This window comes from Mytilus edulis, chromosome 5 (assembly GCF_963676685.1).
Source record: "Mytilus edulis chromosome 5, xbMytEdul2.2, whole genome shotgun sequence".
NCBI classification, from domain to species: domain Eukaryota; kingdom Metazoa; phylum Mollusca; class Bivalvia; order Mytilida; family Mytilidae; genus Mytilus; species Mytilus edulis.
In genome coordinates, this window is record NC_092348.1 from 94,312,966 (window position 1) to 94,457,144 (window position 144,179).

A 144,179-nucleotide genomic window follows, 5' to 3' on the forward strand; every position below is an offset into this window, starting at 1 on the left:
GATATCCCCGCTTCAATTCTTAATGTTACCGTTTAGCATTCAACATGATTGCACGCAAACCACACTAACCGCACTTATATTACGTTCATAATTGCTCCTTTTAAAACAGCACTTACATTACGTCCATGATTGCACGCACACCACACTTACACTACGTTCATGATTGCACGCAAACCAAATTTATACTACGTTCATGATTTGACGCAAACCACACTTACATTTCGTCCATGTTTTCCCACAAACACCCCTAACATGAACTCCATAATTTCCCACAAACCGTACTTACATTACGTTCATGGTTGCACGTTAACCACACTAACATAACGCCCATGAGTGCACACATACAACACTTACATTACGTCCATGATTTCATACAAACCACACTTACATTACGGCCATGGTTGCACGCAAACCACACTTACATTATGTACATGATTGCATGCAAACCACACTTACATTACGGTCATGATTGCACCGAACTGCATAAGTTTACATTACGTCAATCATTGCACGCAACCCGCATTAAAATTACGTCCAAGATGGCACGCAAACCACACTTCCAGTTCGTCCAAGATTGCATGCAAACTGCACTTTCATTACGGCCTCGATTGCTTGCAAACCGCACAGACTTTGCGTTTACAATTGCTTTTCTTGATTTCTACAACATTAATAATATCATTTTCTGAAAACAACATATAGAACAACTCCAGAACTCAAATTATGTTCCAAATATATAAACATACATTAACGTATTACGTTACACATGGTTTGAAATATGAATATTTACATTATATGTATATTTCGTTAAAATATTTTATTTTGATTGGCTAACATCAATCTCAAGTCCTTCTGAAATTAATATCATTTCGAAAAGAACTGTAACACTCATGATGGCGTGTGCTTCATACAAAATGTACTTCGGTCAACGCTGTTACGCCCCAATGAATTTACAAAAAGAAGCATTCAATTCTTAAATAAACAAGGATGTGAGGTAATCTTCAATGAGACAGCTTCATTACTTCACCAACATCCAAAACACATCTAGAGGTCAACAAACGATATCCATACACAAATCACCCTGTAAACACCTAACAAATGGACAGAGATTATTGATGATAAGATTTGACAACTGTCCTGGCTTGCGGCAACATGACTCTTAAAAAAGGTGGAGTCCAATTAGGTTTTTGCTATCTTATTTTTTTCATTGCTTTCCTTTTTGTTCTTTTCTTAACTCATTCATCTCCTTTTAAATCTTTTACACAACAAATCAGTAGTAAGAAAATCTTAATTATACGATACTGAAACCAAATAAATAACCGCACAAACACAAGTAACGTAAGATTTAATTGTCAACGAAAGGTCGGATTACGCATATGAAATTGAAATCCATTATTGATTTAACATTTTTTTGTCCATTATTATTTGAAATATTTATCAAACAATTTATTTTTTAAGTCTTCTTTAAATGTCAGTAAAATTATGTCCACTGTAATGGCATGCAAGTAATTGTTATACAGTCAACTGCAATAGCTGTCAATGCCATCGTGTTGTATCTGCGTCGGAAACGGACATACCAGAGATCCTGACATGTTCTGTAAAAGATACAGGATTTAAAAAAAATGATAATTAAGAAAATAATAATAATCCAAGGAAGTGATATCATATCAGTCACGGTTGCAAATAATTTTTCAATCTCATAAACTGTACGATGTCAAGTAATCGCTTTACGTAAGCGATAATTCACGGTTGCAAAGATTTCGTTGCATTCATAATCTCTACTACATCATAGAACGTGAACAGCGTTTACTTGACCTTTGAATCAAGGACATATACTTTTAGCAATATACAAAAACAAAAGTTTCATTTGCACTAAGGTATATATATAACTTTTAAAAAAAACCAGGATTTCTAAATATGATTATTTTAAAAATAAATAACAAACCAAGGAAACAATCAAACAATCAAACAATTAAACAATTAAACAATCAAACACCATGGTCAATTGGGGAAAGCTCAACAGACAAATAATTTCAAAAAACTTTACTCACGAACTTCAGTGGGGTTCATGTTACTTATTCTTTAGTTTTCTATGGTGTGTCATGTGTACTGTCAGAGGCGGATTTGGAGGGAGACAGGGGGCAGGGGGGCCTGGTCCCCCATTTTTCGGAAAAAAAGTGTTGCTTATATAGGGAATCACTGAAGCGTGACTGGAGCGGGCCTACACTTAGACAGTCAGTGGACCCCTACTTACGAAAATTCCTGGATCCACCACTGACTATTGTTTGTCTGTTTGTCTTTTTCATTTTTAGCCATGGCGTTGTCAGTTTATTTTCGATTTACGAGTTTGACTGTCCCTCTGGTATCTTTCGTCCCTCCTTCAGTAAGACGTCCCGAAAGTGTAATAAGTTCACTTTTGGCGATTGAAATGTGCATTCTATACATTAATACTTTTATCTGCCGAATATTTGAGAAAATTTGTATAAATTTACTTACAATTAAACAAGTTCTTGTTTCATGCAAATGAGAGATATGAGAGATGAGACTTAAATAAAATATTGAATAGAATTGAATTGCAAAATTTCAAAAAAAAAATCGAGTATTATGTATGTTCTCTCACCTTAGACTTAAAAGCATGTACATAATAGCAATAAAGAAAAACAAGAAAATACATTTTTTTAAATTTTGTTTACAATATTTGTTTGTCTGGATGTTTGTCTCTCTGTCTGAGATTTTCATTATACGTTTGATTTATCCTCGACACTTCCTGTCTCAGCCTACGCACATAATTTTTTTTAGAAATAATTGGGAAAACAATTCAATGTTTACTATTTTCTTTAAATAGTTTGTTATTACACATGTGTCTGAATGAAAGTTTATAAGTGGGCTTGATGCAGATTAGTTTTTATTTAGTTATCTTCAATCATGGTTTCTGTCCAGCAGCATGGGAACATGTCTTATTTCATGCAAAATATGACACACATTTTTGTTGTCATTTGTATTTTTACATAACTTAAGAGCAAAACTCAAAAGAGTTAGAATTCTAGAACAAAGATGGTGGCTGACAACTCAAATAGAATTCTTATCAACAAAACGATGGCTAAATGGAAAAGAATATGTTGCACAAATTTATTGCGTGCGAAGCAATTCAAAACAGAACTATATTTCTTATTTTTATTTTAGAGCACTAGAAAAATAAGTAAAAATGTTTCTGATATTTATGCGTACAACTTGATTCACTTCAACGATGTCTATCAACTCAGTAATTAAGCAGTCAACACCAACAAATTGTTTATTTAAATATCTATAAACATGTATAGAATTGTTTATTTAAATATCTATAAACATGTATAGAATAAAAGTTTTGAAGTATTGAAGAAATGTCAAATTAGAGGCGCATAGAAAAAACTTCTGTTATTTTTGTATGTATCTGTTAAATAGAATTAACTATTTTACTGGACGATGAATGATTTTTTAACGTATTGACTGTTTTGTTAGGGTTTATGAAATGGACTACCGTATTATTTTGTCACGGTTGAAAAACAGTATGGTGGACTGTGGAGTCGGACTATAGGACGGTAGTGCTGATGGGTTGGCGGGGTAAAGCGGGTACATAATTTGCGAAGTCAGTTTTTTCACCCATATCCCCAAAAATTCCCAATCAGGTTTTGAGTTGCTATTTTGTTAAGGACTTTCCGTTATGAATTTTCCTCGGAGTTCGGTATTTTTGTTATTTTACCTTTTTTCAACCCGGTTTCAGATTTTGACCTTTGCTTCTAACATATTCTAACATATTGTGTGCATCAACATGCATCTTCTCAATGTTACATACAATAAAATAACTATTTTCATGCAATATGAGGTAGACATAATGCTTGCTGGTTTGTATTATACTTTAATATATTTTATCAATATTTTTCATTGATATACGCAGGAAATATTATACCTGACATCAAATTGTGATTATATAGGCTCGTTATCTCATCGCATTACCTTTAGAAGATTTTAATAACTAAAAGACTTCCAAAGTCATCAAAGAGATCATGATAATTTTTCATTACATCTTCGTGTACAATATATGCTCAGTGGGATATATGTAAATATGTATAATTTGCTTTTATGGGCGTATGTTACACCATGGAAACAAAACAAAGACACATCGATAAGATACTTTTTTGTCATTTTTTTTATCATTTGAAGAATAAGAGACTCTTGTTCTTTATGTGTATTATTAAAATCAATGAATCAAATTAGACCCCAAAGAGTTGAATGAAAAAACCAAACAATATGAGATATGTAGCTATTGTTTGTTACATGTGCATTATTCTATAATTGTTAGGGGCTCAGTTTGACGAAAAAAAAAATAAAACTGAGACCATGCCTGAAAAAATATAATGTTTTCGCATTGTTTTTGAATTAAGAATCTAGTTTTTATATTATTTTCAATTTTGTAATATTAAATTTTAACAAGAACTATTACGAATTATAAATCACTACCTCTGAATCTACTGTGCCAAATGGAACAAAACGTGGCCCCAATCATCCTAATCGCACTGGTGGTAAAATATCACGTTGTAATGGGTTAAGCGCCGTCACGTGGTGACCCACTATGGATCTGTGGGAGGTTAGCAAATTTCATAGGGGGTTCATGGCGTCAGTCTAATGTTAACGACTTCAAATGAAAAATATATGTATTTGTAATTATGCCGAGTTGTATATCATGAGTATAAAACGTTTCAACCTCTTCAAGCTAATTATTTATCACAATTCAGTATTATTTTTTATCAATATGAAATGTATTTTCATTTATAAAAAGAAAAGCGAATGATGACCGCACGCATACTTCAAAATATGACTGAAATGATATGTTATCGGAAACAGTTTTGAACAGTGGTAAATTAATTTTGCCTAGATGAAAATACTAGTAAAAGCCTAAATGTAAATTCTAGTTCAAATTCAGAAACTACCCAATGAAGTCAAAATAACGTTTATGAGGCAAAGTTCTGCAGCTCACAAAACCGCCCTCAACAAAAAGCAAAACGCATACCGTATATTCAGCGATACTGAAAAGACCCCGACATGACAGAATTTTAGACAATTCAAAAGTGAAAGCAAACGATCTGATTCATGTCTAAAAACAAATATAACAGACACCAGCCAACGTCAACAGCTGTTTTTGTTCATTGAAAATATTGTTAATTTCAGGTAAATTTTTATTATAGACACTTTCAGTGTTTCAATCGTAATATAATTCAGATTATGAGCAAATCTAAATAAATATTCACTCGCGGGAATACATTGAAATATAAAATTGAAATTCGAACGTTATTACTGATACCTGAAGCAATATTGACTTAAAATGTAAAATGAAATTACAAAACAAATATTTATCAATCTGCACGTCTTACAAAAACGGATTGTTTGCAATAAGTTGTTTCTGATTTTAAAGTTTTCATTTTAAATTGTCATGTTTGCCGATGATTCCCTCAACAAGATCATATATAGGAGCTTAAAAAGAGTTGTGGTAAGTCATTTAATGTTTAACCTGTAAAACGTAGTATTTTAAAATCAAAATCGCTTTAAAATAAAGGAGTAGAATCAAACAATATCATGTAAAATGTATCGTATACAAATTAACTTTTTGACGTTCACACTAATATTCTATACCTAAAAACAAAGAATTACAAGACATACAGTTGTTGAAGTGACATAAAATTACATACACACAGAATATATAAAACAAATAACACTGTGCTGTTACGTCACTGTCCAAGATTAAGGGAGGGTTTGGCGACTGCAAAAATGTTTGCACTCGGGGTTTTTTTGTTGCACTTTAGTGTTTCTGTTGTTTCGTTGTTTTCATCTTATATTTGATGTGATTCCCTCAGTTGCAGTTTGAAACCCAGATTTGTTTCTCTCAATCGATTGATAACTTTCGAATAGTGGTATACTACTGTTGCCTTTATTAAATATGGAACGCCACAGCTGTCTTATGTGTAACTCTGATATTACTTTATGTTGTTTAGTCTTTGCTTGATACGGTTTTGACATTACGTAATGATGTTTTAATATAACTCAATATGGAATAGTCATTACTTAATGATATTTCGATATTACAAAATATGGTTTCGTATTGACTTGATATAGGTTTGTCATTACTCAATATGGTTTTGACATTACTCGATGTGGTTTCAACATCATTTAATATGGTTGTGTCATTTGTCATTGTGGTTATAACATTACTTGATGTGTATGTAACTTAACGTAATGTAGTTGTTTCATTACATGATGTGTTTGTTGCATTATTTGATGTGGTTTTGTCATTCTTTGATGTGGTCATGTCATTCTTTGATGTGGTCCTGTCATTCTTTGATGTGGTCCTGTCATTATTTAATGTGGTTATTCCATTACTTGATGAGGTAAAACCACGTGACCAATTCGGAAAAACCTGTTCTATTTTTAGATAGATTTCCATGTCAAATGTGCCTTTAATGCGAGCCCTTGAATGCGTGTGACCATCCATCCAATTAAAGTTCGGTTTACTGTTTGAGTTAAACTTTGAGTTAGTTTTCGAATTTAAGTCATACTTAGAATTAAAGTTCTAGTTAACATTCAGTTTCGAGTTACAACTTTGAATTTGAGTCACTTCTTGAGGTAGAGCTTGAGTAAGATTCGAATTTAAGTCTCATTTAGATTAATTAAGATTTCGAGATGAAATTCGAGCTATTGTATATGTCTTTTTGAGTTCGTAATTAAATTTTCTATCGCGGAACAAGGGCTTTTGCTCGGGCTTCCGAAAAGAGGGCTCCGGGATATGCGTACTAAATAAACAATGTTGCAGTATACAAAACGCAACATAGGAGTTAAAATAAAGTTAGATGTGGTGTGATTGCCAATTAGACAACTATCCACCAGAGTTTAAATGCAGTGGGTGTAAGAAATCGTATATAGGCAACCGTACAGCCTTAAACACTCCGTAAAGTCAGCTACAAAAGGCCACCATGCACTATGTGAAAAAAAAATCAAACGAAAAAACAAACGGTCTATTGTACAAAAAAAAATATGACACATATGTATACAGCAACAACAATCGAACTTCATGCTCCTGACTTAGGGCAGGTTCATAAAGAAAGTGCATGTGGCGGAGTTTAACATGTATGTGAGCGAACATCGGACTGTAACAGTAGTGTAACAGCACAACACGAGGAAAAAATGTAAACATGACAAAGTGATGCCCCCGCACTCCACTCATTAAACCGCTTATACCCCAAAAAGGACAAAGTTCAATTTTTTTCCCAAAAGAGGAAAAATAATAAAAAGAAAAATCCCTGACCACATGGACACCTTCAATACATGTACAAACAGCTAGTAGAGTGATAAATTCCTAGCATTCAAACTTTAGGAGGAGTTATTTGGAAACGCCAGGTACTTATGCAAGTAAATTTCCCAAAAATGACAAAGTTTAACTTTCTCAGAAAAGATCACATATTAATAAAAAATTAAACCAACCCTGACCACATGCAGCACACCTTCATATGTACACACAGAGAGTAAAGAGAAAACTTCCTAGGATTCAAACTGTTGGAGAAAGTTATGCGGAACTATATACCCATAATGGGACAGAAATACGGACGGACGGAAAGAGGTTAAACACTATGCCCCCAACTGTCAGTTGTGGTAAAGTTGCGGTGGCTTGAAAAAACAGTTTCAATTGGCTGACTCAATAGATCGGTATGACTGGGTAATTTAAATCCATCGGGGTGATCTCTGCTCAACGTGTGGTACCCGTCGTGTTATTTGCGAAATAACAAACCGAGTGATTTGGTTTTATTTGGAAGTTCACATTCGAGTAAAAGTTGAAGGTATTATGATTACGACAACTGGAACATGTTCGTTGTCACATGTGAAACAGATACTCCAAAAAGTTTTCAATTAGTGCTAGGTAGACCAGAGAATTCAATTGATTAAAAGTAAAAGATTGATATTCGTATATATATTCAAATGATTTTTATCGCTTATTTCATAGAATTGATGCTTTGTCGCTTAGTCCGAGCCCTCTCCCCCTCCCCCTCCTCCGGTTTTGCTATGACTTAAGTGTGAGTTGCATGATTTGAAGTGTCTCATTTCTTAACAAAAAAGTATTAGTCTTTTGATTTGTGTCGAGCCTGCGAAATCAATGTAGCGGCATTGAGACACAATAACGTCGTCGAAAGTGGCGTCATTTCGGGACCTTTTATAGCTTACTACGGGGTATGGGTTTTGCTCATTAATTGTTGAAAACCAAACAGTTTTGTTTTAGTTAAATAAAACCTAATTAAACTGTTTTGACATGATACATTTAATACCTCCATGTTTTAAACTTTGTATAGGAGTTTTTCCTGAATATCAAGAAAAAGCATCTACAGAAAAACATTTTTTTTTTTTTTTTACCGATGAATGTACAGCCGATCAACATTACGCTTTTACATTGAAAGCAGCAATATAACGAACTCAAAAAGACATATAAAATAGCTCGAATTTCATCTCGAAATCTTAATTAATCTAATCAAAGTTGTAACTGGATTTCTGCCTTTAAATGTGACTCAAACTCGAAGTCCAACTCGAAACTCAATGTTAACTAGAACTTTAATTCTAAGCATGACTTGAATTCGAAAACTAACTCAAAGTTTAACTCAATCAGTAACCCGATCTTTAATTTGAACACTTATTAGATGGATGGCCACACACATTCAAGGGCTCGGATTCAAAGCACATTTAGCATGGAAATCTATCTAAAAATAGAACAGGTTTTTCCGAATTGGTCACGTGGTTTTACCTCATCAAGTAACAGGATAACCACATCAAAGAATGACAAGACCACAGCAAAGAATGACAAGACCACATCAAATAATGAAACAAAACATCAAGTAGTGTAAAATCGTCAAATTTTGAAACATCATTACGTAATGTTAAAACCATATAAAGAATAGACAAATCCTCATTACGAAATAACAAAGCCACATCAAGTAATATAACAACTACATTACGTTTAGTCACATACACATCAAGTAATGTAAAAACCACATTGACTAATGGCACAACCATATTAAATAATGTTGAAACCACATCGAGTAATGACAATACCAAATTGAGTAATGACAAAACTATATCAAGTCAAAACGAAACCATATCGTGTGATATCGAAATATCATTAAGTAATGACTATTTCATATTGAGTTATATTAAAACATCATTACGTAATGTCAAAACCATATTAAGTAAAGACAAAACAACATAAAGTAATATCAGAGTTACACATAAGACAGCTGTGGCGTTCCATAATTAAACCCCGCCACATTCTGTTTACGTCTGCACCAAGTCAGGAGGCTGTCATGCAGTGGTTATCGTTTGTTGCTTTTTTTTTTAAATCTTGTCAGATGTTTTCTAGGTTCAATTGTTTTACAGTTGTTATTTTAGGGCCTTCCAGATCATGCAATGCGGTATAATGCTTATTAATGAAGACAGTACGGTGCCCTATAATTGTTAACCTCTACATCATTTTGTATCAGTGGAGCGTTGTATCAGGAAATCATGCCACGCCCTCTTATCTTTATATCATGTCTCAGTGGAGTGTTGTATCAGGAAATCATGCCACGCCCTCTTATCTTTATATCATGTCTCAGTGGAGTGTTGTATCAGGAAATCATGCCACGCCCTCTTATCTTTATATCATGTCTCAGTGGAGTGTTGTATCAGGAAATCATACCACGCCCTCTTATCTTTATATCATGTCTCAGTGGAGTGTTGTATCAGGAAATCATGCCACGCCCTCTTATTTTTATATCATGTCTCAGTGGAGTGTTGTATCAGGAAATCATGCCACGCCCTCTTATCTTTATATCATGTCTTAGTGGAGTGTTGTATCAGGAAATCATGCCACGCCCTCTTATCTTTATATTAATCAGAAAACTTGATTAGTCAATTTATGTCGCTTTGGCGACGAATTGATTCGAAAACCAACACGTGAAGTGTTCAGATTGGAGCATTCTCTTTATTTAGCGATATAATTTACATTGAAGCAATAATGGCTCTAAAAATAGCTGCACCTGCATACGAGGTATATATTTCCCAATTGATACGATATTCCCGTGCTTGCATTTTCTATCATGATTTTCTTGATAGAGGGTTGCTGCTCACAAGGAAGCTATTAAACCAAGAGTTCCAAATGGTGAAGTTGAAATCATCCCTTCGTAAATTTTACGGACGCCATCACGAGTTGGTTGACCGTTATGAAATAACCGTTTCACAAATGATATCGGATATGTTCCTTACGTCGTAACTATTATCCGCTTCCCTTTCATGAATGTGACCCTCCGAATTAGACTATTTACCGGATTTGTTATTACATAAGGTAGCACTCCACAGTTAGGTGTGTAGTTTCGCATTTTGGCCCCTGTGGATTTTTCAAATATAAGAGCTAGTGTGCAATAAAATTCATTTTTGGATAGCTGAGTATTAAAATAGCCTTTGTATTGGGTTTATATGAACATCAAGATTATGTAATGTATGTAATATAGGCTGTTTTCTGTATGACAGTCCGTATTTGCATGTCCCTACCATACATTGGTCCGGCAATTATTGCAATGTTTTTTTCCAACTTTTTATCGCACGAACTTTGTGATTGGATTTTACGAAAAAATGAGGCGAAAGACACCCATTTTTTATTTGATCATTAGGAAGATTTATGAAAACAGTTTCTAAAAAGGTATCACTCAAAGGCATTGAAATTCTAGTTTGATCAAAATTTTGGGGGGATATGTGACATGTCAACCCCCCTTTTTGCAATATTTTATGGTAAATAAATGCAGAATGTTGCCATGGATACACATAAAAGAAATTAATTTTCACTCTTTTAACTTTTGAAAATCAAATCTATGGAATATACTGATTACATACATATGCACATGTACAACACAAACAGTTAGGTTAATGTATTAGAAATCCAGGAATAGGAGATGATAAAACATTTTGTGGCTCATTTTTAATTTTATTTTCTAACTGTGGAGTGCTACCTTATGGCACATCAGAAAGCACAGAAATGCACTTTTTAAGATAAAATTTACCACAAAGCTTTAGTCTTTTATGTTCTTGATTTAGTTCTGAAGGTAAAAAATCTGCTAGGAATGCAATTTATGTTTATTTTATTGTTTACTGTCCTTAGCAAACAAATATACACATTTTGACACTTAGACATGTTGCGGTCTTAAATTTGTACTCAATTAGCTTCACCATTGTAACCAAAGAATGCGCTTTATATGATATCCTCAGAATGTATCGCTTTATATTTTTGAATGCGAATAAGTCAAATAAACATTTTTAGCAGGATTTTATATTATAATTTGGCATTACTTAAATTTAATGATGCCAGTACTGCTAGAAATTTATACCCTGCTTGAGAGCTTCTAAACCAAGGTTAGGTATGCTATTTACAGCAAAATTGACCTATAAGTGCTTTCAAATACCTAAAAATTGTACAATTTGTCCTCTTTGAAGGTAATTTTATGATTTTAAATAAGATAATGGGAAAAGTTTTAGAAATTTACCCCAAAAATGAGACAGAATTGAAGTTTTTCACTATGATCCAGCATTTATTTTTAAATCACTTTTTGTCGCGTTTCAACATCAACTGCTAACCTTCATAAAATCTTTATTACTGAACCAATTTTAAAAACTAAGGTACCATTTTCATCGTAACAGCCAGTAGAACACAGAAAATATAATAAAAATTGAGGCAGGAGGGGAAAAATTTCACCTTAAGGTAGCACTCCACAGTTAGGTGTGTAGTTTCGCATTTTGGCCCCTGTGGATTTTTCAAATATAAGAGCTAGTGTGCAATAAAATTCATTTTTGGATAGCTGAGTATTAAAATAGCCTTTGTATTGGGTTTATATGAACATCAAGATTATGTAATGTATGTAATATAGGCTGTTTTCTGTATGACAGTCCGTATTTGCATGTCCCTACCATACATTGGTCCGGCAATTATTGCAATGTTTTTTTCCAACTTTTTATCGCACGAACTTTGTGATTGGATTTTACGAAAAAATGAGGCGAAAGACACCCATTTTTTATTTGATCATTAGGAAGATTTATGAAAACAGTTTCTAAAAAGGTATCACTCAAAGGCATTGAAATTCTAGTTTGATCAAAATTTTGGGGGGATATGTGACATGTCAACCCCCCTTTTTGCAATATTTTATGGTAAATAAATGCAGAATGTTGCCATGGATACACATAAAAGAAATTAATTTTCACTCTTTTAACTTTTGAAAATCAAATCTATGGAATATACTGATTACATACATATGCACATGTACAACACAAACAGTTAGGTTAATGTATTAGAAATCCAGGAATAGGAGATGATAAAACATTTTGTGGCTCATTTTTAATTTTATTTTCTAACTGTGGAGTGCTACCTAAGCAATACGACGGGTGCCACATGTGCAGCAGAATCTGCTTACCCTTCCGGAGCACCTGAGATCAGCCCTAGTTTTTGGTGGGGTCCGTATTGCTTATTCTTTAGTTTTCTATGTTGTGGCATGTGTACTATTGTTTGTCTGTTTGTCTTTTTCATTTTTAGCCATGGCGTTGTCATTTTATATTCGATTTGTGAGTTTGATTGACTCTATCGACTGTATCTTTCGTCTCTCTTTTAGAAGGATACACTCATCATAGATAACAGGATTATATTTTGTATTTACGCAATACTCGCGTTTCGTCTACGAAAGACTCATCAGTGACGCTCGAATCCATAAGAGTTAAAAAGGCCAAATATAGCACGAAGTTGACAAGCATTGAGAACAAAAATTTCTAAAATGTTTGCTAAATACAGCTAAGGTAATCTATTACTTAGGTAGAAAAGCCTTAGTATTTCAAAAATTCAAAAGTTTTGTAAACAAATAATTTATAAATATGACCATATCAATGATAGTTCATGTCAGCACAAAAGTGCTGACTACTTAGCTGGTGATACCCTCGGAGAATAAAAACTCTACCAGCAGTGGCATCGACCCAGCGGTTGTAAATAAACTCAGCATAGATACCAGGATTCATTTTGTATGTACGCCATACGCGCGTTTCGTCTAGATTTTTACCTGTAAAGGAAAGAGAAGTCAAATACTGTATACTTTTGGACAATGAGAACGACTACTAGCGATTGTTTAATTTTTTTAATTTCAGTATTCATATCTAATTTGTATAGATCTATCCTATAGGAGATAGATTCTTTTAAACTTTGGCCTTGCAGTCTTCAAACTTTTTGAGCAGTTCAGTTTAGTTTTTCTATGTTTCTTTATTAATTGTTGAGCACTACCAGTACGATATACTTGTAGCATCTATGTACACTTTGAAAAATAAGGGAAAATATAAAAGATAAATGAATCCATATTCTACACAAGAAAATGCCTGTACCAAATAAAGGCAACAGTAATATACCGATGTTCAAAACTCATCAATCGATAGAAAAAAAAACAAATCCGTGTCACAAACCAAAACCGAGGGAAACTCATTAAATATAAGAAAAGAACGACGACACAACATTAAAATGTAATACACACACACACACACAGAGAAACGAACTAAACATTAGACAAAATCCGATGAGAATAACAAATATAACATCAAAACTAAATACATGAATTTGGGATAGAAAAGTACCGTGACACGTCTTATAGAAATGTGAATTCACACTCAAATATATGAGGAAACAAACGACACAAAAGAAACACAACGTTAAAATGTAACACACACAGAAACGAACTATAATATAACAATGGCCATATTCCTGACTTGGTACAGGACATTTTTAAAGGAAAAAATGGTGGGTTGAACATGGTTTTGTGGCACGCCAAACCTCCCGCTTTAATGGCCATGATAAATATAACATTAAAATGACAACACAACATTACAGGACCACAATACAAACAGATAAGAGAACATATCATATAGGAGAAATATAACCAAGTTAGGAATATTACAGTTATTATCCATGTGTTTGATGTGTTTGAGTTTGATTTTGGCGTTTGATTAGGGACCTTTCGTTGTGAATTTTCCTCGGAGTTTAGTATGTTTTGTGATTTTTACTTTTTTCGTTGGGTAGTCATGACAGTTTTAAACAATAAAATGAAATAATCATAATGTGTTGAGGTGTAACAAAAGTAAAATAAGAACTAAAAAAATGGAAAACAACACGTTTTATAATTTATTGCGTCCGAAGCGCTTTTCTGGATTTACCTTCATCAGGAACGCTCAAAGCCAAACATTTGAAATCCGAAGATGTATAAGTACCGAAAATCGTTGAAGAGCTTTATGTAAAAAAAAAACTAAAATAAATAGCCAAATTCATCTAAAGCCAACTTTGCCTGAGGGAGTTGAAACCTTAGTTTCATAATAATTTCAAAATATATAAACAGACAATTTTAGTAAAGTTTGTTAAATCATGTCAGTACCGAAGCACTGACTACTGAGCTGATGATACCCTCTGGGACTGATAGTCCACCAGCAGAGGTATCGACCCAGTGATGTAAAAAATGGAAAACAACACGTTTTATAATTTATTGCGTCCGAAGCGCTTTTCTGGATTTACCTTCATCAGGAACGCTCAAAGCCAAACATTTGAAATCCGAAGATGTATAAATATATATACAGGTATTTGAAATTCTAAAAGTTTATGCTAGTTTTAGATTTAAAGTCTATTAATCTAGGTTCACACTGCCGATCAGACCAACTCGACCAATCTCGATCAAGACAAATTAAGCGATCGGGAGACTGGTTTGTTTCAATCGACAAAAGGTTCGGGGTGGTCTTCCTTGGTCGTCATCGATCTGACTTTCTAACCGAGAGTTTTTGACATGTCATAAACATTCGAGTAAGGATCGAGAAGCCAGTCACTCGAAAAGAGATCGTGATTTCGTCGAGTAGCGATCGAATTGATCGGGAAAGGATCGTGTAGAGATCGAGTTTGGTCGGATTACAAATAGTTTACCGATCAGTACTCAACCATTTCGATCTTTGCTCGACTAATATCCGATCATTTCCCGATCAACGACAACCTGTACTTTGCTTCTGCAAAAATATATCGTCACTATTTATTTTTAGCTGTACATAAATTCCTACATGTACAGTACGCGTCTGTACATTTGCAAGCAGGTGTATAATTTTAAAAGAGAGAAAAAAAATACCAAAGGATCAATCAAACCCAAAGGTCAAACCGACACAGCCATAGCGAAAAACGAAAGCCGATGAGAAGACAAACAGAAGTGAACATAACACAAAAAATAAAAAAATAAAAACATAGCAACACGAAACCCAATAGAACCTGGGATGATCTCAGGTGTTTCTGAAGGGAAGTAGATTCTGCATTTTTGCCCCAGAGGAGTTTTCAAAATATGAAAAAACTTGTGCATTAAAATTCATTCTTAGACAGCTGATGACTTATTTAGCTTTCAAAGTTAGTTTTTAAGAACATCGATATTACATTTTAGCTGTTTTACGGGCTATTTTTGAGTGATTGTCCGTATTTTCCGTATATCCAGAAATGTTTGTAGTATACAAATAAGAAGATGTGGTATATAATTACCAACTCTCCACAGGACATCATATGACACAGACTTTAATAACTATATGTCACCGTACGGTCGAATGTTTACAAAAACTTATTTTCATACGCTTTTTTATACATAAAGGCAACAGTAGTATACCGCTGTTCAAAACTCATAAATCCATGGACAAAAAACAAAATCGGGGTAACAAACTAAAACTGAGGGAAATACAATTTTATTTTTAAAAAATGAGACAAACAACAAATGGTTTTAATTTGAATTCGTGGTAGATATATGTAAACAGTTTTCGAAAAGGTATCCTCAAGGGGATTGCAATGCTATTTTTGGTCACATTTTGGGAAAATATGAAACATCGTTGCCCCTTTTTGCAATATTATTAGTCAAAAAAGCAGGTTGTTACTATGGATACACCAAAAAGAAATATCTTGAACCATTCAACTACTGGGTATCAGATCTATGGAAAATACTGATTACATACATATGCACATATATGACACAAACAGTAGGCTTAATTTTTAAGAAAGCAAGGAAAGGGGGTGGTAATATTTATGTATATTGCTATCTAACATCAGTACTTTTCCAGTGACAAGAAAAGAGTAGTAAAACTCCTATAACAAATCAACGTCCTACTGTACTTTCAGGAAGTATTTATAACCATATGCATTGGGGTCCTCTTTGTTTAGCTCCTGCAAGTCTCTCATACTTTTGATTATGCCATTTGATTAGGGACTTTCCGTTTTAAATTTTCCTCGGAGTTCAGTATTTTTGTGATTACTATTTAAACTGCCCATACAGCGGTCGCCTTGTCAGCAACAACATCATCTAGATTTTTCGGCACCCTTTACTGTCTACCCCTTTTTGTTTATTTTTTTCTACGGTCTCTTCATGCTCCGTAAAAGCTATTAACCTGTCTATTTGAGCCCTAACCACCTTGCAAATTAATCCAACTGCTTTATTTCCATGTAGATATTTTAAATGTAAAATTTTACTGAACCTTCTGTGAACTAATGAATCTAACCAAATAAACGGGAAACGTGTCCATTGGACACAGATAATGCCCCAGCTTGCATATAACGTTATAAAGAGTCATTACTTAAGAATGATAAAAGTGACACCACCAAAATTCGCACTTGATCTGTGTTTTATGGTATTGCGTTTCATAAAATTTGGTTGAGGCAAAATAAAATTATTATTGGGACGTATGTATACGTACTCAAGGACGGACAAGGGGAACGCTTAATGACTCATCCGGTGCAGCTCCGTTTCAGATGTTTTTATACTGAAATTGTACATACCCGACCTATGCCCGACTATCCCTACGACCCCTTTACGATCAAGTCGATCTAGTCTGGCCGAGATCAGGCTGAGATCGAGTATAGTTGATTTGGTATAGCTAGTCGATTAAAGATCGTGTAGAGATCGTGAATTGGTCGGAATTATCGAATATGCATTCAATTTGTGGTCAGCTTTGAGTCGTGATGGAGTCGTTAAGGAGTCGTGAATGGTCGGGTTAATGTCGTGTACAGTCGGATAGCAGTCGGGTTGAAGTCGTAAACAGGACCGATCAAGAATTTTGTCCCGCTTGGTCGTGGAAATCTGAACAATCGGGAACATAAAGTTGATCTGATCGGCAGTGTGAACCTAGCTTTACTATCGAGCAAGATGATCATACTCATACTCATAAATAAACCAATCAAAATACGGGATTTGGTGTTTCGATAGATATCTTATTCCTATATGGGACATTTTATGTAATGACGCAACGTTAGATATTGCTACCACCACGAAATATAGCGTTAAGTAAATATTTGACGGGAATTTTTTTTTATAGAAATGCTGAAATAAATATTTCAAATTATACATGAAAATAAAGAAGATTAATTCTTACATTTTTACATTATGATAAAGAAAGAATAAAGATATAATATTCATAGGCTTAGGAAGACACAGATTATCCGAAAAACGTTAACTTATCGTTGTCCCATGTAACAAACTCGAAACATTAAACTCGAACAATTCGCGAAATGTTCACGCAACTCCTCGAAATTTTGCATGAACATTCTATGACGTGATATATTTTAGTATTGGTTAACATGGCTGTCTCCGTTTAAAATTTGCATACATATTTTCAAAAGAATATGATGGACGGTAATGTCCCATCGGAAATTAAATTTGGAAATTGAAACATTTCAGTTCAAAAATAAAATTTTGACAGATAATTTATTAAATTGTAAGCACGATCGTTTTGTACTAAGTGTTAGCTCTCAAAATTCGAATTGAAAAATAAATTGAGCTACATATTCAATTCAAAACAATAGATTTGCAATGTCTTGCAGAAATGTTCGAGTTAAACTTTCATGCCTTCATAAAACTTTTACGACCAAAAAAACAGAGATTTGATTTCGTGAAGATTATTTTTTCGTCTTTGATAACTATACCAATAAAAAGTACTTTTGAAGTTCAAGTTGTTACACCAAATAGCATTAAGATAACAGGGTTATCTATAAAAAATACGGATTAATGAAAATGTCTTGCAAGTCTGTCCGTTATCATAATTTGACGTCGCCACAAGCGTAATATATGCTAGGTACGGCATGAACTGCATTCGCGTGTTCCTTCCTCCACTAAATATAAATGCCCTGCTTTCAAACAAACACAACGATGCACACATTACAAAAATACACATCTATAAGACGATCAAAAAGTAAGAAAACTTCAGTATCATAAGTATAAGCTATTGTATGTCACTGTTTGAATAAAATCTTACTCGGGTTGAATATATAATGCAGCAATATTCATCCAAAAACACATAATTGATCATAATTACCAGCAGTAAAATTGAATATCCTATGTTAATTATAAAATCATATTGGATTGGAATCCCACGGGATTTATACTTGTGTGTTATACTTTGCATTTACCCAAAAAGGAAAGCAGAAAGAATTAGATAACGTCATTTTTCTGTTACACTAAATGGTAGCAATATCTGACGTTGCGTCAATGCGATTTATTCGCAAACGCGATATCATTAAGAACTAAAAAATGTCTAGGATCACAACAGTATATATGTCTTAAAGATAAAGATGGGTCTCTAAAACAGGAGGAAAAGGAAGGTTCGTTTATCCTTATACTTTATATTATCTTTTGTTTCTAAGTTCTTAAATCTTAAACCATTTCCTGAAGAATACATACTTTTCGCATCTCACCTTCTAGAATTATTCATTAGAAAACAATTTGATTTCCAGTTTAAGGATTTAAGCCCACAGTATGTCAAAGAAACAGATTAATGAAATCTATGTGCATATACAACTAATTTCTGTGGACTATTGGTTGTTATGGGATGAATGCATTATATGTTTTAATTAAAAATGAAGGAGTGATCTTGCAGCAAAATTGACTTTTAGAGTTATTGAAAATGCTTGATTGTCTTATAGCAATAACAAAACAATAGGATCAGACACAAGGTATAAACACAACACTTTCAATGAAATGATAATATACAAAATATAAGATGGTCGCAAATAGGTAATAATTATATCCAATAAATATTTTTTTTCTTTTTGAATTCAAATGTTGAAATATAAATAATAAAATTTAGAATGGAAATGGGGAATGTGTCAAAGAGACAACAACCCGACCAAATAAAAAACAACAGCAGAGGGTCACCAACAGGTCTTCAATGTAGCGAGAAAATCCCGCACCCGGAGGCGTCCTTCAGCTGGTAAAGAATACTTTACCATGTAAGTTATGCAAAATATTCAAAATGAATGATTCATAACTGAAGGTACAGGGCTAATTAATCACAATGGAAATGAAATGTGCAAATGCTAATACCAATGTATTCCAAACGTGTACCTACCTGACTAGTGCGAAACAAAATTAAATGTTAATGATGTTGATTTAACTGATAATATTTTAAAACATCTTGATGAATTATTAGTCGTAACAGCAAAAGTTACAGATAACATTAACACCATACTAATGTAACAAAATAAGATATGACAGTTTTTTTCCGTGACAATGGTTCAGCTAACTATATACATAAATACGTATCCAGTGACAATGGAATAAGAAAGAACAAAATGTTCTAACCTGATCTGTCTTTAATATACATTTAATTTATATCCATACCAGTTTATATTGAGAGGAACCGGATTCCGGTGTAATATTTGTAGTGGCATGAACCAGAGCTTATCCAAAGGAATGTTCTTACAACGTCTTAGATGTTATTTTACTTTACTTGGTAATCATGAATCGCCTGATTTTGATATTGACAAAATTGCAGACAAAATAACATAATTTGTAACATTTTAAGACTTGACCAATTTTTATAAATTTCATATTTCTTATTACAACGGTATTTACAAGGGTTGAAGTTTTCTGCGTGAGTGAAAATACACTTTAAAGATTCCATGAATCATAAGCGCTGTTCTGGATTAACATTATTCAGAATTTAAAACATTTGAAAGCTATAATGTGTATATACATAGTAATGTTGTTAGCTATACGATTAGATAGGACTGTTATTCATATTGTTATATTATATGTTGAAGCAACAAAAAGTGTACCTTTATTACGGCAAATCTTTAAAACAATTGAGTCTTAACGGTTTTGACTTTGAACTTTCGTAAAGTTTGAAAACGCACTATCTATTTGTTCTGGTGTTTGGCGGTATATGAAAGCAACAGTTGTGCACCGCTATTGGATGGTCAATCTTTTAAGAAAACTAAAATGGAATAACAAACTAAAACCGAGGGAAACACTTCAACGATAAGAGGAAAACATCGGAACAACAAATCACTGAACTGCAACAAAAACAAATGACAACAAACAAAGAAGCCAACTGTTTGATAACAACTGTCATAATTTTTTTCAGACTTGGTACATGACATTTTAAGAAAAAATGGTGGGTTGAACCTGTTTTGTTTTGGCTAGCCAATCCCCCGTTTATATGGAAATGTTAAAAGTGTAATACCACCATTGATTTTTCCCTATTAGTCTTTGTTAAATTGGCACTTTTAAAAAAATTATATAGTATTTACCTTTATTTCAACCAAAGAAATACTTTGCATGTATAAAGTTTAATCCTTTCCAGTGATACAGTGAAAATTTCACACTACATTTCATTGCATATAAGAAAGTAACCAGCACCGGAAATAAACAACCCAATTTTTACACTGTTATTTACTGGTTACCTGCTTTGGTAACTATATAAAAATTCAAACGGAAATTCCCTAATCAAATGGAACCATCAAAAGCTCAAACACATCAAACGAATAAAATACAACTGTTATATTCTTACTTGGTACAGGCATTTTCTTATTTTCTCATTTTTATAACAGTCGTATTCATTATATAACATAAAGCATATGTCAAATGTAGGACTGATTTAGATGTTTCAATTCTTATCTATTTTTGTAAACATTTACAATAATGATAAAGAAACAAATGTAGTCAGTACAAAAAGGTAAATCGTCTCTGGTTGAAATCACGCTACATCTATTGTCAGACTAATTAAAATACTCTAAACTAAAGTATGAACATTATTCTAGAAGTTTTATGTCCAATAAGAAGTTTGTTGACGCGTTCCTGATGAAGGCAAATCTAGAAAAGCCTTTCGGACGCAAGAAATTATGAAACGTGTTGTTTTCAATTTTTCACATGACACCATGCCCGCTCGTACTATTATATTTCAACGTTCACTGAAACGTACACCGTTAAATCTGGCTAAAAATCCTGATTTTGCAAATATTTTAAGGTTCAAATCATAAAAATAATAATGTTGTCTGCTCTTTGGTCGGGTTGTTGTCTCTTTGACACATTCCCAATTTCTATTCTCAATTTTATTTAGTGTCCAGTTGCTGCTATGAACAAAACATCATGATAAAGGACCTTAATAAAAAAAATGTTTAGTTTTACCTTTTGGGATTATGATAATCCTTTGAACCTTTCCTATGGTCACCGTAATGGTGTATAGTTCCCAACTCGTTCGCCAAGTCTGTAGTGACATTTAACATTTCAGTGATAGCAATTTTTGTGTTGCTAATGAATTAATAAGTCCTGTAAAATAAAAATGAGAATGGAAACGGAAACGGAAAATGTGTCAAAGAATCAACAACCCGACCAAAGAGCATAAAACATCTAAAAGCCACCTATGAATCTTGTGTCTTCAACGCAGAGGGAAGATTCTGAATTCGAATGCGGGCTCCAGCTGTTCCCTTTACAATGATGTATATACTAGACATCGGAACTCTTTCAAATTTTTTTATCTTCATCTTTGTATTACAATAGAGATTATAAAATATATGGCACTTACTTTTCATTATGCAAAAAACAATCTCATTGTCAACTCTTAACATTCACTCAACCTACATGTATGACAAGGTTTGTAATAGTTCGTTGATATGTATGTATGTTGCATTGTCGTTTGTGATTTGTTGCACTTCATTGTTCTGTAGTTTCGTAGTTTTCCTCTTATAATTGATGTGTTTCCCTCGGTTTTAGTTTGTAACCAGGATTTGTTTTCTCTCAATCGATTTACGACTTTTGAACAGCGGTTTACTACTGTTGCTTTTATTTATATAATTCTGTGAGACTTATCAATCCACTCTTTTAGAAACATTAAATATTTCATGATGTAAAGCACGCGTAATACATATCGTAATCCAAAAAAAAAGTATACCATATGCATTTTCACAAACTATGATTACGATAAAACCGGAATGTCTTTAATCTTCAATTTACATAATATTCTCTGATTCGACTAATCAATGTCTTTGAAACTAAAAATCTTTTGAACTTCGAAGTCATTGATTTTCTGCTTTTGATTCAACATTTCTATATCATTTTTTTTTAAATCTGATTAAAAATGGAAATCTGTTTTTATTAAGAAAAAATAAGACGATTGATCGATTGAGAGATAAGTTGTTCCTGTCAATTGCTGTTTGGAAGAAGAAGGGCAATAACTGCAATTTTTATCAATGACTGAGAATTCATTTATTTGTCGTCGTCTGCTTAAATGATTTATTTCACGTTACATCCATATAAACGATGTCTTGAAAATCAAAATACAGCAATGAATTTATGAACAATATGACACATTGTTTCTTGTGTATTACATGTATTATTTGCCTGTTTGTCTTTTTCTTTTTAAGCCATGACATTGTCAATTTGTTTTCTATCTATGAGTTTGAATGTCCGTCTGGTATCTTTCGCCACCCCCTTTCCCTCTGCGGATAAATTAAAGATGATATGAGGCAGGTGTTGGAATTTCTTAAGTATTTAAGTGACCAATTTTATATTGCAATTCTGCAAGGTTTTGTCAAAGTACTTACTTTTATCCTATGAGTTAAACATTTCCCAAGTATATTAGCCATACCTTTTTCTTCAATTAATTTATTTTAAAAATAAGGCCACGATGCCTTATGTTTTTTGGTTACTGTCTGACTTATACAATCATCTACATTTATTCTCAGTTCATGTGACATGTATTCTTGTGTACTGAACAAGTCTCTAAATATCTAAAATGTGTTAGGAATATGACAGTTGTTAACCATTCGTTTGACGTGTTTGGTTTTTTGATTTTGCCATTTAATTAGGGACTTTCTTTTTTAATTTTTCCTTGGAGTTAGTACATGATTTTTGTGGTTTTACTTTTTTCTCAAACTCTCTATTCCCGAATTATTTTGATATATAACTCTCTGATATAAACCTTACACTCGATCTTTTAAAAAAAATGGGTTGGTTTATAATATTGTTGTTTTAAAAATACACAATTAAGAACTCATGTTAATCTGATTCTGCAGTTCACATAATTATGTATGATGTTCCAAAAAACTTCAAAAAAAAAAATTAAAAAAAAATAAAATATGAATTTTTAATCTATAAATTTCGCAGTTGTACAGTATTATGTGATTTGTCACTTCTTGTATCATATACACAAAACAAAACAAAAATGAAAGACCTATGACCATTTCACTATTGTATTTGTTCCTGTGGAAAGTTAGTGCGCTGTGTTAATACGTTATTAACAATGACTGACAGTGCAAGTCAAATAAATGAAGTATGTATGATTTGTGTTTCAAACATATATGAGAACAGAATTTTGAACGATTATTAGCAATTTCCAGTAATTTTTTTCATCAATTTTGCCAGAATAAAACTGAAACATAATTGTCTTGTAAGATATTAACCCAATTTTATCTATCTGTTATGACCTATGATGTAATCAGATTATTCTGTCGATTTCGTTGATATAATATTTTTTCCAAGACCATACATATACAGATGTCATGATGGTTTACATAATTTTTAGAAGTCAGACGGAGAAGAAAGAGGTCAATATTCGGTTTCAATGACAAGAATGTAAAACAATAAAACAATGTTTTTTTTCTGTACAATTATGTTAAAAATAACATATGCTACCCATAATATGAAGCTTCTTATCCTTTGTGTTATGAAGCGATCACCAGATATTGTTAACATCTTTGGTAATATGAATTAACCTTATTATTGATTTTAAATATGAATTAACCTTATTATTGATTTTAAATATGAATTAACCTTATTATTGATTTTAAATATGAATTAGCCTTATTATTGATTTTTTTTTAAATATGAATTAACCTTATTATTGATTTTAAATATGAATAAACCTTATTATTGATTTAAAAAAAAAAACAGCATAAAAGCTGACAATGTTTTACTCGAATTCTTGATTAGCTTTCGATTACATGTCATTGGTAACACATTTCGGTAAAGCCTATCGATTTATTATGTGGACAATCATTTCAAGCCAATATTGGAGAGGTCTAATTTCATGTACTTCAACGTCGTCGGGTGTGGGTGACAAATTATTCAAGGACAATCTAGTCAGCAGAAAATATATCATAAAAAACTTCCAGGATTTCGATCCTTGATAATAGACGCCATTATAATAAAAAAATATATATATATATTACCGTTATATATTTCTAATTCAATTTTTATCATTTCCACTTTTTATAATTAATGATTACCAATTTTTTTTGTTATAAGGTGTATAACCTCAAAAATAAACCCTTTATATGAGCTTTAATGAATGTAATTTTAGGCAAAAAGACTAGAAATTGATACAAAAACATAATAATACTAACTGCATGAAAGGGTATTGAAAAAACGTCTTTTGTCTGCATTCTGTGAAGTTATGATATATAATTAAAATACCAAACAAGGTTATCGTTGGTTTCAAGGATTTTGTTGCTGATTTGCTTATCAAATTTAAGGTGATATGTATACCCTTAGGTAAATAAAAGGCTACACAAGATAATGAAATTGTTTCAAAAAGTAAAATCACAAGAATACTGAACTCCGAGGAAAATCCTAAAACGAAAAGTCTCTAATCAAATGACTTGGTAAAAGTATTTTCTTATATAGGAAATGGTGGATTAAACCTGGTTTTATAGCTAGCTAAACCTTTAACTTGTATGACAGTCGCATCAAATTCCATTATATTTAAAGATCAATAAAAGAGGGACGAAAGATACCAAGGGGACAGTCAAACTCATAAATCTAAAATAAACTGACAACGCCATGGCTGAAAATGAAAAAGACAAATAAATTAGATCACTTAAAACAAAATTTTAAAAAGAATTCACAGTGTAATCTTTGATATCTTAAAAATCATTTGAAATTCCAAATGCGGGATATTTCTTTCAAATTAATAGATTAATACACATCGACTCTATCAGTGAAAATTCGTGTTGAGAATTTTATGATTACATCTTGGTACTGCTAGTACATCACATTAGTAAAGTTTTTATATCAAATAAATCTTTCTAAAAAATCCTTCAAGCAAGGAACGTTTCAGTAAGTCTATACGTGATAAGAACTTGAAGTATATTTTCCTTTTATCTGTTCATGTTTAGCAGACGTCAAAACTAGATTTCTAAGATTTAGTATGAAATGAATTTCCTTTTGACGCAATTTACTTTATTTCCTAAATGAGAACTTTAATTTGAATGTTAAAAGGTTTGACAAAAGTATTAATCATAAAAAAAAGTAAATGACAAGAACGCTTCGTCTATTTCATGGCTTTTAAGATCTATAAGAGAGAATTATGTCAGTGTTTTGGTGTTTTGTTTAACATAGATTTAATTCGAATTACAATTTAAATGACGATTCGAAATTCCACTTTGATATCTATCAATAATTGACTAAATGGAATTTATTCCATTCGTGTCTGAAAAATAATAATGAATCATAAAATCCGACTTAGGTACACAAATGCAATCCCATGAAAATGAAGTTGGGTAATAACGTACGACATCTTCTTTTTTATATTCAATATTGATTAAAACCCTAGAACGAAAATGAAACTAATAATGTAAGTATCATACAATGCACCAAAGGTTTGAGCATATAAAATAAAGAGGAATTGTCGGCTAATTGGAATTTATTCCACCATTGTTTGGCATGGAAGTATTCTGTTGATGGCACTTTTAGAGTTATTTAAGATGTATAGTATTATTGAGCGATGCACCGACGTGAAGTCCTTGTTTTTATGAATCGATATAAATTGATTAGATATTGGTGAGATTTTGTTCCTTGGGAGGTATATAGTGTGACGTCCTTTTTCGCTGAACTAGTACACATTTTTGTTCAGGGATCAGCTGACGACCGCCCCCGTGTGTTGGGTTTTTGAAGATTAATTGGTGGCCTTGTTAACTAGTTAAGTTGTGCACTGCTACCTTGTCAGCTAACACGTTACTTTTTTATGTAGAAAGCAGGCACAAAACATTTTCTGAAGAAAAGAAAAGAAAATACATAAATACTTTTATATAAAAGGTTAAAGGTATTATTTTCAGAGACAAGTGCATGTTGAAGCGAGGTAGGTTCAAATTCATAATATCACTCTGACTATCGTAATATCGTATTTACACTGTGTATCATCGCCACCGGAAATTGGGTACTAACGAAGCGGAGAGAAATAGAAAAAAAAAGTAAACAAGATAAGAATTCATTCAATTTAAAGCATTTCCACTCATTTGATGAGGGTGCCGCTCAAGAAATGATTTTCTGATATATAATTCTTTAAATTATTAGGCCGATAAGTACAAAATTAATACAAGATTTTGTGTAATACTCCAAAACTTGCCACTTAGTACCGGAAAAGTTCGAGGTCGATCGTCCTCTGTCGCCCCATTCTCAAGATATTTAACTGTTTTTCATTATTTTTCCAGACACGTTTTTAGATTATTATAGTGTGGCATCATATTTACTGAAATTTGTTGTCAAAAAGATGTATTTTAAAGAATATAGACCATAAAAAATAAAGTCTAGGGTACGGCAACTTGCTAGTGTTGACAAATTTACTGTATGGCAACTTGTTTTCAACTGTATGGCAACTTGCTAATTTTAGAATAGTTATTTACCGTCCTTTTTAGGAAAATAAAGTATTAAGTTCAAAAACTGTTAACTGTTTTCGACCCACTGTCTGCAATCTGTTTTGTTAAAATTTGCAATGTTTTTAACTGTCTATTTGAAATTGAGATTCCTGTTATTTGTTACTTAATACTTAAAGTGTTTACTTAAAGTGTTCACTGTTTTTGACATTATTTTCTCTGTTAACTGATCTTAACAGTTATTTACAAGAATCACATTACAATTTGCTGTCCATCTCTTTCTTTACGTTGCTTCCGCAAAGGAGTAACATAAACAGCATATATGTAACTGTACATGTCTTTAAAAAATCTTTGAGTATAGTAAATCCTTGATAAAAATTGAATGGAAATGAGGAAAATGTCAAAGAAACAGAAGGCCGACCAAATAGAAGAAACAACCAAACGCAGCGAGAAAATTATGCACTAGGGTGGGGTGTCAATTCACAGATAGGAAAAAAACATAGCATTGACACTCATAATTTTTAAAGACCCTCTTTCCCTTCCTTCCTAATAAATAAGGCTTAATATCTAAGTTATGCATGTGTATATTTATGGAAAGAGAATCGTCCATAGATTTGATTTCCAATAGTAATAATGGTGAAATATAATCTCTTTTTTTTTGTGTGACCATGGCAAAAATCAGCATTTATTTGATACCATATATTGCAAAATAGGGGGTTGAACATGTCACAAAGATCTCAAAAATTTGGTCCAAAGGAAAATTTCAATCAATAAGGGTTATACCTTTCCTGAAACCATAGACATATATCTATCAAGAGGTAAAAAAAATCATATGCATTTCTGCTGTTTTTCCATAAAATCTATGGCGGTACGGATAGGAAGGTATGGACGGTCAAATTGACAAAAAATGGCTTATAAAACATGCTAAAAACAATCTAAATGTTCATATAAACCCACTAGGAAGGCTGTATTATTATTCAACTATCTAAAAATCAATTCAATTGCACAAAAACTTTCATATTTAGAAAATTCACCATGGCTATAATGCGAAACTAAACTTGTAACTGTGTATTGGTATACCTGAAGCTGTCTCCCAAGTGAGCAATCATTTAACTACAAAAAGGGGGTAGAAGTTCAGTGTTTGTTTCTTGAAACATATAAATGAACCAAAATTTAAAAAAAATGAAATAAATACAAGACTATATAGCAAAGGTTACGGACTCAAGTTGGGTCATGCAGGTGCAACAAATGCGGCAGTGTTAAACATGTTAAGGGATATCTCATGCCCCGTCTAACCAATGTAGTTATTTCTGGCTTCTATTTGCAATGTATTCAAAACGTGAAAAGGAAAGGCCACTTCTTATCCAGCTAAAACCCTGGTCAGTCCTATGATGAAAATAATTCAGATGTATATGGAATGTTTGATAAGTTATATTGACCAAAAGTACCTGGACGGATTTTCAAAAATAAAGTACCTTTTCAATTTGCAATGCGTAAAATAACTGAACAGTGTGGCCTGGTAGAAGAGGCCGAAAATGAGGACTTGGTTCTCAAATTGATGTCAAATTTGCTAGTCTAAGACTTCAGAAATGTAAAGATGGACCAAGGCTTTTTTTTTATATCAGCTCAGAGTTCTTAATTGGGACTTGGAGATGAAAGAGTGCTTCAACTTGTGACACCTTACATGTTACTTTCTGATTTATACACTGGTTTTGATGATTTAAAAAAAAAATGGTAAACCTTCGTAATTCCTTTTTGTACAAAATCGAAAAGCGGTACGCAAAGAGGCCTTCTGAACTGAATTAACGGCATATATTTAATAATATTTGATAAGTAAGACATTTTGTATATTTGTAAGCCTGTAAAGCTGTGATATCAACAAAATATCGTCACTTGATATTATCTAAACAGTGATTAATTTCATCTTAAAATTATAATATATTGCAAGACGCCGTATTGACAAAAGTTGTTATTTTGCAATTCGCCGTACAACATTCTGCAATTCGCCGTACAACAAACAAACAATGTTTTAGTCCATATTCTTTAAAATACATCTTTTTGACAACAAATTTCAGTAAATATGATGCCACACTATAATAATCTAAAAACGTGTCTGGAAAAATAATGAAAAACAGTTAAATATCTTGAGAATGGGGCGACAGAGGACGATCGACCTCGAAATTTTCCGGTACTAAGTGGCAAGTTTTGGAGTATTACACAAAATCTTGTATTAATTTTGTACTTATCGGCCTAATAATTTTAAGAATTATATATCAGAAAATCATTTCTTGAGCGGCACCCTCATCAAATGAGTGGAAATGCTTTAAATTGAATGAATTCTTATCTTGTTTACTTTTTTTCTATTTCTCTCCGCTTCGTTAGTACCCAATTTCCGGTGGCGATGATACACAGTGATTTAGCATTCATGAAAATCGAAAACAATCATTGAAAAGAAAATTGTTAAAAATTGAATTAAAGGTATTGTAATGTTTTTATATATATTATTCAATGATGACTGTGCATAGTTGTATATCCTTTTTATATTTGGAAAATTACTTTTCAAGTCTTTTGTTTCACTTTGTGTTTCAATTGTTAAAGAAAATTATTTTAGTTTAAGAGATTCGTACTAACAATCGGAACACTTCAGGAGTTATCCGATGTAACACATAGTATTTCTTTTACATGTAAACTAAATCTGCAATTACATAAGTACCATATGCCGGAAATAGTTAAATGGACTAGTGGTATACTGTTTATATTAATATCAACGGTGCATGATTACTGTTGTTAAATATGAAGTATATCAATATTACAAAAAATGAATAATGTTTACTTAATTGTAACAGTTTATGTCTGATATGTTATGACACATGATGCGTCATACTTAACTAAACACATTGAAAGCAAGATAACAATTGGAAGAACAAACCAGTGACACATTGTTAACTGAATCACGGTAGCTTTTGACAATAACTCATTTTTGTTCTTTTCTGTGTATAAATTCATTTAAGTTGATTTAATTTATTTTAATACCCATCTTATTTTAACTTAAAACTAGGTTATATGTTCTATTTTTTTTAATGAATTAAGAGAAAGCACGAACAAAGTTCTATGATGTTTAGATGGTGATGATCAGAACAAACTTAAAACACATATTTTTAAAACCAGTAATAAGAAGTTGAATTTTTAAAGAAATTCAAACTAACAGTAAGTGCTGTGAGCTTAATATGTGAACTTACGTTTCTACTATGCGATAAGGAAACTTGCTGGTTCTGGGTGAAAGTTAAAATACCATTAAAATGTTTTAACTTATTCAATGTAGTCCATATTTCGTTTCCATCCTGTTATATGACTATTTAAAGTCAAAATCTTTTTCACATTTGCTGGTATCGTCATCTTTTTTAAAATGCCGTAAAGTCTTAGTCATTACAAGCAGTGATAACAGAGTATTTAAGAACAAAGCTAAAATTTCATGAAAGGATGAGTGTATTATGACAGCCACTTCATGTCACCTGAAATTACAAAAGAACAAAGATTCAGAACTGTTTCATATTTTTCACTTCGGGGCCGACTATATAGTATAGGTTTTTTAAGGCCGCACGGTTACCTATAATTGCTTACATCCACTTTATTTGAACTTTGGTGGTCTCGTTGGCAGTCATACCACATCCCTTACTTTTACACTTCAAAATCAGGGTTATTCTCATGGTTAATTGCTAGGATTATATGACAAAACTACCTTACCTAAAAGAATATTAGTAACCACTTTATTATCTTTGTTAGAGATATTATGTACCAACTTACCTTTTCAGGTACGGGCTTGGCTAATATCTTTGTGTCTGTGTTTACTAACAAGTATGAAATACGTATACGTCAGTTTTGATTATATGCCCATCATCAAAGATGTAGATTTCACATCCGACCTGTTTTGTTGTACAAACATTATTCATTATTTTATTTTATTAAATCATATTTACATTAACACTATAAAACAACTGAAAATAGGTTGGGTTTTTTAGAATTTAGCAACAATTTATTTATCAGATTAATGAAATCTGCATAAATGAATTAAGAAAAGCGAACATCTGCAACAATTTTCAGAAAACCGCGTATCTAAGAAGGCAGCATAGAGGTTTTCTTTGCTTTCTTCTTTTTTTTTCTATTAAGTTCTATCTTTTTTTCTGTCTTTTCTAAGAATCGAGTTTACATTTAAGGACTTTATCATTCCAATTCTTAACGTTGATCGCCGCAATAAATCTTATTTCGTGCTAATGCGGCGGTGTAAAAAAATCACCAATCAACCAATCTTACCGTCGATGGATTAGACGTTTTGCATATTAATTATATATTGACGTTCCTGTCTAACTAAGAACTATGGGGGAGTAATGTTGTTATTCTTTTTTGTTAAACTTTAAAATGTATATGCAATTTTAGAAAAGTTTCGATTCAAACAGATTGTATTGGATGATTTAATGTACATACAGGACAACATAAAGGTGAAATCAAGGACTGTATAATTAAAATGAATTGCAAATTCAATGTTGAAAAGTCTTATAACAATTCTCCATTCCTACCTTTGTTTCGGAAGTGAGAATGAAGCAACACGGTTGATTTATTTTCATCGAGAGGAAGAGAGAAAAGTAAAGAATAGCACATCATTATTTGTTAATAATAAAATACAAGGAAATGTATTCTAGCGATTATCCATGTGTAAACTGCGCCGATTAAACTGATTAAAAGTTTTTTACATGTTTAAATAAGCAGCCCTATTGTACACATCAGTTAAATTTAGAACCCAAACAATTGTTGGATTTTTTTCAAGATCAACTTTCTTTCACTTCCTGATTCCATTTACATGTCCCGGGTAGTAATATGTCATAGGGTCACCAAAATGCAGAGTTTACGAAAATAGTATCAGCGATATGCATATGGTCTTTCGAAGTGTCAACCAAAGGCAAAAATTCCAAAGCACCTATTTGTAGATGTGCAAATCATATTACAATTATTCTGTTATATTTAATGGTGTGATAGGGATGCTTTACGGAAGAAACATATCAAATTGAATTGTCGATTAGTAGCTTGTCCGTTGTTTATGACCTACAGTGCTAATAGCCATAAAAAATTATCTGCTTATTCATGAAGCATGATTTAATCAGAGGACTATACAAACAAAAGCTGTCACGGGTCTTGATTGTTTTATTTTATCCAACTAGAGTTATTAATTGTTGTTTATGTATCAGTTACCTGTCAACGAGGAATATGATGTTTCATTCTCAACAGTTAATATTGTGGTTCGGTTTAAAAATAAGGAAATAATTACGGTTACATAGCTCAGACCGAGGGAATCAGATAGGTCATTCTAATTATTCAAGATCGGCTAAAGGAGAATATATCACCCATATGTTAACACGAAAGCCTGATGTTGACAAAACAGACAGATTTTTTTTAACCTGACAATCTATTTCAATATTGATATGATATGATAAATCAATGACAGAAGGTTTGTGTTATGTTTTGGAGATATCGAACAATTTTATTGGTGTATTAAAATTAGATCTGATTTAGTTATCAGTCGAAAATTACAATTACGTAATCTTTTTCCTACTAGATCCGTACTACACTTGTGATTTTGACTTTCATCAACGAGAAGCGATTTTCCTATTTTCTAATCTAATATTACAGCTAAAACTTGTTAGGAGCAATTAATGACAATAGAATATAGATAATGTGGCTAATTACGCCAATAATTGTCTGATTTAGTAACTGTGCAAATTAAGGCAATTATGTCGTCGGATGTTACAGTAAATAACAACCACTTTCATTTCAACTCTCCAAAGTTTAAATTTAAAAAGGAAGATAAGCGTAAGATGAAAGAGGGTAAAGAGGATGTGTTTGTTAACTTATTTCTGTTGAGTAAATCATACAAACGTTGGCAGCTTGCAGATACAGAAGAAGAATTCCTGCATGCAGCGGAGTTTGGTGACATCCCTACAGTCAAGAGAATTCTACAAGAGAATCCTAACCTGAATGTGGACTGTATTGATGCTCTTGGACGAACTGCTTTAAGACTCTCTGTCAAGAATGAACATCTGGAGGTAAGTCTAAATAAGTTCGTTTTTTTCAAGATAAAAGTCTTCAAAACATATATTTCATTTAAAAATTATCTCTTGTTACACTGTTGCAGTATGTTTAACAGTTTGTCTATTTTAAGTCTCTTTTTTCATAAATTTATAACATGAAGCAACATACAAACGTTGAATTTTTAAATTGAACCGGTGGTTTTTCCTGTTTGTAACTTATTTGTTCTGTATTTGCGACCATTATCATGCTTATCTTGTAAAGAACTACTGCAATATTAACAGATAAGTTCGTCGTATTTGATCGTATTTACAAGATAATATCTTTAAATCATGTCTTTATATTACATTAAATTGTCTCTTTTTACACTGTTGCAGTATTCTTATCACGCTTATCTATTTTATGTCTAGAAAATTTCACATTTCATTTTTTTTATAACATGAAGCAATATATTAACATTGAATTTTTAATTTGAAATACTGAAACAATAGATATGACTTTTTTTAAAATTGGAATACAATAGACATGTATTTTTATATTGAAATACCTTACAAATGTTTACAAATATTTTTCCAATGTTTACATATTTGTGTGCTGTTTATGTATACTACAATGTGATAATTACATCGGTCGTTTTCTCTGTATGTACCTTTCTTGTTCTGTATGCACGGCCGTTATCATGATTATCTTATAAAGAACTACTACAGTATTAGCAGATAACTGGCAGATGGACATCGTACTTGTTATTGACTCGTAACAAAGGTGAAATCAGTTCTGAAATCTACGGGAAAAGAAAGAATGTAGTTTAAACAGCACATTCAAGGCAAAATTACAAAAAACATGTTTGATATCAACAAAATAAGCTATCTTTTGTTCCCTTTTAGCCGTTTTTTTTCTTTGATAAGTTTTTGCCAATATGTTTACTGTTTCACGTCATATGCAAACAAGTCATGGTTTGTGTAAAATGAAAGGTTTACTCTAACTTTAACGTTTAAATGAATTTGGGGTGTATGTATAAATGATGTTTTTCATTATCTTTTTCAAATTTTGGCTAATGAAGATAAATTATAATACAATGCAAACAAAGAAAACAAGGCAAAATGTTTGGTTGTATAAATGTGAATATTGAAATTTCAAACTTTGTTAATATATATATATATATATATATATATATATAAGTACGTCTGAGTCATATATATATATATATAGGTTGTTTGTAGTAATCACACAATTGTCATAAATAGATTTTATACTGCACACAATTGTCATAAATAGATTTTTCAAATAATATTTAGAATTTTCGTAGGCCAAATTATATTCTATATATGAATGCTGTAATCGCGTGTGTTTTATTAAACACGGAGTACCTAACGGTAGTGTCATTAAATATACTTTTAAATAATATTTAGTATTCAAGTAAGCCGTATTTTGTTCTATATATGTATAAAGTTGAATTGTCAAATAAAGTAGAAAAAGCCAAATGTCAATTTAATAAGAACTTTATTGTTGAGTTTTACAGTTCAAACTGTTCCATTCCGAAATTATAAGTGGTAAAATGTTTATCTTCATCCCAACGTTATGAGTCATATTTAAAAGTGTAATGCTCACTTTTTACCATGTACTATATAAACTCATCATATATACTAGGATTAAATTTAGTATATACGCCAGACGCGCGTTTCGTCTACAAAAGACTCATCAGTGATGTTCGAATTCAAAAATGTTTAAAAGGCATAATAAAGTACGAAGTTGAAGAGCATTGAGGACCAAATTTCATAAAAGTTGTGCCACATACAGCTAATGTAATCTATTTCTGAGGTAGAAAAGCCTTAGTATTTCAAAAATTCAATTTTTTGTAAATAGTAGCTTTACATATCCCTTTGAATGTCCCTCTGGTATCTTTCGCCCCTCTTTTACATCAATGTTGCTGTTTTGGAACATAAAATAACCGTGAATTCGTTTTATTTTACAACATGAATTCATTGTTATGTCAACCATATTACATCGTAGTTTATAATCAAGTCCGTATCAAAATTATCGACTTCGTTTTCAATTTCAAATTTTTTGAAAGTTTTTCACACAAGAAATTCTAGTCACTATAAATCCTTGTAACACCTTCGTCCAGTCAAAGTATTTTTGTTTAATAAAAATATTGTGAAATCCCGATATGAGAACGAGACTTTGATTCTATTTCTGTTTAATAAGATAGTTATCTCCTGTGTTACTCTATCTCACATATAAGGAGTTAACCCTTTGATCACTGACCAGTACGTTTCTAACAACCATTTTCCTGAACAAAATATTAAGCTTCTACGAAGTAATATTATTTTTATAATTCTGTTTCATATGAATGCCTTAAAATCATTGTTAAACCTGCGTATACAAACGCATTACGGATTTATATAGTTGCCTCTGACTATTAACCTATTTATTTTGTCCTAAGAGACTAGCATGTAACAGGATCCAATGTAAAGTGTTGATTTGATTTAGACCACTGTAATACTTAGTCAAACTAAAGCCATTACTCGATCATGGCCGTTGCTTTCCATTTTGTTAAATTATAGTTGAAAAATCAGAATGAAATATTTAGTAATAGATATGAGTGATTAATGCATCCCTGTTCTTCATTTATTATGTCATCTTTAATCTTTACAATTCATGCATATTTAAAGAGATAAATTCCTTTGTGGGTCACTTCTAATGATTTTTTTTTAGAACCTTTGGTTTGATACTTCGAAATCCTAATTCAATTTGTGATTGAGGTAGACATGTAAAATTCAAACAAAAAACAATAATTATTTGTATGTGACAAACAACTACATACCTAAAATATATCATAAGACTTCTGAAGCTTGAATTTCATAGAGTCAGTAATGGAAATCAATTGAGGTCAAAATGATTTCTAAAAAACTCGCTGACATCTTTGGTATATAATGAACATTTAGATATAAAATTTCATTGTCTATGCTTTGATTTAGATTGCAATTTGTTTATTCATTACACTCGCGCAGACAGATGTTTTTAGATGACTATTTTTTTTAAAATGCAACAGCTGTTTCTTTGTAGAAGTTTCCACAATGTAATTTCCTTTAATTTTCAGACACTTAGTCAGACGTTGTTTTTTTTTTAATTTGATTTGTTTCCATGACGTGAAACATGATATACTTTATTTCCCCATCAATTTCATGTCATACTTTATTTCCGCTTTAATTTCATGTCATATACGGTTGTTTGCCACAAAGTATTTTCAGTATCTTGCTATAGCCTAAGCCTATATGACATAAATGATCAAAATTGACTACCCAGATGCTCCGCAGGGCGCAGCTTTATACGACCGCAGAGTTCGAACCCTGAATATTGGGGCAAGTATGGACACAACATTCAAGCTTGATACAGCTTTGAATTTGGATTGTGATTAAATAGTTGACACAACACAGGTTTCTGACACATAATGAATGTGGTCTAAGAACTTAAACTTAAATACTTTAAATTTTAAACTGGACATTACCTATTATGGTCCAAACATCAAAAATCCAAATACATGGTTAGATTAAGCATATATCAAGAACCGAATATATGCAATTTTCGTTGAAATCAAACAAAGTTTAATTTTGGACCCCAATTTGGACCAACTTGAAAACTGGGCCTATAATCAAAAATCTAAATACAGGTTTAGATTCAGCATATCAAAGAACCCCAAGGATTCATTTTTTGTTGATATCAAACAAAGCTTACTTTTGGACCACGATTTGGACCCACTTGAAAACTGGGCACATAATAAAAATTATAAGTAAATGTTAAGATTCAGTATATCAAAGAACCCAAGGATTCAATTTTTGTTGAAATCAAACAACGCTGTTGTTTTTTATTTGGTCGGGTTGTTGTTTTTTTGACACATTCCCCATTTCCATTCTCAATTTTATTAAAGTTTAATTTGGACCCCAATTTGGACCAACTTGAAAACTGGGCCAATAATAAAAAATCTTAAGTAAATGTTTAGATTCAGTATATCAAAGAACCTCAAGAATTCAATTTTTGTTAAAATCAAACTTAGTTTAATTTTGGACCCTTTGTGCCTTAATGTAGACCAATTTGAAAATGGGACCAAAACTTAAAAATCTACATACACAGTTAGATTCGGCATATCAAAGAACCCCAATTATTCAGTTTTTGATGAATTCAAACAAAGTTTAATTTTGGACCCTTTGGGTCCCTAAAATATTCCTAAACTGCTTGGACCAAAACTCTCAAAATGAATTCCAACCTTCCTTTTATGGTCATAAACCTTGTGTTTAAATTTCATAAATTTCTATTTACTTATACTTTAGTTATGGTGCGAAAACCAAGAAAAATGCTTATTTGGGGCCCTTTTTGGCCCCTAATTCCTTAACTATTGTGACCTCAACTCCCTAAATTAATTTCAACCTTCCTTTTGTGTTCATAAAGCTTGTGTTTAAATTTCATTGATTTCTATTTACTTGTACTAAAGTTATTGTGCGAAAACCAAGAATAATGCTTATTTGGGCCCTTTTTTTACCCCTTATTTCTAAACTGTTGGGGCCAAAACTTCCAAAATCAATCCCAACCTTCCTTTAGTGGTCATAAACCTTGTCTTTAAATATCATAGATTTCTATTCACTTATACTAAAGTTATAGTGCGAAAACCAAAAGTCTTCGGACGACGACGACGGACGACGACGACGGACGACGACGACGCCAACGTCATACCAATATACGACCAAATTTTTTTTACGGCCGTATAAAAAGTTAGCGGGAGTTTATTGTATTATCCTAATTGTGAGTTCTGTGTACTTTAGCGGTTACCTCATTCTGATTAGATAACGTTTTATAATTTAAGAATTCATAGCCAAGATGAAAATATGTTCCTTATCAATCATTAGCTGGCATGAAGAAATTTAAAATCTGTGGTGTTACGGTATGTAACTCTTCAGACGAAATGGAGACTACGCGCTATTAATTAATGCTTGAAGACAAGACAATACAATAATTTATTTGAGTCCCACCTTTTATAAAACATTTACATAATATTACAATTTCACATGTATACAGCTGTACAGTTCGCTGTTTATCCCCGTGTTTTCTTTCTCTCTATTCATCTGTTACTTTCATGTTTTGTTTTGATATCCGATTCCCCATTGTTCACGGATAACTTTTGGTACATCTTTAATTTGTTAAGTAGTTTACCGATCGTTTTATCTTATATTGTTTTTATCTTTACTAGCGATATCATTATACATCCTTGAATTATATAAACTCCCCGAATTAATATTTTTATAAATATACATTTGCCAAATTTGAAATCCACAGTCTTTAAAACACACATTTATGTTACAGGTGAATATAATAGCTATGACAACTAGTATCTCAATTGTTTGTAAAACAATTGAAAGGTCTTTCCTGTAAAAGTGATGTTTTCGTTATGTTCTTTGTACGACCTTTCGTTTGATATACGACAAGCATACCTTCTGAAACTTTTCGCTTTTTACACTTAATGACCTCATCCGCCAACATTTTTGAGATCGGAAGTATGATATATGTAACACAGGGTAGATGAGCTTTCATTTGATATGCGACAACGCCATGTTCTAAAAAGTTTGATTTTTGCACCAATTTTTGGAGGTTGGGAATTAGATATTTCAAATGTACACATCATGACCTTTCATTTGATATACAACAACCCTATCGTAAAAGAAAATTTATTTTTTGCACTCAATGACCGCATTCAACCAATTTTTGGGGGACGTCAATTTGAAATTTGAAATGTACGCTTTATGTTCTTTCATTTGATATGCGACAACCTTACCATCAGAAATTTGAATTTTTGCACTAAATGACCCCACCCTTCCACCTGGGATGAAAAAGAGGTTTAAAATTTTCATTTTTTAGTAGAGTTTATTGAGACCTTCAATTTGATATATCAGATGACCCCATTTGACAAAGTGCCAAAAATGATGCAATATCAACTATATAAATAGAAGTTATGAAATTAACAAAGTCAATGCAAAACATGAAAATTTCAAAATGATTTTTTGGTGTTTTTTTAAATGGAATGTTTTTGGTATTTGTTCAAACATATAACTATGTTAACCTCTTCAATTTCTAAAACATTTTAAGTGGTAAGCTGTTGTTGATTCAGAAATACATGCCACCGCTCGCAAAATTTCAAACTGCATTATCTCTAAAACGACAATAGATATCTCAAATCTGTTAAATGGTAAATGATCTACAGTTAAAGGACAACATTATAGAAAAAGAATTGGGACAATTTCAAAGTTCACCAAGGTCACAATTAATCATCAAATATATGATGCAATACCAAACTTGAGAACCGGAAGTCGTAGAGACATGGGATTACCACCATTCAATTAAGGACCACTTGACCTTTCAAATATTGCAAGGTCAAGGTCATAGTATAATGTGAAGGTCAAGGTGAAATTTCATCATGACCTGACATTGACCTCAAATTGACGGTCTTGAATTACTGATCATCTTTGCAGTTTATAGTAGATTGATATCTGTTACCTTTAAAAAGATATACACAAAATACTATACTTTTAAGAATCATCCCGTTGTAACTTTTGAACAGACGGTCGGACATTTTTGGGCTTTTATATAAAATGTAGAGCTCGTCGAGAGGAACATTTTATACGCTGTATGTATGCAGCAAAGTCTTATCGTTTTCCTAATATGTAAGCTTGAAATTGCAGCGTAATTTTTTTTTTGCACTCAGTGACCTTTGACCTTGACTGCATATTAAAGGTCACATGAATTAAAGATTATTGGTGAAGGTTCCAAGTCTCTACGACTTCTGGTTCTCGAAATACAATTTTTCTAAAATTATGTTCAATTTTTCAAGGGGAATAACTCCTTATAAGGGTTAATAACAAAATGATTCTACATGTTCATTAACATTGCCTTTTGTTCCTGTACATGTTGGCGTTTTCAAATCAATTCTATCTCTTATACTTTTTGAGAAAAATGCAAAGGAAAGAAATTGTTTCAAGGGGATATAACTCTCATAGGGGACGATGAAATCCTATTCAGCCTCACATGGTAATACATCATGATGAGATCTACATTATGTCCAATTAAGGTCATGATATCTTTAAAACCAACAAGGGGGGCCATGTTGAAAAAACTCAATAAAAGGGAGATAACTCCTAAAGGGGATGATGAAATCCTTAACAGGGTCATTTGATAATACATCTTGGTGAGGTCTAGCGATGGTCCATATTTGGTCTTAATAACTTCAACAGAAACAAGAGGCGAGCATGTCAAAAAAATGTTGGAAGAAAAAAAAGAAAGAAAAAAAAACATTAGAAAAACAATAAGGTCTTTCCCATGTAGGGGAAAGACCTTAATAATAAATAAAACTTGATATGTTTTACGTCAAAAATCACACGCAAATTGGAAATTTTCCGTGATAATTTTCTTTTTTATCTTTGGGAATTTTGTGATTTGTTCAGAATAAAATTAATTGGTTACTTGCTAGGTTTATCCGAAGATTGATGCGACAAACAATGGTTTCATTCTTGATTTGTTTTTGTCGGTATGCCGGAAGATACATTCCTTTATTTATCTAGATTCATTGTCATGGTAACCTCGGAAACAAATTTAGATTCTGTATTGGATTATTTTCTGTCTGTGTATGCGCACTCAGATACAATGAAATTCTGAGAGAGAGAAAAATCTATTGTAACGAATACTCATTTGTTTTTCACAAAATTCACTTTACTTTCATAAATCTCATTAAAAAAAAAATATAAATACTTTATTTTATTATTAATTTGATAAACTTATTTTCCATAGATTGTGGAAGTTCTGCTTGATAGATCAAGTGGGCACCATATATATGAAGCCGTGTTGCAGGCCATTAGCGCCGGACATATCCAGATTGCGGAAACCATCTTGAAGCATCGTCGTTACTTGGAAATGTGGAAAGAACGTAAAAAACTTGGCGACGACGATTATTTCTTCAATAAATCAATGTTTGAAGAATCTCAATTCTCTCCAGATATAACACCTTTAATTTTAGCAGCTCATAAAAACCAGTATGAAGTTGTACAATTATTGATGCTTAGAGGAGAAATTATAAACAAACCACACAAATTTCAATGTGCTTGTCAAGAATGTACAAACAAGATGAAATTTGACAAGTTACGATCAGCAAAATATCGTTTGAATGCATACAGAGGCTTAGCCAGTGAAGCTTATATTTCGCTATCAAGTAAAGATCCAATTTTAACAGCTTTTGAATTGGGCGCCGAAGTCAAGCATCTTTCAAGAGTGGAAAAATATTTTAAGGTACTTTAGGGTTTCCTTTATTGACAATTACATATACTTGTAATGGACTCATTACATACTAGTGCCAATTGTCGTGAAACGGTCAATGTTTTCAGTTCGAATTCAAACAACAGATGAATCAACTTAAAAGTACTATAAAAATGATAATTGTACTGTAAGAAAAATACAAGTACGTTAAAGCTTTAGTGATGAAAGAAATAAAAATAATATAGCACGGTATACAATACAGAGAGACAGGTGTATAAACAATAAAAAATAATAGCAATCTCATTAAGAACGACAGCACATTGAATCAGTGACTTCGGTACACGATTTTCTTAAATATCACACAAAGCAAACAAAAAAATCTTTTATAAAAAATACATTTCAAAGTACAAAAAGCATCATTATTTCTTATTAATTGTCCAAAACAAGTAAATATTCATAACTATTCAAAAGAGTCTCCGTGTTGCAGGTCGTACTTTGATCTATTATGGTTAACTTTTTTAAATTGCAAACTATGATAATCAATGAAAAAGGCCAAAACTCATCACATGGATACAAATAGAAATACATCTAACAAAGTAAAATCACAAAAATACTGAACTCAAAACGGAAAGTCACTGTCAGATTCTTGACTTGGTACAGGCATTACAGGCAAACACACATATTTGACGTGGACAGGTACTTATATATCACAACAACAAAACGTCACGCAGTACAGATCTGAGAGATAGTACAAAGCGAATAACAACAAATACAAATTCATTTATCCTAAGACTGAAATATCAATCGGTACACATTCAACATCCATGGGATTTAGTATAAAGACGTCATAAACAAGCAGACAAAAATATGTCCTTGTGTGAAACATTTATTTTTTATGGCCAAGTACCAAAAACACAATATAATATTAGATCTCATAAATCTTAACTATTTTATGATACGATTGTAAATGAGATAATTCTCCACAGGAAACCAAATGACATAGTAATTAACCAATATAGGCCACAAAAAGCCTTCAGCAATGAGAAAACCTATACTGCATAGTCAAATAAACCAGAAAACTAACTGCCTTATTTAAGTAAAAAATAATATCTATTCGCATCAGGAAGTTAATGCACATTATGTTAACATTTATATGTAAGTATACTACTTTTCTCACTGAAGCACACCGGATATAGTTCTTGTGGTCAAGTACATCAATAGTGTCCTTATCCTTAAAACTGTAAACCGACTTCTTTTACTAGTTGGTAGAATATTATCGACTAAAGTCTATCTAATAATATCAAGTTTTTCCTTTTTTGTCAAACAATATTATTCAGATTCAATTATAAAGCAGAATAACTTTATCCTACCTGATTATAAGATTATAACTTATGAAATATAACAATATAATAGATAGCTTTGGGGTTACAGTTCGAAAGAGTATGGATTGAGTCATTCTTTCTTTCTGTATTTTTTTTTTTTTTTTTCATTTTTCAGTATTTTTTTTTATATTTTTGTCCATCACTTTATCCAAGTACACCAGTTTTCTGGGTATTTTAGGGTGGGTTTTTTTTTGTGCCTTTTTTTCTCTTTTTATTTTATTTTATTTATTTCTACAGTATTTCCTCATTAATCTCTATTCTGTTTATCACATCCAGAACCTCATATAAATATGTTAACAGCCATATAAGCATTTTTATTTCTCTAGTTTTAACTTATTTTTTTTTGCTATTTTTATTTATCTATTTTAAATGTAAATGGATTTTTTTTATTACAGAGAGAGTATAAAGACTTAGCCGAAGGATTAAGTGAATATGTTGTTCGTTTACTTAGCAGAGTCAGAACACAGGAAGAATTGGAAATTGTTCTGAATAAAGCCGGAAATCCCAGGGACAACAAATACGAGAGTTTGGCGAGATTTAAACTAGCCATTCGTTACAACGAAAAGAAGGTTTGCATTTCTTTATATATCTGTATATTGATCATGGCAATTATCATTCCGTTCTTATATTTTACTTTGTATGCATGTTTTTTGATGTGGTACATACGTGTTGCTCGTTTTTCGTGATAATAATACCGTTGGTTTTCCTACATATAAAAAAGGCTATTTTTCTTTCATTGCCTAGAAATAACATACGAATGTGGTTTCTTGTAATAGATGCACAGCCATCGAGGTTTCAGTGTAGATCGGCAATATAACATATCAGTAGGTAAAGAGTTATTCGCTTGCTTTTTCAGTAACTACGAGAAATCATCGATTCCGTATTGTTAGGTTTTGTTTGTCTGGTATTGTAGAGTTTACTCACATGAATTTACTGTTTCCTGTACTGTTATTTATGTCATATTCTTTATATACTTTCCGTTAGTAAACTGATCGAGAATAAAAATGGTAGGAACAGGATTAACAAAAACTAGTGTAAACCCGTCAATATACTAAATAGCATTAGGTTTTATCTTAGAAAATAAAAAAAGCACCTTTTGTCAATTTGGTGAGTCCGAAGCGTTTCTTGGATTGGCTATAATCCAAGACCTCAAACAAAACAAAAAAGACAACAAGTGTATTAGTAATTAAATACGTGAAGAGCTTTATGACAAAAAATGATAAATAGAACGACCAAACTGACCTAAAACGATCTAAATGAAATAAACAAATCTATCCGTCAGTTTGCCTAAGGCAATTAAACGCTTCATTTGCAATAATTTCAAACTTTTTCATCGAAAATGTAATATAGCTGTGTTTTTATAACATGTTAGAACCAAAGCACTGACGACTAAACTGGTGATACCATTCGGGATGACCGATCCGCTAGCAGCAGAATCGACACAGTGTTTTATAACATGTTAGAACCAAAGCACTGACGACTAAACTGGTGATACCATTCGGGATGACCGATCCACTAGCAACAGAATCGACACAGTGTTTTATAACATGTTAGAACCAAAGCACTGACGACTAAACTGGTGATACCATTCGGGATGACCGATCCACTAGCAACAGAATCGACACAGTGTTTTATAACATGTTAGAACCAAAGCACTGACGACTAAACTGGTGATACCATTCGGGATGACCGATCAACTAGCAACAGAATCGACACAGTGTTTTATAACATGTTAGAACCAAAGCACTGACGACTAAACTGGTGATACCATTCGGGATGACCGATCCACTAGCAACAGAATCGACACAGTGTTTTATAACATGTTAGAACCAAAGCACTGACGACTAAACTGGTGATACCATTCGGGATGACCGATCCACTAGCAACAGAATCGACACAGTGTTTTATAACATGTTAGAACCAAAGCACTGACGACTAAACTGGTGATACCATTCGGGATGACCGATCCACTAGCAACAGAATCGACACAGTATTTTATAACATGTTAGAACCTAAGCACTGACGACTAAACTGGTGATACCATTCGGGATGACCGATCCACTAGCAACAGAATCGACACAGTGTTTTATAACATGTTAGAACCAAAGCACTGACGACTAAACTGGTGATACCATTCGGGATGACCGATCCACTAGCAACAGAATCGACACAGTATTTTATAACATGTTAGAACCTAAGCACTGACGACTAAACTGGTGATACCATTCGGGATGACCGATCCACTAGCAACAGAATCGACACAGTGTTTTATAACATGTTAGAACCAAAGCACTGACGACTAAACTGGTGATACCATTCGGGATGACCGATCCACTAGCAACAGAATCGACACAGTGTTTTATAACATGTTAGAACCAAAGCACTGACGACTAAACTGGTGATACCATTCGGGATGACCGATCCACTAGCAACAGAATCGACACAGTGTTTTATAACATGTTAGAACCAAAGCACTGACGACTAAACTGGTGATACCATTCGGGATGACCGATCCACTAGCAACAGAATCGACACAGTATTTTATAACATGTTAGAACCAAAGCACTGACGACTAAACTGGTGATACCATTCGGGATGACCGATCCGCTAGCAGCAGAATCGACACAGTATTTTATAACATGTTAGAACCAAAGCACTGACGACTAAACTGGTGATACCATTCGGGATGACCGATCCGCTAGCAACAGAATCGACACAGTATTTTATAACATGTTAGAACCAAAGCACTGACGACTAAACTGGTGATACCATTCGGGATGACCGATCCGCTAGCAACAGAATCGACACAGTGCTAGTAATTCAATAACACTGTACAAAATTCATATGTCCGATCAGCTTTTTCTCGATTCACATTTACAATGAAGGCTCATACCGAAAACTTGGAAGTTTAAGGACGTTTCACTTTTACAAATTGCGACTTGGATGAGAGAGTTGTCTCATTGGCACTCATGCCACATCTTCTTATATCTACGTATGAATAAATGAATGCATGAGTATCTGTAAATCAAAACGTTCGTGAAAAAAGTAGCTAAATTCTTCTTACATCTTAACCTGCGGGAGCTAGAAACTCTGGCTCTTCAGCTATGTGATAATTTCACAATTTTTCGACGGATAGTTTAAGAAAGGTGTAATATAAATCATGTCGGGACCGAATCGCTGACTGCTGAACCGGTTTTACTCTCGGAGATTAACAGTCCACTAGTACTTTATAAATCGGGTGTGTCCGATGCATTTTTCTGGATTAACCTTCGTCGGAAATGGCCTAATACAAAACATTTAGAAAATGTACTTGATGAATACGTGATAAGTTATAAGTATGTAAAAAGCTGGCAAATTTCGTTGAATGGTATCCTGCCTGAAGAATTCAAAGGGTTCATCAAGAACCATTCACAGTTTACATATATAATAAACAGCAAAATTATTTTATACAAATATAATTATCATTGTTCATCAGAAACTGAGCATATGGTGCATGGAATACCATCAGATCAATATTGCATATTTTTAAAATATGTGTTTATTCGAGGGATCGCAACATTATAACCATATCAAATGATGCTATACCTTAACATCTGTTATTTTGTACTGGATTAACTTTCTAGCTTTCAAACCACGTTGTTGTTGAAAAAACCCACAATAGAGAATGTGAAAATGAGAAGTGATATGTTTTTAGAAAAATATTCATTAGATACCAAACAATGGTGACGTAAGCATATATAGGTCTTCGTTCAATTTTCAACAATGTGAAAAATGTCCACACTTATATAACAAGCGAATTTTCAACAATGTGACAAAGTCCACACTTATATAACAAGCTATAAGAGGGTCGTGCATGACGAAATGTAAAAACAATTCCAAAGAGAAATATGTGATTTGAAGCCTTAGTGGCCACTTGTGTGATTATACCTAATTGTCCTATTTTGTATTCAGAACTTCACTAGACAGTTATTTTTGTTTTTTGTTTGGATTGTTTTACATTTGTCATATCGGGACCTTTTATAGCCTGCTATATATGTTATAGGTTTAACATATTGTTAGAGGCCGTGTGCATACCAATGGTTGCTTACTTCTTAGTCATTTCGTCTCTGATGAACATTTATCAGAACAGCAGTCTTTCCAACTTTTTTATTATCTGAGCGTCACTGATGTAATTTATGTATAAACGAGACGCGCGTCTAGCGTATCAAATTATAACCTTTGTACCTTTGATATCTATAACCACATCTTCATATTTTTATCAAACAAACGTTTGCAATTTTACTCTATTTAAGGTTCAATATAAACCTACGTTTACATTTCAGATTAATAGATGTATATCAGACAATCAATACATTTTGATGAAATGGAAATCAATGTAAAATGTCCTTCAGCAAAAATTGAATTGTAGACACGATATTTGTAGTCATTTATTTGTTTGACACATAAAAATATCTACGACATAATATAGGATTGATCCTATAGTTTATGCACTAATTAAACTGAGATTTTGTGCGCGGTTTGGGATTATATTTCATTACAGTCATTGCTGATCTCATCGAAAATGTAAACACTGAAGACTGCATGATAACGCAAGTCATCAAGTTCTATGGAATTTTCATTTGACAATTCGAATTTAAATTTAAATACATATGTTTGTGGCGAAATTTTGATAGTTAATGAACTTACTTTTGGTTCTTAAAGAGTATAGTTAATACAACTAGCCGAAGAAAACATCATACGAATTCAGTTTTATCTTCTAATGTTTTGTGAACCATTGCCATAGATAATAGTTATCAAAGGTATCAAGCTTACAATTTGATACGCCAGACGCGCGTTTTGTCTACATAAGATTCATCAGTGACGCTCAACCCAATTTGTTTAAACAGTTAGCAATTAGTATACTGTATTAAACCGACTGCAGAAGAAAAAGAAATATAAAATAAAAGTAAAAGAATTTGAAAATTTGAATTAGGGACACGTATAAACAAACAAATGAATGGTCAATTACAAATGGCGAACAGTTAAAAGTGACTCTGATCAATTTTCCTTATAAATTTCTCAGATGAAAGCATAGAGAAATGAGATAAAGTATTTCGGTACTAGTATTTTAATCGGCACTTCCTGTGACCCTCTATAGAAAATCTTGTATTTTATTTTTATGAAGATTGTTCAAGCAATCAAAAAGACATATCGACATTCTAGTTGAAGGTTTATAAAGGCATCAAACAAAATACATTCACACACTTGAATACCCCAAATACCTCAAAAAGCAAGGGAATAGCGATTTTATTGCTATTCTTCTATTCAATATCATAATGAGGCATTCAGTATGGGGTAATAGCTTATATTTTACTCATTGCAACTTGATATTGACGACTTTAGATCTTCACGGATTGTTTTCTAGATCGTTAATAATGTCACATCTGTTTATTGAGGAACACGTGATAACAAAAATTATATCACATGAATAAAGCAATAGTGGCACACCGCTGTTTAAAAGTCACAAATCGATTAAGTGAAAACAAATCCGGGTTACAGGCAATGTTAAAAATACCATTGAAATGACAATGGATATAGTACAGTTAAAACGCAAGAACACTCAGGACATAATCATGACTACAGATCTGTAACGAAGGCTGTTTTGTTTTGTGATGTGGCTATATTTCTCGTAAAATGTTCTCGTCAATTGATGACAAAATAGGGGAAAAGTAGTTTGTCAATGTTCAAATCTTAGAAATCTATTTGTAATATCAATTCAAGATTTTTTTTTAAATTGTATAGCAAGATATCCAAAATAAGGGACTGGCCTCGATGTAGTATACGTCCGCTATGCAAGCATTATCAGGAATTCGGATTAATATACAGTCAAAATGAAAAATGGGGAATTGGAAAACATCGAAAACACGATTTTTGATCAAGTTTAAAGACCTAAAAATGCGATTATCTTTATCATTCATCGATGTTTGATATAAGTGTCTATATGGAACATTTAGTGGAATAAAACACATATTAGATATACACCAGTAACGTATTATAGCTCCAAATATTATTAATAATCATTTTAAAAAGAATCTTTTTTTTATAATATTGAAAAAATAGAACAAAGACTGAGTACACAGTTATTGTCTTTTACATTTCTTTGTCAAACCTAGTAATTAGTGCAGACAGGGTAGAGTTGATTTTTGTTTATTTACCTTCCCAATGGTTTTACTTATGTTTTATGTCTCAGATAGCAAGTAGTAGGATGAAATTACAATGCAAAATGCTTTAGAGTAAATAAGTGACTTAATCCCGTGGGAAAAGGTAAAAAATAAGTATGTCTGTAGCTGTTAAATTGAATTCATAACTCCTTTAACGTAAAATTGTCCTTATTGAGATTTTAGTGAAGTTTTTTCTATAATAATATTGATATACAATTCCCAAAATATTATCGAGAAAGCGCAGGTGCAATTATACTAGTTTTCATTTATCATCTAAAAAAAATGCACTACGAGCTATGTTTGTTTTCGGACCATATACCAAGAATGGAGTTTAATAAAATGTATGACCGATTTATCCAATAATCAGATACTCCGAAAATGCAAACTGATGACAGCTGTGTTAGAGTTGTTTTAAGTAAATTCTGGAGATTCTAATTTCAAATTACATGCATTAATTCGTGCTTTTAACATTATCTTTCTGGATAAAACTTTTTGTAACGTGATAAATATATGTCTTATCTAAGAATCAGCCAGAAACGTGCAAATTCTCTGGATTTATCTATTTTGTAATGATAATATTGATAGCCAAAGAAAAAATCCGAAATTCAGTGAAAGCAGTACGATGATAGATTTAAATATCATCAAATTGTTATCACTTTCTGCCTTCGTTCAAAATTTAAAATGAAAAATACAAGATCCCACAGCCAGGATTCAAACACGCTCTACTTTCTTTACTGATCTGTTAAATTGCAGTACAGGTTAATAAGCAAGTACGAAATTAACTCTACTCCTACATTTTTAAGCCCGATGAACATTAATTCATTTGAATAAATAAAAGATCATGATTTCTAAACTAAAGAATTAAGAATATTTCATTTTCTGCAAATTGCATGAAAGGACATTTGTAGTCCCTATTAGTCATGTTCAGCCATTAGAGGTAAAAGAATGTCAACATTTAAAGTGAGAAAAGGTGTACCATTTCATTAACTAATTCGAAACAAAACAAAAACATTCTTATACAAGTAAAAACATTTTTTTTTAACTATAACAAGAAATGAAACAAACCAATATAAATCTAATTACACGAGGTCGTTGTCTATTTCTATTTATGTTTAAGTTTATTTCGGGTTAGGTTACCGTCGACTGTCTGCTGTGGTCATCTCGATATATATTTATACGGCGTCTAGGCTAAAATATACACGAAATTATAATATATATTATCGTGTGCATTCATTGTTTACTGTTTATTTTAGACTGATTTTAATTTGGATATACGTTTAACTCTGTAAAAATTAAATATCAAAATCTGCGTCAAATGAGTGAACACAAATTAGACAGCTAGTGTCCACTTACAGTTTTAATGAATCCATAGGAAATAAAAAAAAAACATCATACTATTTTTCGTTCTATATGTCGATAATATGTGATATCTTGTCTATTTCAGTTTGTTGCTCATTCTAGTTGTCAGCAGAGAATGGTCAGTACATGGTATGAGGGCATTGGAGTGTTGGAACGTGCAAGTTGGCCAAAGCGTGTTTTGTTGTTTATGTTGTTTTTCATCTCATATCCGTTCCTAGTGCTTATTTATCTTTTTGCACCACGAGCAAAGGTAAGCGTATTCTCTTTTTTTTTCTTCAGTTTCGTAATATATCGCGTAAAACCTTCCGAAATATGTAGGTTTTACACAACTACTTTTGAATACAGTCTTTTTCGATGCTCTTCAACTTCGTACTTTATTTGGCCTTTTTAACTTGTTTGGATTCGAGCGTTACTGATTAGTCTTTTGTAGACGAAATGCTCGTTTGGCGTAAATACTAAGTTTAATCCTGGTATCTATGATGAGTTTATTTGATATTGTAATTTATCAGTACTGAAAATGTAGCTTCATAATATTATATTGATGAAGGACTTCCAAATTATTGTTCTATCTGAAAGCCATATTTATATGTGACGAGATGTGTGATACAAATTTGAAGAACCAATGCTGTAGCCCGACAGTGTAGTACATGAATGTACAATTCATGTATAGTACTTTGTTGGTACTCTAATCAGATAGGTGATTATCTGAACATGTACAAAATAAAGGCAAAAGTAGTACAAAATGTATACCGCTGTTCAAAAGTCAGAAATCGATTGGAAGAAAAACAAATCCGGGTTACAAAGTAAACTCGAGGAAAACGCATCCCTTATAAGGGGGAACAAAGGAACAACATAAAAACTTAAGTGCAACAAAAAAAAACGTCAAAATACAAACAAAAAGAACTATTTGATAACAACTACAATATTCAGGACTTGCAACAGAACACAAATAGAGACGATAGACATGAAGTGGACATTAACTATGACTATATTACTATTTTGATTCATTTACAAAATTAACGGCGTTATCACCACACAATGTCAATATATATGTTTTTCTAAATGAATTTCTATGTGTCATTTTATAAAATTGCGATATATATATTTATCACGGACATTCATTGATTTTGATAGATTAATGTATAAAGAACTTTTCTTATTGTATTTTTCAGTGTATACGTATTTTGAGATACCCATGTGTAAAGTTTATCTGCCATATGATGTCATTTTTGTCTTTCCTTGTACTTATTATTGTGTCAACAGCCGAAACATCAAAGACTGTTTCTAAAGACACAACACTGTTTTCTAAGTATCCGGACATTTATGCCAAGTACGAGCAGATATTTGGTTTAACTAACCAAACACTGTATGGAATTGATTTTCCTATGCGACCACTCATTCCGACTATTACACAGCTTATGCTTTCAACATGGGTTTTAGGCAAGTATTAAATAAAATAAGATATTCAAAATAAAGTGACCATATATGAAATGGTCTATCCAAAGCATAATACTGCCTTTATGATGTACTATATCCCCGACACAGCACATCACTTTAACGATCATCATTGTATTTATCATTGCAAATCTTTGCTTCATGCTATAAACATTACGGTATAGAAAATTATAAATTCAATTAAATTCAAATATTTATTACCGTATAAACTTTAAGCATTTAGTTTGTGGCTGAACTAAAAGGCTGGGTTTTTTTCTTCATTATTTGCAAACTACAATGCCTGCAATCAGTGTGGAGTTCATTGTCTGTTTTTTGTAAAACTTTATATCAATGAAATGCTATGCTTTATATCTCTATTAATCAACACTATCGCTATGAAAAAGTGCATTGTTTTATCATCATGAGATGAATATTTATATCTTTATATTTTTTTTCTCATACAAGGTATGGCATGCCAGGAATGTAGCCAGTTATTTACAGAAGGACTACGACGTTACGCAAAGTCTTGGTACAACTTAATGGATGTTTCATTATTGACACTATATTTCTCATCTTTCACACTGCGGTATTTTTGCATGATCAAGGTTTGTTCATTGGGTAATTTATGTTCATTGGTAAAGCACTGACTATAAATGTCAGATAAGCAGCCATGTTTGACCAATAATGTTTTTTTCTTTTACAAATTGTGGCTTGAATTGAGAGTTGTCTCATTGGCACTCATGTCACATCTTTTTATATCTATATACACAAAAAACTACTTACACAAAATATCCTACTGAACCATCAAATAAAGTTTGTAACTCAGTTTACCTTAATTGATTAAAGGTAGAGAAAAGTTGACACTTCAAACGACTGTTTAACTAACATGAAATGTGAAATAAACACTATAATGAGCTTAAAGTCATAAGAAACCTCAAATCAAAAAAAAATAATGCATATGTTTTTTATAACTCAATCGATAGTTTTCATTGTAAAACTTATGTACATATACTTTTTTCTGAAGAAAATTCTTTAATTTATTCATATTTAGAAGAAGTTTACTTTATTTGAATTGCTTCCTTCCAGCAAGCAATTCCCCCGATATATTTTCCGTATGCAAGGTGACCTCAGTGTGACCCATCTCGTAAAAATCCGGTGACCACAATACGCATGGATGTCCTTAAAATAAACTATTATCTGAATTTACATGTTAAACACGTGCTCAATTTCCATGCTTTTTTGTTTATTTTTCGTCAATTGTTGACAAACAGGTGACAATCGTTAAACTTCGGCTTCAGAACACGAACTTTAATTACCTGCCATATTTTCACAACAACACTGACAGATTGAAAAAAAAATTGACGATTATACGAAGTTTACACGAAAAAAATGATAAATTGGAGCACAGAAGACTAAGTTTATGATGTTTGTATGCATTGGTTTAAGAATTGAAGAACATTATTTTTCACCGGTCACTCGTTTCTTATGACTTTAAGAGCTTGTTTTGCGTGAGGACTTGCTGTATTTCTGAAGTAATATCTTTATTAAATATAGAAATAATACCTGTTTTAGAGAACATTTAATGGAGAAGGCCATTTTTTCTTTCCTTTTACTGGTGGTATTAAATTTTACTGTGATATAGTTTTATTTGCAAATTAGCTTTAGTATGTGTTACGTAAGAAATAAAGTTAACTTATCATATAAGTCCCGCAAATTATAATAATTTTCTCCAAAAGAACTATTAACTTTAAATTTTGAAATACAAAGGCTTTTCTACCTCAGGAATAGATTACCTTAGCTATACCTGGCAAAACATTTAGGAAAGTTTTGTCCTCATATAAAATATAAAATTTCAATCCTGGTATCTATGATGAGTTTATCAGTCAAACGAATTTAAAAGACGTTAGGCATTTCAGAATCCAGACCATTTGGCTAATATAACTTATTTTTCATAAGTGAACACGAAAAATCGGTGTAAGAAACCCTGGTCTCGCACTTTTTGGATTTCATGCAATTCCATCAGATTATAATTTTTCGTCTTGATTTGTCGCTTCTTATCGATTTACGAGATTTGTACATCAGTTAACTTCTGTCGTTTTAATACACAACTGAAACATTAATTGGTTAGAAACGTAACTATATTTCATTCATATCTTTAATCGAATGATCGTATGAATATTCCTAATCGTCAAACGAAAATGAGATGTTCTGTTTTGTTTCAGATAAATATTATAAAACAAAGGGAATGAATTGTTAAAAGGTGATATGCAAACTTTATAAGAATGCATCAAAAAGACCTATAAAATTGGGAAAGTAAATGGGGCATGTGTCAAAGCGATAACAACCCGATCTTAGGTTAGACAATAGCCGAAGGCCACCAATGGGTCTTCAGTGTAGCGAGAAACCCCCGCACCCGGAGGCGTCCTTCAGCTGGCCCCTTAAAAAATATATATACTAGTTTAGTGATAACGGACGTCATACTAAACTCCGAATTATACACAAGAAACTAAAATTAAAAATTAAACAAGACGAACAAAGGCCAGAGGCTCCTGACTTGGGACAGGCGCAAAATTTTGTCGGGGTTAACCATATTTCTGAGATTGCAACCCCCCCCCTATACCTATCGCCAATGTAGAAAAGTAAACGCATAACAATACGCACATTAAAATTCAGTTCAAGAGAAGTCCGAGTCTGATGTCAGAAGATTTAACAAAAGAAAATAAATAAAATGACAATAATACAAAAATAACAACAGACTATTAGCAGTTAACTGACATGCCAGCTCCAGACCTCAATTAAACTGATTGAAAGATTATGTCGTCATCATATGAATATCAGGCACAATCCCTCCCGTTAGGGGTTTGGTATCATACTATCATAAAATATATGAGAAGAACATAACCCGTGACATGCCAACAACTGGTTGTTTTTTTTTTAATAAATGTGTTTAGTTCCGATGCAAAGACCCTTTATAACTTGTAAGTGTCTAAAACTTTCATGTATTTTGTTTCCTTTTTCAGGCCTTTTTATCTGTTCAATCTATACGTGGAGAATCAGTAGACGATCTTTCAAATGATTTGCTCTATAATGAAAAGTGGCCTTTTTACTGGCTGAATGCAGGTACAGTATATTCATATTGGGCTGTTATTTAATAAAAGAGGGGCAACAGATACAAGAGGAACTTTCAAACTCATAAATCGAAAATAAACTGTCAACACCAAGGCTAAAAAGAAAAAAGAACAAACAGACAAACTATAGTACACATAACACTACATAGAAAACGAAAGACTCAGCAACACGACCCTTACAAAAAATTGGAATGATCACGTGTGGCACCGTGGTCTCGTCAGTGAACAAAAATAGACGAGAAACCGAATGTATTAATCTTCATTCAAGTAATAAATTACAATTTTATTGTTGTATCATCCTATAAAATATTTGAATAAGAAGTTAACGTTTATTTGCTTGCCTGTCTGTCAATTATTTTGGCTACCTATCAATTGTTTCGGCCGGTTTTTTTTCTCTTAAATGTTGAATTTTAGTTTTTTCTAACTTTGATCTGAAGCGTTCCTTGTTGTTGTTGTTGTTGTTGTTGTTGTTATTGGTTTTGGTAGGTGGCTTACTTATATAGTAATTGCGCCTTAAATTCATATAACATAAATATTATGTATATATACTTTCAGTCCTTAATTCATTTTTAGAATTACGTTTTGGCGAGTAATGATATTAAACTTTGACGAACATGGTTGACTGAATCACTAAGAAATATATATATATATATATTGAGAGACAAAAAAAAACACACATAACAGAAGGTACATGTAATAGGAAAATGAAAAAAAGCAAAGGATAGTCCCTAATGAAATGTACATTATTAATTGATAGGTATCATAAACTTTTTTATAAATTTTATCTGGTTGTTCACCTTTGTGTCGTCTGTGATATACTTATATATAAAAAAAGAATACATTTAGAAACATGCTAGTTAAATGCTACTAATAAAAGGACATCTCCCTCGATTGATGTAGCAAATAAAGAAATCCTTAAGTTAAAGATTGGTTGTAGTTTTTCCGGCAAATTGCGTCAATTTTATCCAAATAAATTTCGAAAGACATACTGGTATTTAGTGATTCCTCATTAACTGACGAGACAAAAACACTTCAGTCATTGAACGAGAAATCATCCCTACCTACACCCTTAATCGCCTATTTAGATATATATATATATATATATATAATTTAAATAGAGCAAAAATAGAAAAATATGAAAAAATGTAATACCAGTATATTATTAAAACAATGACATTGTTTGATTTTGTTGTAAGTACACAGAATGTCAGCGAAACAGAAGTGCTTGGATGTGCATATATATAATTATACAATAATCTGTGTGTGTTTGTCTAACTGACATCCTCTAGTACAAATTTTAGATTTTATCATTTTATTGTCATAGAAAAGTATTAAACTCTTGTTTTTATTCTAATAATGAAAGAGCGAAGTGATTGTGTTTAAGAAATAATTCATGGAAGCCATAGATTGTTGGAAGTTTACATATGGCCTGGGCCGTGATATTCGAATTTTATCCTGAGCGTTAGCAGGCCATGTGTAAATTTCCAACAATCTATGGCTTCCATGAATTATTTCGATTCTAATAGGACAAATACGGTAATTAAAAAACTGAAGCGAGAGTGGGTATGCTGTTTGTGTGGCTGTTTTTTTTACTCCCTGTTAGATAAAGCTCAAATATCTTTATAATTATTTAGCTTGCGTAGGTTATTTCGTGAATAACTGCTAGAAAAAAACTTTTCAATTCTTTATATTCTCAAACCCAACATTTGCCTTGTTTTTTTCGTAAGCTTCCATCACTAATCAAAAGTTGACATTTTGTAACTAAGGAGCCGCCATGTTGACTCGCTGAAATGAGTAAATATGCGAATAATGCAATGGAATAGAAAACAAAACAAAACCTACCTCAAGAATCAGTTTTAATACAAAATCATACGAATTCCGATGGTTCACGTAACAGAAAACTTTAAACCTGAGCGGTTTCATTTGTATGACGTCATGTTTTGAAATGCCTTAAATACGCCAAAAAAATTAATAGACTTTTACGGAATTTTATTTTATTTTTATTTCGTTGATTTCCCCGAGCTCTTGTGCATTACCTCTTTTTATTATGCATGCGAATAAGAATAAAAGTTATTTTGTCTTTTTTTAATTTCACTTTTTAAAACAATAAAATCGGCAAAGGGTCTGCAAATAGGTTCCAATACATGTAGATTTACGTGGGAAGTATATTGTAACAGCCATTATTATGTATATCTCTGTGTCTGCGCTAAGTATATTTTATCGAGAATTTTATCACAGTGTTGTTTACAAAGCTAAAGAAGCACGTCATATTAGAATTGTTTATTTTTCTTATTTTCTATCAATTGAATATGACTATAGTTATCAGTTTATGAAAATCTGAGAAGACATACTGTATTTTCCTCTAATCTTTTAACATATAACGTTAAATAATTAAGATAAATGTTAGTGACACTTTAATAAAAAAAAAATGCCTGTAGCAAATGTTTCTATTGTTAAATATTTGAGCATAGTGTGTTGTGTTTGTTGTTTTCATTTCTTAAAATATGACTGTGTTTGTCCATTGTAGAGAATCGTAAAGTGATGTTGTATTTTCCCTTAATATGTAGTGTTAACTTATCTATTATACTAATCTTCGATAGATCAGAGCGTTTAAATTGAATGTTGATACTTGTTAACATTAAATGCGTGTATTTCATGGTCAATTAGTACTGGTGTTTGAAAATTGAATGAATTACGGATGTATGGCACAGGTAAAAAAAAAGTCTGTTTGATTACGCTCAATGGACTGACACAAAGGTGAAGATTGCACTTGTGGCATGCTTATGGTTATTCTAAATATATTAAAAAGGGAAATTATTTCATATTCGGGTGAGTTTTTCATTTATCTTTAATCGTGGTGGTTGTATACTGACTTTATGAAATACTTTAACTTAGGGACCATCTGAGAAATGACTCATATACCACTGCTGAAGGAGATTTATTTCCCCAAGGGTACCACCAGCCCAGTAGTCAGCACTTTTGTGCTGACATGAATTATCATTGATATGGTTATATTTATAAATTAACTGTTTACAAAATTTTGAATTCTGGAAATACTAAGGCTTTTCTACCTCAGGCATAAATTACCTGTAGCTGCATTTGGCAAAACGTTAAGGAATTTTGGTCCTTATTGGTCTTCAACTTCGTACGTTATTGGCCTTTTCAACTTTTTTGGATTCGAGCGTCACTGATGAGTCTTTTGTAGACGAAACGCGCGTCTGGCGTATATACAAAATGCAGTCCTGGTATATATGATGAGTTTATTTCCAACCACTGGGTCGATGCCACTGCTGATGGAGATTTATTTCCCCGAGGGTATCACCAGCCCAGTAGTCAGCACTTTTGTGCTGACATGAATTATCATTGATAGGGTTATGTTTATAAATTAACTGTTTACAAAATTTTGAATTTTGGAAAAACTAAGGCTTTTCTACCTCAGGCATAGATTACCTTAGCTATATTTGGCAAAACCTTTAGGAATTTTGGTCCTCAATGCTCTTCAACTTCGTACTTTATTTGGCCTTTTCAACTTTTTGGGATTCTAGCGTCACTGATGAGTCTTTTGTAAACGAAATGCGCGTCTGGCGTATATATAAAATTCAGTCCTGGTATCTATGATGAGTTTATTTCCAACCACTGGGTCGATGCCACTGCTGGTGGAGATTTATTTCCCCGAGGGTATCACCAGCCCAGTAGTCAGCACTTTTGTGCTGACATAAATTAGCATTGATATAGTTATATTTATAAATTAACTGTTTACAAAATTTTGAATTTTGGAAAAACTAAGGCTTTTCTACCTCAGGCATAGATTACCTTAGCTGTATTTGGCAAAACTTTTAGGAATTTTGGTCCTCAATGCTCTTCAACTTCGTACGTTATTTGACCTTTTTAACTTTTTTGGATTCGAGCGTCACTGATGAGTCTTTTTTGTAGACGAAACGCGCGTCTGGCGTATATACAAACTTCAGTCCTGGTATCTATGATGAGTTTATATACACTAGTTCCAAATACATAATTATTTGTTTTATAATCTCTATACTAAAGCTAAATGACACCTCGACGTAGACGCAGTCATAGTCATCGTGATTATACATCACCTTCTCTGCATGATGTCTCTATTAATGACTTGCTGCCATTCATACAAAAGCCGTTAGGTATTCATCACATTCGCACAAAACTTTATTCATTACCCCTTTCAAAACTTCATTCTCTGTTCAATTTATGTTTGGAATCCACTGTTACAAACCCTCATTCAAACCAATACAAACTTGAAGCTATAATTTCGGATATTGCAAGTCACAGACTTTTCATGCCAGTTCGCATTGGAAAAGATGAAAAAGAGAAAAGGTCTTTTCTTAATCTTTCCTTTGCCAACAAAGGTCTCGATGGCGTCAACCTAGGCAATATCCTTCATCATAAATTAGTGCAATCGAAAATACCTCCTTATTTCAAAGACCAGTCTGTACCAATAACTTCTTATACCTATACCAAACCTATTGCAACTAAAATTTTCAATTACAAACGCGTTTTGCAGGATCTCGATATTGACGACTTCAAGTCTAAACCACCTGATTGCACTTGTGCTAGTTCCAAATTCACATATAATCCTGCTGACCACGTTATTACCGGTGACCTTTACATTGTTAATAACACTTCTCTACGAAATGTGTTATCGAAAGGTCCCAAATATCGTGAGCCTAAATCCATCAATTGGAAATACAACTTTAAAATTTTGATGGATTCAGTCGAGGATTATGCCAGGCAATGGGCTAAGCGCGAGAAGGAAGACGTAGACACTCTTTCCGAATGGATTAAGGCAGTGAGGTCGTTGATACAAATCAGAATTAAGACACTGAATGGGTCCATCAATGCCCATGCTACGTCAATCTTTAAAGACCCAAATGTTGCAAAACACCTATCCGACCTCCATGACAAATATGTTGTTGTCCCCGCAGATAAAGCCCCAAATAACATCGTTTTTGTGTGTAAAAGTCACTACATCAACTGCTTGATAAACGAATTAGGTATTGACAATTCACTTGGAAACTCAACATATACTCTCACGACACTTACCAAAGAGGAAATCCTGGATAATCATAGGTCTGTTCTATGTTCCTTTGGAATTTCAACCAAAGATGAAGAACTGGATCTTCCATCACTGTATTGGATACCTAAACTACATAAGTGTCCTTACAAACAACGGTATATTGCTGGGTCTTCCAAGTGCTCCACGAAACCTCTTTCTAAATTATTAACATCTATTTTATCAGCAATCAAAGACGGGCTTCAAAGTTATTGTGAAACTGCCTATTCTAGAGGTGGCGTGAATCAGATGTGGATACTTAAAAATTCAAAAGATCTTTTAGAGTACATACAATCTAACTCTCTTTCATCTTGTAACAGTATTAAAACATTTGACTTTTCTACTCTGTACACAAGTATTCCACATTCCAAACTAAAAGACAAATTGAAAGAGTTGGTATTACTTTGCTTCATAAAAAAGAATGGCCAACGTAGATACAAGTATCTTGTCTTAGGGAGGGATAAATCCTACTTTGTAAAGAATCACTCTGATTCAAACAAAAAATTCTCTGAAACTGATATTATCAAGATGCTTGATTTCTTGATTGACAACATATTTGTTACGTTCGGAGGACGTGTTTTTCAACAGACTGTCGGCATTCCAATGGGAACAAACTGTGCCCCTCTACTCGCCGACTTGTTTCTTTATTATTATGAGGCTGACTTCATGCAGGAACTTCTTAGGAAGAAAGATAAGAAGTTAGCAATATCCTTTAACTCTACTTTCCGCTATATAGATGATGTTCTTTCACTAAACAATTCAAAATTTAATGACTATGTGGAACGCATCTATCCAATCGAACTAGAGATAAAGGATACTACAGATACAGTTAAGTCGGCCACGCGTATTGTTATGCGTTTACTTTACTACATTGGTTAGAGGTATAGGGGGAGGGTTGAGATCTCACAAACATGTTTAACCCCGCCGCATTTTTGCGCCTGTCCCAAGTCAGGAGCCTCTGGCCTTTGTTAGTCTTGTATTATTTCAATTTTAGTTTCTTGTGTACAATTTGGAAATTAGTATGGCGTTCATTATCACTGGACTAGTATATATTTGTTTAGGGGCCAGCTGAAGGACGCCTCCGGGTGCGGAAATTTCTCGCTACATTGAAGACCTGTTGGTGACCCTCTGCTGTTGTTTTTTATTTGGTCGGGTTGTTGTCTCTTTGACACATTCCCCATTTCCATTCTCAATTTTATTCATATCTTGACTTACATCTAGAAATTGACAATGAGGGTCGGTTGAAAACAAAACTTTACGACAAAAGAGATGATTTCAGCTTTCCAATTGTGAACTTTTCATTTCTAAGTAGCAACATTCCAGCAGCACCTGCATACGGGGTATATATCTCCCAATTGATACGATATTCCCGTGCTTGCATTTCCTATCATGATTTTCTTGATAGAGGTTTGCTGCTCACAAGGAAGCTATTAAACCAAGAGTTCCAAATGGTGAAGTTGAAATCATCCCTTCGTAAATTTTACGGACGCCATCACGAGTTGGTTGACCGTTATGGAATAACCGTTTCACAAATGATATCGGATATGTTCCTTACGTCGTAAATACAATCCCCTTCCCTTTCATGAATATGACCTACCGAATTAGACTATTTACCGGATTTGTAATCACATAAGCAACACGACGGGTGCCACATGTGGAGCAGGATCTGCTTACCCTTCCGGAGCACCTGAGATCACCCCTAGTTTTTGGTGGGGTTCGTGTTGTTTATTCTTTAGTTTTCTATGTTGTGTCGTGTGTACTATTGTTTTTCTGTTTGTCTTTTTCATTTTTAGCCATGGCGTTGTCAGTTTGTTTTGGATTTATGAGTTTGACTGTCCCTTTGGTATCTTTCGTCCCTCTTTTATACATGTAGTTGAGAGTCTTCCTATTTTCTTAAAGTATACTAAGCGTTCCTGATCAAAGTCATTCCAGAAACTCGAATGGTGCACCAAACATAGTGCTTTTTAGATGGCTTAAAACAAAATGATTATTTCAATTTGATTGGATTGTTTGGTAGATAATACAACTCATGTATTCATTATAACAGGTTTATCACATTTAGGAGATTCGTGTTGTTTCGTAGTTTTCCTGTTATAGGTGATGTGTTTCCTTCGGTTTTAGTTTGACACCCGGATTTATTTTCTCTCGATTTATAACTTTCTAACAATGGTATACTTTTGTTGCCTTTATTTGTTAAACGGCTGCATTTATATAACATCTATGAAAGACATTTCCGTAAGAAGAAGAAATATAAGGTTAAAACATACCATTTTACAGAGAATTACCCTGATGTTCTTATAATTTCAGTTGCCCATAATATGACCCTGAAATGTCCTTTATTCCTGTATCAATTGACATCAAAGACGGAAGCTGATTTCAGTCGTCAGTTCTAATTAGCACTTACAAAATAATCACGATAGCATGATATAAATGATCAATGAAACGGGAAATTTAAGAATTTAGTCAATAAAACAAGCTTTCAGAGAGATATAAACCGCAATGTTATGTTATAATGAAGATACCCAGTTAATTTCCAGTATATAGTTCAAAGTTAAAAGGTCGACATTTGATTACATAATTAAGTGTTTTAGACTATGCATCAGAAGAGACAATTCGCCAAAGAGCGAAGATACTTACAAAGTGCAAGCAACAGTCTGATTATGGATCAACTGAAAAATGAAGATTACTTTACCCACGACCATATGTAGAATAATCTCGGAAAGGTCACTCCTCACCTTTAAAACAGATACTAGTTGAAAACTTAACTAAAAAAGTTAAAATTTCAGTTTTGAAACAATAGGCCAAACGATGATCTTATCGCATCATGTTGTTGTTTTTGTGCTTTCTAACGTTTTAGCTTTTTTGCCTTTCCAAACATTGGTTTCAGATATACCTCAGGTAAGAATATTAACTTTAGATGAACATTAATTAAGACTGAACGTATTTCGTTACAGATCGATTTTACTGGGATTCATGGGATCCTATAAATATGTCAGAGGGTCTATTTGCTGTTGCCAATATTCTCAGCTTTTCTCGCATATCATACCTCCTTCCAGCCAATGAGGCGTTAGGACCATTGCAGATCTCACTTGGAAGAATGATTAAGGTAAACCTATTTATCAATTCAATAAGATAGTGCAACTACGAGATTAATCAATATTATTTTACAGTATGGTGTTGACCTAAATTGTATGTACTGAAAAAAATATTAACTGACAAATAGAACTCATAGTCTAGGTAAAATAAGATTGTTAATTTGATAATCATGGGTAATTTAAGAATGTTAGTACCAAAGAACTCAAAAAAATTAACGAGGGGGTAAACATGCATCATTAGTCCATGAAATACAGACAATACTATGAATGAAAGAAACATAAGACAAACAAATAACAAAAAAATATAACAAAAAAAACTAAAGTTTGAGCAACAAAAACACTTCTACACGAAAACAGGTGTACCAGAAGGGTAAGCAGTTTCTACTCATCCTGCGTCACAACTCATTTTGCTCATGGGAAAAATTTGGTGAAAAGGTTACAATACTGATTAATGTGCTGAACAAGACGAAGGAAGGTAAATGACAAAGCGGCTACGACAAGTGGAACTTATACGTGGTCATTTGTGTAACAGATACTACCTGACGAGCAAACCAAATCATAATATTGTTTCTTAATTTTTAAAGCGATGAAATTGGAAAATAATTTTCATCATTCATCGCTCAATATCATATTTGGGTATCCATTTTTTTTTATCGGTTTGACGTTCTTTTGCAGTTATTGCAGTTATTGATAGTGAATGTCTTGGATTCTCATATACAATCAGTTTTCCTATTCATAGACAATTTTCCTATATTTTCACAAAGTGTTGGCACTTTTGTTTAAATTTACAAAATGTTTTAAAAATCATATTTCTAATATAACTGTATCTGTAAAAACATTTCTTATAACGTTTTTAGATTTTGGTAATTTTTTAATTGAGCCAAATATTTATCTTTATCTTTCTTTCTTCTTTTATAATCGATGATGAACAGAAGGTAAATGTGTTTGTCTATTTTCTTGTTCTGAGTTGAATGCCACTAATTTTGCATTATCTTGTTCCAATAAAACTACGTTAGAATTGATATTGATGTTGTAATTTATGGTAGTTATACAACCTATCTATTATCTGACATAGTATAAAAATGGATATGTGGTCTTCTTTAAAAAAGATAATCTATTTAGACTCTTAAATTTTCAAAAAGAAGAAAGTCTAATTTCATTTGACCATCCGCTTTATACTTGCGTTAAGCTATATGGGTTGTCTAAAAACGTTTCTGTTTTATTCCTTTTCTTTTTTCCTTAGCTTAGTTTATTTTAGACCTGTTCCACTTGTCGTAGTTTCAAACCGATTGTCTTTCCAGCTAACTAATTACCCTTTACGCGTAGAGACGGATCATTCTTGTACCTAATCCATAGTTTGTAGAAGATTATTAGTATGGTTTACAGATTGTTGTTATTAATCAAAAGACGAAGGGACAAATTGAAATTTAGCCATCGTCCGTTGTAAACTTCCTTTTTCTTTAATCTCCTCTGGAATGACTTTATCTACTTTTACTTAATCGTTTCCTATTATCATCATGTTTATGAGTTGTAATCTTTTTCTATATGCAAAATTCTTGAAAATAAAAATTTAAAAAAAATAATATAGCCAAGTTATTGTGATGGTAAGTCTTTACTTAGGCAATAGAATTTCAATAGATAGTCCGAATGAGTTCAATAAATCATGTTTAACTAGGAACGCTCAAAGCGGAATATTATAAAGCCAAGATGTATATGAACAAAACATTTGGAGAGTTGCATTTCCAAAACGTACCAAAAACAAATCATAATCCATTTTAGTAAAATTGTGAATGGAAATGGGGAATGTGTGAATTAAAGAGACAACAACCCGTTCAAATTGCAGAAAACAGCCGGATGCCATCAATGGGTCTTCAACTCAGCGAGAAAATCCCACACCTGGAGGTAGTTCTCAGCCTCTAAATAAGATCGTGTACTCCGTGAAAATTGACTTCACACTTAACTCCAAAACATATAAATGAACAAAAATTAAAAAAAACATACAAGACTAACAGTCCAGAGGCTTCTGACTTGGGACAGGCGCAAAAATGCTGAGGGCTAAACGTGTTTTGTGAGACGTCAACCATCAGAAAAACAAAGGCCGTCTTTGCCTAAGGAAGTTGAAACCTTAGTTTCTTTGTAATTTTAGAATCTTTTCATTGACAATTTTAGAAAGGTTTGTTAAAGGTCATGTCGATACCGAAGTACTGACTACTGGGCTGATGATGCATAAGGTACATTTTACAGAATGAGATACAGTTTGTAATCCCGACAACCATGTTATTATCAACTACTGTATCATTTAGAGAATACAGATAATACCACGTGACCAGGACAAACTTCAAATTAGAAATAATAATGTCAGAGTCCCTATACTGTATATGTGAGCCAAAATTTGTTCCTGTGAAAAAAGTTCCAGTGGAACTAATTTCACAGGAAATATGTTCTGGGAGAACTTTTTTCACAGACAATTTCTATATAATTTGTTCCATCTCTATGAAATAAGTTCCACACTTTACTTGGTGAAATAAGTTCTGGGTTGGTGAAATTTGTTCCTTACCTAGTGAAATAAGTTCCATGTTTGTGAGATTTGTTCCTTACCTGGTGGAATAAGTTCTGGATTTGTGAAATTTGTTCCTCACCTGGTGAAATAAGTTCCTTGTCTGTGAAATATGTTCCACTGGTTAAACAAGTTTTCTTATATACTGAGCACTTGTCATCAGTGAGTTTAAAGTGATTATAAAAAACATGTATTATATTGCATAATGTAATAAATAAAAAGGGTAAACATCCAATTGGATCATGTGGAGTAAAGAAAAGGTTTAATAACATGCTCAAGTAATAATACTAAAAATGGCACTTATGAGCCAGGAAAGAGTAGAATAAGAAATAATAATAAAAGTCATTCCGAAAAAAAGTATTATAGTTGAAGATGAATATTTGTACTTTTTTGAAAAGGACAAAGTGGCTGATCAATTATATTAAAAGACATAAATAAACAAAATACACGCTCTTTAAAAACTGTGCCATGACCATAGCTAAGTACATGTATGATTAGAACACCAATGACAGATCATCAGGAAACAAGGAGGTTGAATACCACATAAACGATCAAACATAGATACATAATAATCGCTTTTATTTCTTATCTTCATCCTAAAGTCATTCCTTCAATTGCAAATGTACCCCATGCAAGCACAGAACTTATTTTCTGTGAAATAGGTTCGAGCAGAACATTTTCATTAATTTCTATAAAATAGATTCGTTTAAAACTAATATCACAAGAACTTATTTCACTTTTTTTTTAAATTTTAATATTGGAACAAAATTCATGGTGCTGTGGTTTTTGTTCCGGAACTTATTTCACACTTGGTTAAAAAAATTGTTCCAGAACAAATTTTATAGTGCTGGAACATATTTCCTATGAAATTTGTTCCGGTGGAACAAATGTCACGCCGGAACAAATTTTTTGTTACATATACATATGGATAGACACTTTAGTTTGTTATTGTTATACAATAAACTCACAACTTTTGCTTCAGATTATGGCCGGATGTTCAAATATAGTATAATTCATTGAAGTACAAATGATGTATATTTCATATCACAATTGACTTACTTGTCTTTCTTCTGTTTTAGGACATCTTGAAGTTTTTAGCCTTTATTGTTTTGGTTTTTTCTGCCTTCATGGTCGGCCTTAACAACCTGTTCTGGTACTACAGCATGAGGGAAAGCATTGAAGTCACCAAACACAATTTTACAACAAGAGCAGAAGTACAATTTGCAGAGTAAGTAATTTTGAACACTGTCTTATTCTGTGTATTTAAAGGTATTACTATTACTGATAAAGGGAGCTTTGATCATTGATGTGCAATTCTTAGAATTAAACATGGGAGCTTTGATTATTAATGTGTATTTCTTAACATTGAACATAAGAGGTTTGGTTCTCAATGTGTATTTGATTCGATCTGCATCAATAGTTGAACTGGTAACTTATTTTGCTTTAAAGTAAATCTAAAATTGATTTTACATTTTAGTGTTTTAGCCACATTCAGAACAGTTTTCTGGTCGCTATTTGGTCGCGGAGATACTGATGTTGTCAAGTTGGGAGAATATGAAAATAAATTTACAGAAGACATTGGATACATTATATACGGTGCCTACAACATCGCCATGGTGATAGTGCTATTAAATATGCTTATTGCCATGATGACCAGGTCCTATCAAGATATAACTGTGAGTAAGGGTACCTATTAGCTTTGGTGAAACGCCGTTATTGCAAAGTATATTTATTTAAAAAAAGGCTTGAATCCAAACAGTTGAAAAGCCAACTCAATTACAAAATGAGTAAAAGTAAAACACAAACAATTCCAGATTTGAATGATTGGGGTAAATTAATAACTTATGTTTTTGTAATAAAATCGTCGTCCATTTAATTTTTTTCTGGAAAGAGAAGTAAATAATTTAAATAACATTCAGGTGGGCATGTACTGGAACGTATAAACTAGATTTGTATTACAAGACATTTAATTTAAAGTACCGTCATAGCACTTTTACACATTAAGTCTATCTTCGTTTACATATGGTTTGACAATCGAATTTATTATAACTTTGATTGCTAAAAGATTTTTTTGACAAACAGGAAGACGCCGATGTCGAGTGGAAATTCGCACGAAGTGTTCTTTACATGGACTATATAGGAGAAGGAAGTGTTCTACCTGTTCCATTGAATATGTTAGGACTTCCAAAAGCTATTGTTCGCAAATTTACCCGATGTTGCTCAAAATGTTGCGAAAGTAATGATAACGAAACACCTGAAGACGCCAATCCAGATGTCGCTCCAGAACCAATTGAAAGGAACGGTCGTCAGAATGGATTGGTATGTAAAGTATGATAACCGTATATATGACATATAAATTTCCCAGAACCCACAATGAGTTGTAAATATAATTAGCTAAAACAAAATATTATGTTATATTTAATGATGCCTAGAATACGGCATTACAATACGGATCGGAAATAGTAACTGAAAGTGAGTTTGTAATATGCATATTTATCTTACCTCCTATACATTTCCAGGAATATGATTGGTTAAAAGCGTCCGCGTGCAAACCGTGTATATTTGATATTAGGTTAGTAGGGAGGCGGGGCTTATCTCATACACGGTTAGTAGTGGAGTTACGTCCCTTTATATTCCTTATTAGGCTAAACCGACATGCTTGGCAAGAACCAATCATAAAGAAACACAGAAGTGTTACATTTCATCTGTGAGATTATGTACTATGTGTGATAAAAATATGATTGAAGATGAATACCATTATTAGCTCACTTGTGCCAAGTGAGCTTTTCTCATCACTTTGCGTCCGGCGTCACGCGTCGGCATCGGCGTCGTCGTCGTTAACGTTTACAAAAATCTTCTCCTCTGAAACTACTGGGCCAAATTTAACCAAACTTGGCCACATTGTTCATTGGGGTGTCTAGTTTAAAAATGCGTGGCGTGACCCGGCCAACCAACCAAGGTGGCTGCCATGGCTAAAAATAGAACATAAGGGTAAAATGTAGATTTTGGCTTAAAACTCTGAAACCAAAGCATTTAGAGCAAATCAGACATGGGGGTAAAGATGTGTATTAGGTCAAGGTCTATTTGGCCAGAAATTTTTATACAAATCAGATAACCTGTTGTTGGGTTGCGGCCACCAAATTAGTAATGTTAAGGAAATTTTGCGGTTTGTGGTTATTATTTTGAATATTATTATAGATAGAAATAAATTGTAAGGAGCAAAAATGTTCAGCAAAATAAGATCAATAAGTAATTCAACATGACCAAAATTGTCAATTAACCCCTTAAGGAGTTATTGCCCTTTATAGTTAATTTTAAACAATTTTCATAATTTTTTTAAATTTTTAGAAAATATTTTCCACTGTAATGACTGGGCCAAGTTCATTATAGATAGAGACAATTGTAGCAACCAGAATGTTTAGTTAAGTTAGATCTACAAACACATCATTATCTCCAAAATCTCAATTTTCTCATGAATTTATCTGTGTCCATTGTTTAATATGCACATAGACCAAGGTGAGCGACACAGGCTCTTGAGACCCTCTAGTTTTTTTATTATCGCTATTTTGTGCATTTTTCCTTTGATCATTTTTTGTGATAATTTTTCATATCATACTACTCGCTTGAGATGGAAAATTATCGCTAAAAACTAAGGAGGTGCGTGACTTTGCTTACGAAATGAAAATAATATACAGCGCTATCTTCATTTTTAAAAAAAATTATCTGGTTTTTTTTGGGGTCTGTTTGGTACGTTGAAATGTTGATCTTGTTCATTTTTGCAAACAGAATGGTGCACGTTCACAAGCAAGATCACGTGACAATCTCAATCTTCAACTCAGTGATGGACACTTGAAGCCAGCAGACATTGATCGGAGACGAAGTACAGAGAGTTTACCCTTTGGCAAAAAAAGTTATCACGTACGTATTGTATAAAATACAGAATTCCCTGTATGAAAATCATTCAGAATTTTACGTAATTTGAATAATAAAAGTATTTTGATTTATCAACAATGCGCATGTTTAAATGTTAAAATCCCTAAATTGCCGAAGTGTGAAACAATACAAGTAATAAGGATATTTTTTTATTTCCTTGCTGAACTAGTAGATATATTATATATTCCATAGATACATACAATACTCATACAAAATTATTTTTAATATAAGTTCCATTTTTTTTCATATTATATCATTAACATGGGCTAAAAACACTCCCTTCATAACGCTAAAAATCCCTAAACAACATCGTTATTGTGTGTAAATCACACTACATAACACTGACTTACCAAGTATGAATAGGTACGCCTCCTCATGGGGGTTTTATTGATCTGTTTTATAGATATTATTAGATTAACAAATATTTCAAGATTATTTGATTATTTGATTATTTGATTATCTTGGAGTGTATCTTTTTTATTATTTGATCATCTTGTTTAAAATAATAATAAATGATTACGTGATTATATCGGTAAAAATTTGTAGTTATGGGTTCAATTGGAAACCCAAATAAGGGGCCTGATAAGTTTGTTACAAAATTTAATCCTGGTATTTATGATGAGTTTATTCTATGTTCCTTTGGAATTTTTTCCAAAGAGGAAGAACTGGTTCTTCCTTCAATGTATTGGATACTCAAACTATATAAGTGTGCAAGTATATTACTGGGTCTTTTACATGATCCAAGAAACCTCTTTCTAAATTATTAACAACTATTATCAATCAATGCCGGGCTTCAAAGTTCTTATGAAACTACTTATCATAGAAATGACATGAATCAGATTTTAATATTGATAAGTTCCACAGATCTTTAAGAGTACATGCAATCAAAGATTCTTTCAAAACTGAAATACAAATTGAAAGAGTTGGTCCTGCTTTGTTTCATAAAAAAGAATGACCAACGAAGATACAAGTATCTTTTCTTATGGAGGAACAAATTCTATTTGTTTAAAAGCATTCTGATTTAAACAAAAAAATCTCTTAACCTGACATTATCAAGATGCGTGATTTTTTTTATTGACAATATTTTTGTTTTTCAACAAACAATCGGCATTCCATTGGAACCAATTGTATTCTACTTCTTTATTACTTATTCCTTCATTCATTTGAGGCTGATGTCTAAGGAATAAAGAAAAGAAATAAGTAGTATCATTTATATTCCCTCTTCCGCTATATATTAGTTGACGATGTTCTGTCACTAAATTATTCAAATTTGGTGACTATGATGAACGCATCTATCCCATCGAATTTGAGATAAATGAAACAACAGATACAGTACAGTCCGCTTTATATTTTGACATACATCTAGAAATTGACAACGAGGTTCGGTTAAAAACAATCTTTCCGACCAAAAAGATAATTCGGCTTCCAAATTGTGAAGTTTCCATTTCTACGTATCCTAGTTGATATGATATCCAAGGCTTCATTTAATTTTATAATATACTCGGTTGTGGTTGCTGCTCACAAGGAAGCTATTAAGCAAAATTTCAAAGTTGAGAAGTTTAAATCATGCCTATGTTAATTTTACGTCCGCCAGATGACGGTGGATACGTCCAACTTGTTGTAATTACAATACCGTCCCTTCTCCCCGAATGTGACCTACTGAATGAAACCTATCACCGGCATAATACGTATATGAGCAACACGAAAATGCCACTTGTGGATCAGGATCTGCTTACCCTTCCGTAGCACATAGGACCCCCCCCCCCCCATATTATGTGGGGTTTGTTCCTGTTGCTCAATCTTTGTTTTCTATGTTGTGTTTTGTGTACTGTTTAGTTTTTTTGTTTCTTTTTTAGCCATGACGTTATCAGCTTTTTTCAACTGTTGGGTTTCAAATGCCCCTTTGATATCTGTTGCCTCTCTTTTATTATTTTGTAATATAAAACACAATAAATCTTTTATAAAAGAGAGGAAGATGCCAATGGTTAGTCAGTAAATCGCAAACGAACTGAATATGCCATAGGAAAAAACGGAAAATGACAAAAAGACAAACAAAAGTCTATATAAACAGCATTGAAAACTGAAGACTAAGTAACAAGAGTTCTACATAAAAAAACGGGGATGTTTGTGTGTGCTCGGGAAGGTTGGGCGGCTTCTCTTGCTACACATGCGACACTAGTCTATTTGTGTATGTCAGTACACACTCATAGTTATATACTTATTCAGTAGGTTACATTCGATGGAAAGAGGATTGGATTGTGTTTACGACAATTTGAACATATTCGTCGTCATCTGTGAAACAGGTATTCCATTACGACCCATCAACTCATAAAATCGACTGTAAATTTTTCGAAAGGATCACTTCAACATTACCATTTTGAAACCCTGGTTTGTAACTTCCTTGTAAGCAAAGCCTGTCTGTTGAGGAAAACACAGGCTCTGAAGATAATATTTTCAACACCAAAAATGTCGGAAAGAACTTTGTAAAATTCTGAAATAAGATAATAGTTCACAGCTATGCAATCTACGGTTGTTTAAAGATATGTAGATTCAAAGAGTCATATACTTGCATTTTCAACAAAGGTTGTGTGTTTATCAAAATGTAAATTTGTTGTTTGTTTTTTATTTGCAGAAAGTTATGCAAACGATAGTACAGAGATATATCTTTGATATGCAGAGAGAGGCAGAAGTAACCGAAGGTAAAGGTGGTATTATTCTAATTTCAAATTTATTCTCAATTGATAACGAATATACTAGAGAGAATATTCATCATCATCAGCCATAGTTTCAATGGAATTTAATCTGATTTAAAATACAAATCCTGTCTCCACACTCTGCTTACAAATATCTGACAACGCTCCGTTTTACTTTTTGTTTTAAAGTCCTTTCGGGATCACTTGTCATCGGGTTGTGTCGTAATGATACGGAGCTTCAACAATTTGTAAGCAAATGTTTCATTGGCTGGTGTAATACTGACCAAAACAGAAATTATAACAGAGTGTTGTCACAACGGTCACACCCTTGTAAATTTTCCTAAAATCTTAGTTCTTCCTAATATCTTACCGTCTACCTTTTTTTCAAATTCTAGCTAGGGCTAGTTGAGAGCGAATTAGGCGTCTAGTTCTGGTTGTAAAATCAATACTAGTATTTCTGTGGTATAAAATCATTATGATGTTGTCGTAAGTTTCTTTTAAACATCCATCACATGTATAAAAACAATATAAATTTGGTATAATTTTGACCATCGGTTTATGGAAATATTATTCATTTAAGTATGTACTTGCATATAAGTATACACAGAATAAGTTTCAAATCAATGATAAATAAAGGCAACAGTAGAATACCTCTGTTCAAAAGTCATACATCGATTGAGAAAAAAACAAATCCGGGATACAAACATAAACTAAGGGAAACACATCAACTATAAGAGGAAAACAACGAAACAACAGAAACACTGAAGTGCAACAAAAACAAACATCAACATACATAGAAACGGACTATATAAAAACAGCTGCAGTATTTTTGACTTGCAAATTTTCAAAACAAATGGGGGTTTGAATGGATATAAAAAAAAACACTTAGTAATTGATGTGTTTGTCTATCTTATTCAGGATCGTGCTTTAGTTCTAGTATTTATTTTATTTTGTAAAATAGATGACTTTGAAGAAATTAAACAAGATATTTCCAGTTTCCGATACGAGATGTTAAACACCTTAACAGTTCGAGAAAAACAGCATGATGAAGTTATGTTAAAACTAAGCCAGATATTAGGGGTCCCAATAAGTCCGTTGGAGAAACTAAAAAGCAGATCTGGATCGCCTATTAAACAAATGTCCATTGATGAAGAGTTTGTCTCTGGGCCGTATGATAACAATGTTGACAAATCATACGAGAACAGCCAAATCGTATGTGAAGCAGATATTAATGTAGAGACTTCTAATGTAGAAATAGAAGGGTCAGGTTGTGATAGGAATGAGGAAGAAAATGACAAAGAAGGAGAAACAAAAGAATTAGGAATAGAAAACAGTGTAAATGGATATACAAAAGTGTCTAAAGAAACTTGACGTTTATAAATTGTTTCATTACAGACTTGAATCAACTTTTGTATCGTTTGTCTGTTGTTTTTGGTCAATTCAGTGCAGACATGATTTTGTTTTTACCATTTTCTTTATACAAGTGTGCTATTAAAATGTACCGTATTGCCTTCAGTAAAATAACACGAAGTATGTAAAGAGAGCAGTTATATATTTTTTGTATATATTTTTTTACCTCACTTAGTCTGATATTTACCGAAAAGTTAGAAACAAATCTAAAACAGTGTCCATGAAATTGAATTTGTTTCCGTTGGAGCACTTTTCTGGATTAGTTAAGAATGCTCAATGCCACTTGATTAAAAATTCAAAAATGTTTTAAAACCAAACCAATTGCGAAGTTATAGAGATTAAAACCAAAAATTCGTAAAAGTTGTGCCAAATCAGGCTTACCTGAAGCAAGGTTATCAGCTCTCCGAACTTTTCCGAAGTCTTGCATTTAGATGCCAAGCTTTTGATCGTCGATCCTTGATCGGAAGTTATTGCTATCTATATGTCGGAAGATGAAAGAACTTCCAGTTAGAAATTGTTTTCAAAATATTTGTTATAGCAAATGAGTACTATATATCGGTCGACTGTGCTGGCCTGCAAAAGTTTGCTTAAAGAAATAGTCAAAAGTCTGATGGCAACTTTGCATGAAGATGGAAAAACTTGCCTGTTTTTTTTCAAAGATTTTTAAATATAAATGATATTCAGATACAATATATAATCAGATGTATACGTATTTCAGAGAGATTAAAACAAACAAATGAAACGAAGACATGTTGTTTTCAAAATAACCATGAAAGTGCCACATTACAATGTGAATCTAACGAAGAAAACGCTCCTTTTCTGTGTAGCGCTAGTGTGCTCGGATTAAGGAACATCTCTTAGTTTGGGTTTTGTTACCATCTATTGAATTTTGACACGTGTGCAAAGGCTGTCAAAATATTTGTATAATGTGTATGTAAAACGTGCACTGTTTTGCTTTACCGTTTAACTGTTTCATTTTTTTATATGTAGTTTATGAATCGATACAAATGTTTATGGTGTCTTTTTATAATCTGTTGGTATCTGTACAGAATAATCGAGAGTGCCGTTGTTACATAATTATTTTTTCTGTTTTTTTTTTGTCAATCAAGAAATATGTGATGAATGTATCCTTATAAAATGCTTTATTTGTGAGTTTAAAATATTAAGAACCTTTAATCTTTGTTTAGTCGTACTGACTATGTATGAAATGGTTGCCGCTGGACATAAAGCATTCTTTAACATGACATATTTTAACTAAATAAACGTATATCGATAAACGAAATAAACGCCTGTACGACAGCAACCCAACGACTCAACTTTCTTCAATTAAAAAAAAAGTTGTTTCTTTTTATTTATTTTTGTTCATACAACTCCCTGATTACCTGATAGCCAATGATATATAATAATATTATTAATTCGTATATTTTAACAAATTTGATTCGTTTAGGGATAGTCACATGTTAAACTATATTTTCGAAGGTAGTGAGAAAACGGCGGATAGCAAAAAGCATATTGACCGGCAAAAAGCATATTGCACGGTTATTTTTAGAATATCTAAAAACCGATATACTTTGTGACGTCATGTAATGAATTTCAGGATATTGTTTAACGTTTTGAAACAAATGATATCTGTGATCGATTATTTGACGAAAAAAAATCTTCGAATACATAAGATGTCAAAAAAAAAAAGTAAATGAAATAACAACTAATATGTTGTTATTGTCAAGGAGACAATGTAATATCTATAAAGTTCCAACAAACCTAAATGACGATTTTGATACAAACATGGTCGGAAATTAATAATATAACAAATATAGCCTTTGTATGAGGTCAATACAGGATATATCGACCCAAAGAAGTATATCGACCTCGGACTTCGACCTCAGTCAATATACTTCTTTCAGGTCAATATATCCTTGTATCGACCTCATACAAAGGCTATATTTGTATAGTGTATATGATACATTTTCAGCATAAAACTGTGATTATTACTGTGATATATGCATATAAAAATTTGTGTTTACGCTTTTATTCTGACCTTATTTTGTTGTTTACAATTTATTTATGTTTAAATTTTTATGTAATTTGGTATATAGCTGTGGATTATTTGTTATAATATAGTAAGTATAATGGTCAACAAAAGAAACGATACAAGGCAATGCTTTCTTCATAATATATAGAAATTGAATACAGTATCAAGATAAGCAAAATTGACCAATTAGTCAAATGTTTACAGTGTGCCGTTTTTTCGTCAAAGAAATCGATTAAAGGCAAAAAACTGATTTTTATACGACCGCAAAAATTGAAATTTTTTTAGTCGTATATTGGTATCACGTTGGCGTCGTCGTCCGAAGACATTTGGTTTTCGCACTCTAACTTTAGTAAAGGTAAATAGAAATCTATGAAATTTAAACACAAGGTTTATGACCATAAAAGGAATGTTGGGATTGGTTTTGGGTGTTTTGGTCCCAGCAGTTTAGGAATAAGGGGTCAAAAATGGCCCAAATAAGCATTTTCTTGGTTTCCGCACAATAACTTTAGTTTAGGTAAATCGAAATCTAACACAAAGGGAACGTTTGGATTGATTTTGGGAGTTTTGGTCCCAACGAATTAGGGGCCAAAAGGAGCCAAAATTAAACTTTGTTTGATTTCATCAAAAAATGAATTATTGGGCTTCTTTGATATGCCAAATCTGACCGTGTATTCAGATTCTTAATTTTTGGTCCTGTTTTCAAATTGGTCTACATTAAGGTCCAAATGGTTCAAAATTAAACTTAGCTTGATTTTAACAAATTCTTCGGGTTCTTTGATATGATGAATCTAAACATGTACTTAGATTTTTGATTATGAGTCCAGTTTTCAAGTTGGTCCAAATCAGGGTCCAAAATTAAAGAAATCTTCAATTACACAGTATTGCGCAATAGCAAGAAATCTTCAATTGCACAGTATTGTGCAATAGCAAGAAATGTTTAATTGCACAGTATTGCGCAATAGCAAGAAATCTTCAATTGCACAGTATTGTGCAATAGCAAGAAATCTTCAACTGCACAGTATTGCGCAATAGCAAGTAATAACTAATTGCACAATATTGCGCAATAGCAAGAAATTTTCAATTGCACAGTTTTTATGAAATATGCTTTGAAAATTGGAGTTATCTTTCTTTGTCCAGAATAGTAGTTGAATCAACTCAAATCATTGTTTTATACAATATACAATGTATATTCACTTTTACTACCAACTAATAATTTACACAATTTTTACCATTCAGTGATTACAAGCACTTTTTTTACATTTTAATATTTTATGATGTATTTAAATGAGTAGTTATTGTTGCAAACTCCATTAGAAATTTGAATTGAGATCAGTTTTGGAATAAGGGAAAGGAGGATGTGAAAAAAAATGAGCGGGGGCAATTTTTCTCATTTCAGATTTCATAAATAAAAAGAAAATTTCTTCAAACATTGTTTTGAGAGGATTAATATTCAACAGCATATTGAATTGCTCAAAGGCAAACAAAATTATTTAAGTTCATAAGACCACATTCATTCTGTGTCAAAAACCTATGCTGTGTCAACTATTTAATCACATACCAAATTTAGAGCTGAATCCAGCTTGAATGTTGTGTCCATTATACTTGCCCCAACCGTTCAGGGTTCAAACTATGTGGTCGTATAAAGTTGCGCCCTGTGGAGCATCTGGCTATTTTTCATTTACAATTTTATATCGATTAAAAATATATGTTTGACTGAAAGCCTACCGTTCATACATGGTTTGAGTAAAATGATTCATTCCTTCGTTAATATATGAATACGTTCGTTAATATATGCATACGACATTCGCATCATTTAAATTGGGTGCCGATTTTTGGGGGGGTTTTTTTGGTTTTTTTTGTTGGTTTTTCTTTTTTTCTTTAAATCCTGTACACAAAATAAAATTTGAAATTTGTTCAATAGCTCTGTATTTCTAATTTTCCGACTTAACTTTGTCACTTTTTCAGAACAAAATACTTTGCCAAATGATGTTTAACACGCGTCTGGCGTACTAAATTATAATCCTGGTACCTTTGATAACTATTAATGTATAATTTCAACAGTTTTCCTGTTTATGATATTTAATGATAAATTTCGATTTCAAACTTGTGTAGCGTTACTTTTGTTGACTAGTATACTTGATGAATGTGTGATAGATGAAAACATGTGCTTCTGTCCTCCGTCTTGTGTTTCTTAACAGCTACAGATGATAACTTCTTTTATATTATATTCTAACTTTGATAAGATAAGCCTTACAATATTATAATTTTTTCTGTCGTGCGTATACTTTTTGCATGACAAATAAATGTTTTACTTTAAAATGTAAAGAACTGATAGCATTGTTCTTTTTACACGGTTTTAAGTTCGGAAACGTCAGCAAACATTATAACACAGATTTCTGTGAATTGATACACAGTTTACATTGTTAAAAGAGTTTTTACTATTCGCCTCTAGTTTCAGGTAAACAAAATGATTGAGATGGTTGGTTGAACAAAATTCAACCGGACAAAACCAACAGGCAGTTATATTTGATTTTTTAAAAGTTTTCTTCAAATATACCTGACTATAACTTTTTTCGAAATGAAAAAGAAAAAGAGAAAAAAGAAAGTCAACAAAGCATTACAAACCCAATGATGAATTATGTCATCCGGAACGGACAGCAGTTCTTGCTCCATTTGTTACATCCGTCGCGATTTCTGTCAATTTAGTAACGAGCGGATAAGAATGTTTTGAATATAGATGCATGTCATGATTTTTGTAGTCTATGAAATTTGAAAAAAATAAGCAAGGAGTCAATATGTACATCTTAACTCTGAGCTGTCAGATGTACTTTGGAGATAAAGTTAAATTTTGAAGAAAAAAAATATCAGAATATATTTTTTGTCTTCTTTTTATTATAACGTATTGCTTATGACGTATGTGATTTTGTCTTAATACTTATAAATTTATGGTTGCAAACTATTAATTATATGATATGAATCTTTTTTTATTGTACAGATAATTTAAATGTGTTCATTTGATGTACCCCGCTCATAACACCTTAATTTGTAAAACATGTGCCTTTGTCCAACAAATTAGTGCATTGCGCATTATGGAGTCATAAATATTTTATCTGGAGTCAGTTTCATAACCAAAAGAAAACTTACGACTATTAACGATTGATTGTAAGTCTTGAACAATTCAACTAGTGTACTTACGATCAATCGTAGTCGTAAGTATTTATGTGAAAACATACTCTTGCATTTATTGTTAAATGAAACTAAGGCATTATGACATTAATCGTCCAAATTACTATAGTATGAAGAGACTGTTCTAATTTTTTAACATGACGCCATTTTCAATAATCATGATGTCTTGAACGGCAATTATAATTTCTTTGCAGCAAAGAATCAAAATAGCAGTTCAACACGTCGGGCGTCAGAGAAAAAAAATATAAATCGCCTTTAGAAATAAAAAAAAAAATATATTAAAGGTTTCATATGATTATTTGGACTACTGAAGAAAATGCTAAATTGAATATGTGTGAATCTGATACAGCGCCATATGATGCTCTGCAGGACAGAGAAGTGTTGTAAGTGTTGGGGTATAATGTTACTTGTTATGTTTGTATTAAAATTTTATAAAAAAAAATGCTTTGTTTCATTATTGCCTGGAACATAAAAAAATTCACAACATTTACATAAAACCCACCAAATATTACATTTGGCCTTTGTCACTCTTTAGTTTGCGATCGTCCTTGATGTCTTTCTTTGTTGTCTTGTGGCAGCTTTCTCGTCTCCGGTGTGTAAGGTGACCAGTTTGATCCCCATATGACTTTAATCAGCAATCTGGCTCCATGTATTCCACAATGGCTACAAAATTGTATAAAATCGGAAAAGTGAATGTTACATACAAATAAAATTCACATTAAAAAAAAAGAAATAAAAAGTAAGGGGTTTTTGGTGGGCATGACGTATTAAACATCTCTCGAAGAATTTGAAGATCTATTTATCTGATATAATGAAGATTATTTACATATTCGTTTTCTTCCTTTCACGAGTTTTTGTAGGTCTGGTGCTTTATAAATTCACAGAGTAATATTTTCTTATAAAGAGACCTTTCGTTAAATTATAAATTTACCCGACTAGGTATTTTATTCGAATGTGCGGGTTATTTCAGTTGTCCTAATAAAAAGTCTATACTTTAGATGCATGTGTTTGTAATGTGTTGCCTTGTCAACAAATTTCTAAAATCTGTTACGGATGTTAATTGCTAATCTGATGTCATGACAGACAACTGAAATAATTCATATTATGGACTTTATAAAGCTGCAAAAAACATTCATAGGCTACATCAATCGATGACTTAAATCAAGATAATTAAAAGAATAAGACCTTAACATCATTGCCATGGAAATTCCCGTTGGTTTTTCCAGTCATTTACAGTTTATGGGTATTTCAAATGTGGATTAATAGATATCTATTAATGAATTCCTATGCTAGGTACAGATCTTACTGAGTGCACGGTATGTCATTCTAAACTTATGTGAAAAATGTAATCTAAAGTATTGATTGTATGCATCAAAAGAGTAACACCGAAAGCAAAAAAAAAATGCGGCATATTAGAAATATATCGTCTTATTTTGCATCGAAATTACAAAATTAGTGTTCTATAAAATATGTTTATGAGATAGCCGTTTTATTATCATGGTATTTCTGTTCTTCTTGTCATTATATGTGGTAACCGAGAAAGGTGTATTTGTGAAGTAAAAGTAAAGACTTAAAGTTGGGTTGCATATATACATAATAACAAGGAACATGAGCTCTTATGAGCTCTTTAAACGACTGATAATAAACAAAACATACATGTAAAAACATCAGATTCATATACAACACAAACATAAAGACAGCACATACATATATTAATACATAGATAGTACATGCAAAATAAAAGCTAAGCAAGATATGTATTAAAACAAATCAAATATAAGCACATAGTAATACACAATATGTGTATACAAGTAGCACATACAAAATTAAACACTATAAAGCACAAGCAAAAGATTGCAAGTAGCTACCTACGGCACAGGTAATGCATAAAAAAGCAAAGAAATAACATATAAAATAACTGCAAAAAAAGAAATATCAAATAACTGCAAAAAAAAGAAACATAAAACAAACGGCAGACCTCAATGTCAAGTCATGTGGCAGCAAGGAGTTACAATATTTACAAGAACTACAGGTTCAAATTTCTGAAAAACACCAGGTGGAGATAAAAAAAAATAAACTGGCCAAAAGTTAATAAGGTCCTTGCCTCATTTACCAAGGGTTTCCAGAGACTTGCTGCCTCATAACTCAAGCTTTTCTTACCATACCTTGTTGTTTTTGGCCGTGTAAAGTATGATAATGTCGTGATGAGCGCCTGACTCACTGTGTTGAGCCGATACAGGTGTATTTGTTTGATATGATAATGTCGTGACGAGCGCCTGACTCACTGTGTTAAGCCGAGACAGGTATATGTATAAAGTATGATAATGTCATGACGAGCGCCTGACTCACTGTGTTAAACCGAAACTGGTATATTTGTAAAAGAGGGGCGAAAGATACCAGAGGGACAGTCAAACTCATAGATCGAAAATAAACTGACAACGCCATGGCTAAATATGAAAAAGACAAATAAAAAATAATAGAAAACATGACATAACATAGAAAACTAAAGACTAAACAACACGAACCCCACCAAAAACTGGGGTGACCTCAGGTGATCCGGAAGGGTAAGCAGATCCTGCTCCACGTGTGGCACCCGTCGTGTTTTTTTTTGTTTTTTTTATTACAAACCCGATATATAGTCCAATTCTGTAGGTCACATTCTTGAAAAGGGCAGGGGATTGTAGTTACGACATGAGGAACATATCCGATATCCATTGTTAAACGGTTATTCCATAACGGTCAACCAACTCGTGCTGGCGTCCGTAAAGTTTACGAAGCCACGATTTCAGCTTTACCATTTAGAACTCTGTATCTCTAGTTTGATGGGATAGATGCGTTCAACGTGGTCACCAAATTTTGAATTATTTAATGAGAGAACATAATCCATACAGCGGGAAGTAAAGTTAAAAGGATATTGCTAACTTCTTATCTTTCTTCCTATGAAGTTCCTGTATGAAGTCAGCCTCATGATAATAAAGAAACGAGTCGGTAAAATGAGGGGTACAATTGGTTCCCATTGGAATGCCGATAGTCATTTGAAAAACACAATTCAAACGTAACAAATATGTTGTCAATCAAGAAATCAGGCATCTTGATAATGTCAGTTACATAGAATTTGTTGTTTGAATCAGAGTGATTATTTACAATAAAAGTAGGATTTATCCCTCCTTAACACAAGATACTTGCATCTACGTTGGGCATTCGTTTTTTTATGAAACAAAGAACTCCCGCAACCGAAGGTGTCCTTCAGCTGGCCCCTTAAAAATATCTATACGAGTACAGTTATAATGGACGTCATACTAAACTCCGAATTATACACAAGAAACTAAAATCAAAAATAATACAAGGCTAACAAAGGCCAGAGGCTCCTGACTTGGGACAGGCGCGAAATTGCGGCGGAGTTAAACATGTTTATGAGATCTCAGCCCTCCCCTATACCTCTAGCCAATGTAGAAAAGTAAACGCATAACAATACGCACATTAAAATTCAGTTCCAGAGAAGTCCTAGTCCGATGTTTAGATTGTATGTATTCTAAAAGATCGTTGGAATTTTTTAGTATCCATATCCGATTCACGCCACCTCCAGAATAGGCAGTTTCACAATTATTTTTAAGCTTTGATTGCTGATATAATAGATGTTTGTTAATAATTTAAAAAGAGGTTTCGTGGAGCACTTGGAAGACCCAGCAATATACCGTTGTTTGTAAGGATACTATGTAGTTTAAGTATCCAATACAGTGATGTAAAATCCAGTTCTTCATCTTTGGATGAAATTCCAAAGCAATGATAGTGTCGTATTCCAAAGTGTGATAATGTCGTAACAGCTTTATTAGATCTATATGCAAGTGAGCGAAATAAGGCTTTATCCATTATTCATTTGTGGAGCTAGTTTATAAACCAGTGTGGCGATTTTTTTTAAAGTGGGGCGAGTTGGTGAAAAATAGGGACGAAAGATACCAGAGGGACAGTCAAACTCATAGATCGAAAATAAACTGACAACGCCATAGCTAAAAATGAAAAAGACACAGACAAATAATAGTACGGAAGACACAACATGGAAAACTAAAGACTAAGCAACACTAACCCTACCAAAAACTGGGGGTGATCTCAGGTGCTCCGGAAGGGTAAGAAGATCCTGCTGCACATGTGGCACCCGTCGTCTTGCTTACGTTATTACAAATCCGGTAAATAGTCCAATTCGATAGGTCAAATTCATGAAAAGGGAAGGGTATTGTAGTTACGACATAAGGAATATATCCGATATCATCCAGATGTGAAACAGCTATTCCATAACGGTCAACCACCTCGTGATGGCGTCCGTAAAATTTACGAAGGGATGATTTCAACTTCACCATTTGGAACTCTAAAGCTTGGTTTAATAGCTTCCTTGTGAGCAGCTATCCTATATCAAGGAAATCATAATAGGAAATACACGCATGGTAATATCGTATCAATTGGGAGATGTATACTCCGTATGCAGGTGCTGCTGGAATGTTGCTACATAGAAATGGAAAGTTCACAATTGGGAAACTGAAATCATCTCTTTTGTCGTAAAGTTTTGTTTTCAAACGACCCTCATTGTCATTTTTTAGATGTAAGTTATTAGCCAGGCTCAACTGCATCTGTAGTATCCTTTATCTCTTCTAGTTCGATTGGATAGATTCGTTCAACATAGTCAACATGAAATTTTGTATTATTTAGTGAGCCTGAGAACATCATCTTTATAGCGGAACGTAAAGTTACTGAAGGATATTGCTAACTTCTTATATTTCTTCCTAAGAAGTTTCTGTATGAAGTCAACCTCATATTGATAAAGAATCAAGTCGGCTAAAAGAGGGGCACAATTGGTTCCCATTGGAATTCCGACACTTTGTTGAAAAACATGTCCTCCAAACGTAACAAATATGTTGTTAATCAAGAAATCAAGCATATTGATAATGTCAGTTTCAGAGAATTTTTGTTTGAATCAGAGTGATTATTTACAGGTAGGATACTCCACAAGACAAGATACTTGAAAAAGTAGGGCCAGCCGATTTGGTGTAAAGGCATATTTATTTTAGCAGTGAAATTGACTGTCATTGTCTTCGAGATTTCACGTTAGTTATCGTAACGGTTGTGAGTGGAGTATGAAGACTAGATAATAAGGGTTGCGTACAAATGATCACAAATGTATTACCTTAACAGTGCTCCGAGGTCCACTTCTAAAATCAAGACCTCATTTTATAAATGCCCAGCTACAGAATGCACAGTTAGTGATTACCTCCCCTGATTTACTTCTTTTGTGTTGTGAGTCATTGCAGAAAATGAGAAAAAGAAAGTCCCAATAAAAATCCTCAGGAAAAGATTGGGTAAGCAAAAGGACAGATGACTTTAAACAGTACATTTTTGTCTTCATTATTTCAAATGAGCATCTGTTGTATTGTCAGTGAAATATAATATATGTACGTGACATTGGCCATGAAGCGGAAATTATCAACAGTAGCGAAAGTAATTTCCATACATGCCATATATCATGATATTTATAGTATTAGATACCACTGAAGCCGTATTTAACAAATCACAACGGTTTCATTTGAAATTATACAATCAGTTTTAATATTTACTTTACATTTTATTTAATGATTTATTTTATAAGTGTTTACTTTTCACGGTTGGATTGATATTCAAACAAATATAAACAAAAAATATCATGAAATAGAAGTTTCAATTGATAAACATAATTTTGATTGATTCAGTCCCTTATTAGACCAAAACTTGAATACTGCTGCACTGTCTGGGACCCTTACACAACAGAGAACATTAACTCCATAGAAAAAGTCCAAAGACGTGTAGCGAGATATGTATACTCAAACTACAAATATACTGAAAGTGTAACAAACATGATTAACACACTTCACTGGCCAACATTACAAATTTTCATTTTTCTGCCAAACTATAAAAGACTGGAACAAATTACCTGAACCAATAGCCTGCAGCACCACTACTGAGTGCTTCAAGGAGAAACTCACTAGAGAGATACTCCTTGACACTTACAAACACATATTTGTTTAATATGTATCTTGTTTTTATCTTAACCAAAACTTAAAATAAAAATTGAAAAATATTACTTACATATACCAGGGATCTCCATGGCCTGTTTAACGATGGCTCCCCGCCATCGTTCAAATGTCTTGCGCCATCGTCAAATGACTCGCGCCATCGTTAAATTGTCTTCCGCCATCGTTCAAAACTTCATCGTTCTTTTGCACCCCGACGCCATTTTTTTATAAATTATAATCAAATGCATGTAATTGCATTACCCTTAGGCTTTTTATGTTATAATCCAATACAGTTCGAACGCCTGAGGGATATCCGGATTAAGATCGCTAATCACTTGTACCTGAGCTTGTACAGGTAGATCAACAAACCAGACAGGAGAATACTATCTGAGGATAGACGATCCATTTGTCGAATTAATCAACTAAGTTTCAGCAAATGATTATGATAATTTAGATTAAATAAATAAATTAATAATCCAGTTACAAAGAAAACAGTTTAACAAGTCGAACACGTGCTTTATTTTGACTTACGCAATCAGCATCCCCCTTTTTTAAGAAGTACAAAATAAGACGCAAAACAGTAAATATTATTTCATCGCAAATAACTCGAGTACTGCTGTAACGATAATTTAGAATTTCTTTAAAAGTTTGAAAGTAAAAACCTAAATATTTCCTGTAAAGAAATATCGTATCGTAATTCCGAATTCATTTCGTATATTACAATCAAATTGATACATCCGCGTTCCGGTTTTCTATTCAGACTCGAAAGATGCATGTTGCACAGCATCACTTTGCCAGATAAAGTCATTAAAAACCTTTTCATTTGTCAACGTTTGCTTTACAAATCTCTTTAACCTTTTACATAAACCGTACGAATCATTTTGTTGTTGCTGCAAATCAGCCATACCGGTAATGGGTTCTGAATTTGACAGTGTCCATGAAAAATAAGCTCCACATCATATGATTTTTAACCCCCATAACAATTACCAAAAAAACAAGAAATCTACATGGGACCCTTCATGACAGCTTTTGGTCATTCTCGACTTAAGGGGGGACCATGAAGACTTGGTATTTGAATGGTTAAAAACGGCAATACATGAAAATATTGATACTTCTAATTCTATAATGAAAATTCAAATAAATATAATTTAAATAAGCAATGAATTAGCATGTTCACCATTCCTTGTATGGAGGGATAAAATACTTCCAATCGCGCTACACTGTACAGCATAGACACGGTTTGTAATGGTGAAAGTTCCTCAATCGTTTCAATTTTCATCCATAGAGATCCCTGATATACATTTGCATTATATAAAAATTGAAAAATTATTACAAAAAAAATTTTTTTTTAATCATTAACAATATTGTTAAACCAGGCATGCGCCGGAAAGTAATCATCAACCAGTTGATGTTTTTATGTATATGAAGAAGAAGAAGAAGAAGAGTTGTTCAGATAGTTGTTTTATATTGGCAGTTGCTATTTTACAGGCTCCAGCAAAATAGCTTCCTTGGCGCTATTTTGCCGGCTCCCTCAAAATAGCTATTTGAATAGAGTTTTGCTATTTTGCTGGTGTTAATTATGATTAAAATAGAAGTATAGAATTCATGAATAGAAAAAATACTGGTGCTTAGAAACATGCACTCCAATTATGTCTTCTTTAAACATTTATCCAAAACATGCATATTGAAAATTGATAGTCATAACTTTAATAAGAAGTCTCTAAAAACATAAAGTCTCTAAAAACATGTCTTTTTAATCATTTTAAAAAGTAAAATACTAAAATTGAAACTTGTACTTTTTTCTTAAATACTTGTCTTAAAAAACGCATTATAAATATTAGAATTGATACTAGTACTTTTAAATTTATGATAGGACGTCTGAAAAATGTTTCTTTTAAAAAATATATAATAGACACAAGCAAAGCATACGAACCCTTATAAAAATTTAAATATCTCAAACTTCTTTACGTCGATCGTTACAACACCAGTGGCACTGTGTCTTGCAATTACTTTTTGGTGAATTTCTTTTAAATCTGGCACCAGAAAGGTGCTTCCACTGCAGACATGAACTGAACATAACACTTGTTTCTTTTGCGTCTGCATCAAATTTAGCAAAATTTGCATACATTTCAATATTCAACATTCATAGAATAAATGCTGTCAATAGCTAGATTTCTAGGCATTGTGTATACAATATTTTTTTTATTAATCTTATAATATTTTATTGCACCATAGACTATAGATTATTATTATTAAAAATTTGTCTGGTTTTCATGATTTTTTTTAGTCCACTTTTCTCGTTTCAAAGTTCTCCAAAACCAGCTGTAGCTAGCTCTTCATATCGGATGAAAATGAAGTTTGTTTGATAACAAATTTGTTTATTCAATTTTCGAACGTTCAATGTTCAACAGAAATTAACATATGTACATGTAATTAAATGAGTGCAGTTCACCATAATTGAATGACAAGGAAGGCAAGGTGAACAAAAAGGTTATTCACATCTAGCCACATAAATCACCTGTGTATAAATAGTGTTGTTAAAAAATACATTTCAAATCTGAAATAAGACCGGCAAAATAGCAAAACTCTATATTAATCGCTATTTTGCTGGAGCCGGCAAAATAGCCCCAAGGAGTCTATTTTGCCGGAGCCGGTAAAATAGCACCTAAGAGGCAAAGTAGCCACTGCCTTTTATATTTCCATAAAAATTATCAAGCTCTGGGTGATCAACAAATTAACAATTGCAATGACATGATAGAAACAACAAAAAGCTTCATTTAAATTGTAATTTCAAATTCATGATTGTAACATTCAAAATGTTTTGTATAAAGTAACAAAAATGAAACATTATATTCTTAGTTAAACCAAATAGTCTGAGAAATTATAGTACTTCAAAATTTAATAAGATTATATAATATTCAATTATTGATTTTGCAATTTAATTAACATGTTCAATGATGTTTCAAGACAAGTAAACATTTTTAACCAGCCTTTAAATTCTGTGTTTACAGGAAAATAATGTTATTTTGTCATAGATTAATTTAAGCATAGAAAATTCCAAATTGGGATGAAAATTCCTAATCTGATGGTCAACGGACCCATTTGAAAAAAACCTAGAATCATCCCTGGTTTTATCCAGGAATTACATGTATCTATTTAAATAAAAATTAAACCCCTTCTGCAAAATATGATTCAAAACTGGTGGTGTGTGTGTGTGTTGAGGAGGCTTGCACTGCTTACAATGATTTTATGTACAGTATTCTAGCTAGAAAATAAGGACTGAGCTAGGGGCACAGTCTTTGTACATGTACATGATAAAGCTTCATGTTGATCAGAGTTATACTTTCTTAGAGAAAAAAGGCTTCTTATTTTTTAAGAATGCATATTTGATTTTCATATATATTTCAGATACACAATACAATATTCTACATGATACATCATAGATAAGAACCCAAACTATGGCTGACATGCAGGCTGTCCAACAAGCCTACTTATTGGCTCTCACAGAGGGAAACCAAGATCCAGCTATGTATATACAGACACTTATACATGCAGACTGTCAGCTGGCACTTAAATACATGTCAATCAATATGGAAAGTTTAATTGAGCTTAATAGTCAGGTAAATATGAAATTGTATACAAAAGATACTTGCAATGCTATCTTTAGGATGTCAGTTAGTTGTTTTGTAAAGATTACTAAAGATAACATGGCAGAACCAACTAATTTTTGTCAAGCCTTGACAGAGTCAAAAAGTGAGACACAGGTATGTTGTTTCCGCCATCATGGTCTATTGACTTTGAAACTTTTGCTTATTTTACATGTATTAGTTTGTGATTAGGTCAGTTTATGGGGAACCACAAGTGTTAGATCAATGATATTTGATCTGTAGATGTGTTAGCATCGGCATATCTCATTTCCATGGAGATGATTTGGCTCTGCCCCCTTAGTCATGGTCTATTGACTTTGAAAAATTTTCTGAGTTATCATGTATTAGTTTGTGATTAGGTCAATTCAAGGGGAACCATTAGTGGTAGGCCAATGTTAATTGGTATTCAGTTGTATAAGCATTGGCACATCTCATTTCCATTGAGAATATTTGGCCTCACCCCTCAGTCACAGTCTAATGACTTTGAAACTTATCTTAGTTTACATGTATTAGTTTGTGATAAGATCAGTTTAAGATGAACTGCTAATATTTCATAATTTGTGGAAGAAGTATTGCTATTTTGATTTCAACATTTGCATAATCAAAATTACAAAAAGGCGAGACATATCTCTGTGATAAGTTTATTTAGGAAAGAGTCTTCTCTATACTTCAAAAACGATTGTTGCGAACAAGATGGTAGAATTTTTATGTCGTAGCGGCATTTAGTTTTACCATAGTCTTGTCTGTATGTCCGTCTGTATGTTCCAAACTTTGTTTCTATTCTCTAACTTTAGTTATGCTAGGCCATTCTAGAGTTATTGCCCTTTACAAATGGAAAAATTGTTTGTGGATGGCCTGAGAGCAGGCTACCGCGGGTCTCGACCGCGGGTGAGATACATGGACGGCCTGACAGCGGGCTACAGCGGGTAAAGGGACGTGGTACCCACGGTAGCCCGCTATAAGGCTTGAATTTTTGGTTTCCATTCTTTAACTTTAGTTTGACTCAACTAACAGTTGTGAAACTTATACACAATTTTTGTTACCACAACTACAGTTAAAGGTTGAATTTTGGAGGTGTGGCTATAAGCTTTTCCAGATTTACAAAATGTATATGTCCCTTTACAAATGGAAAAATTGCTGATTTTTTTTTGTTTCCATTCTCTTCTTTAAGTAAACCTCAACCAAATATTATGAAACTTATACACAATACTTATTACCACAAAATACAGATCAAGTTTGGATTTTGGTGGCCTCAGGTTTACTGTTTTAGAGTTATGCCCTTTACAAATGAAAAAATTGTTGAATTGTGTTCTCCAACTTACACAATACTTAATTATTACCCCAAAACTCAGATTATAGTACAAATTCAGGTGTTTCTTTTCCCAGCAGTTAGTTTTTTAACCTGGAAAAAAAGATTCATTTTTGGAGTAAATTGACACTTATTTCACAAAATAAACCTTAACAAAAAAAGTACACTGGTTTTATTGAATTTGAAAAAGAAAATTAGATAGAAGATAATGTCACCTGAAGTTCCTGAAGTAAGAAACCCTTCCAAGAGTGGTAAAGTGATTCAGCAGAATGGCATAATAAATTCAACACTAGTTTACCTGTGTGTTACCTATATTCACTTCTGTCAGATGGTACATGCAATACACCTCTTTCACAATTGTTTTAATTTGCCTGTTACATAACATAAGATATGTGAATTAGCTACATATTCAAAGTAGTATTCAACATGTTCAGAGGTAAAACAGTGGATTCTTGTTTTATTTGCATATAATCTTCAATTGAATGTGTATTTGTTTTACAACAGTCAGCTGTATAAAATATTATTATTCCCCAGAATGTTGACCAGCTGACCAGAATCACCATAGCACTGAGTATCTTAGAAAAATATACCAGACACCTGCTCAAACCTGAAGAAAATAGGTCAAACATGTGGAAGTATGTCAAGTTTTCTAACCAGATCTTCAAAGACAGGGTTGATGCTATACAGGTAAGGATTGCTTATTTATTCTTTTCTCAGATCTTTCTTTGATCTATATGTAGTGAAAGTGTGTTTTTTTAGTCATATATTTATACTGCATACCAGGGTTTCCCCTGGGTCAATTATTTTTTTCGCCACCTCTTTCGCCAAAACAATATATTTTTCGCCACTTTATTATTTTTTTCGCCAAGTAACATAGCTATAGTTTACTTTTAAAATTTACCTTTTGTTCTTACTCCCCCCCCCCCCTTTTCCCTTATATAAGGTGATTTTGCCCCATTGTGTCTATGACTATTCTGTCAAACTTATTTTAGAGTCTACATTTAATGAATAAACACTAAACATTTACTTTCAAACAACAGATTTTGTTTTTAACATAAAAGGGAAAAATATTCATTGTATTTTAAACAACTTTTCTAAATGAGGGGGCCACTATACTTTTAATAATAAAGAAGATATAAGTCCTGGAATACAACAAAATTAATGGACATGTTTTGATTATATAATACCAGTATAGTTCGTAGGGAAAGTTTCTTTAAAAGAAAAATATTGATGTGCCCTTTTGTACTAGTAAAGTGATTTTTACAACAAAACAAAAGCCATTATCACATGATATTTTGATCCCTCCTTTCATGTGTAGTCATAACATTGAAGGGCTACTCTCATTCGAGGGGTTGTTCCCAACCTTTTGGATAGATTTCTTCATAACGACAGTTTTCTTTTCTTGACCATCGTAAATGAAAAAGTTGAAACTAAAACTATGCTTGAAACACACGTATCACTCAAACGACTTTAAAGTAGTCTCCCTAATCAATTACCTATATTAAAGTCAAAGGATAATTAAAGTTTTGAATCGGAGATTTTTCTTGCTTTTGAAAATTTTTCGTCATAACAACAGCTTTCTTTTCTAATTATCTTTAAAAGGAGAGGAGACGTCAAAAGTTTGCTTCAAACACGTTCGTCGCAAAGTCGTAAATAAATTCTGTATGTGACATTTAGCGGAAGCCATTTAACCATATCATTTTGTCAAACAATATAGTCAACACCTTTATTAATTAGTCCTTTGTTGTCGATAGCTATAAAATGCAATCAGCTGATTATTGATTTTCTGTCCAAATCTTAATGAGGTCAAGGTGAATTCCGAGTATTGTCTGATCGGGTAAAGTCCGAGAAACTCGAAAAAAGTAAATAAACAAGATGGAGGAAAATAAATCGTTCTATATATTTCTTTCGCCAAATTCTTTCGCAAATGACAAATTTTTATCGCCACAATTGTTATTTTTTCGCAAATTGCGAAAATGGCGACCGCCAGCGGAAACCCTGCTGCATACAGAGAAATGGTTCCAGGGCATCATAATATTTCTTATTTATTTTAATTATATATGTTGATATAGAGGGTACAGTGGAATGATTCTAAAAGATTTAGTCATGTTAAAGATATAATTTTCTTACCTACTTTTGCAAATTTATACTGACCCTCTTAAGAATATATTTATGGTCCAACTGCACAGCAAAGGGGGCATTAAATTATTACTCTTGACCCTTTTTCCTTCTGTCTTTCTATCTTTCAATCTTTCCGTCTGTCCCATTTTGTTGGAAAGCAAGCTTGAGTAGGGGCATTTGTGTTCACAGAAACATTCTACCATGTCTACTTTCATTTTTAATTTTCCTATATAAATTTCTTTGCCGTTTTGCAACAATTTTTTTTATGTTACTTATTTACAATTTTGTTTTCAGCTTTCACATATATGATACCTTCCTAAATAATGCTTTGTCAATGAACTGTTGCAATACCTAGATTTTATTAAGGTCAGGAATGTGAGCAGGTATATAATTAATGTCCCATTATTTTCCACTAGTGGTTGGTTATGACTTTATATAGAATTTTGCAGACTCTAAACATGGAGCAAATGAGAAAAGAATTCATGAATGATTTCAAATGATTGATTGATTGATTGGTGTTGAATACCACTTTCAAAACTATTGTGCTATATTGTGGCAGTTTTTATTGCTGGAGTAGGAAGAAGCCAGAGTCCCTGGAATAAAACACTAACCATTTGTAGGAAAACTGACAGTCCTAGTCATTTAAGATTGGAAACGAGTGCACCAGCACAAAAAGAGTTCAAACTTATAACATCAGCATTGACTGGGTAGTGATTGCAGTAGTTGAACTACTTAGAACTCTCGGCCAATTAGGTCAATATTTCATATGAACTAAGTATTGTAGTTTAAAAAACACACTTAAAAAAACTATATTTTTTAGGGAGGAAGAGAATTAATGAAGATGATGGGCTATACCAAGGATATAAAGGACGGACTGGCATTCCCTGATGATGGCAAAACAGATCCAGAGGTTCTCACTCAAATGTTGGCTGATATATTACTGGGCAAACAAGAACTTCAGTATTTCATGACTGGATCTCATCCACATAGCCAGTTTATTGACAAACTTCTTCCCCAGAATACTTTGTAAGTATTTTACTAGATCACATTCAGACCTAATCTCAGATAATGGAATAAAACTTTATTTCAAGACTTTTTCAGAATATTCATTAATCTGAAATTCATGTTAACTTTCAAAACAGCTTGTTATAAACATGATAAATGGTAAAGTATAAGTTTATTTATTGATTTAAACTGGAGAGTTCTGAAAAGCAACTTAATTTCAAAAACAAGATAGAACTATTTTTCATGTTGGTGTCTTGGTTTTCAAATACATATGTACTCCAACAAATTTTTATGTCCACGCGGCTAGGCAAAGGATGCATTAAGTGTTATCCTTGTCCCTCATTACATACATCCCAAATAGGTCTGTTCTCTACCTGTAGTTTTCTTCAAACAAATATTATACACAATGCTTGTAACCATTAAACACTGATCAAGTTCAAATATGGGTGTCACTGTTACAATTCTCTAGTAATGTGTATTTATAATGTAATTTGCAGGTAGGGGCATTATGTGTGTCCCATGGACATATTCTACATTTATTGTTTAAACTGGTATTGAGCCATCATGTCTTTCTACATGAATCTTTTATAGAATGTTATATTGCATTATTTTCTATTTGAATGCTCTTTCTATCTTCAAACAAGAGTTGGAGAGGTTTCGGAATATAGAATGTTATATTGTATTATTTCCTACTTGAATACTCTATCTATCTTCAGACAAGAGTTGAAGAGGTTTTGGAATATAGAATGTTATATTGTATTATTTCCTACTTGAATACTCTATCTATCTTCAGACAAGAGTTGAAGAGGTTTTGGAATATAGAATGTTATATTGTATTATTTCCTACTTGAATACTCTATCTTCAGACAAGAGTTGAAGAGGTTTCGGAATATAGAATGTTATATTGTATTATTTCCTACTTGAATACTCTATCTATCTTCAGACAAGAGTTGAAGAGGTTTTGGAATATAGAATGTTATATTGTATTATTTCCTACTTGAATACTCTATCTATCTTCAGACAAGAGTTGAAGAGGTTTTGGAATATAGAATGTTATATTGTATTATTTCCTACTTGAATACTCTATCTTCAGACAAGAGTTGAAGAGGTTTCGGAATATAGAATGTTATATTGTATTATTTCCTACTTGAATACTCTATCTATCTTCAGACAAGAGTTGAAGAGGTTTTGGAATATAGAATGTTATATTGTATTATTTCCTACTTGAATACTCTATCTATCTTCAGACAAGAGTTGGAGAGGTTTCGGAATATAGAATGTTATATTGTATTATTTCCTACTTGAATACTCTATCTATCTTCAGACAAGAGTTGAAGAGGTTTCGGAATATAGAATGTTATATTGTATTATTTCCTACTTGAATGCTCTTTCTATCTATAAGAGTTGAAGAGGTTTCGGAATATAGAATGTTATATTGTATTATTTCCTACTTGAATACTCTTATCTATTTTCAGAATAGAGTTGAAGAGGTTTAGGAACATAGAAAGTTATATTGTATTATTTTCTACCTGAATGCTTTATCTACATGTATCTTCAGAATAGAACTGAAGAGGTTTGGGAACATGTAATGTTATATTGTATTATTTTCTAATTGAATGCTCTATCTGTCTTTAGAATAGAATTGAAGAGATTTCGGAACAAACTACAGCAGGTTGATCCAAGTTCAGTGTTAGACAATATTCCTGCAAGTCCAGTTACTTCATCAGTTAGCCAAGTCAGAGAACCTTCTCTTAACCAGGTTTGTTTGTTTGTTTATAATAATAAGCATTTATAAAATAGTGAAAGGAAAAATCAGTAGATAATTAGGATAAAGACAAGACCCTTGATTTATTACAATAACTATATTTTTATTCAATGTTGGAATGGATTAAAAAACTATCGCAATTTGAGGTAGATTACTATAAACAATAAAAACTGAACAGTCAGCTGGGGAAATTCATTTAATTGTAATCTTAGGTTTTAAATAATTAGGCAAAATCCAATTTTTAAGAAAGGTTTGCATTGACGTATTGTTTAGGATTAATTACTGTGGATTCAGTATTTTTCTTTGGATACCAATTTTATTGAATTTCGCTTAATGATCACATTATTAAAACTCGTTTTATACATATATAAATTGTGATAAAATTGATACAAAACCAAAATAAACATCCTGTTGTCACAATAGGGTCTTTGTGATCTATATTAAAATCTGTTAGTCACTCATAACAGTAATGACAAGTTAGGCATGACCACACTCAATTGATAAAGATTTTTTTTGTATTTAAAATTGAAGTTAAATTGAAAATGGAAATGGGGAATATGTCAAAGAGACAACAACCTGACCAAAGAACAGACAATAGCCTTTATAACTTTTAGGCTTAAAATTAAAGTTTCTTATACATTGTAATGATGATTTGATTTACTTTTAGCCTACAATAAAGCCTGACAGTTATCTTCCCGAGACACGTTTATCCACGTCACAGTATGGTAACAGTCCATTGTCTAGTCCTACTCCCAGCAGTTACAGAACAGCTGCTGATCAAAGTCAACAGCTCTCTAGACCAGAATCATCAGCCTTCAGCTATGTTACAGCTAATACTGGCGTACAGGAAGCACAACCTCAACCACAGTTTGTTGTTCCGCAATCCATTGCGTAAGTTATTAATATATATATATATATATATATATATATTTAGATTTTTTAATTTACAGGTGTTTTCCAGACAGTATGTAACGCCCCTTTTTTCAATCTGATTGAAATGCAGCTTCTGTGTCTGTGCTTCAATTACAAGATTCCAACAATGCTCCATTATGCATTCTATTCTGGTAATTGTTACTTCAGTCAATGAAATTTCTGCCTCCATTATCTTTACCACAAAACCAGAAGGTACAGATAGTTCTCTAAAACATGAAATAGTATTGTCAAATCCTTATAGTGTAGCTTATTTTTATCAAATTAGCTCCTTGTTCATATATTTATATCTTTAATTCTGAATTCTTTTTTATTGGCAAATACTATCCTATATTCATTAAATGCTATGTGCAGTTTGAACTCCACTCAATGCAGGTGCATTGTACTCATATTCTAATGGAATGAAATATAATAAGATAGCCAGTTTTCCTGGGCTACATGATAAGGCAAAGAGTGCAGAAAGTGGCATTAAACACCAATTAATCTATCAATCAATCTTTGTTTTTCAGAACTGTACCACAGTTACACAATGCTCAACCAAGTTTGGGTCGTATTGACTCCAACCAAATACCTATTATGGCCAAGCTGATTGCACAAGGGAAGTCTATTTCATTTGAGTCGTCATCACCTTCTATCTCTACGTCAACATCAACTTCCAAACCCGTATCATCAGAGAATTCCCCTAGTGTCATGTCAGAACCTAGTGTACCACAAGTGCAGGTATGTCATTAAATATACTAAGGATTTACATTGAAATGAAAAATCAACTGGGACTAAATGACACTTCCAAATCTAATTAAACTTCACAATTTTGTTATCTTCACTTTAACATGGAACAATAGAATTAATTTGTTTCATCCACATTGTCATATGATAACTTTATTATTTGTTAAGAGTTATTTGGAACCATGCGATGGACTAGACGGTTATGAGCAATTGATTTGCACTCAATACAAAAATATTACAAAAGCCTTGCAAGCCTAGCTTTTTTTTTCTTTCAGATAAAATAGATTTTGTACAAGTACAAAAAAAGACTTTAATATTACATATAACAAAAGTTTATTTTTAATTGACAGGCATCACCACAACCTAACAACGACAGCATTGTAAATACTTCTACAGAGGAATCAGTGTTTCCCAGCGGTAAGTTTTCACTAGTAAAAATTTTAGTATTTCAAAGTGGTATGTTAATCACGGGTAAAATATTTGTACTTCCAAATGGTATGTTTTCTCTTGTAAAATTTTTAATATAAATCCAAACTATGTTTTCACTTGTTAAAGTATATAGTATGGAAATATAGCAGCCTAGTCTACAGGATGGATAACAGCAAATGTTATGTCTGTTTACACATTTCAAATACTAAAGTGCTAATAAAGTAGGTTAAGAATTACTAAATTAATGGTTTAAACTATATAAGCGATTTAAACTATTCTCCTTCAAATCTGACTTAAAATGCAGTCATAATAATTAGAAATCAAATAATTTATGAAATAGTTATATTTCTTCAGGTTCAGCATGTGATATATGCGGTAATCGCCAGGCAGAAGTGATATGTGAAATATGTGATAATAAACAACTATGTTTAGACTGTGATGACAAATGGCATCAGCATCCTAGACGACAGAATCACAGGCGGGAAAACATTGCAGGAGAGGCTGATGACCATTTACCCAATCAAAAACCAAGAAATATATCACATGGGGAAACAGCTCAAGTAAGGAAGGTTTCACATGAAGGAAAAACTGACATGACTGTGCCACATGGTGGCGGAGGTGATAGCTTTGTGACAGCTAATTACAACCCTCCTCAGCAAACGGGTTATTACACTCCTCCTCAGGCAATGGCTAATTACAATTCTCCTCAGGCAAATTACAACCCTCAGCAGTCAATGGGTGCTGAAAAACGACCTGGTATGAGTTATATAACCAATCGAATGCAGAATCTAGGAGTAGAGGGACATGGAAGGTCAAGGGCACCTTCAGCAGGGGAGAGTGGCATGGCAGAGATGTCTAATATGATGGAGCCACAAAGTGTGCAAACAGGGTAAACTTGTATGAAAATTAGGATAAGTAGTATGATTTTCAATGAGACAATTATCTACCAAAGACCAAAGATGTTAAAAACTACATTTTCTCAAGTTGTGTCTACCTTATATTACTTTTTTATGGACGTGATTATAGAATATTAATTCTCAGTAACATGATTATATTATTCATATTCAGTTTTGTGAAGTAAAATTTCTTTGTTAGCTATTAGGGTATTTTTGGAAAAAAAATCCATAATTATGAATGAATCATTAATTTTTATTTCACAAAAATATAGATTTTAATGTGATATTAAAAAATGTAATTTTTCCTATTCTCAAAGTTACAAAAATTACATACAGAACCCAATAGTCAGTTTGATCATTAGGTAATTCATTATTGGTGGATCTGATATTTTGACGTGGATTAAGATTTCTGCTTGACATAGCATTGCTGGGCATCTGAATATACTTACAAATACTTTGCAGAATTTCAAACAGAAATAAAAACACCACAATGCACACCATTGTGAAGCAATTTATAATAACAGCAATTACATAGAATTGAGTTAAGAAGCAACTTATAACCTATTTATTACATATTTGTTAGTGAAATGTAAGCAAGGCCTTAATCTGTGAAAACGTATGATATTCTGAATGAGAACCAAGCAGTTAAATGTACATACAACAAAAGTGCTATGAATTTGTTTGTTGTATTGAAATTTTAAATGGAAATTCCTTTCAATTATATTATCTTTGTGATAATTGTTGCAATTTTTCATGTGCAGGAGTTGGTCAAATCAACACCAGGTACCATATGGTTACTCTCACCAGACCAATGTTGTCGGACCAGTCCAAGCATATGGAAGTCCCATGTCAGGAAGTCCCATGTCTCACATGCAGCTGTCTTCTTCTCCAAGTATGGCAAGTGTAAGTGTCATTTTTTTCTTATACTATTTACTGGCCTAACTTTTTTATTTGATTTTGTTCAGTGATGTTATTTGTGTTTGAAGGTATGCCAAGTTTTTTATATATATTTCTGATTTACAATGTAAACTGAACATACACACAAATATCTGAGGCTAACCTGATGTTTAAAGACATTGCTAATGAGAAGAAGAAGAATTTCTAGGACATTAATGAAACATTTTGTCTTTAGATATTTCCAAATTGTGTTAAAAATTGTAGGAAAAAAAATTGTCTATTTTTCTGTTTCAGGGTGGCCAGCAGTTCTTCAATAACCAGCAAATTCCAATGGGAAGTCAGCCATATTTTGCAAACCAGCAATTTCCCAGAAACCACTTGCAGCAACAGCAACAAATGAATTCCTCCCTCAGCCAGGGTCATCAACAGAATCAATCTAGCACAGCACCAGGCGGACCACCTACATCACGTCTGCTGCCCTCTATTTTGGCAATCCCTGACCTTCAGAGAAGAAAGTCAAAAGTGGATATAAATTTAATGACTCTTCGTGAAGAAATTGAAGATGTAGAGACAAAAATCAATGAACTAATTTCTCAGAATGGTCAGTTTTTCTCAGACCCTGAATATGCTTCATTGTACAAGAAAAAAGGAATGTTAACACGGGAGAAAATGGAATTAGAAAAATATGAAAGAGAACTTGAGCAAGCGTTAAGAGGGGAGGAGCAAAGTTCTTTTACACCAAGGAAAGGAAGTCTTCCTGATGTTTTAAGTCAGCCAGTAATTTTCCCTCCTCCTTATTATGGAGGACAACCTAGTCACATCCAAAGTAACCAGCCACAGATTGTTACCCAATCACCTGCCTATTTTGTATATAGCCTCATACCACAGTCAACGATAACTGGAAGTATTTCTCCAGAGAGTCAAGGTCAACCTGGATACAGCTTAATACCGGCAACTCCTCAGCTTATTTCAGCTCATCAGAATATTCAATATCCACAAACTTTTAATAATCAGCCTAGAGTTCCAGACTTTCCAGGAGTGTATCAATCACCACCGTCCTCACAAAATTTTGTGAAACAGCAATTTGATAACACCATTCCTCCGAGAATTGATAGAGGTCAGCCAAAAACAACTCACCAAAGGTCATTTGAGGAAAAAATGGATAATGTTTTACCCAACCTTAATCCTAAGCCTCAACAAATGACCCAAGATACAATGCAAAAGGAAGAACGACAAAATCAGCAAAATACATTAAAGCTCACCCCACCAATTCCACATAGACAAATTCTTGGAGTTAAGCCTCCTCATTCATATGTTAATGTACCTACACTGTCAACTTCAATTGTTCAAAGTCAGAAAAAATTGGAGACCGTTGTAACAAATTCTCAAGACGTCGTACGAACATGGATCTGTTCTCATTGTACATTCAATAACAGGAATAATACCAAGATTTGTAGCATGTGTTGTAAAACAAGTGAGAAACCTCAATATGTTGATGAAGCTGCCCCTCCGTCAGTCTGTGATACCACTGATAAAGCTAAAGAACCTAGTATTGATGATGAGAATGAGACGGCTGTTCTAGAAATCGGACAAAAAATTGGAGAAATAACTGATCAGGCAAGTCAAAATTTCTAATATTTACTGTGGATTCATTCATTTCCATGGGTACCAATGTTCGTTGATTAAGGAAAACTTGCATGTTAGTGGATATTAAATTTTGGGTTTTGAGGAAGTCTGTGTACAAGCTTATTTGAACTATGAGATTTGTTGTACATATAATTCACCTGTAACCATGGAATCCTCATTGTCATCCAACAAATAATAATGAAACCACAATATAGAATTTTTGTTAGGTATCACATAAAATAATTAATAAATTGCAGTTTTTTTAATATTTGATGCTCCAGTATTGTGAAACATTATTGTTTTACACCGCCACTCACGGTTTGATGGACTTCTCTGTATACAGCACTGACCTTGTCTGTCTATGTGTCCTTAATTATTATTTTCTTTAACTCTACATCCATATAAAAGTTTGATTTGAAAAAAAATTCTGACACTATTTTATGTTGAGTTTTATGTGTGAGTGATTATTAAATCTAACTTGCAATCACTTCCTGTTTTACCACATTTAGAATTTTTATCATTCCCACAACAAATTATGGAGATTTGTTGATATTTATACATCAAATGGACTTGATACAATGTTAGATGTTTCATTTGTCCTTATTGATTAAGGTTTTTATATATATTAATCAATCAACTTTGTAAAGATTACTGAATTTACTGTAATAATGGGATTTCTAATTTATAATTACAAAATATAGAATTAATGAGCTGTACACTTAGATAGAAAACATGTAATGCAAGTTAGGTTTTATGTCTGTTTACTTTATCTTAACTTATTTTCCAGTTGCTCATAGAAAAATTTGTTGATATTCTTATGTCGTGCAAAATTTGAGTTCCCATGTTTCAGAATCAAAGAAATCTGAATATATATATAGTATATGGTCATATTTATTGTTTAGATTTATAATGAAAAAATAGCTGCTCAGAAACAGTACAAAGAAAGAGTAGAAAAAGAAAATTTACAAGCAGCGGCCCTGAAATCTGCATTACCAAAAGCCAAATTACCTGATCCAGTTCCTGTAGTAACGACAACAGTGGTCAACATTAAACCTGAAGTGTCAAAACCTGTCCAGTCAACTCCCAAAATGATCAACAGACCCAAAGAAATACCACCAAGCAAGATGGTAGTAGGGTCCCCTTTCTCTGCAGAAAAGTTTTCTGGCTCGAGCACAGGGAAGAATTTTGCTGAAACACTGGAAGACATACAGAGAAGGAAAAAACAAGAAGAAATGCAGTTTGAAGGGAAAAAGTTACTCATGCTCTTGAAGGTAAAAATATAATCAAGTTGAAGTCCTGCAAGTTCCATTTAATGTCAAATATCTTCTAATAAAATTGAGAATGGAAATTGGGAATGTGTCAAAGAGACAACAACCTTACCAGAGAGCAGAAAACAGCCAAAGGCCACCAATGAGTCTTCAATACAGCGAAAAATCCCCCACCCAATGTGCTTCAGTCGGCCCCTAAACAAAAATGTGTACTAGTTCAGTTCGAAAACTATATGACTTGTGTGATATACCTGACTTAGGTTTGGGGGACTAAAGACGAAGTATATAGATTGTAAATAAAATGAAGAACTTTCAAATTATGATCCTTTTGCTTTGGATTCATCATCACAACAATCATGGTTAAGACAATACAACGGTTCCGGAAAGTACGGATTCAACATACAGATATATAACACTTGGTTAATTTTACTTTTTTAAGATAAATTTGCACATAGAAATAAGAGGATGTGGTATAAATATGTATATACTTATATTGAAAGGTTTTGTAGTAATCTGTATTCCGGTAGTTATTATCTATGAATTATTGTTACTGTCTATTTATGAAATGCAGTAACATTATTTGTTCAGTGCCCTGTAACATATCCTGCTTTAGACATTTTATTCAGTATGGAGATTTCTGGATTAATTCTTGTTGAAGTACTGCTGAAATAAGGAAAAAATATAGTCAGTCTGCGAAAGAACAAAAATTCATAAAATGATAATGATTGTTTTATTAATCATAAGTGACTGACTGTGGTTTTAATATTTAAAAAAGATGAAACGAGTTTGATATTGATAATTTGTGTTAATTAAGTATTGTTATTTAGTACATGTATTGTAAATTCTAGACTAGTTCTGAGGAATTGTGTGAAAGAAAACAAATTGGTATTTTTCCGTATATTCAAATAAAGTTGAACCATACTATAATATGATGAATGCCACATGGCTATGAATTCAGATTTGATGGTCCTAAATAGTTGTTCTACTTGCTCTGATATGCATCTAAAGTTAAACTGTAATTAGGACCATCAAATCACAAATTGACTACAACAACTCTTCAAATTATAATGCTGGTATTACTTAAATTGTATGGACTAAAAAAAGTAGGTGTTTTTCTGTAATTTATGACAAGGAGTTTAAGATTATTATATTTCTTGATAAATCGTAATTTGCTCCCAGTCAGGTTCTTTTGTCATTTACAGCAGCATGCATTGAGTTTGTAGGTAAAAGTAGTATCTTTGGTTAACTTGCTTGAAAGATGAACTGTGAAGTAATTTTCAGGGTAGGTATACTACCTTTGGAGTAGTCTATAGTCCTACAAACAGATCGATTGGTTATCTGTTAGACTAGTCTACTCTTAAAGGAGGGTAGTTTACCTAACCTAATAATGACTTCACAGTTCAGCTAGCAAGCGATTACCTTTACCTACACACACTCAATGAATTCTGCTGTAATGATAAAAGCATTTCATTGATATCTGAATTTACATTCACTTATTAAATTATTACTGAATTTAAATGTTATTTGTGTAACATTGACAATATATTTGACAGAATTGTGAGAAGGATGGAATTGATGCTGATGAAGTTGAGTTAGCTGTGGAACTTTCTGGTGATGTACCTGCTGGTAAATGGTTAAGAGAAAGATGGATACCATTGGTTGATAGGGTGATACATTCAGCGACCAATCAGGGAGCTATGATGGAACAGAATGATGTCGGGGAGTTATCTCTGATAGAGAGTAAAGAGGCTCTAAAACACACAGGGAATGAGGCTAATGCAGCCAGAATGTGTGTTGATTACAGGAAAAAGCTGGTAAGGATTAAAGTGTTAATTCAAACAATTTTTATTATGTACTTGGTATTTTATAAGTAAGAATGTATGAATATTACATTAACTAATACAACAGTACTAGTAATGATGATAATGATTATCTCTATAGTTTAGATAAAGTTGGTAAGTAAATCTTCATTAAGACCCTCAGAAGCAATTTCAATAAAATCTTGGGTTGAATGATCCTTTGGTTATCAAGTATAAAGTTTGTATTTTTATCGCATTTGGTCAACAAACATGGGCTGCAATGGCTACAAATATAACATACAGATAAAATACTTTAATTGTCCTTTGGAAATTTATTGATGGTTTGAGTTCAACTGGTATTAACAGTAAAATAAAAAGATATGTTTTGATCTTTATAAAACCCTAATGCTTTATCTGATTGCAGTACAGTGAAATAGAAAGTCATGGAAACTTTGCTAGAGAAGATATACTCCAAGCAATGCTGCATACACAAGGTGACCTTGAAAATTCTGTAGATGAATTAAATTCAAAATGGCTGCAGTTGTTTTATGACAGAATATGGCTGACAGAAGAAAATGTAACACAACTAGAAGGGGAGAATCCTTTGGTCGATGATCAAAAGTTGGCTCAGGAGCTTGCCATGGCTAGGGCTAATGAAATTTGCAACAGTGTGACAAATAGTGTCTTATCTTATACCACATTCCAAGCTACAGTGAAGGACAGAACTGTTGACCTTGAGGTTTGTATTTCTTAGATCACAATTTCTGTGGATTCAGGAAAAAATGTTAATTTTGTAGATTGATTTAATGGTATTGCAAACGTCTTCATACAAGCCTATAGAAATGTGTACTTTGTTCAACATTTAAATTCATGGTTGAGGAATATCAATGAATTCACAACCTTATAAGTATTAATATACTATTACAGTCTAGAAGATTGTTGTTGCCATGGATACAATATCACATATTTTATCTCATTAAGTTTAAAAGGCCCATTAGCTACAATTTAGTCAAAATTTTTTAAATATGATTCTTCTGGTTTCAATAGATATAAGAAGATGTGGTATGAGTGCCAATGAGACAACTCTCCATCCAAGTCACAATATGTAGAAGTAAACCATTATAGGTCAAAGTGGTAAAGTATTGATAAAAGTGAATTTTGAAATACTATTATGATATAAGCAGTCAGTTTGACCCAAACTTGTCAATTGTATACTCACATAGAGATATATAATGCAAATAGTGCAAGAATTTATTTTAAAGCATATACATACACAAAATAAGTATAAGAATATGGTTCAAACAGCTTGAAATCTATTTGTAGAGGAGATTAAGACTGATACTTGTTGAAGGGAAACTACAAAGTTGGGGACGAGCAGAAATTGTTATAAGGATCTTAGATGAAGAAGTTGCCACTAAAAATATAGAAGCTTCGTTAGAGGAAGTTGTTGAAGCTGTAAGGAACTGTGGAGATCGTGCTAGTTCTCTTGTCTTCCTTAAACAGTATTGTGAAATCTGTTATTGTCAGTTCCCAATGACAAAAGTAAGTTAAAAATAACATTGCTTTTACAGTTTATTAAATTTAAATGACACACTAGGTGACTTTATCACTATATGAATTATGCTAAACATGATATACAAAGGATTTAAATTAGTTCGGCGAAAGTTGCAGAATAGAAGACGGTAAATACAATATGGCAGTTGTGGAGGTGTGGCAACTAACTATTTAAACAAAGCTTTATATTTCAAAAGTAAGAGGACCTAGATGCTTCATATCTTGTATGAGATGCATTGTGTTATGAAGTTTTTGTTTGTCATATGTCTATTGTCCTTGACCAGGTGTTATTAAGTTTTTGTCTGTCATTTGTCTATTGTCCTTGACCACCTTTTCATGGTTCAAGACTGCTTAAAAAAAATGTGAAATATTATTATGTGTTATAGAATTATCAATACTGAAAAATTCAGAAATTATTGCAATGTTTTTATTACTGCGAAATATGTGACAAGGTTATAATCACAATCATTAACACTCGCATTTTGAAATTTTTTATATGAATCAAACAGGATTTTTCTGAATATCGCATAAATTAAAATCGTATTTTAGTCTAAAATGACAAATTCGCATTAATTAATGCATGCAATAATTTCTGAATTTACAGTACTATATCTGGTATATTGGATATTTGCAAGGTTTACATGTATGTTAGGTGACCATGTCTGTCTGGCAGGGTTCATTTGACATTTAACCTCATTATTATGGTCAATGTTCAATTTGCTTAATTTGCAGGCATATTGGTTTATTTTTTCAGATATTTTTAGCTATAGCCTAACCTTATTCTGTGTATGATATGAAATGCAATCATGATAAAAAAAAAAGCAGATGTGTTTTGTCAGTATGTGCACTCTTGATAATTATGGGATATAAATTACTATGGACTAAATGGGTCATAGCAAACCAGGATTTTGAGAATTCAACAAAGATTTATAACAATATACTATACCATGTATACATCATACATACACTTATTAATGACACACATTTTACTAACTGTAAAGAAATGACACATGTCACATGAATAGATATATCAGACTTAATTATTATAATTATATTATTATCTTTTTTTAAACAACTTTTTTACTATTTACAGATAAGGAATCTAGGGTGTAACTGTAAATTATGTGTTCATTGTGTAAAGGAGAACTTTGAGATAATGATCCGTGAGAGACATGTCAGGAATATGAACTGTCCCATGTGTAGTCTGCCTGACATGGAGAATATTGATGAGGCTTCAGACTATCTGGCTTTCCTAACACTACTTGTAAGTTACAGTAAAATCTATATCAACTGAACCAATTATGGGGCTAGATTTGGTCACCTTTTACACTTGTTTGATTTGTATAATACTTCAAAGTTGAATATACCACAAATATTGGTAAAAATAAACTAAACAAACACTCATTTTACAACACAGACTATAATCCTATTCACCAAATTTATTTTTTAACGAAACCTTCATTATCTCATTGTAATGTTTGTTGTTGTAGTTTTTTCAATTTGTAATTTTTCATATAGATTAAACCGTTAGTTTTCCTGTTTGAATGGTTTTACACTAGTCATTTTGAGGTCCTTAATTGCTTACTGTTTGGTGTGAGCCAAGGATCCATGTTAAAGACACATCTTCTTATTTCTATACTAGTATCTATTAAACCAATAAATTGAAATCATAATTTTCAGGTTGCAATTTTCATAAGAACTCAAATATTTAGAAGTGATTGGGTTTGACAATTGCCCTTTACATTTGCTTCATTTCACTGAGATCAAATTTATTAAACTTGTGAGAGAAACAAAAAAAACGTGATGCAAGACCGATCTGTTTGTGTAATTGCCAAGTTACATTATTTGCTTAGGGCAATGTTAGTTGTTAAACGGCTCTGTTAAGTTTCTACAGTTTACATGTGTTAAGTTGAATTTCTATTATAACACGGTTCATCGGTTTATTACATGTGTTTATGTTATACTTTCCAGCTACAGACCATGGTACCTCAGGATATGATGGAATTATTTCATTCCAAATTACGAGACTGGCATTTACAGAAAGATCCAAACTTTAGATGGTGTGTTCATGTAAGTGCAAGAAGCCATATTTTACATTTATTAACTCAGGGTATGATGATGATATCCCTTTGAACCGAAATGTTTTATAAGATCGAATTTTTTTTTTTTTTTAATTACTCCAGTCAGCATTGAGTGTTATTGTGCTATTTTGATGCAAACAAAAAAAAAATCCCTCAATTTTACTGATTTCCAGTAAAACTGAAATCAAATTTCAAATTTCAAATTTCAAATTCAGATTTTTTATGCCCCATTTATGGGCATTATGTTTTCTGGTCTGCGTCCGTTCGTTCTTCCTTCTGTCAGTTTGTCCTTCCGTCCGTTCGTCTGTCTGTCCCACTTTAGGTTAAAGTTTTTGATGAAGTTGAAGTCCAATCAACTTGAAACTCAGGAAACATGTTCCCTATGATATGATCTTTTTAATTTTAATGCCAAATTAGAGATTTTATCCATTTTCACGGGTCACTGAACATAGAAAATGATAGTGTGGATGGGGCATCCGTGAACTTGGGACACATTCTTGTTTTAAATTAAAATTCTGCTATACATTTAAATTTGCAAGTAAATGTAATCATAATGAATTGTGATTAACATGACTTCTTACATTGTAGTGTGGCAATGGTTTTATTTGGGCAGTTGGTAACCAAACACTGATGATGGCATGCCCTACCTGCAAGAAAGGAACATGTTTTAATTGCAAGAAAATGGTGAGAAGAATTTCTTATCTTAAATTAACATTTACTATTACATGATAATTTTAGGTAGAAAATGGACTTTTTTATTTTTGGAAAATGACGCAGTCATTGTTCCATTACTGCCGACCTGAACTTCATAACATTTCTCTGCCTACCGCGCTTGGTTTCGTATTTACTATTTTCCATACAAACTGGAATCTGCTTGTGTTATCATTATGCATGATCATTGTGTAGTTATCAGCCAGGAACAAGTTTACACTCGGTTTCATAATTTACTATACAAACAAACTGGTTCCTGCTTGTATTCCACTACACTCGAACAAAGTGGTGTAGTTTGACGGGAACCAGTTTAGAATTTGTAAACTACAAAACGTAATCGGTTATTGTTCATTCCGTTTTGGTGTTTCATACCGACTCATATGGTTTGAATACGCTTAAGACCCTTCAAACATTAATGTGATAGGTATATTAAAGACTGTTTTACAAAAGGATGGAACTGTTTTACTTTCAAAGTCGTACTATAGTGATATCTGTCATATACGGATTTCCACTCTCACCGGTTAATTTCTTCTTTTACACATGCTTTTGAAACTTCCTGTTTAAACATCGCAAGTTTCAAAATTGTTATTTGAGTGAATTAAACTTATTTTAACAATCATGAAGCGTTCCAGAATCATTTTCAAGCAGTTTCTTCTTCTCTTTGATGATGGAAAATAGGTTTTCTCAAGAAAATACCGCAAACGATCGCAGAGGAATTAAACGTACAAGTTAAGTCGGCACCTGGTTAAATTGGCATCTAGTCAAATCGGCACCTATTTGACGTCAATTCGGCATCCAATAATATTTGTTATAATATTTTCTATTCAATTAATTAATAACTGTTACCAAGTACATAGTGAATATGTTGTTGTGTATTTAGGTAAATAAGGAAACCAAAGTGAATATGTTGTTGTGTATAAAGGTAAACAACGAATCCCTTACCCAACTGTTGTTTTAACAATTAGACAATTATTAAAATAAAATGGAAAACTATGAGTCCCTTTCAATAAATCAAACTTTCATGCCAAATAATTAGCAAATTTAAGGTGTTTTTTCAGTAAAATTTAAACAGCATTAAACCAACAATCCTGTAAAATGCTCAACTGGTTAAAATAATGCATAAAAATATCCAATATCTCATGTATTAGTCCAAATAATTATGACGTCTGGCTAGGATATTTTTTTTTTCTGGGCGTCCCAGAAAAAAATTAACATAGCCTTGCGGTCATAGGAAGGTGTCCCAGAATGAAATAAAAAAAGCCTTGCCAGACGTAATAATTTTTGGACTACTCATATATATATCATTAAAAATACACCAAAAAAGTCATTTAGTTGAGAAAAATAAATATATACAAAATTCTGGCAACCCCTTTCTTATTTTTACTCTTTTTGCTTAAAATACTGTTAAAAATATATATTTAACATGGGTGACGAATTGACTATATCAGGTGTCGATTTAACCAGGTGCTGATTTGTCCAGGTGCCAATTTAACCAGGTACCGGTTTGACTAGAATTATTTGACAAATGTTTGAAATTACCTGAGTTTCATTAGACCTTTGATAACAGTAACAAAAAGATTATTACTTAATATTTTGTGGGAGAAGGGGGTTCAGACTGTGGTATCAGGTCTGTTCGCGCCCAATACACTTTCGCACCCTACATGTTCGCAGCTCGCACGTTCGCACCCAAGGTCCGTTCGCACTCTACTCATTCGCGCCCAATTTTAATTCAAATTCAAGTTGAATAATTTGAAAATCATGATTGTTGTTTTAAATTGCTTTGGTGTAAATACTGAATGTATTTATAGCTTGGTATGAGTAAAACATTGAAGATTTTAAAGGAAAAACACAAAAGATAATTGTTTTTAACAGCTTGGTCCCTTTGATCTGAAACAACGAAGCAATAAAATATAGGAACCAAAATATAGCAATCCACTATTATAACCAAAACATGATAAAATTTATTCAACACACAGAAAAAACATAGTCAGAATCTCACTTCATTTTGAAACAAGTCAATGAAACAAAGTTATAGCAATACACTAACCAAAACATGATTAAGAGTTATTCAACACAAAATAAAACGACTTTATTTAGAAAGGATTATTATTACTTTTAACAATACCCTATCCAAAACATGATTAAGATTTATTCAATTCAACACTTTATTTTTGAGACAATGACAACACTTATACTTATAAGAAAACACTTGCTTACAGAGTTATTAAACACAAAACCAATTAAGATTGGGTGCGAACATGTAGGGTGTGAAAGTGAAAGGGGGCGAACATGAGTGGGCGCAAATGTGAATGGGCGCGAACGGACACGGATTCAGACTATGTACCAGTGAGAAATATACAAGCTCTTCTACGGTATTTATTTGTACAATTCAGGTAGTCTTGACCTATTCATTTGTCTTAAAAAAAAACACAGCCAGTTGTCACCTTCACTTCACACACACACATATACAAATATCAATTATATGCTTACGAGACATGTTGCATTGTTAAACTAATTAAGGTATGTGAAAATCAAGACTTGCATAAAAACTATCCCAATATTAGAGACAGTGGCGTCATTTTTCCTCAGAGCTTTCAGCTCTTTGATTAGGCTTTGCAGTCATAATTTTTTTTAGTACATATATTGTGCTCAGACTCAGAAATCAACCAATAGAAATACTGGATTTGATGTTTCAAGCATCACACATTTTGTACAGTCAGTACTGAGTACAGTTTTATGACTGGAAGGCAAGAGTAAGACCATTTGCATTTAATTGATAAATTCAACAACACTTACCGTTATCTTGATGATATTTTTTCGTTACATAATCAAAAATTTCTCAATATACTGTTGAAATTTACCCCAAGGAACTTACTTTGAATAAATCAAATTTAAACGGTAATAACTGTCCTTTCCTAGATTTAGATATTTCCGTTTTAAACAGGAAACTCCACACTAAAATTACGATAAAAGGGATGATTTTTCGTTCCCTATTATTGTTAATTTTCCATTTTTAGATGGTGATATTCCTTTTGGCACCATCTTACAGTGTTTATATTTCACAGCTCATTCGCTATGCCTGTGTCTGTTGTGACGTTTTTGATTTTAAGGAATGTAGTCTATGTATTACTGGTAAATTATTAATACAGGAATATGGCTACCATAAATTACTTAAAAACATTACTAAATTTTCCATAGATATAAAGATTGGGTTTTGAAATTTGGTTGTATTTGTAAAAAACTTATTTCAAACGGGATAGGAAATCCTCATTTTTATGCAACCGTCAAAAAGATTTTGGGATCGTAAAATGGTATGATGTTTTCTGTGTCGTCGTTGTCCGAAGACCCATTTGGTTTCCAGACAATAACTTTAGTTTGAGTGAATGAGTCTCTATGAAATTAAATAAAAAAACTCCACAAAAGAAAGGTTGGGATTGCTTTTGGGGATGATGGTCCCAACCGTTTTGGAATAAGGGGCCAAAAAGGGGCCCAAAACAAGCATTTTTCTAGTTTCAGGATAATAACTTGAGTATAAGTATTTCAATTGCTCTGAAGTTGTACCACAATGTTAAATACCACAAGTACAAGGTTTGGATTTATTTTGGGGGTTATCATATGGTGCCAACAGTTTAGGAAGAAGGGGCCAAAAACAAGCATTTTTTTAGTTTCTAGACAACAACTGGTGTGTTAGTGTATGAATCTCTCTGACATTGTACCACAAGGTTCCATATCACAAAAGGAAGAATTGGGTTGAGTTTGGGGTTATTTGCCCATTTCATGCAGGAATTAGGGGCCAAGAACAAGCATTTTTCTAGTTTCCAGACAATAACTTGTGTTTAAGTGTATGGATCTCTCTGAAATTGTACTACAAGGTTCCATACTACAAAAGAAAGGCTGGGATAGAGTGTGGGGGTAATTGCTCTCTAAGGAGTGAATCTAAAACTGGGGGGGGGGGGTCTAATTTTTTTTAAGGGGTTCAATCCACATCTTCTTTTTTATAAGATTCTTTTATTATTTGATGGAACTTGGGTGTCTTGTAAGGCATAAGTAAAAACAATTTTGACCAGTTGCAATGACATTATATAGTGATAACCATATCTAAATAAAATTAAAAATGCACTTTTGAATGTATCCTCACTGACATTTGAAAAATGTTTATTATTAGTGGGAAGATCAGCATGAAGGTTTAACTTGTGAACAGTATGCTCAGTGGAAGATTGATAATGATCCAGAAAACCAAACAGTTGGATTGGCTAGATACTTGGAGGATAATGGCATTGGTAAGTTAATGACATAGTTCATATATTTATTTCATGGTTCATGTGTTTATAATTACATAGTTCATGTCATGTTGTATTGATTAACTATCTATTGAGGTATTGTATTTTTATAAAAACAAAAAACTTTGTTGTTGATTAATTACATTGTAAGTGAGTTAATTCATTATCAATGAAGCAGACATAAGCATTCAACAATGAGAAAAACATTTTAACAATACAAAAATCAAAAGGTCAATATATTATGGTCTTCAATAAGCATCTATACCATATGGAGCTGAGTTTGGTGAAGTTGTAGAATAAAATCAACAGAAACTGTAATAAAAAACCTGCCAAAATTTCCTGAATATAGAAATCATTGAGACATTAAAAAAAATACAAATTTACAACCAAGGAGGAAGGTACTTGAAGGTGTAACAAGGTAATACTATATATCAATCTGTTTACAACCAAGGAGGAAGGCACTTGAAGGTGTAACAAGGTAATACTATATATCAATCTGTTTACAACCAAGGAGGAAGGCACTTGAAGGTGTAACAAGGTAATACTATATATCAATCTGTTTACAACAAAGGAGGAAGGCACTTGAAGGTATAACAAGGTAAAACTATATATCAATCTGTTTACAACCAAGGAGGAAGGCACTTGAAGGTGTAACAAGGTAATACTATATATCAATTTGTTTATTACCAAGGAGGAAGGCACCTGAAGGTGTAACAAAGTAATACTATATATCAATCTGTTTACAACCAAGGAGGAAGGCACCTGAAGGTGTAACAAAGTAATACTGTATATCAATCTGTTTATAACCAAGGAGGAAGGCACTTGAAGGTGTAACAAAGTAATACTATATATCTGGTTCAAAATTTATCAATCTAGCAAAATAGTTCGTTTTAAAAGTAAAGCTGATATATTACACTGTACTTGATTAATGACTAATATTACAATTATTTCATCTTCTCCAGATTGTCCAAGCTGTAAGATGAAGTTTTCATTAGCTAAAGGTGGATGTATGCATTTTAAGTGTCCCCAATGTGGATTTGAGTTCTGTAGTGGATGTTCACAGCCTTTTCATCAAAAAGGAGTAAGTTATCATGATTATAAAGACATTTTAACTTGTTTGAGAGCTTTTGATTAATAAAAGTTCAATCTTCATGATCTTTGTTTCAATTTGATGAAGAAAATCAATAGGGGCTGTCCTTTCTCTTTCACATCAACTTTTCAAGTTTAAACTGTGTATGTATACCCTAGTCAACCCTTCTGGTTATAATTTACACTATCCCTTTAGTCCACACCAATTTAATTTCTTGTTCTATAGATTTTTGGACTCCAAAAATTGGGGCGAGCAAGTGATTTGAAAATTTTAATAAAAAAATATTTAATTTGCAAATTTTTGAGGAGAAGCTTGAAAAGTAAAGGCAAGCAATTATTTTTTTTTGTAAACATAAAATAGTAGGTTTTGACAATATTAAGACTTGATTTATCACTTGTACTTTGACATCTTTCATTTATGAAGTATTTTTCATAACTGACACCAAGAAATAATTGAATAAATAGATGTGGTATATGTATGTGTGCCAATGAGACAATTCTCCATCCAAGTCATAATTAGGTTGGAAACAAGCCCTCAATGTTATAAATATTCCTTTTATGAGGGATCAATATAATATATTGACCCCTCATAAAAGTAAAGTTATAATATTTTTTTTTGTAAATAATTCTATTTAGTACAAAAGGGCTCATTTTCCCAAAGAACTATATGTCTATCTGGTATTAAATGGTCAAAGCATGTCCAAGATATTTTGCAATATTTCTGGACCTTAACCATGTTAACACATTTACTTTAATATTATTCAAAATAAGTGGACCCCTCTTTTAGAAAAGTTGTTCAAAATATAATGTATTTCTCCTCTTTTAAGTAAAAAATTCTTTTCTTTTTCAAAGAATTTGTATAGTAGCACTATACAAATACTTGGTATTTCTATTTTCTTTTCTACAACAGTAAAATGACCCCATGTCTGATGGAGGCAACCTGATAATAACAAATACAGGTCATAGCACAACCTTTAACACAGGGCTTTGACCTAGACCAAACTGCAAGCTATAAGGGACCCCAAAATTACTAGCTTACACAATTCGAACAGGGAAACCAACGATCTAATTTATATATACAAACAGGAAAATACCAATGAATAACATCAACAAACGATTACTGCTGAATGACAGGCCCCTGAATCCAATTGCCTGAATCAATCAGGACAGGTGCATAAACATACATGGGAATATCAAAATTTAAAAAAAATAGGTGCGGGCGGATCCGTTGAACAAGGAATTAAATTGGTGTGGCCTTACATGTAATATATGTATTATGGTATTGTTCCTTTTTTGTAGGTTTGTAGAAAATACCGATCATGTCAAGGCCAAGGCTTGCATTGTCATCACCCTAGAAATTGTTTGTATTATCTACGTGATGAAGATTTTGATGACTTACAGAAATTATTGAAGGTTAGTACCATTAAATTTAACATTAGATATTGTGATTGGTCTGAAAGTTTAGAAAGTATTGCAAACATTAGAAAGGCATTCCACTTCTCTGCCACTTTCCATCTTTTCCCTTTTTACATCTGTCTGTATTTTCAAAAATTATAGGACAATTAAGCTTTTCCTTTAAAAATACTAAGTTTTGGACTGATTATTTATTTGTTTAATATAGTATGTCCAGAAATGTATACTAGGCTAATGCATACGATATAAAAACAAATATGACTTTCATTCAGAGTCATTCAGGTTTGATACCAAGAATAGTTTCTTTGTATGACCTGCTCATTTATCAGTAGTTGATCTTTTAATGACGGGCATTGTTAACTTTTATTCATCTCTTGCATTTTGTTTTATAGACCAATAAGATACATATAAATACCACAGCACCTGATCAGGAAGCAGGACAATCATGTCCTGTTATGGAACAAAAAGAGGATCCTGAAGGGAAAAGAGATGAAGCTTGTGGGAGAGAGGTTGAGGAAGGATTTGCTGGGTTGTGCAAGTAAGTTTTTATTTTTAACCTGACATGGTTATTATGTGTTTGGCCTTTTTATTATTAATGCTACTACAGAAAATGCTCCATAATATTTCAACAATTTTTTTCCCCATTGATGTTAGGGCTTAATTAAAATTGAGAATGGAAAATGGGAGTGTGTCAGCCCTTCCTCTATACCTCTTGCAAATGTTGAATAAAAAGACACAGACATAGGCATAGTTAAATACAGTTTAAAAGAAGTCTGAGTCCAAAGTTAGAATAGGTAACGGAAGAAACTAAGCGTAATGGCAATGATTTAAATGAATTACCATAGGACAGCTAGCAGTTACTGTCATGCCAGCTCCAGACATCAATTAAACTGATTGAAAGGTTATGTCTTCATTATATGAAAATAAAGCACCATACCTTCCGTTGAGGTCTAGTAGCATACCATCATAACATATATGAGAAGAACATAACCCATGTCATGCCAACAAATGGTTTAAGTATAAATGCATTTATTTTCAAGTTTAGATCTTTCTTTAGTCAATGATTAAGCCAGGTCATATTTCTCAAATTTAAAAATATCCTTTTTGATTTGGAAATTTTTTATTTTTATTTCTATTTAAGAATTCATTACAAAGAATATTTAGTCAGCTTGATTAACAAAAGAAATGTTGATCCAGTTGCTATGATGTCTGTGGATGCCATAAAGAGGCTTATTGAAAGAGAGGAAAAGAAAGTACCAGAGAAAAAGGCAAACGAGACTGACGCAAAATACCGTAAACGATTAGAACAGGTATGTTCACAATACAGTACAATCTATATCATCCTAATGTTTTACATATTTATACTTGGCAATATCAAACCTCTTTTGACAATTAGATAAATTTGCACTATTAATAATAAAGCAAAACCTTTATTACCGACTATTATATCACCCATGTTTTAACTCATTTTGCCGGAGTAAAATTGCGACAGTTAGTTTAAAAAAGAATTTTCGACAGAATTTGTTTTTGTAAAAATGTATTTACATGTGTAAAAAAATAATACTGAATAGCCAAACAGTATATAATAGATATAGGTAGATGTGGTATGTCTGCCAATGAGACAACTCTCCACCCAAGTAACAATTTATAAAACTAAACCATTATAAGTCAAGGAATGGCCTTCAACACGAAGCCTTGGCTCACACCCAACAGCACGCTATAAAGGGCCCCAAAAATTACTAGTGTAAAACCATTCAAACAGGAAAACAAACAGTCTAATCTATATAAAAACGAGAACTTGAATCAGACCATTGTTGTTTCAAGCTTTTTTTTAACATATCTATATACATTATTGTTATCTCTATTATAAAATTAACTTACTAATTTTGGATATTTATCATGAATCATAACACAAGGTTGATTGGAAGGGAAATGAACATTTTGTAGTGTGGGAATTGTTTCATTTTGATGCACTCACAGTGCAATTATTTAAAATCCTTCAGACACCAAAAAATTATTGCAAAATCAGAAAATTGTTTGTGATAGGTTTCTCAAAAGCGAAAACTGGCATTTAAAATTTTGATAGCATTATTTCCTGAGATTGCAATGCTTAATCACAATTGAACAACTGAACAATTGCAAAAATGAATGCACTCAATGATATTTTATTCTAAAGTAACTGAAAAAAAAATCATCCATGAAACTTGTATTGAAGAAGAGGTGAATAAATCTTGTAAGCTCTGCACTTAAAAATTGTATGACAATATTTTTTATGAGAATATCATTTATCAATTTTGTCATCTGACTTCCCTTAATAGCAGAAAAATTTGGTTATTTGTGCATTTTTTTTCTATTTGCAGTTTATCAGAGAAATTGAACCTTTAAACAGACAGGAGTAAAGAAGAACTATCTTAGCTTCTTAAAATAATACCTCTAACCAGCTTGTCTTCAGGGCCAGTCTTAGTGATAAACTTTCAGGCACTGGAGCTCAAGATTTAGGAAAAGTTTATATAAATTCTGGTGGCTATTAGGGATGATTTTTAAAGACTTGAAAACAATTTTTAAAGCCTGGGCTGCTGTGTCTGTGGTTAAGCATGAAGACTGCAGCGCACCCCACAATAAAGTAGCAATGGTTGCTAATTACCTTTATTGGCACAGCTTAACTGTGATTTCAAAATGTGTTTTGTTATCACGTAATGGGTATTAATTAAACATATGATAATTGTAAAAAAAATAATTGTATGTACAGTAGCTGTTAAACGTTCTGAATTTGTACAAATGGACATAATGCTTGCACGAAAAGGCTTTATTTTATTATTCATATATTAGGACTGGTTCCCAGAAGGTACAAGGGGCAAAAATAGCAGAAATTATTCCCCTCAAAGGAAGCGAAACATAAATCTTTTCATGAAGATGAACCTTTGTCATGCAGAGAAATTATATACAATGTATGAACATTTTTGTCAAGTTTATGTATAGACCAATTAACTAAAATAATACTAAAGGGTTTAAGACAAGTTGCCATAGTTTACAATCTGAACATACTATATAGTTTTAATTGTTCCTATTAAAATAATGCATTCCCTCCTTGATTTTAAGTTTTTAGACAGTTTGAAAAACTAAATATAGGAAGATGTGGTATGTATTTTTGTAAGTTTTACAGAAAATTATATGATGAAGCTCATGAATCAATAATCTGTAAATTGTTATTGTCTTAAATTAATGCTTTTATCATTTGTTATTTATTTTATATATTAAATGTGAATAAAATGAAATAAACCACCTTCATTGATTGTATTACAATTAGAAAAGGAAAGAAGTTTCTCTAGAAGTGCTTGTACAAAGATAACTTGATATGTATTTTATTTTATAATTAATGGAAAACAAATTTAAAATCAAACTTCTTCTAACAAGATTGCACTAGATACAAGGTTTCTGACACAGGATTGGTACATGAAAAGTTGGTGGGATAAAATCAGTTTTTTCTCATCATAATGAAGCAGAAAAAGTGAGACAGGCATGCTGATGCAGACTGCTTCAACAATGCATTTAGTTTTGGATTGGGTCAGTTTAAAGAGATCCACTAGTGAAAGGTCAATGATAACTGGTATTTACATTGGCACATCTCCTTTTCATGGAATTTTTTGGCCTTGTCCACTCAGTCATGTTCTATTGTCTTTGAAATGTTTACTTAGTTTTAATGTTTAAGTTTGTCCCTAGATCCATTTAAGGGGAACCACAAGTGGTAGGTCAATGATAATTGGTATGCAGTTGTATTAGCATTGTCACATCTCATTTTAATGTAGATAATTTGGCCCCACTCCTCAATCGTGATCTATTGACTTTAAAACGTATGAATAGTTAAAGTTTGTGATAAGGTAAGTTTTAGGGGATCCACTAATGATAACTGAACAATATTTGATAAATGTATGAAGTTGTATTAGCATTTGTATTTCTCAATTATATGGCACTGCACAATCCAGTGCATTGACTGAATATTTTGCATAGTTTACCTAATAAACTGGTGTAATTTTAATTTCAACAAATGCATTCTACACAATGAACTATCAAACACATTATAATAACAAGGTGATGAACATGCTGATCTACAAATGATGCCTGAATAAATATATCTGCAGCTTTACTTCTAGGTTATTTTCATGTTATAATGTCATGAAAAATGCAGATAAACACAATCTTGTGCAACACTTTCAATTTCAATAAAAGAGGGACATTCAAACTCATTGATCGGAAAAAAGCCACAGCAAAAAAAGAAATCAGACAAACAATAGTATAATAGTACACTAGACACAACATAGCAAACTTAAGACTTAGCAACACAAACCCCACCAAAAAATGGGGATGATCGCAGGTTCTCCAGAAAGGTAAGCAGATCCTGCTCCACATGTGGCACCTTTCATGTTGCTCGTGTTATTACACACCAAGTAAATGGTGTTATTTGGTAGGTTACATTCGTGGAAAGGTCACAAGAATGTAGTGACGACATAAGAGCATATCTGATATCATCTGTGAAAAGGATATTCCGTAACAGTCAACAACTCATGATGGCGTCTGTAAAATGTACAAAGGGAAATCATGATACAAGCCCGTGAATATCGTATCAATTGAGAGATATATACTCCGGATGCAGGTGCTTCCTTAATGTTGCTACATAGAAATTGAAATCTGAAATCATCTTTTTTGTCTTAAAGTTTTGTTTTCGACGGACCCTCACTGTCAATTCTAGATGTAAGTCAAGATATGAGTCAGACTTAACTGTATCTGTTGTATCCTTTATCTCTAGATCGATTGGATAGATGCGTTCAACGTTGTCACCAAATTTTGAATTATTTAGTGAGAGATCTAGAGCATCATCAATAAAGCGGAAAGTAAAGTTAAAGGATATTGCTAACTTCTTATCTTTCTTTCTTGGAAGTTCTAGATGAAATCAGTCCCATGACAATGCCGTTTCTTTGTTGAAAAACACGTCTTCTAAACGTAACAAATATGTTGTCAATCAAGAAATCAAGCATCTTGATAATGTCAGTTTCAGAGAATTTGTTTGAATTTTACAAAGTAGGATTTATCCCTCCCTAAGACAAGAAACTTGTATTTTGACCATTCTTTTTTATGAAACAAAGCAATACCAACTCTTTCAATTTGTCTTATAATTTGGAATGGGGAATACTTGGGTAAAGTGTAGAAAAGTCGTATGTTTTAATACTATTGCAAGATGAGAGAGTTTTAGTTTGTATGTACTCTTAAAAAATCTTTTGTATTTTTTAGTATCAACATCTGATACACGCCACCTCTAGAATAGGCAGTTTCACAATGACTTTGATGTTAATAATTAAAATAGAGGCTCTTAAGAGCATGTGTCGCTCACCTTGGTCTATGTGCATATTAAATAGGGTATTGCATATTAAATAGGATATTACCAGAAGTTACGATGATCTGAATCGTAAATCGATTAATGTCGTCTACGGATTAGAGTGCAACCTTTGCGGATTGGTTTACGTCAGTGAAACGAAAGGAAGGCTAAACAAACGTATGTGCGGTCATAGATCAGACATTAACCTTAATGCTAACGACATTCTTTACCAGCATTTCAACAGCCCGATCATTCCATCGTTTCTATGACAGTACGCATTATCGAAAAAATATACCATAGTTCTAACAATCCTAATCTTGCAACGCCTCTCCGTAGACAAAAAGAGGACTACTGGATTAGACAATTGGGAACTGCGACACCATATGGTTGCAATGACAAAATTGATGGTATAGGTATTCTAGCTAGTCCTTCGTGTAGCTCGGTGAATGTGATGAATATTTTCAACTCTACTCCTCGACGTAGATGCAGTCATGGTCATCGTCATTATACATCACCTACTCTGCATGATGTCTCTATTAATGACTTGCTGCCATTTATACAAAAGCCGTTAGGTATTCATCACATTCGGATGAAACTTTATTCATTACCCCCTTCAAAACTTCATTCTCTGTTCAATTTATGTTTGGAAACCAATGTTACAAACCCTCATTCAAACCAATACAAACTTACAGCTATAATTTCGGATATCGCAAGTCACAGACTTTTCAAGCCAGTCCGCATCGGAAAAGATGAAAAAGAGAAAAGATTTTTCCTTGATCTTTCCTTTGCCAACAAAGGTCTCGATAGCGTCAACTTAGGCAATATCCTTCATCATAAATTAGTTCAATCGAAAATACCTCCTTATTTCAAAGACCAGTCTGTACCAATCATTTCTTATTCCTATACCAAATAAAATTGAGAATGGAAATGGGGAATGTGTCAAAGAGACAACAAAGAGAAATTCCCGCACCCGGAGACGTCCTTCAGCTGGCTCCTAAACAAATATATGTATTAGTTCAGTGATAATGAACGCCATACAAAACTCCAAATTGTACACAAGAAACTAAAATTAAAAATAATACAAGACTAACAAAAGCCAGAGGCTCCTGACTTGGGACAGGCGCAAAAAGGCGGCGGGGTTAAACATGTTTATGAGATCTCAACCCTCCCCCTATACCTCTAGCCAATGCAGAAAAGTAAACGCATAACAATACGCACATTGAAACCTCTATTGCAACTAAAATTTTCAATTACAAACACGTTTTGCAGGATCTCAGTATTGACGACTTCAAGTCTAAACCTCCTGATTGCACTTGTGCTAGTTCCCAATTCACATATAATCCGGCTGGCCACGTTATTACCGGTGACCTCAACATTGTTAATAACACTTCCCTACGAAATGTGTTATCGAAAGGTCAAAAATATCGTGAGCCGAAATCCATCAATTGGAAAAACAATTTTAAATTTTGATGGATTCAGTCGAGGATTATGCCAGGCAATGGGCTAAACGTGAGAAGGAAGACGTAAACACTCTTTCCGAATGGATTAAGGCAGTGAGGTCGTTGATACAAATCAGAATTAAGAAACTGAATGGGTCTATCAATGCCCATGCTACGTCAATCTTTAAAGACTCTAATGTTGCAAAACACTTATCCTACCTTCATGACAAGTATGTTGTTGTCCCCGCAGACAAAGCCCCAAACAACATCGTTTATGTGTGTAAAACTCATTACATTAACTGCTTGATAAAAGAATTAGGTATTGACAATTCACTTGGAAACCCAACATATATCCTCACGACACTTACCAAAGAGGAAATCCTGGATAATCATAGGTCTGTTCTATGTTCCTTTGGAATTGCAACCAAAGATGATGAACTGGATCTTCCATCACTGTATTGGATACCTAACTGCATTCGTGTCCTTACAAACAAAGGTATATTGCTGGGTCTTCCAAGTGCTCCACGAAACCTCTTTCTAAATTATTAACATCACTTTTATCAGCAATCAAAGACGGGCTTCAAAGTTATTGTGAAACTGCCTATTCTAGAGGTGGCGTTAATCAGATGTGGATACTTAAAAATTCCAAAGATCTTTTAGAGTACATACAATCTAACTCTCTTTCATCTTGTAATAGTATTAAAACATTTGACTTTTCTACACTTTATACAAGTATTCCACATTCCAAACTAAAAGACAAATTGAAAGAGTTGGTATTGCTTTGTTTCATAAAAAAGAATGGCCAACGAAGATACAAGTATCTTGTCTTAGGAAGGAATAAATCCTACTTTATAAAGGATCACTCTGATTCAAACAAAAAATTCTCTGAAACTGACATTATCAAGATGCTTGATTTCTTGATTGACAACATATTTGTTCGGAGGACGTGTTTTTCAACAGACTATCGTGCCCCTCTTCTTGCCGACTTGTTTCTTTATTATTATGAGGTTGACTTCATACAGGAATTTCTAAGGAAGAAAGATAAGAAGTTAGCAATATCCTTTAACTCTACTTTCCGCTATATAGATGCATGATGTTCTTTCACTAAATAATTCAAAATTTGGTGACTACTATCCCATTGAACTAGAGATAAAGGATACAACAGATATAGTTAAGTCGGCCTCATATCTTGACTTAAATCTAGAAATTGACAATGAGGGTCGATTGAAAACAAAACTTTTCGACAAAAGAGAAGATTTCAGCTTTCCAATTGTGAACTTTCCATTTTTAAGTAGCAACATTCCAGCAGCACCTGCATACGGTGTATATATCCAACAATTGATACGATATTCCCGTGCTTGCATTTCCTATCATGATTTTCTTGATAGAGGGTTGTTGCTCACAAGGTGTTGTCAGTTTATTTTCGATTTATGAGTTTGACTGTCCCTCTGGTATCTTTCGTCCCTCTTTTAAACAAAAGACACAGATGGATTTATGACAAAATTGTGTTTTGGTGATGGTGATGTGTTTGTAGATCTTACTTTACTGAAAATTCTTGCTACTTACAATTATCTCTATCTATAATGAACTTGGCCCATTAGTAACAGAGGAAAATATTTCGTTAAAAATTTACAAAAATTTACAAAATTTATGAAAATTGTTTAAAATTGACTGTAAATGGCAATAACTCCTTAAGGGGTCAACTGACAATTTTGGTCTTGTTGCCTTATTTGTAGATCTTTCTTTGCTGAACATTATTGCTGTTTACAGTTTAATTATATCTATAATAATTTTCAAGATAATAACCAAATACGGCAAAATTTCTTTAAAAATAACCAATTCAGGGGCAGCAAACCAACAACAGGTTGTCCGATTCATCTGAAAATTTCAGGGCAGATAGATCTTGACTTGATAAACAATTTCACCTCTGTAAGATTTGCTCTAAACGCTTCGGTTTCAGAGTTATGAAGCAAAATCTACATTTTACCCTCTATTTCTAGCCATGGTGGCCATCTTGGTTGGTTGGCTGGGTCACCGCACACATTTTTTAAACTAGATACCTCGATGGTGATTGTGGCCAAGTATGGTTAAATTTGGCCCAGTAGTGTCAGAGGAGAAGATTTTTGTAAAAGATTACAAAAATTTACGAAAAATTGGTAAAAAATTACTAGAAAGGGCAATAACTCCTTAAGGGGTCAACTGACTTATTTGTAGATCTTACTTTGCTGAGCATTATTGCTGTTTACAGTTTATCTCTATCTATAATAATATTCAAGATAATAACCAAAAACGGCAAAATTTCCGTAAAAATTACCAATGCAGGGGAGCCACCCAACAACCGGTTGTCCGATTCATCTGAAAATTTTAGGGCAGATATATCTTGCTTTGGTTTCCGAGTTATAAGCCAAAATCTACATGTTGCCCCTATGTTCTATTTTAAGCCATAGCGGCCGTCTTGGTTGGTTGGCTGGGTCACCGCACACATTTTTAAAACTAGATACCCCAATGATGATTGTGGCCAAGTTTGGTTAAATTTGGCCCAGTTGTTTCAGAGGAGAAGATTTTTGTAAAAGTTAACGACGACGGACGACGGACGCCAAGTGATGAGAATTGCTCACTTGGCCTTTTAGGCCAGGTGAGCTAAAAAGAGGTTTCGTTGTGCACTTGGAAGACCCAGCTATAAACCGTTGCTTGTAAGGGTTCTTATGAATCACGAGTTGGTTGACCGTTATGGAATAACCGTTTCACAAATGATATCGGATATGTTCCTTACGTCGTAACTACAATCCCCTTCCCTTTCATGAATGTGACCTACCGAATTAGACTATTTACCGGATTTGTAATCACATAAGCAACACGACGGATGCCACATGTGGAGCAGGACCTGCTTACCCTTCCGGAGCACCTGAGATCACCCCTAGTTTTTGGTGGGGTTCATGTTGTTTATTCTTTAGTTTTCTATGTTGTGTCATGTGTACTATTGTTTTTCTGTTTGTCTTTTTTATTTTTAGCCATGGCGTTGTCAGTTTGTTTTAGATTTATGAGTTTGACTGTCCCTTTGGTATCTTTCGTCCCTCTTTTAGATATCCAATACAGTGATGGAAAAAAGTAAAATCACAAAAATACTGAACTTAGAGGAAAATCTAATCGGAAAGTCCATAATCACATGGCAAAATCAAATAACAAAACACATAAAAAACGAATGGGCAAGAACTGTCAGATTCCTGACTTGGTACAGGCATTTTCAAATGTAGAAAATGGTGGATTAAACCTTGTTTTATAGCGCTAACCCTCTCACTTTGATGACAGTCTCATCAAATTCCGTTATATTTACAATGATGCGTGAACTAAACAGACATCATAAATAAAATTGTCAAAATATGGGTACAGCAGTCATCATCGTGTAACAATTTTAAAAGGAACTATTTAACAGAACACAAAAACATCTATCTACAAACACATTCATTGATTCGCGTGTCTGACGTCAGAAAATTTTATACGTCACATATATTTGTCCTTCAATGTATATCTACAAACAATTTTAAAATTTCACATGGGCAATGTTAGCATACAGGGTTAAAAAATCAAAAGTATGTAAGAATTAATTTCAGAAATTTATAGACCGAGATTTAAAATAGTTCAAAAGTTATATAGAATTTTTAAGAATCCACAAATAGTTCATTCCACTACGCGTTGAATAATTTTGACGTTTGTGGTTCAACGTATTTTGTAATCCATTATATAGAAATATATCATAATGACATATAATAGAACAATATCATACTGACGGGATCTTTTAAAGTACAGAGTCACGTTATAGGAATTAAAGAAACACAAAAAGTCGCATATACAAAACACACCAGCAAAAAATGAAAGATAATACAAACACATTGACGGGATGTTTAAGTACCGAGCCATGTTAAATGGATATCACATAAAACAATCCAACAGTTAAAGTAAGATTAATAATAGACAAATGAAAGAATAATATAACACGTTGTTAATTAAGATGATAAACAACATCAGTACGCAGAATCTATACATCAAGACCATCATGTATTATTTGTGAAGTTGATACGGAATATTTATCAACAAGGTCTTGGTACCTTCCGATGAACTTTTATAGAAAAAGGACGAGACGTTCTTTGACATACCCCTGGTTCATCAACTTTCTACTCAGACACTGATGACGTTTTACATAGTCTGAGTAGGAGCTGCAAGCTCTTGAATATCGAATAAGTTGGGAAATATATATCTCATATGCTGATCCAGTTCTTCATATTTGGTTGAAATTCCAGAGGAACATAGAACAGACCGAGAATTATCCAGGATTTTCTCTTTATCAAAAAGTAAAAACACAAAAATACTGAACTCCGAGGAAAATTGAAAAAGGAAAATCAAAAATCAAAAGGCAAAATCAAAAGTCCAAACACATCAAACGAATGGATAACAACTGTCATATTCCTGACTTGGTACAGGCATTTTCTAATGTAGAAAATGGTGGATTGAACCTGGTTTTATAGCTAGCTAAACCTCTCACTTGTATGACAGTCGCATCAAATTCCATTACATTGTCAACGATGCATGAACAAAACAAACATACTCAAAGAGTAAAAATGTCAAAAATAGGGGTACAGCAGTCAATATTGTGTTATCATCTTAATATCACTATAAAAACAACAAATGTAACGAAGAAGCACAAAAAGGCATACATCAAATTTAACATACTCATATTGCTTTTCTTATTCGACTTAATTTATCTATGTAAAGTCTACCCGTAAAGGATAGAAGGTTTTCAGTACTGGTGTAAAATTGCGCGTTTGAAATTCGCACAGGTAGACATAAAAATAATTTTGTCGTTCGATTGACGGCATACATAAATGCAGAGTCACGTAAAGTAGATATAACAAAAAACAGACTTAACAGTAGAAGTAATAATAATAAATAAAATAATTGTGTGGTTCAAAGTATGACGGGATACATAAGAACAGTTTCACGTCAAATGTATATCATAAAAAACAGACTTAACAAAAAAAGTTAGTATTATTATTGAATAAAATAGTTTTGTCATTCATAGTATGTCAAGCTCCATAAGTAAAAGTAATATTAATAAATGAAATAATTTTGTCGTTCAAAGTATGATGTTTTACATAACCACAGAGTTACTTCAAAAGAATATATAAAAAACTGACTTAACAGTACAAGTAATATTAATAAAGACAAATAAAAGAATACTATAACACGTTATTAAGATGATAACCAACGTCAGTACGCAAAATCTATACTTCAAAGTTAGTGTCATGTGGGTATCTGTTAAATTTCCAAGTGAATTTTCAATACCCAATTCATTCATCAAGCAGTTTATCTAATGTGATTTACGCACAAAAACGATGTTGTTGGTGCATTATCTGACGGGACAGCAACATCTTTGTCATGGAGGTATGACACGTACGTGTTTTGCAACCTCTGCGTCTTTAACGTTTGACGTAACATGGGTATTGATAGACCCATTCAGTTTCTTAATTCTGATATGTATCAACGACCTCACAGCCATAATTCATTCGGAAAGGGTTTCCACGCCTTCTTCTTGCGTTCAACTATTACCTGGCATAATCCTCGACTGAATCCATCAGAATTTTGAATTTGTGATTCCAATTGATTGATTTAGGCTCACGATATTTCAGACCTTTGGATAACACATTTCGCAGGGAAGTGTTATTGACAATGTTGAGGTCACCGGTAATAACGTTTCAAGAGGTTGCGTGAATCAGATGTGGATACTAAAAGATCCAAAGTTCTTGCAGAGTACATACAATCTAATTAAGACTCATTCATCTTGCAATTGTATTAAGCATTTGACTTTTCTACAATTCACACACGCATTCACCATTCTAAACTAGAAGATAAATTTAAAGAGTTGGTCCTGCTTTGTTTAATAACAAAATGGCCTACGTAAAATCTCGTCTTAGTGAGGGATAATTCGTACTATGTATAAAAACACTCTCCTTCAAACAATATATGCTATGAAACTGAGTTTATCAAGATGTTTGGTTTCTTGATTGACAACATATTTGTTTTGATGATGTGTTTTTCAACAAACAATCGTTATTACCATGAGAACCAACTGTGCTAATCTTGTCGACTTGTTTTTTTTTAAATTTATTTATATTTGGCTGACTTAATACAGGAACTTCTTGGGAAGAAAGAAAAGACGTAAGCAATGTCCTTTATTTATTTCCACTGTTTAGATGATGTGCTCTCACTTAAAAATTCAAAATTTGGTGACTACATTGAACACACCTATCCTATCGAACTTGAAAAAAGGATACACTAGAAACATTTCAGTCTGCCTCATATCTTAATTCACATCATGAAATTGACAATGTGGGTTCCTTTGGGTAAATTTCGGCAGTGTATTTGGAAAGGTTTTGATTATTCAACGAAAAAATATCATCAAGAAAACGGTAAGTGTAGTTGGATTTATAAATTCAAAAATAAACTATAGGTCTCTACTGAGTTCGGTTATACATTGTGATTCATAACAGTACAAAAACATGTTTTCTATTAAACGGGCACAATGAGTGCCCATTTACGTTTTCTGCTTAAATCAGTTTGATAGGAACTATTTGTGATAGATCAATGCCATTTTTCTATAAAGTTGCATTCGTATTATAACATATCAGTTTATCAACCATTGTTAAGCCCTGTCTATTACTTGGTCCAGCTACTTAGAATTAATTAGCAATGTTTTTCTTTTCTTTTTCTGAATTTTATGCCGACAGGAAAGACAGATCTCTGCGTTAACAATATTTATTCAACTTAATTTGGTATCGTCTCTCCCTTTATCATCATCACTGACTATTTAAGAATTTATGTTTTTCATCTTTATTAATTTATAAGGCAGACAATAAAAAAATACAGACATTTATGAAATTTACCATATCATTTCCCCATTAATTATTGAATAACAGATACATATTCTAGACTTGGTTGTGTAACTTTTTTTATTCAGACATATCTATTCTCATGTAAAACACGGCTGTTTTCAGAATAACTAGTAACTTTTTATTCTAATATTCATTTTAATTTTTCAAAATCCGTGTTCTAATTAAACACAAAATATGTTTGACACATGTGCACAAATTTACTGATTATATTTTCGTGATTTCTACACTGTTTACATGGTAATGCTAATATTTTAGTTTATGCAAGGTTATTGTGCAATTATGTAATTAACAGATATATCATTTACATTCGTGCTATAAAAATTACATGATCGTTTGTTAAAACATCTTTAACATCTCCAGTAAAATACCACTTTAAACCAACATCCTAACCAGCCACAAGAGAGCTTCAAATACCAGTGTTTCTTACGAGGACATCTCTTCTGAATACCTCCATCTTCATGATCTGTGTGTTCTGAAAAAAAAGAAGTATCAAAAGGAAATGTGTCCTTCGGTACTGGCATCAAGATAAAAATATTACTTATAGATTTTTTTTTGGTTTTAACATTATTAATAACATTTTAAATAAAGGCAGTAGTAGTCTGCCGCTGTTCAAAATTCATAAATCGATTGAGAAAAAAAAATCCGTGTTACAACTAAAACTGAGGGAAACACATTAAATATAAGAGGAGAACTTCGACACAACAGAAATATAACAATAAAAAGTAAGACACACAGAAACGAACTATAATATAATAATGGCCATTTTCCTAACTTGGTACAGGACATTTTAAGAAAAAAAAAACGGTGAGTTGAACCTGGTTTTGTGGCTAGCTAAACCTCCCGCTTTTATGTTAAATATAATTAGAATGACAACATTACATGACAGGACTACAATACAAATAAATGGGAGAACATATAGGACAGAGAAACATACAAATAATAGCTATCAAAAGGTACCAGGTCTATAATTTAATACGCCAGACGCGCGTTTCGTCTTCACAAGACTAATCAGTGACGCTCAGATGAAAAAAGTTCGAAAGCAAAAACAAGTACAAAGTTGAAGAGCACTGAGGACCAAAAGTTCCAAAAAAGTTGTGCCCAATACGGCTAGGGTTTTCTGCCTGCATGGGATAAAAACATCCTGATTATTTAGAACAATTTATACTTTTGCAAACAGTAAAGTTTATAAAATGACTATATAATAGAATAACTGAACACCAAAAAGATAAAGACATAGCACATTAGCAAAAATGAAAGACAAGAAAACAAAAAGGAGAAGGTTCAGTAAGACCCCTTTTTGGCCCAAAAATATAGCAGTTTTACAAAATTGTGATTTTGTAATTTTTTAGCTGTATATTGGAAAGTATAATGCTTCTGCTACAAAAATATGGGCTGTTTTCGACAATAAAATGGACATATATCGGGTACTACCATCATTAAGTCATGCTAAATTACTCAAATCTTCACAATTTCAGCATTTTAGTTAAATTTTAGATGGTTTCCGTCCTAAATGAAAGTGGCCGCACTCTTGTTCATTCATGATATTGAAATGTAAGTTGTATTTGATGATAATACATAAAATATATAAAGGTTGAGGATGAACACGGATGCGGCCACTTTCATTTTTGACAAAAATCATCTGAAAAGTGACGTTTTTTGGCATATTTGATAGATTTCTCATACTTAAGCTTAATTCGGAGCGATCTTAATGACTAAATCAGTTAAAATCTTTCACAAAAACTAATCAAATCAATTGAAATAGACACTTAAGTGTTTAAAAAGTGTCCAAAATGTTTCGTTAGATGAACCTGAAATTTGAGGCCAAAATCGGCCCTTACCAGACCTACTCCTTTCCAATAGAACAATAACACAATGGTGGGATGTATAAGTACAGAGCACGTCAAATATATATCACTAAAAATAGACTAAACAGTAAAAGATATATTCAAAAAAGATAAATAAAATAATACTATAACACGTAATTCAAGTGAGAAGATTAACAACGTTAATACACAGAGTCTTAACTATTAGCATGTCGAAATGTCCAATTGTAATGTTTATTTATGTATTCTTTTGTCCTGAATGTTCTTGCAATTATTTGTACTGTAGTCCTTTCATGTAAAGTTGTCATTTTAATGTTATATTTAACATTTCCATAAAAGTGCGAGGTTTGGCTAGTCGCAAAACCAGGTTCAACCCACCATTTTTTACTTAAAATGTCCTGTACCAACTCAGGAAAATGGTCTTTGTTATATTATAGTTCGTTTCTGAATGTGTTACATTTAAGTGTTGTGTTTCTGTTGTGTCGTAGTCCTCCTCTTATATTTGATGTGTTTCCCTCAGTTTTACTTTGTAACCCGGATTTATTTATTTTTTCTCAATCGATTTATGAATTTCGAACAGCGGTATACTACTGTTGCCTTTATTTGACATGTGTCTGAAGGAACCCCGACTCATATGAAAATATAAAGAGATCGACAAGAAGAGGCACACGCACAGTTCGTTCCCATAGTAATGCCGACAATTTATTGAAAAAGTCTACCTCCAATAAGAAACTCCAGCATACTGATCACTTGTTCCTCAATGTAGCATGTTTTACCTTATTGTTCACTATTAACTATGCCGTATGGTATCCCAAAGGAACAAATTTATAGCATATGCTACCATTTTTATGTTGATAAGCATTGTGAATTATTCATTTTAGGCGATTTTACAATTTCTAAAGCAGTATGGTGGTATACAGGGTTGAAAATTCAAAAGTTTTTATAGAACCAATTTCAGAAAAAGATCGAGATTTAAAGTTATCATGAAGTTCCTTACAGATTTTGAGAATCCACATATGGTTAATACCTCTATGCGAGTAAACAGCTTCACCTGGAGATCCCTTTTCATTGCGGACATACTTTTTTTTAAATCTTGCTTAAGCCAGGGTGTGTCTCATTTTTTTCCTTTTTAAGAATTGGTCTAAGTTTTTTAAGAATTAATTTTTATTTCTTCGTCGTTTATTCTATGCAGTTGCGTCCCACCGTAAGTCATTGCACTGCTTAAAAGTATATGTTTGTATTGTACGTGGAACGTTGGGTGCGAGTCTCTATGTCATAAAGGTAAATAAACTCATCAAAGATGCAAGGAATTAAGTTTTGTATTTACGTCAGACTCGTGTTTCATCTACAAAAGATGACACTCAAATAAAAAATGTATGAAAAGCCAAATAAAGTACGAAGTAGCATTGAGTACCAAAGTAATTCTCATAATATGAGAATTACTTTGGTACTCAATGGTGATAAAACATGTTTTAAGTCATGCCAAGTTTAAATTCTAGATAGTATCGTCAACCATTGAAATGTGACATAATGGATCACGATTTTTTCTAGTAATCATGTTACGAAAAAGCTATTAGCAATGATAAGTATTATCAGTATTCTTTTTTACATAGAAATGAGTATAATCAGATAAACTTCGGAAAAACCTGCAAAACCATCAATCCCTGCATGAAATTGTCTTTCTTTCTGTCCAAGAAATGTCATAACTCGCATCTAACACAAGAGATATAGGTATCTGTGACATCTGAATCAACTGTAAGACACATATGCTAAAGAATTAGATTTTGATCTGTTTTTTTTTTTCATTAAAAGATTAGCACATCACGTTATGAATTGCATGCGTCAAAAACGCTGGATTTACCTTCATCAGGAACGCTCAATACCACATATTTGAAAGCCAATGATGTATAAGAAACTAATCAGTTGAAGAGCTATAAATGACCATGCAGAAAGGACATAAAATATAGTCAAATCCATCTAAAGTCAGCTGTGCCTCGGGGAGAGGGGGTGAAACCTTTGCTTCTCACCGGCTGCATAACGGTATTAATTTTAGAAAGGTTTGCTATGAATCATGTCAGTACCAAAGCACTGACTACAGAGCTGATAGTATTCCCTATGACTGATAGTCCACCAGCTATATAAGCTATATTTTTTGTATATTCAAAATACAGAATTGATCACCAAACCTTGTAAAAAAATGACCCCCCCCCCCCCCCTTTATCTAAAGTATTGGAAACTTTGGTACAACACCCTTTCTCATACTCAAAAAATTTAAAGTTACTGTCTTATTTCCTCCCAGTCCCTTTTCTGGTTACAAATAAGAAATATGTGGTCTGAGACATAATGTATAATATTATACATGAATATAGTATTGGCTATTCCTTAGGGGGCATCTACATCTACATCTACATAATACTTCTTAACTTCAATATGTTGAAGATTACAAGAAGGCACATACTAGGGAAACAAATTAACAACTAAACATATTTACATTAATTTCAAAAAACATTTTTTTTTTTTTAAATTTTTTGTATATATAGTTAAAAACATGGTTTGGTTTAGCAGTACATATGTGGTTTTGCACCAGACTTAAAAGCTTCTAAGTCTGGGCTACAGGCTACTTGGTATGGTAAGGAATTCCACAACCTTATTGTTCTAGGAAAAAATGAATATAAATGATAGTTTGTGGGAGAGAATGGCTGTATAAATTTATGTTCCTTAGATGGTATTAGGTATGTATTTACTGGGATGGAGACTAATTGGTGTTGGATTTTATATAGCATGGTGACGGATGCATGATTTCTTCTTTGTTGTAATGTTGGCCATCTTAGATGTTCAAGCATGGCTGTTACACTGCTTTGATAGCTGTATTGGTTGAGTGTATACCTGGCAGCTCTTCTTTGTACCATTTCAATTTTATGTATTTGTTGTTTCTGCCACGGGTCCCAGACGACACTACAGTATTCTATTTTTGGTCTTACGTATGTTTTGTAAGCCAGTTCTTTTGTTTTTATGCTGTTTGTTTTTACATTTCTTTTAATAAATCTCAGTGATGCGTTTGCTTTGTTTGTGATGTCATTTATATGAGAGTTCCATGTCAGGTCTTTTGTGATGGAAACGCCAAGATATTTTGCTTTGTTTGTTGATTTTAGAATATGATTATGTAATGTGTAGTTATAGATGATAGGTTTATGTTTTCTTGTTATGTGGATGATTTCACATTTGTCTGGGTTAAAGGACATAAGCCATTCTTGCTCCCATTGTTCCAGTTTATGTAGGTCTGATTGAAGGGTGTGACAGTCATCTAATGATGAGATTGTTAGATACACAATAGTGTCATCTGCAAAGAGGCGAACATTACTTTTGAGGTTGTCTGGCATGTCATTGATGTAAATTAAGAACAGACATGGCCCGAGAACAGAGCCTTGGGGGACGCCTGACAATACAGGACAACTATTTGATGTGCGACTGTCAACCACCACTTTTTGGGATCTATGTGATAACCATGCCTCTATCCAATTTGTTGTTTCGTTATTTATTCCCATGCGTTTCAGTTTTAGGATAAGTCTTTGGTGGTCCACCTTATCAAACGCTTTTGAAAAATCCATGACAACTACGTCAGTTTGTTTACCATTTGCCATGTAATCAAGTATTTGCTGTGTAAAAGTTAAAAGTTGTGTTTCACAGCTAACTTTAGATCTAAAACCATGCTGCAGTGGGTATAGTAAATCGTGAATGTCTAGATGTTTCATTATGGATGATACAATTATATGTTCTAGTGATTTACTAAGAATACAGGTTAGAGAGATGGGCCTATAGTTTTCAGGTTTAGATTTTGCTCCCTTTTTGAAAACTGGTGTAACCAAGGCCTCTCTCCAGTCGTTTGGTACTGTGCCTGTATTTACTGATGAGTTAAACAAGTCAGATATTATAGGTGAGATTTCATGATGAACTTCTTTTAGAAAATGAGGTGATATCTTGTCTGGTCCAATTGCTTTTGATGGGTTTAAGTTTTTTAGTAATTTAGATGTTCCTTCTGGGGTGATGTTTATTTGCTTCATTTCGAATTTATGTGTTTCTGATTTTAATGATTTTAGTTCACAAATGTGAGATAATTTCAAAGGTTTTGGTGTGGTAAATGCTGAGTGAAACTGATGGTTTAGTGCTTCAGCCTTTATACACCTTATCGCTATTTGTCCGCCATTACTGGATATCACACAGGTTCCCGTAAAATTTTGACGTCATAAAACAAAATATCTGACGCCACAATGGAAAAGTGATTGTTGTATGCGTCAAAACGGTTCAAGCGCCGGGTCAGCCAGGATTGGCGATAAGGTGTATTGAGACATTGGGATATAATACGAGATTTTTCAATGAAAAAAATAGAAGGAGATTCAGAAAAATTGACAAACACTGTCTTCTGTGGTATAATTTAATCAAGCACTTAAATTTCAAGATCAATACCGATATAATATAAAATTTGCAGTTCTTAGTTTCCGAATACATTACCGATCCTTAACCGGACAGACTCTAAAACCACAAATTAATAAATGATAAAAATAACAGACTTTTTAATAATTTTTTTATTTGTCTGGAATCATTTATTTCTCATTGCTGTTAAGATTAAATGTTTATCATCAGTTTTCTGTTTTCTTTAAGAATATTTACTGTTTCCACCAATCGTAAATTCTCTTTTAAAACAATTTCCAGGTTTTCAACCAATCATAAAATTTGCTGCAAATATTTCAAAAACATTGTACCGCGAGTTTCTAGCGAAAGCAAAACAAGAATATTTCACGATAAAAAGTATTCCAGCGAAAGACATTGGTATATAAGATACGCCAAAGTGCGGAGAGTATTACTATTTGGTTAGTTATAAAGATTGGGCGAAATTTATGTGAACAAGTTCACATGGAATATACTTTTTTTGGTCAGAAGATCTCCCCACTTCAGGCTACTGAGCTCTTCAATTATACATTTAGTAGAGTTAACTAATTGCAATGATTGAAAAAGAAGTATCTGTATCTGAATGTGTACGTTGAAGACACCAATTCTGGCTTTTACTCGACGGGAGTAGGCCTAATCCAAAAGAGTACTAGAAACAAGTTTACAAAATACATGATATAAGAGTGAAACAAAGAAGAAAACCAGCTGAAATTATACGAGCAACAAGTGACACGATACATTTCATCATTTGTAACAATACTAACATTATAACTTAGTAAAACTACCATAACACTACAACATCAACATCAAAGCAAGACAGCTTGCCCCACTTGTGAAAAAGTATTATACTTTACTCTTCAACCTAAAATTACGAAACGGTAAAGAACCGTGTTGTTGTTGATGCAACTTATGTTTTATGTCTTAATATTTTCTTTGTAATGATGGTCTGGAAAAGAAAACTGGTTGAACGCAAGAAAACCTACAACTTAAACTTTTTAATTTAACTTTGATAGAAATTATTGATAAGAAGTAAGAAATATCTCTGAAAGAGGGGCAAAAGATACCAGCAGGACAGTCAAACTCATAGTTTGAAAATAAATTTAAGACGATATGGCTGAATGTAGTCTTTATCCTTAAACTATATATGGGAAAATATGAATCCAGGTCTGTTCGCACTCTTCCACATTTGCCCCCTTTCACTTTCGCACCCCACATGTTCGCACCCAAATTTTGCGAAAAGTCCGTTCGCACCCCACACGTTCGCACCCAATTTTACCGATTTTTTGGAGGTGTATTGGTATAAATATATATGCCATTGTTTCTAAATAATTCGAGATACTGACCAATTTTTTATGTGTCATGACAAGTTTATAAAAAAAAAGTCCTTGTTTTAAATCGGATTATGTTATTCTGTCAACAACTATTTCATTTTTGTGTTGAATAATTCTTAATCGTGTTTTGGTTAGTGTATTGAAATAATAGACCACTTTCGAGTTCATCCGTCACCGGAAAAAACTCATCAATTATACGTGCCTTCATGACGTCATTTACCAGATAGAGGCCTGTATCCCTGCACTATTTACGTTCATCAAGCGTCTTGGTGATCGTCATTGTGCAGGATAAACTAGAAATAATGGTTGTTCTGTAGGTACTTAATGACAATTCCCTAATGACATCAATGCTGATTGTCAATTTTGAGAATTCAATTTGTCGTATAATTCGTACAATATAGAATTATAGTTTTCCAACCACTCGCTCAACATTGGAATGGAAGTGACGACGCCCCTAAACGCACAAATGACGTTCACTAAAACCAGAGTTTTTGACTGAAATGCATCGAACTCGAAAGTTGTCTATTTGTTATGCCCCACCTACGATAGTAGAGGGGCATTATGTTTTCTGGTCTGTGCGTCCGTCTGTTCGTCCGTCCGTCTGTCTGTCCGTCTGTCCCGCTTCAGGTTAAAGTTTTTGGTCAAGGTAGTTTTTGATGAAGTTTAAGTCCAATCGACTTCAAACTTAGTACACATGTCCCCTATGATATGATCTTTCTAATTTTAAGGCCAAATTAGAGTTTTTACCCCAATTTCACGGTCCACTGAACATGGAAAATGATAGTGCGAGTGGGGCATTCGTGTACTGAGGACACATTCTTGTTTTTCACTGCTTCTAGTCAATTAAGTGCGAATCTGATAACATGTTGAACAAATGGTATGCATGGTAAGTGTATTGCTATATAAATAAAATTTGGTGTTTTTACTGTCTTCTGATTGGTTAAAATTATTTGTTTTATTTTCTATGTTGTCAATTTTGATAGCGACACGCCCACTCTGACGTTGTGTATTCATACGCCAACATGTGTGTTCGTTGTTATTGTTAATATAAATAATATAACAAGTTCTTTGAGCCTTATTTTTGATAGAAATTTATTTATATTATTTATAATGAATGGCAATAATTTATTTTGATTTTATTGAACCATAAAACTAATTTTTGACCCTTCACATTTTACATAATCGGCTTCGCGGATTATTCAATGTGAAGAGTCAAAAATTAGTTTTATGGTTCAATAAATTCAAAATAGATAATAGCCATTCATTAAATATTTTTTTTTTTCATTGTGTGTAGATATAGTATGAATCTGGGAATAATTCGTAATCATGTTTCGGATAGTGTTTATGATAAAGCAAGATTCTGACATCGTTTTTATGCCCAACCTACGATAGTAGAGGGGCATTATGTTTTCTGGTCTGTGCGTCTGTTCGTCCGTTCGTTTGTCCGTCCGTCCGTCTGTCCCGCTTCAGGTTAAAGTTTTTGGTCGAGGTAGTTTTTGATGAAGTTGAAGTCCAATCAACTTCAAACTTGGTACACATGTTTCCTATGATATGATCTTTCTAATTTTAATGCCAAATTAGAGATTTTACCCCAATTTCACGGTCCACTGAACATAGAAAATGATAGTGCGAGTGGGGCATTCGTGTACTGAGGACACATTCTTGTTTGGTGTAAGTGTTGAATACATCTTAAATCAGTTGCAGTCCAAGGCATTTATTTCCGTGTCAAAAGAAGTTCACTATCTATGAGGTTCAAAAAAACATAAGTATATATATTTCATATATTTTATTCGTCCTTATAGCATACATTTTAACAAATATTCAAAACAAACATCATAAATATCAACAGTAAAAAATCATAATCCTATCATGCACCATTCTAAATTAAAAACAGCACTAAAATATTTAAAGTTACTTTTCTTATCTTCATTTAATCTTGAGTTTACACAATCACTTCCAATCACGTAAAATTTGTTTATAGCATATACAAATGTTGACGCATATATATATTTAACTGTCTATGAATATATTGTTCTAAATTTCATTCAACAATATAAGAGATATTCCATTCAATTTCTAAATATTTTTTATTAAAAATTGGGCGCGAACATGTAGGGTGCGAACGGACGTGGGGGGCGAAAATGTGAGGTGCGAACATGTAGGGTCCGAAACTGTATTGGGCGCGAATGGACCTGGACCGGAAAATATATATCATATAAACTTATTGATTTGGCCATGATCATGGATCTTGTGTTCCAAGAATTAAAAATTCATTAATTTCATGATCTTTTGAAAAGTAAATGTCTTTTGTAAACTGATTTCTTTTTAGAATGAAGCAAAATTTTAAAGAAAATATGTTTATGTTAGTTGTTAGATGGTGTATTGAAAATAAAAGTGGAAAATGATGTATACACCTTATCGCTATTTGTCCCCATTACTTGATATCACACAGGTTCCCGTAAAATTTTGACGTCATAAAACAAAATATCTGATGCATAATGGAAAAATGCGTCAAAAGTTCAAGCGGAAGGGTCAGCTGGGATAAGCGATAAGGTATATTGTTTTGGTGAAAGAGGTGGCGAAAAAAGTAAATTTACCCAGGGGAAACCCTGTAATGAAATCAATCATATAAGATCTATTAAAAAATAACTTATTATTGTTAATTCTTTTTCAGATTAATGAATTGAGGTTTTATTTATTATGGAAGCCAAAAGAGTGCTAAAAGAAGTAAATAGTAATGCTACAGATCAAAGATGTGCCACACAAATGATTAAGACTCCAAGTCAAATGTCCGACCTTGAACCTCAGGGTTTGTCAAGAGAAAGGTATATCATTACTACAAAAATTATTAAGACTCCATGTCAAATGTTCGACCTTGAACCTAAGGGTCTATCACAAGAAAGGTACTTAATTACTACACAAATGATAAAGACTCCCAGTTTAGTGTCTGACCTAAAACCCCAGGATTTGTCAAGAGAAAAGTATCTAATTACAATTTTTTTTTAAAGCATCAAATGTAACGCTTAAAGTTTGAAATGTGCTGGCAATTGGAAGAATATTCTAGCAAAAGTAGCTTGGATGAGATATTGATAGTTGCAAAACACTTTTTTGTAGACTGTTTTGGAGACATCCAAGGTTGTTATATCGTGAATTGGGTTTATTTGGCGTGAATGTGCAAAAATTTAACATTTCTCAAAATAATCAGTGCAAAATTTAAGTAAAACATTAATATATTATAAGCAATTATAAATTTATTATGATTAAGCAATGAATACTATTTCATATACTGTGGAGTTATATATTTTTTAGGGTACTCATTTTTGTGGAATAAGGAAAACAATGAACCACCAAGAGAAAAAATATTTATGAGGCTTCATGTGAACATGCTTTACTTAATATTCCGTTTTCAGATTCATTTCTATTCAACCTTCTGATAACTAAAATCTTTAAGACTGGGTATCATAAGTGAGCAATAGATCACAGTTCTACTTGATTGTTACTTTGTAAGTGAAGTATTCATGTAGGTATTCATTTTACTACTATAGAGTAACTAGTAAGAAATTTTGTATCAAAAATAATGTTTTGTATTTTGTAGGAAAAAGTGGTCACTAGATGATTTTGACATTGGTAAACCTCTTGGCAAAGGAAAGTTTGGAAATGTTTATTTGGCAAGAGAAAAATCAACAAAGTATATTGTTGCTTTAAAAGTAAATATTACTGTTAAAAGGCTGGTATAGTCTGCCGTTTTATTCTCCAAAATTGAATCTACCAGACAGGGGTGCAGACTATAGAATACAATAAGCAAGAACTTAAGAAAAAAATCAATTTAGCGAGGTGGTTTGTATATATTCCGCCATGTTTGTAATTGATAAGCATGAGCGCTCTTATTATTTTCAAAACTAATAATTTTAATAAATTGGTATTGATTAGCTATTATTATTCAATATCAAATTAAAACTGATAAATTTAAAAATTAAATGCTTCACTACAAATTTCTTGCATCTTTTCACTGCATTGCTTAACCCTTTCGCCGATGAGTCCCGGTTTACCGGGATTCGCGCTTCAGACAGCTGACGATGAGTCCCGTTTTACCGGGATCGGAATACCTCTTTTATATTTCCCGCTCAAAACAGTGCAAACATGAGTTATCTTTCTTTGATGAATACCCGGATGAAAGTGTAAACATGGCGCTTCCGTTTGTTGAAAACCGTGTCAAAATCAGACGAAATTTACGGAATTTACAAGAATTTGAAATGAGGGAACATTTTTTTTTAAAGAATATGGAAGAATTGAAGCCAAACTAGTATACTTTTTTGACATAAAATGTCGTTTTATGTACAAAACATTTGGAATGGACATCGTTCAGTTTGAGGAATTTGTACAGCCTCATAAAATTTTTCAAAATTATGCCGTTTTGGGTTAAAAAATTACGATTTGGGGTCTTAGAGCAGAATTTTGAGAATTTCACCTAGATAATGCTGAAAATTTGAAAATTTGAATATTTTATGAAGAATAAATTATCAAAACATGAACAAAACTGTGAACATGATGTTAGTGAATGAAATAAATACACAAATAACTACAAACAAGTTTTTATTGACATTTATTATGAAGATCTCCCACTTGAGTAATAGTAGCCAGGGAAGCCATCGTCTCAGAGTAGCTTCTGTCTGGGCAGCAATCGGTGAAAGGGTTAAAACAAATAGAATCTGCTTGATTATGAAACAGAAAGAAAAAAGTATAAAAGTCAACAGTATACTAGCTTACGTTGTATTAACTACAAAATGTAATCGGTTATTATTTCGTTCCGGTTTGGTGTTTCATTCTGGCAAATATGTTTTGTATTAATGTAAGACCCTTAAAACATTAATGTAATAGATATATAAAACATTTTATGTCCCATTTATGGGCATTATGTTTTCTGGTCTGTCCATTCGTTTGTTTGTTCATCCATCTATCTGTCCTGCTTCAGGTTAAAGTTTTTGGTCAAGGTAATTTTTGATAAAGTTGAAGTCCAATCAACTTGAAACTTACTACACATGTTCCTTATGATAAAATGTTTTTAATTTTAATGCCAAATAAGAGATTTTTTCCCCATTTTCACGGTCCACTGAACATAGAAAATGAAAGTGCAGATGGGGCAATCTAATTAAAAACCGATCTCTCATCGCTCCCATTTTCTGATATGTCGCGTGGGAGATCTAACAAAACTTGCTTTGAGGTCACATGACGTGAGTGAATTGAAAGTTATGAATTTATAATGACATGCAAACGACCTATTAATAAGCCAATCAAAAAAGTTTATGAATTATTTGGACTGACAATTTCTTCGTAAATTAAATGAGTTTCATCCCTTTACCTCACGATAAACTTTCAAGATCGTCGAAGACTCATTTTCATTGGTAAAAAAAGACACACCTACAAGGTCACTCACATGTGACCTCAAAGCAAGTTTCGTTAGATCTCCCAGGCGTCATATCAGAAAACGGGAGTGATGAGAGATCGGTTTTTAATTAGATTGCAGATGGGGCATCCAGGTACTTTATACACAAAGATGGAACTGTTTTACTTTCAAAGTCGTGTTATAGTGCCATCTATTGAGTATGGATTTTGACTCCCTGTTTTAACTTTATTTTACAGGTGCTAATCAATCTTCTTGTTTAAAAAACATACTTACTTGGTCCTTGCTATGCCTTATGGCACATAAGGCATGGACAAGTTTTCTTCACTCTTCTCTGTTGTTTGTTTTTCTTTCAACTGTTCCAGTATATCCTATTTATCTTTTATTTCATTTTCTACAGTGTGCATCTCCATGTTGTTTTAGGTCTTCCTCTTTTTCTTTTTACTTCTGGTGTAAATCTAAGGGCTACCTTGGTCATGTCTTCAGATGGATTGCGTAGAACATGACCATGCCATCTTCATCTCTTTTTATTATACCCCCGCTTTAAAAAAGGGGGGGTATACTGTTTTACCTCTGTCTGTCCGTCAGTCCGTCCATCAGTCCGTCAGTCAGTCCGTCCCATGAAACTTTCGTCACATTTTTCTCAGGAACTACACATCCACCCTTTCTGTAATTTGGTATCAACATTTATATATGTCAGCCATACCGTGTGATGCGTTTTCAGATTCATCACTTGACAACTTCCTGTTTACCGAACACTTGTCTGATTTTACACATGATAGCCAAGTTGAAAATTTTCGTCACATTTTTCTCAGGAACTACAATACAAGGATTTCTGAAATTTGGTTTCAGGATTTATATAAGTCAGCTATACTGTGTGATGCGTTTTCAGATTCATCACTCGACAACTTCCTGTTTACCGAACACTTGTATGATTTTACACATGATAGCCAAGTTGAAAATTTTCGTCACATTTTTCTCAGGAACTACAATACAAGGATTTCTGAAATTTGGTTTCAGGATTTATATAAGTCAGCTATACCGTGTGATGCGTTTTCAGATTCATCACTCGACAACTTCCTGTTTACCGAACACTTGTATGATTTTACACATGATAGCCAAGTTGAAAATTTTCGTCACATTTTTCTCAGGAACTACAATACAAGGATTTCTGAAATTTGGTTTCAGGATTTATATAAGTCAGCTATACCGTGTGATGCGTTTTCAGATTCAGCACTCGACAACTTTCTGTTTACCGAACACTTGTATGATTTTACACATGATAACCAAGTTAAAAATTTTCGTCACATTTTTCTCAGGAACTACAATACAAGGATTTCTGAAATTTGGTTTCAGGATTTTTATAAGTCAGCTATACCGTGTGATGCGTTTTCAGATTCATCACTCGACAACTTCCTGTTTACCAAACACTTGCATATTTTTACACTATTAATATTATCCACTTGCGGCGGGGGTATCATCAGTGAGCAGTAGCTCGCAGTTTCACTTGTTTTATCAGCAAAGTCTCCATGTCCTTGGTGTTGGTTATCTCATGTATGTCTTTGTTGAAGATTCTGTTAGGCAAGAGTTTTCATTATCTTCCTCAGATATGTGTTATGGAAGCTGGAGAGTCTGTTACTGTCTTTATCAGTCATTCTCCAGCACTCTGAGCCATAAAAAACATACACCAGTTTCTACATTTTTTTGTGTGTGATTTTGACTTGTTTTAACAATGTGAAGTGACATTTTCTAACAGTAACAACTGAAATTTCATGGGGTGCAGACAATGTTCTAGTGAGAACTACACGAGCCAGATTATGGTACACATATATCTTCAAAGTTGAAAATTGAAAGAAAAAAACATGTCATCATGCTTCAATTCAATATATGATGTAATATATTGGATTATTATATTTACTTTAACATTTCTTTTAATTTTCTTTACTTAGGTGCTGTTTAAATCCCAGCTTCAAAAAGCAGGCGTAGAACATCAGTTACGACGAGAAATAGAAATACAAGCTCATTTGAGGTATACATGTATTTTTTAAAAATCAATTCGATTGGACATGTTGGAAATGATTTGATCATCTTTATATTCAGTTATTGATGTTTTGAGTGATGCAGTATTCCTGTATGTTTATGATGTGTGCTACAGTGATATTTTTTCTGTGTGTGTTTGTTTGACACTCACTGCTTAGATTGTCCTGGCATATAGGCACCAGGAATACTGAGGGTAAACTATGGTCATAAACATTGGGAATGAAAGGGTAAAAAAAATGTTTCACTGTCACATGGTGGGGGGAAAATAGTCCTTCTTTTTTGTCGGTCAGATACCTGCAAGTTTTTAACCGGTGTTACACAGGACAATTATCACCATTATGCTAGCAGTTGAACATAAAGAACATCCCTGTCAAGAATGATATTAGGGAAAACAATTTGCCCAATTTTAAATGAAAAAAAGTTGGTTAACAGTCAGCACACATTTTATATTCGACCGAACTCTGATTTGTGTGGGAAATATTTGTGGTATTTTCGAAGATGGACAATAGCAATTTTATTCTCCTGAAAACTTCAAAATAAAAAACCATGAAATAATAATTGTCAGTTGCATATATAAACAAGCATATTTTGATAATAATTTCGGTGTTAGATGGAGTACATGTTTTGGTTTTCATAGGTGTCATCATAATGAACTCTGCAGTTGGAAAGTTTGAAACATATGAAGATGGATGAATTCATGTGCTGTTTAGTAAATTTTTTCAATATTTAAATAATATCAGAATAATTATTTTAGTCGTTTCAACAGGTATATAGAATGATATTTTATTCTGTAACCAAATATATTTATATATTTATATTAATATCTTGTAGACATCCCAATATACTGCGATTGTTTGGTTATTTTCATGATAAAACACGTGTATACTTGATCTTGGAATATGCACCGAGAGGAGAATTGTACAAAGAATTGAAAAGACAAAACAGATTTTCAGAG

The 144,179-nt window shown here is 32.7% G+C and overlaps 3 protein-coding genes across 4 annotated transcripts in view; all 3 read left to right on the top strand.

Moving 5' to 3' along the window:
* The first annotated feature begins 31,954 nt into the window (after window positions 1-31,954).
* Window positions 31,955-74,975, top strand: LOC139525593 (short transient receptor potential channel 7-like). Its single transcript, XM_071321086.1, has 14 exons — window positions 31,955-33,075; window positions 40,889-41,383; window positions 43,128-43,301; window positions 50,377-50,541; window positions 51,464-51,731; window positions 52,191-52,330; window positions 54,746-54,845; window positions 62,891-63,042; window positions 66,668-66,816; window positions 67,066-67,264; window positions 67,671-67,907; window positions 69,375-69,506; window positions 72,154-72,220; window positions 73,176-74,975. The coding sequence occupies exons 1-14, from the start codon at window positions 32,764-32,766 to the stop codon at window positions 73,583-73,585; spliced, it is 3,000 nt and encodes a 999-aa protein (XP_071177187.1). The 5' UTR covers window positions 31,955-32,763; the 3' UTR covers window positions 73,586-74,975.
* Window positions 74,976-84,102: 9,127 nt separating this feature from the next.
* On the top strand, window positions 84,103-117,714 carry LOC139525594 (uncharacterized). Of its 2 annotated transcripts, none has more exons than XM_071321088.1 (24): window positions 84,103-84,190; window positions 88,289-88,500; window positions 90,371-90,523; window positions 92,778-92,983; window positions 94,598-94,721; window positions 95,395-95,618; window positions 96,167-96,377; window positions 96,734-96,800; window positions 97,167-97,701; window positions 98,470-98,611; window positions 98,900-100,222; window positions 101,134-101,502; window positions 103,053-103,313; window positions 103,723-104,037; window positions 104,622-104,840; window positions 105,946-106,116; window positions 106,824-106,922; window positions 107,522-107,617; window positions 111,810-111,924; window positions 112,887-113,005; window positions 114,313-114,426; window positions 114,819-114,964; window positions 115,568-115,736; window positions 116,787-117,714. In XM_071321088.1, exons 2-24 carry the CDS (start codon window positions 88,339-88,341, stop codon window positions 116,823-116,825), a joined length of 5,379 nt encoding a protein of 1,792 aa, XP_071177189.1. In that variant the 5' UTR covers window positions 84,103-84,190; window positions 88,289-88,338; the 3' UTR covers window positions 116,826-117,714. The 2 variants fall into 2 exon arrangements, with proteins under 2 accessions (XP_071177189.1, XP_071177190.1); XM_071321089.1 differs by having other exon boundaries at window positions 84,156-84,320; window positions 88,216-88,500.
* Window positions 117,715-134,738: 17,024 nt separating this feature from the next.
* LOC139524839 (aurora kinase C-like) overlaps window positions 134,739-144,179 on the top strand; it is a 12,122-nt gene continuing 2,681 nt past the window's right edge. The window contains exons 1-5 of the mRNA XM_071319947.1: window positions 134,739-134,874; window positions 138,458-138,608; window positions 139,379-139,490; window positions 143,134-143,213; window positions 144,056-144,179. The exon at window positions 144,056-144,179 is cut by the window's right edge and continues 15 nt beyond it. Coding sequence (XP_071176048.1) covers window positions 138,484-138,608; window positions 139,379-139,490; window positions 143,134-143,213; window positions 144,056-144,179 — 441 coding nt within the window. The 5' untranslated portion in view covers window positions 134,739-134,874; window positions 138,458-138,483. The remainder of the gene's footprint in view (window positions 134,875-138,457; window positions 138,609-139,378; window positions 139,491-143,133; window positions 143,214-144,055) is intronic.

Excerpts from the sequence above, each read along its gene's own strand:
- LOC139525593 (XM_071321086.1), top strand. The coding sequence starts at position 32,764 with ATGTCGTCGGATGTTACAGTAAATAACAACCACTTTCATTTCAACTCT. Across the intron at positions 41,384-43,127 it reads GAGTGGAAAAATATTTTAAG|AGAGAGTATAAAGACTTAGC; the intron begins GTACTTTAGGGT and ends TTTTTATTACAG. Across the intron at positions 50,542-51,463 it reads TTTTTGCACCACGAGCAAAG|TGTATACGTATTTTGAGATA; the intron begins GTAAGCGTATTC and ends TGTATTTTTCAG.
- LOC139525594 (XM_071321088.1), top strand. The coding sequence starts at position 88,339 with ATGGCTGACATGCAGGCTGTCCAACAAGCCTACTTATTGGCTCTCACA. Across the intron at positions 103,314-103,722 it reads TTGATTACAGGAAAAAGCTG|TACAGTGAAATAGAAAGTCA; the intron begins GTAAGGATTAAA and ends ATCTGATTGCAG. Across the intron at positions 111,925-112,886 it reads CTTGGAGGATAATGGCATTG|ATTGTCCAAGCTGTAAGATG; the intron begins GTAAGTTAATGA and ends CATCTTCTCCAG.